At 41.8% G+C, this 111614-nt stretch overlaps 1 protein-coding gene across 1 annotated transcript; it reads right to left on the bottom strand.

Annotated features, from left to right (window-relative positions):
* Positions 1-25874: 25874 nt before the first annotated feature.
* LOC115133264 (ankyrin repeat and BTB/POZ domain-containing protein 3-A-like) lies at positions 25875-101030 on the bottom strand. The gene is made up of 12 exons (XM_029666320.2): positions 98308-101030; positions 88087-88176; positions 77368-77461; positions 71469-71604; positions 45033-45256; positions 44236-44414; positions 41923-42025; positions 40831-40933; positions 40299-40380; positions 39992-40060; positions 37719-37832; positions 25875-31275 (listed from the first exon to the last, which is right to left on the bottom strand). Exons 1-12 carry the CDS (start codon positions 98737-98739, stop codon positions 31045-31047), a joined length of 1857 nt encoding a protein of 618 aa, XP_029522180.2. The 5' UTR covers positions 98740-101030; the 3' UTR covers positions 25875-31044.
* Positions 101031-111614: the final 10584 nt, after the last annotated feature.

Raw genomic sequence — 111614 nt, 5'->3', positions numbered from 1 at the left:
TCCCAGTCAAACGACCCGCCGAGGTTGCCTGCCTCGTACTCGAGTTCAATTAACCTTTGGATACGATCCACCTCCCTCCTCTCCTCCCTTTTTTTCCTCTTGCAATACCCTATTATAAAAACCCTAATCCTCACTTTAACTAATTCCCACCACTCTAACACCCCCTCGCACATGGACCGGAGGCCTTCAAGCCTCCAAAAGAAACCATAAAACCCGTCAACAAAAGCCTGCTCATCCAGCACATCACCATCTAACTTCCAGTACCCCCTACCAAAGAGGCAGTCTGGCGACCCCACCTGCAAGAGCACCCCGTCGTGATCTGAAAAGAAAACAGGCAACAGCCGCCCAGACAACTTACCCAAAGACCTGGGTACAAAAATATAGTCAAGCCTCCGCTCAACCCCCCTGGAGTTGCGCCATGTAGGACCGGCCATTTTCGGAGTAGTGTGCAGACCACCATCAACCAGACCATGGCAAGCCATTAGCCCGGTAATGGCGCCTGCACTGCTATCCCCCCCTATTCCTAAATCTGTATTAAAATCCCCCCCTATCACTAATTTCCTATTTGTGACACACAGGGGCGTCCACCATCTCCCTCCTGTCTGCCACCACCTGTGGCCCATACACCACCACTAATCTAAATTTACAATCCCTTATCGTGACATCCACCTCTATAACCCTCCCCTGCATTACCACAAAAGAATCCTCCACTTTTACCTCCCTGTGCCCACACAAAATCCCTACCCCCGATGAGTGCACCCCCCCAATACCCTAAACCGACTCCCCCTTGTCCCACTCCCTCTTAAACCTACTAACATCCACTCCATCCCTCAGGTGAACATCCTGTAAAAAACAAAAATCAAACCCCACACCCTCCAAATAACTAAAAACCGCCCTCCTCTTAACAAAATCCCTTAAACCCCTTACATTTAAACTAACAAAAGTAAAATTAGACAATGAAAGAATAAAATAAAAACATGTAATACACTCAAATTCTAAACCCAGACAGAAAAAAATACAAAAGCAGGAGACTCACCCGATGCTCCCCTGCTCCATATCTACCGGTGAGAACACCATCCGTACTCCCGAACATCCCCCCCTCTTCCTCCATCTCACCAACCCAGGATGCAGGAATAGTGTTTGGCTCCAGGGTGCCCTGCACCCGTGGCACGCCTTAGGCTTGTCACAATCCCTCGCCTCGTGATCCACAAAATCTGCATTTTCTTGTGCTGCACGAGGCGAATATGTGTCCGTAGGCCATACAGCGCCTGAAAAATGGGGGCTGACGTGCATAAAACAACGTCCACCTGTCAGCCCCTAGAGGGAACATAGCAGGAGGATGGAGGTAGCCACCATGTCCCTTTGGGTCCTCTCTGAGGAGGGCCTGGAAGCCTCTCCTCCCATTCCAAAACCCAAGGGAGTCTTTGAGGTGCCTTGCTGAGGAGACGTTATCCATGTATCTCCCCAAAAAAGCCCTCACCTCTTCGTCCTGCACGTGCATTTGCAATATGATTCTATAGTGAAAAAACATCACCAAATGGACATGATGAAGTCAACACGAGTGATGGAAAGGAACAACTATCACTGCCCGGCCATCCCGAGTTCATCTGGCCAGTCAATTTTGCATTTCTGCAGGATTTTTGAGCATGCCAAATTCGTGATGGTAAATGCCCATTGAAACAAATTGCAAATGCACGTGCATTTGCAATATGATTCTATAGTGAAAAAAACATCACCAAATGGACATGATGAAATCAACACAACGAGTGATGGAAAGGAACAACTATCACTGCCCGCTCATCCCGAGTTCATCAGGCCAGTCAATTTTGCATTTCTGCAGGAGTTTTGAGCATGTCAAATTTCTTATGGTAAATGCCCATTGAACCATGTTGCAAATGCACGTGCACTTGCAATATGATTCAACAGTGAAAAAACACCACCAAATGGACATGATGAAATCAACACAACGAGTGATGGAAAGGAACAAACAAATGTCAAATTTCTTATGGCATTTGGCCCCCAAAAAAGTGACTTTTGACTTTGACTTTTGACTTCCTATGAAATCATATTGTAAATGGACAAATCATATTCCTTATGCACAAGTAAAACAATTTTTTTTTTAAATATGATAATAAAATACAACTAAAGTATGTTGATACAGTTCTTATACGTGTGTAATTGACACAAAATTTGAAAGAATTTCGAAAAACGGTCCAGAAAGCACTTTTTTAAGGGTGTGTGAAGTTTTTTACAAAATTTTGAAATTTTTGACTTTTGACTTTTGACTTCCTATGAAATCATATTGAAAATGGACAAAACATATTACTTATGCACATGTAAAAAAAATATATATATGATAATAAAATTGGACAAAAGTATATTCATACAGTTTTTACACATGTGTAATTGACAAAAAAATCGAAAGAATTTCGAAAAACGGTCCAGAAAGCACTTTTTTAAGGGGTGATAAGTTTTTGACAAAAAAATCATTTTTTCAAAATGTTGCTTTTGGATGTTGACTTGGGTTACATATCCAATATGAAAAACCAAGGTGGACCTGTTGGATTTTTAAAGTGTTACAACTGGCAATTGCCATATGGCATTTGCAATACACTTTGCATGAATCAATGCCGAATTGGGTGGTATTGGACAATGTGTATATGGTTTGTCCGATGCCAATGACTTCCCATTCATTTTTGTCCAATACAGGGGGGGGTATTCCCTTACATAAACAAGGTTTCAATCATGTTTGATAAACTCAGGATGTATTTTTTTGTTCTGTTTAAACTAGATGATAGGAACACTGTGGACAATTTTCAGCAAGTTGCAACATTGAAATTCAGAAAACGGCTATAGTTACAGATTGGTTGCCCCGATTTGAAATCCGACTTCGTCTCTGAAGAGCAGAGAAGCAGGGGAAGATTTTAGCTGGCTGGACTTTTTTCCTCAAAAACAAAAAAGTGGTCAAAACGAACGTTGTTTGTGGAAGTTTGAAAAACACGTGGTAATGCAGTTACAGAAACAGCTGTACCGTATGTTCCATATGGAATATTTTGATTCTGCACACAGCTATGAATAGCAGAGAAGTAGACGGATATCCCATATACTCTAACTTTTTGTCTAACTTGTTGACGTATTGGTCAAAATGGACACTGTTTGCCAAAATGTTACAGAAAATGATCTTGGTGCTGTTACTTAAACTGCTGTAACTTTGATGTGACTATCATTTTTTCTCCAAACTCCAGATTTGAGTAGCGGAGAAGTAGACGAAATTGGAGAACTTGAAATATTTTGTCTAAGTGGTTGCAAAGTGGAGTTATTAGCTGATTTGTGTCAAAGGTAGCTTGATTTCACTTACAGAGAATGTCAGTTGGAAGTAATGATGTCACAATGCGGCACTTTAGTATCTTGAGAAATCCAATGAAAGCGGATGGAGGACAAAAAGAGGACAAGAAAGTGAATAACGGAACAAGTATAACAGATATAAAAAATTCTGTACAAACAACTCGATCGCGACAGTTGCGGAATTGTTGATATTGGAATGGCATTTCTAGCTTAAACGGTGTAGGAGGAGTGTCTCCTCATGATTTTGGCTCTGCAGCATCTGCGAGTATCCTAGCCAACGGTATCGTTTTGGAATATCAGTATTGACACAGAGAGCTGTTTGTGAAGAGCAGGTGAGGGGTTAATTAAATCGCTCTCCCACGAGAACGGTAGACCCAATTTAAAAAGCGTTTCCGCCTTTGAGAAGCAGAGAAGTGGAGGAAGATTTTAAGCCAAACTATGTTTGTCAAACTGTTTGTTTAGTGGTCAAAACAATAGTTGTTTTGGAAACTAATGAATTGCCTTGCTGCTGACATGATTTACAGACAATTGAAAGAGAGGCGATGAGTTACGAAAACGGCTATAGTTACAGATTGGTTGCCCCGATTTTTGAAATCAGACTTCGTCTCTGAAGAGCAGAGAAGCAGGGGAAGATTTTAGCTGGCGGGACTTTTTTCCTCAAAAACGTTCCGAAAGTGGTCAAAACGAACGTTGTTTGTGGAAGTTTGAAAAAACGGTATAAATAAAGGTAAAATATGTTTTTACAAAAACATTTATTTTCTGTCTCTCTAGGCAATATAGACTGGTCTCTTATTGGATCACCCTGCAGTGCATGAGGGGAGAACACATAGGTTGAGGCCAACGACGGGTACTCCCAGCCTCTGTGGTGGCAGCAATTACATTTAACTACCCTGACTCCAACAGCAGCTACATTGGATTCCAGAAACTTGAGAATGCTCATATACCATTATAGTTAAAAAATTAATTTTATATTAAATGTTATGTCATTACAAACCACATAAAAAACAATTACATAGTTACTATGCTATTCACACTGTCACTCAGCATTAGTTCGACCAGGGACTTACACACATATTCCTGGAGAAAAACCGTCTTGTAGGTTTTCACTCCAACATGTGAGCTTGATTAGGCTTGTGTTGGATTAAAAACCGATAGAACGGTAGCTCTCTAAGTTTTGAGAACTGTGTGGGTATGTAAACACAGGGAAGATCCCAATTGCATATGATTTGCGTCTTCTCTTCCTCTCAAAACACATTGGATGTAACATTGTATTTTGAGAAGGACACGAGGAGAGAGGACTCGAGGAATATGGACTTGAGATCATCCCACAGAATCGTACTCATTACTCCATGTGCTGACTCATGCCTGTGAAGCAGCCCGTTTCAAAATATTCACCTGGTGCAAAACATGCCTACCTGGGCCAGATGAATCAAATCCCCTCATTGAATAGAACGGGTGGATAAGAGCGTCTGCTAAATGACTTAAATGTAAATGTAAATGGGTGTTCCCATTCAAGACAATGATGGGCATAATGGGTGGACTGCCGGCAATTGCGAGTGTAAGTAAAAGCCGGAAGTGTACCCGTCAGTCTGTGCTGTGATTTGTTGAATCAACTCAACTGACATTACAAAAAAAATACATTCCATTGCGTGAGCCACATCAGTTAGCATCATTTGAATGAACATTCTACATTACCATGGAAATTATTGCATCATGCACGGCAAGCGGTAACGATATGCCAAGTCTGCAACCAACAGGACCCTGAACAGCTTCTACCCCAAGCCATAAGACTGCTAAATAGTTAACAAAATAGAAACCCGGACTATCTACATTGACCCTTTTTGCACCAACTTCTTTGACAAATCCCATGTGGTGTTAATACCGTGTATTATGTCACTTTATTCCTAGTTATATCTACATACAGTTGGAGTCAGAAGTTTACATACACCTTTAGCCAAATACATTTAAACTCAGTTTTTTTTAACAATTCCTGACATTTAATCCAAATAAAAATCTCCTGTCTTAGGTTAGTTAGGATCAGCACTTTATTTTAAGAATGTGGAATGTCAGAATAATAGTACAGAGAATGATTTATTTCAGCTTTTATTTCTTTTTATCACATTCCAAGTGGGTCAGAAGATTACATACACTCAATTAGTATTTGGTAGCATTGCCTTTAGTTTAAATTGTGTCAAACATTTCGGGTAGCCGTCCACAAGCTTCCCGCAATAAGTTGGGTGAATTTTGGCCCATTCCTCCTGACAGAGCTGGTGTAACTTAGTCAGGTTTGTAGGCCTCCTTGCTCACACATGCTTTCTCAGTTCTGCCCTCAAATATTCTATAGGATTGAGGTCAGGGCTTTGTGATGGCCAATCCAATACATTCACTTTGCTGTCATTAAGCCATTTTGCCACAACTTTGGAAGTATGCTTTGGGTCATTGTCCATTTGGAAGACCCATTTGCGAACAAGCTTTAACTATCTGACTGATGTCTTGAGACGTTGCTTCAATATATCCACATTATTTTCCTACCTCATGATGCCACCAGTCCCACCAGTCCCACCAGGTCATTATGGCCAAACAGTTCCATTTTTGTTTCATCAGACCAGAGGACTTTTCTCCAAAAAGGACTTGCAGATCGCGCTGCAAGTCCTGCCTCTCCCATCTACTCAGTGGTTTATAGAAGCACGTACTCACGTGCCATCTCCTCATTGGTTATACCCACATGGGTGACTGAAAGACGAATGAGGTCAGTGGTGGTAATGCACCTAATTTATGAAAGTTGTCAATTAGAATGTAAAGTCAAGAGAAGAAAAAGCTTAGGAGGAGAGATGACTAGAAACGATTTGGTTGACTGTTTTGTGTGTAGATTAATTGTTGGAGTAGAGGACCTTCTGCATTTCAGGTAAAATAACAACTCAATGGTTATATCCCAGGACAAATTAGCTAGCAACAGCAAGCTAGCTAAAGTGGACAAATTAGCTAGCAAGTGCAAGCTAGCTAGCTAAATTGCCATAAATGTTTAATGCTTTTCAACCTGTCCCCAGATTGATGTAATTGGTTTAGAGTTTGTTTTGATATTTGAACCTGCGTGTCGTGATTGCGTTTGGTGTGGGGGGACAAGATAAATGTAGGCACAATGTAGAGGTGAAAATAATTACAATTAGCATTAATACTCGAGTGATAAATGTTCAGATGATGATGTGCAAGTAGAGATACTGGGGTGCAAAAGAGCAAGAAGGTAAGTAATAATATGGGGATGAGGTAGTTGGGTGTGCTATTTACAGATTGGCTGTGTAAATGTACAGAGCAGCTTACCGATCACTAACAGCTGATGCTTAAAGTTAGAGGAGGAGATATAAGACTCCAGCTTCAGAGATTTTTGCAATTGGTTCCAGTCATTGGCAACAGAGAACTGGAAGGAAAGGCGACCAAAGTAAGTGTTGGCTTTGGGGATGAGCAGTGCAATATACCTGCTGGAGCGTGCTACGGGTGGGTGTTGCCATGGTGACCAGTGAGCTGAGATAAGGTGGGGCTTTACCTAGCAAAGTGTTGGGGGCTATTTTGTAAATTACATCGCCGAAGTCAAGGATCGGTAGGATAGTCAGTTTTACGAGGGTATGTTTTGCGGCATGAGTGAAGAAAGCTTTGTTGAGAAATAGGAAGCCGAGTCTAGAGTTAATTTTGGATTGGAGATGCTTAATGTGAGTCTGGAAGGACATTTTCCAGTCTAAACAGACACCTAGGTATTTGTAGTTGTCCACATATTCTAGGTCAGAAGCTTCCAGACTAGTGATGCTAGTCAGGCGGGAGGGTGCGGACAGCAATCGGTTGAAGAGCCACAGAAGGAGTGTTGTATGGCGTTGAAGCTCGTTTGGAGGTTTGTTAGCACAGTGTCCAAAGAACGGCCAGATCTATACAGAATGGTGTTGTCTGCCTAGAGGTGGATCAGAGAATCACCAGCAGCAAGAGCGACATCATTGATATATAAAGGGGAAACAGTCGGGAAACAATTGTAACCCATAGAGAGTGCCAGAGGTCCGGACAACATCACCTCCGATTTGACACACTGAACTCTATCTGTAAAGTGGTTGGTGAACCAGTCATTTGAGAAACCAAGGCTGTTGAGTCTGCCGATAAAAATGTGGTGATTGACAGAGTCGACAGCCTTGGCCAGGTCAATGAATACAGCTGCACAGTATTGTCTCTAATCATGGTGAATATGATATCGTTTAGGACCTTGAGCATGGCTGAGGTGCACCAATAGACAGCTCGGAAACCAGTTTTCATAATGGAGAAGGTACGGTGGGATTAGAAATGGTCGGTGATCTTATTTGTTAACCGGTTGGATTTAGGGGGCGCTATTTTAATTTTTGTATGAAAAACTTTCCAGTTTTAAACAAGATATTTTGTCACATAATTGTCATAATTGTCATATATATATTTTGTCATATAATTGACAGCTTTGGAAAGAAGACACTTTGACGTTTCCAGAACTGCAAAGATATTGTCTGAGTGCCACAGAACTGATGTTACAGGCGAAACCCAGATAAAAATCCAACCAGGAAGTGACGCATTTTTTGAAACCGCCTCATGCCAATGAGAGATTCTCGCGTAAAATACAAAGGTAGCCATTACTCCAATCGGTCCTACTGAAAAACTAATTGTCCCGATGGATATATTATCGAATAGATATTTTAAAAACACCTTCAGGATTGATTATAAACAACGTTTGCCATGTTTCTGTCAATATTATGGAGCTAATTTGGAATCTTTGTCAGCGTTTTCGTGACTGCAATTTCCGGGCGATTTCTCAGCCAAACGTGAAGAACAAACGGAGCTATTTCGCCTACAAAAATAATATTTTGGGAAAAAAGGAACATTGGCTATCTAACTGGGAGTCTCGTGAGTGAAAACAACCGAAGCTCATCAAAGGTAAACGATTTAATTTTATTGCTTTTCTGATTTCCGTGCCCAAGTTACCTGCTGCTAGCTGGACAAAATGCTATGCTAGGCTATCGATAAACGTATACAAATGCTTGTCTAGCTTTGGCTGTAAAGCATATTTAGAAAATCTGAGATGACAGGGTGATTAACAAAAGGCTAAGCTGTGCCTCATATTTCACTTGTGATTTTCATGAATAGGAATATTTTCTAGTAATATTTATGTCCGTTGCGTTATGCTAATTAGTGTCAGATGATGACAACGGTCCCGTTCACGGGATGGGGTGTCACTAGAGGTTAAGGTGTCAACAGTCTTTAGACATAGTTTCATGCTTTTATTTTGAAAAATGAGCGTGAAAGATCATATTGCGTAAGTGGATAGGTGGGGGCTCTCAGAGTGAGTTTTGCGCTACATTGTTTCTCCCGTTTGTTTTGAAAAACCTACATACCCGTTTGATATATTATCGAATATATATTTTAAAACGAACCTGAGGATTGATTATAAAAAATGTTTGACATGTTTCTGTGGACATTATGGATATTATTTGGAATATACATCTGCGTTATCGTGACTGCCCTTTCCTGTGGATTTCTGAACATAACGCGACAACAAACGGAGGTATTTTGGGTATAAAAATAATCTTTATGGAACAAAAGGAACATTTGTTGTGTAACTGAGTGAGTGAAAACATCCGAAGATCATCAAAGCTGACCTTAATGCTTAGTGTACATAATGTTATGTTATGCTATCGATAAACTTACACAAACGCTTGGATTGCTTTTGCTGTAAAGCATCATTTCAAATCGGAGATGACAGGTGGATTAACAAAAGGCTAAACTGTGTTTTACAATATTGCACTTGTGATTTCATGAATATGAATATTTTTTAGTAATATTATTTGACTGTTGCGCTATGCTATTCAGCGGTTGCTGACAAAAATGATCCCGCTAAAGGGATGGGTAGTGTCAAGAAGTTAACTACCTAATTTTCTCAATAACAGTCTCTCTCTTTCACTTCATCCCTCTCCCCCTTCTCTTATATCAGCTTTGTTGGTGAACCGCTCCCTTATCTGAACTGGCTGACACAGAGAGGTCATAGGTGAGAGGTAACTTGGTTGGGTCAACAGGAAGTATTATTAAAGAGATGCTTTACATTGAAATAGAGATGTAGTAGTCACAGAGTTAATGATCCAAGGTCAGTTTTGCATTTCACCTCCTGATGATATGATGACTGACCATGTTAGAATAAAAACAACAAAGCTTAATCATGCTTTCTCTACCCATCTGTCTCTCGTCTGCAGATATGCTTTGATGTGAGAGAGGAAGCCAGTCCCTGCATCGCCACCTCACCCGCTCTTAAAATAACCTTCTGGCCAACTGGGGGCCAAAGGTTGGACCCCGCTAGAGACACTATGTAATTGTGATGAACTGAGAGAATATTAGGGTTGCACTGTAATTCATTAATCATTTGCTGTCTTCCCTGCTCCTCTACTCCTCTGCTCTTAACCCTTTCCCTTTCTGTCTTCTACACCTCTCAATATTCCTCTCAATTGTAAATGTTTTGCTTGACTCGTTATGTTGTTATAATTACTTACATTTTCTTCCACCATAATGTTTTGTCAGGCATCTTTGCTTAAGAAAGTCAGCAGTGATGGGTGGCTTGCGTCAAATTCGTCATTGCATTGATTGGTCATATAAAAACCTTGCGACCCAAATGCATAATGAGTGCTCTAACTCCCCCTTGCGGTGCACGTTCGTCATAACGAAGAGACCAAGGCGCAGCGTGATATGAATACATTCTTCTTTATTTAAACGAAGAACACTGAACAAACTAACAAAATAACAAAATGAACGTGAAGCTATAACACGAGTGCTGCCATGCAACGACACATAGACAATAACCCACAAAACCAAAATGGGAAATGGCAACCTAAATAGGAACTCCAATCAGAGACAACGATAAACATCCGTCTTTGATTGGGAACCAATTCAGGCCACCATAGACCTACATTTACCTAGACAATCCCAAAACCCCATAGATATACAAAAAAAACTAGACAGAACAAAAACACACATACCACCCTCGTCACACCCTGACCTAACCAAAATAATAAAGACAACAAAGATAACTAAGGTCAGGGCGTGACAGTACCCCCCCAAATGTGCGGACTCCCGCCCGCAAACCTAAACCTATATGGGAGGGTCTGGGTGGGCATCTAACATCGGTGGCGGCTCTGGTTCTGGACGCCGCCCCTCTTCTTTACACAGAGTCCGCTCTTGTAGCACAGACCCGTGGATCATCGTCGGAGGCTCTGGACTGGGAGCCATTGCTGGAGACCCCGGACTAGGGACCGTCGTTGGAGACCCCGGACTGGGGACCGTCGCTGGAGACCCCGGACTGGAGACCGTCGCTGGAGTCCCTGGACTGGGGACCGTCGCTGGAGTCCCTGGACTGGGGACCGTCGCTGGAGTCCCCGGACTGGGGACCGCTGCTGGAGACCCCGGACTGGGGACCGCCGCTGGAGACCCCGGAATGGGGACCGCCGCTGGAGACCCTGGACTGGGGACCGTCGTTGGAGGCCCCGGACTGTGGCCCATCGTTGGAGGTTCCGGACTGTGGCCCGTCTTTGGATGTTCCAGTCTGTGAACTGTCGCCTGACGCTCTGGACTGCCGAGGTGCACAGTAGGCCTGTTGCATGGTGCCGGCACTGCTAGTAACGGGCTGGGGACACGCACCTCAGGGCGAGTGCGAGGAGCAGGAACAGGGCGTACTGGACCCTGGAGGCCTGGTGCGTGGTGTCGGCACTGGTGGTACCGGGCTGGTGACACGCACCTCAGGGCGAGTGCGGTGGAGGAGGAACAGGGCATACTGGTCCCAGAGTGAGGACACTGATACTTTTAATTATGACGGAGCAGACAGCTTAACTGTTCCCGTGTGTGAACCCCAGGATAACTCTTTGATGAGTTATTAAATAAATTATTAATCTCAGCTGGAGTTTCTGTGGAAGAGAAAGCAGCTGTGAATGGTGGTTTCGTTAGGACAGAGAGTGGAGTTTGAGAAGCTCCGTTTATACCTGGTTATAGGTCACCTTGCTCCTGATCTTGTCTACATTCTGATTGCCTACACCTGTCTAAAAATGTGGGCACAATCAAAAGGCACATTGCGATCAGATCATTTTGCACACCTCGGGAGATAGTCAGACACATGTTGGCTGTAGTCCAAACATTTAAAAGACACACCCTATCCCCTCAACCCTCAAATTAAGTGGACACTTCTGATTATGTATCATGACGTCTGAGTATACACTTGCAGGGCAAGGGGCGAGGCAGGATGGAATTATTTTTAAATGGACCGCCCTTGACCGGAAATTTGTCACTCATTCCTTCCGCTATGATTGTGTTTTCAGTGGGTGCATTATATGCACTACAGTCAATTATGATTGCATGTCTACTTACGTTAAATATATAGTTATTCATATACGCCTACTGTATGATAGCTCGAAAATGAACTAGCTAAATAAAGTTAGTATGCCTAGCTGGAACTTCTAAAGAAGGAAAATTATTTATTTCTAGAATTTCCAAAAGCTAACTAATCAAAAATATCATTACTTTTGTGTTTGTGCCGTCATGTACATTAGTTGCACCATTTCTAACTGATTTAAATTCGTTTTTACTTACACTTGTATGTTGACTGCATATTGACGTTGAGGTTTTAATTTTTGGCAGACTTTTCTTAGCGGATGTGCAATCGTCGCAAATTGAATTCTGGGGAGATTGAACACAATTGTACACTCGCAAACTCAACTAAAAATGCTTGGCTAATCATTTGGACCGCCCGCCAGGATGGTGACGGGGATCCCCCAAGGGCATAATAAGGTGAGGGTAAGTGTACGAGGGTGTGTCTTCCATGAGTTTGAACCTCAGCCATTGTGTCTGGATATCTTACAAGCAGATCTTGACAGAGAAACCATTGAAATCATTATAATTCGACACTCTAAAGTCTTTGTTAGGTAGAACCATTAACTGATTATATCAACATGTGTCTTACAATAAATACATATGATTTTGAAAGAATAGCTGTGAAATAATTTATATAAAAGAAAGGGACCAGGAAATCTGAGAGCGGACAGATAAGAGACACATTTTAATATAATGTGTTGATATATTTCTGTAAATGTGGGCACAATTGATCAATTGATCAAAAGATCAGGACAAAGGACCCATGCTAGCACCAGGTATAATCAGGGCTAGAGAGAGAGTGAAAAGAGAAAGGGATTGAAAGAGAGAGGGGGAAGATAGACAGAAAGAGAGGGTGAGAGATGGAAAGAGACAGCGCCAGTGGTGGAAAAGTAACCAATTGTCATACTTGAGTTAAAGTAAAGATACCTTAGGAGAAAATGATTCAAGTAAAAGTGAAAGTCACCCAGTAAAATACTACTTGAGTAAAAGTCTAAAAGTATTTGGTTTTAATTATACTCGAGTATCAAAAGTAAAAATCGTTAGGCAAATATTTTGAATTTAAGGATAGCCAGGGGCACACTCCACACTCCAGTAGGGATGATCATGATGTTATTTTTATTAGTACGTGAATTGGACTCTTTTCCTGTCCTGTTAAAACTCCTTTGGGATAGGGGGCAGTATTTTGACTTCCAGATGAAAAGCATGCCCAAAGTAAACTGCCTGCTACTCTGGCCCAGAAGCTGGGATATGCAAACAATTTGTAGATTTCGATAGAAAACACTCTAAAGTTTCTAAAACTGTTAAAATAATGTCTGTGAGTATAACAGAACTGAAATGGCAGGCGAAAACCAGAGGACAAACCATCCCCCCCCCAGAAAAATTCAGCATTTCACTGATTTCAATGGCTGGCACTTTTATAATAGGGTGGAATCGTCCCCGATTGCAGTTCCTAGGGCTTCCACTAGATGACGATTCTCCGTCTTAAATTTTATTCGCGTATTAGGGTACCTAATGTTTGATTATAAACGTTGATTGACTTGTTTATTGTTTATTGGTAACGTTTGGGATTCATTTTGTATGGATTTTGAAGGAGTAGATTATTGACTGAAGCTCGCCAGCTAAACTGAGTTTTTATGGATATAAAGAAGGAATTTAGCAAACAAAAGGACAATTTTTAATGTAACTGGGACCTTTTGGAGTGCCAACAGAAGATCTTCAAATGTAAGGAATATATTGTATCGCAATTTCTGACTTTCATGTCGCAACTCCTTGGTTGAAAATGATTTGTTATGTGTCAGGATTTGGCCAGGGTTGTTCCGGTTTTTGGTAACTAGATGCCCCCATTGTGCCTTTTGACCTTTTGTTTTCCCTTCATCCCCATTATTATTTGCACCTGTGCCTCGTTACCCCTGATTGTATTTAAACCCTTTCTTTTCCTCTGTTCTTTGCTCTGTGTTTGTATGTTAGCACCCAGCCCTAGTACTCTGAGAACTCTTGTTGATCCCGGTGGACTCTCTTGTGGAATTCTGTTTTTTGTTCTTGTTTGTTTGTTTTTTGAGTATCTTTTGAGGCTTTTTGTGCTTTACCTTCCACCTTGTGGATTTACCTTTTTTGTCTTGGAGGATTACCTTTGTTCTTGTAGGATTCCTTTTGAGGTTGTGGAGTTACATGTTTTCCTGAAGAACTTCACTTTTTACTTCATTAAATACACCGTCTCAAGTATTGCTGTGTCTGCCTCATCTTCTGGGTTCTGCCGATTATTCGTGGCTCAGTTGGTTAAGTGACTGTTTCTCACTCCGGAGACCCGGGTTCGTAACCGGGTCCTGACAGAAACACAGAGCCAAAAATGAACCCAGAGGCAGCCAGTTCCCAGGACCTTGTTGCCATGCTGTCCCACCACCAGGAGACTGTCCAAAGCCACGAAGCCGCCCTGGTTCAGCAAGAGGCCTTAATGGCTAGACATTCTCATCTTCTGTCGGAGATGCTGACTTCCATAAAGCAGATATCTGATCGACTTACCCCGGCAACAGTTCCCGTCCCAGTACCTCAGATTCACGTACCCATGGCAGTTAACCCTCTGACTGAACCTCGTCTTCCACCTCCCCAATGGTTCTCAGGTGATCCAAGTGCTTGTAAAGGGTTTCTCACCCAATGTTCTCTCTCCTTCGAGCTGCAACCCTCGTCGTTCCCCACCGACCGGTCTAAGATCGCATATATCATCACCCTGCTGTCGGAAAAATCCCTGGCCTGGGCTACTGCTGTGTGGGATGCCCATAGTTCCTGCTGTGCCAGCTACTCTGCCTTTGCTGAGGAATTCAAACGAGTGTTTCAAGGCCCAAGCAGTGGTCCTGACTCAGCCAAACAGCTCCTGACTCTCCACCAAGGTCGGCGCAGCGTGACGGACTATGCCATCCAGTTCCGCACGGTGGCAGCAGCGAGTGGCTGGAACAACGAGGCGCTCACGGTGTGCTTTCTGAAAGGCCTTTCCGACACTATCCAAGATGAACTGGCCACTCGGGAACCACCGGACAATCTCGAGTCCCTGATCAAGTTGGCCTCACGCATTGACCAGCGTCTGAGAGAGAGAGAACTCAACCGTAGACCTCTAGCCCCTATCCGTCCCAGCTCCGAGTCCCCATCTTTATCCTCGCTGGCTCCACCGGAACCCATGCAGATTGGACGCATCTCCCAGGCTGAGAGAGACCGCTGGATGAGGGACACGCTGTCTATATTGCGGCAAACCGGGCCATTTCCGTTCCACGTGTCCCGGGCTCCAGGGAAACGCTCTGTCCCGTACAGACCGGGGGGAACTGTAACGGGAAACATAACCTCCTCCCATCCGTCCAACTCCCGTCTGCTCATTCCAGTCACCCTTTCCTGGGACAACCACAAGCTTCACCTTCAAGCCTTGGTAGACTCTGGAGCCGCAGGTAACTTCATGGATGGTGTCTGGGCGAAGGAGAATGGCGTTCCCTCTGAACCTCTTAGTGACCCCATGAGGGTTACTACATTGGATGGAAGCCCTTTGGGATCTGGACTTGTCACTCATGTCACTACCTCCTTGCGACTTTCAGTTTCACAACACCAGGAATTGATGAACTTTCATTTGATCTCCTGTTCCGAGTTCCCTCTCGTCCTTGGATACCCCTGGCTTCACAGCCATAACCCTCACATCGACTGGTCTGTGGGCACTATCAAGCAGTGGGGTCCTACGTGCCAAGCTACTTGTATTTTCCCGAATTCCCCGAGTTCTACTCCCGAGTCTTTAGAATCCATCGACCTGACCCGAGTTCCCGAGTGTTACCATGACCTCAAACTGGTATTTAGCAAACAGAGGGCCACCATGCTACCACCCCATAGACCTTATGATTGCCCCATCGAACTGTTTCCGGGCACTTGCCTCCCAGGGGTCGGATCTTTTCCCTATCTCCACCCGAACGAGCTGCTATGGATACCTACATCAAGGACGCTCTGGAAGCAGGCCTCATGCGTCCATCCACCTCCCGGCGGGAGCAGGGTTTTTCTTTGTGGCCAAGAAAGACGGTGGATTACGTCCTTGCATCGACTACCGGGACTCAATGCCATAACCGTCCGTAACCGTTACCCGCTACCCCTTATGGCCACAGCCTTCGAGCTGCTCCAGGAAGCAGTTGTTTTCACTAAGCTTGACCTGCGGAACGCATACCATCTTGTGCGGATCAGACCTGGTGACGAGTGGAAGACCGCTTTCAACACGCCTACTGGTCACTATGAATACTTGGTGATGCCCTTCGGCCTGACCAACGCCCCAGCGGTGTTCCAAGCGCTCATAAACGATGTGCTTAGGGATATGCTTAACATATTTGTGTTCGTTTACTTGGATGACATCCTCATCTTTTCGAGCTCTCTTCAAGAACACACTAAGCATGTCAGACAAGTACTCAAACGCCTCCTAGACAGCCATCTGTACGTTAAGCCGGAAAATGTGAATTCCATTCATCCCGAGTACAATTCCTGGGATTTGTAGTGGAACCCGGTCGAGTCCAAATGGACCCCAGGAAGGTAGGGGCGGTAGCGGATTGGCCCACCCCAAATCCGTTAAGGAAGTTCAGCGTTTCCTGGGCTTCACTAACTTTACCGCAAGTTCATCAAGAACTTCAGCTTGGTGGCAGCCCTCTCAGCTTTAACCAAGGGTGGCAATGCAAGGTTTTTGTGGGGAAGAGAAGCTGAGACGGCCTTCCAAGGACTCAAGCAGCGCGTCCTCTCTGCTCCCATCCTGATACTACCGACTACGGATGAACCGTTTGTGGTGGAGGTAGACGCCTCAGAGGTTGGTGTTGGAGCTGTCCTGTCTCAGAGGGGTGAAGACAAGAAGCTTCATCCGTGCGCTTTCTTCTCACACCGGCTTACCCCGGCTGAGAGGAACTACGATGTGGGGGATCGTGAACTCCTAGCGGTTAAGATGGCATTGAAGGAATGGAGACACTGGCTCGAGGGGGCTTCTCACCCGTTTCAAGTGCTTACGGACCACAAAAATCTGGAGTATATCCAGCAGGCGAAGCGGTTGAACTCTAGACAAGCTAGATGGCCTCTTTTCTTCAATCGATTCCAGTTTATCCTCACCTATCGGCCCGGGTCGAAGAATCTCAAACCGGATGCCCTGTCCCGAGTCTACGCTCCTGCCATTCGAAATGACACGGACATGCCTGTCCTTCCTGCTGCTAAGATCGTGGCTCCGATCTCGTGGCAAGTTGAGGATACCGTGAGACGAGCTCAAGCTATTGAACCGGACCCAAAAGGAGGTCCTGCCAATCGGTTGTTTGTCCCCAAGGCAGTGAGGACTCAGGTCCTTCTGTGGGGGCACTCCTCTCGCCTCACCTGTCACCCGGGCATAGATCGCACCTTGGAGTTCATCCAGCGTAAGTTCTGGTGGCCTACCATAAGAGAAGACGTTGCCACTTTCGTCAATGCCTGCCCCGTGTGCTGCCAGGGCAAATCTTCTCACCTCCGCCCGCAAGGACTCCTTCACCCTTTACCTGTTCCCCACAGACCCTGGTCCCATATCTCGTTGGACTTCATTACTGGCCTTCCTCCATCCCATGGCAATACTACTATCCTAGTCATTATCGACAGGTTTTCAAAGGCGGCCAGGTTCGTCCCTCTGACTAAGTTACCTTCTGCCAAGGAAACGGCTGAGTTGGTAATTAATCATGTGTTCCGAGTCTTCGGCATTCCTCAAGATATGGTTTCTGACAGAGGTCCCCAGTTCGCCTCTAGGTTTTGGAAGGCCTTCTGCCAACTCATGGGGGCTTCTGCCAGTCTATCTTCAGGGTACCATCCGGAGTCCAACGGCCAAACTGAGAGGATGAATCAAGAGCTGGAAACCACCCTCCGATGTATGACTTGTAACAACCCGTCCACATGGTCGTCCTTCATTGTTTGGGCCGAATACGCGCACAACACCTTGTTGTGCGCGTTCGTCAGACGCTGTCGGCTTATGTGGAGGAAGACCCGTCTTAATCTTATGCGTTCCTCACAGAGGTACCAACAACAAGCCAACAGACGTCGCCGTCCCGGGCCTACCCTGCGCCCCGGCCAGAGAGTCTGGCTCTCCACAAGAGACTTACCACTACGGGTGGAGTCTCGCAAGCTGTCCCAAAAATACATCGGTCCCTTTAAGGTTGCCAGGAGAGTTAACCCAGTTTCTTATCGCCTACACTTACCCAGATCCCTTAAGATTAATCCCACATTTCACATTTCCTTATTAAAACCTGTTGTTTTTTTCTCCCCTTGTCCCGGCAGACAGACCTCCCCCTCCGCCTCGTGTCATTGGAGGCCAGCCGGCTTATACCGTCCATCGGATACTGGATTCCCGCCGGGTGCAGCGGTCCTGGCAGTATCTGGTGGACTGGGAAGGCTACGGTCCCGAGGAGCGCTCCTGGGTTCCTGCCAAAGACATACTGGACCCTGACCTCATTCGTCAGTTCAGGGCCCTCCACCCTGAGAGAGCTGGTAGGAACGTCAGGAGCCGTTCCTAGGGAGGGGGGGGGGGGGGGGGGGGATTCTGTCAGGATTTGGCCAGGGTTGTTCCGGTTCTTGGTCACTAGATGCCCCCATTGTGCCTTTTGACCTTTTGTTTTCCCTTGATCCCCATTATTATTTGCACCTGTGCCTCGTTACCCCTGATTGTATTTAAACCCTTTCTTTTCCTCTGTTCTTTGCTCTGTGTTTGTATGTTAGCACCCAGCCCTAGTACTCTGAGAACTCTTGTTGATCCCGGTGGACTCTCTTGTGGAATTCTGTTTTTTGTTCTTGTTTGTTTGTTTTTTGAGTATCTTTTGAGGCTTTTTGTGCTTTACCTTCCACCTTGTGGATTTACCTTTTTTGTCTTGGAGGATTACCTTTGTTCTTGTAGGATTCCTTTTGAGGTTGTGGAGTTACATGTTTTCCTGAAGAACTTCACTTTTTACTTCATTAAATACACCGTCTCAAGTACTGCTGTGTCTGCCTCATCTTCTGGGTTCTGCCTACTATTCGTGGCTCAGTTGGTTAACCTCTTCAGTCGACCCTCACTTTTTTGAACATTTTGTTAAAAATCGCGCAACATTTCAGCGCCCTGCTACTCATGCCAGGAATATAGTACGTTCATATGGTTAGAATGTGTGTATAGGAAACCCTCGGACGTTTTTAAAACTGGTTAAATCACGACTGTGGCTATTACATAACGTGCGTTACATCGGAAAGCGCAGGAAAACCTGATCACAGAAAATGGAAATAAATATCCTTGCGCCACTACCGCAATTGTTAACAGTGAGCCGAATTAGATAAGACCGAGCATTCAACTCCCACAGCATCCCCATGTTGTCGAGTATCTTGTGAATTTAATCATCTTTGATTCTTGGTTGAACCGAAAGAGGGGCACCGCTTACCTCCGGTCTCCGCCCAGATCATTCCGGAAGAGCTCTCTCTCCTGAAATTTTTCCAAGACGACAGCTAATGATATCTACATCGCCTACGGATGATTTTTATCGCTTATTAACGTTTACTAATACCTAAAGTAGCATTACAAACGTATTTCGAAGTGTTTTGTGAAAGTTTATCGTCTACTTTTTGAATTTAAAAAAATGACGTTACGTTGTGAAATCGCTGTTTTTTTCGTTTATCACACAGTCTACATATAACGATATCTTGGCTTTATATGGCCCGATTTAATCGAAATAAAGACCCAATAGTGTTTATGGGACATCTAGGAGTGCCAACAAAGAAGATGGTGAAAGGTAATGACTGTTTTCTATTTTATTGTGCGGTTTGTGTAACGCCGAAATGCTAATTATTTTGTTTACGTCCCTTGCTGTGCTTTTCTGTTGTAGTGTATTGGTGCATGCTATCAGATAATAGCTTCTCATGCTGTCGCCGAAAAGCATTTTAAAAATCTGACTTGTTGCCTGGATTCACAACGAGTGTAGCTTTAATTTGATACCCTGCATGTGTATTTTAATGAACTTTTGAGTTTTAACTAATACTATTAGCATTTAGCGTAGCGCATTTGCATTTCCAGAGCTCTAGTTGGGACGCAAGCGTCCCAGGTAGAGGTAAGAGGTTAAGTGACTGTTTCTCACTCCGGAGACCCGGGTTCGTAACCGGGTCCTGACAGTTATGCATTTGTGTACTGGGCGCTGTCCTCAGATAATCGCATGGTTTGCTTTCGCCGTAAAGCCTTTTTGAAATCTGACACCTTGGCTGGATTAACAAGAAGTCAAGCTTTATTTTGATGTATGACACATATTTTCAAGAATGTAAAATATCTGAATTTCGCGCTCTGCAATTTCACTGGAGGTTGGCCAAGTGGGACACTACCATCCCACGTATCATATTAAGCATAAAAAATGTAAGGAGTCAAATCAAATTTTATTGGTCACACACACATGCTTAGCAGATGTTTTTGTTGGTGTAGCAAAATGCTTGTGTTCCTAGCTTAAACAGTGTATTAGTATCTAACAATACACAACAATACACACATCTTAAAGTAAAAGAATGCAATAAAGAAATATAAATATTAGGACGAGCAAAGTCGGAGGGACATTGACTAGAATTGAGTAGAATACAGTATATGCATATGAAATGAATAAAACAGTATGTTAACATTGTTAAAGTGACTAGTGTTCCATTATTAAAGTGGCCAGTGATTCTAAGGTGCAGGGTTGAGTAACCGGGTGGTAGACGGCTAGTGTTGGCATTCTGATGGCTTTGAGATAGAAGCTGTTTCTCTGTCTCTCGGTCCCAGCTTTGATGCACCTGTACTGGCCTTGCCTTCTGGATGATATCAGTGTGAGCAGGCCGTGGCTAATGTCCTTGATTATCTTTTTAGCCTTCCTGTGACATAGGGTGCTATAGGTGTCCTTGGGGCAGGCAGTATGTCCCCGGTGATGTGTTTGAGATGGTTTGGGGTGAGTTGGACCGCGGAGTGAAGCAAAAGCAGCCAACAAGTGTCAGCATATGTGGGAGCTCCTTCAAGACTGTTGAAAAGCATTCCAGGTGAAGCTGGTTGAGATAATGCCAAGAGTGTGCAACGCTGTCATCAACGCAAAGGGTGGCTACTTTGATGAATCAAGGAGAGAGCAGTCTGCATGCTAAATAGTTGGCCTGCACATGCAACTATGCCACAACAAATCAGACCCCATCTGACAATAAGCTACCGCATCAGAAAGACCAAAGCAAAGACATTTATTTACGAAGGGCTCCAAGGAATTCCTGTTGAAGTGGATGAAGTGCAGTGGAATGCCTTGAGGGGATGATCCCCAATAGTGGCCTCCTGATGAACCAATAGGAGAGAAGAAAGAGAGAAAAAGTAAGCTGCATGATGAGGAGATGAAGCAATAAGGAATACATGCGTTTCACTCAAAGCAGGGCTTTTAATACCCAGCAGGCATGGCTGCTCAATGATATAGCGCACTCCTTTTGACCAGGGCCCTGTGAGGCTTAGTCAAAAGTAGTACACTATATAGGGAAAGGGCTGGCATTTTCGATGCAGCCCAGATCCGGTGGTTGCTAATCGGATAAAGCCTGTAGCCTTTCTGATTCAGACATACCTCAGCCCAACCTCCCAGAATGCTCTGGATCAAACAGCACCCAGCTGCCAAGTAAACCTAAGATGCATGATGCAATTTAGGATTTTGATTGAAAAAGGGATAGAAATAGTATTTTAGGGTTTAACCCTTTCATGGGTGACTTCCAAATATCTCTAACGGTCACCCCAGCGTGAGTTTTTTTATGCATGTGATGTTAGAATGTTCTCTCCATTCCAGAATGTGATTGATACATACATTTTATCCGCGCTGCCCTCAAACTACAGCATGCAGCCTGTTTATATTTATAGGTTGTTTCAACTTCACTTTCAAATGATTTTCTGACAAGTTTTTTTTTTCTAAAAACAGTTTGAATTTAGGTGTGTTCCGCCTCCTCATTCATTCACATAAAAATATTCATTTTTACTTTTGCGGACAATTACATTTTTGGGACATTTCTGCCACGGACACTTCCCAATTGTTTGTGCAGTTCACGTCTGCAGACATTCGCTCATCTCCCGTCAGAACAGGATCTGCACACGTGTTCACATTTTCCATTCCACATTTCTATTGTAGCGTACTGTATGTATGGAGCATAATATATTTGTGTATTTTCTTTATCACCGCGGACACGTGAGGTAACGTTAATCATTTTATAACCTTTACGGTGTTATAGTCAATCGTGCTTATGTAACCACATTCTTCTATTAGCTCTGTAAAACAATGCTAATTGCGTCAGAGAAGTATTATCTTATGTTGTATTTTGAAGCTACATGGCCTTATGACTCCCAAGTGGCGCAGCGGTCTATGGCACTACATCTCAGTGCTAGAGGCGTCACTACAGACACCCTGGTTCAAATCCAGGCTGGCTGTGATTGGGAGTCCTGTAGTGCGGCGCACAATTGGCCTAGCGTTGTCTGATTTTGGCCGGTGTAGGCCATCATTGGTTCTAAATTACTTGCCTAGTTAAATAAATAAAAAATATGACCATGGTTTGTTTATTTGGTTTATAGCTCTGTTCTGCCCTGCCTTGCCCCCTTGTGGAGCTCAAAAGTTAGTATCTTAGTGTTATAACTGTTATAATCTGTGATTTTGTCAATGCAATAAACAATTTTTTAAAGCAGTGTTTATTATGTTACTTCTTTGTAGTATTGTTTTATTGCTATATCCTTATATTGTATTCTAATGAATAATTCCTCTTTATTCTGTACTTTCAGAAAACCACAAACATTTAGTTGCCAATATCATAACTGGAGCTGGACATCTTTGGAGCTGAAGAATGAGGACAGCTTTTGTATGGTAACGTACACTCCTTGACAGTTTTACTGGATGAAAACACAGCAAGAAAACACATATGCCAATATGTAATACTCATCTATTTTATTGCAGTATTGGTAGTTGGTTCAACAACTTGTTTTACTAGAGGACAAAAAACTGAATATGCATGACCCATATTTAATATCCATGCAGTGACTGAACAACAACTGCATTTCCACCCCCATCTCTAAAAGCATAGTATCATGGCTGGTCACCTGTCAAGTCACCTGTCAGGTCAGTCAGTCACTTATTGCTGCAGATGTGCTCAATAATGCTTGAGCATGTGATACTCCTCAAAGCATGGTGAAATACATAGAGGTGTATCATAAGCTAAACACATGTATTTTGTCATCTTCCTCTGCTTACTTCTCCCGGCGCCAGACAGGCAGACTTTGCAATGCCTCCGTGTGTGACTACCTTGAGAAGCAGTTTGAGGGACTTTGCAGGGAAAATGCCGTGCAGTGAGGCGTAGGGGATTGTCTACAGCAGGACGACCCCCAGTGGATCGGCGCCGAGCAGCTCTCTCATGAGGTTGGTAGGTAATTACTTTACCTATGAGGGAGTGGGGAGGATGAGGAAGGTTAGAGGATGATGAGGCAGTGGGTAGGTGGGTGAGATATTGTCACTATAATTGCATAATGGATTTGTATGTGAACTGTACATCCAATTACAAAAATACCTTGTTCAGTAATCATCTCACCTGTTAGTTGACGGTGAACTATTCTGCCGTTGAGGACAGCAGTGTCGATCGGATGGAAAAATATCTTCTTATCCTGTTGTGACTAGGGGGCAGTATTTTCATTTTTGGAAAAAAAACGTTCCCGTAGTAAACGGGATATTTTGTCAGGAAAAGATGCTAGAATATGCATATAATTGACAGCTTAGGATAGAAAACACTCTAAAGTTTCCAAAACTGTAAAAACATTGTCTGTGAGTATAACAGAACTGATGTTGCAGGCGAAAGCCTGAGAAAAATCCTATCCGGAAGTGCCTCATGTTTTGAAAGCGCTGCGTTCCTATGCGTCCCTATTGAGCAGTGAATGGGCTATCAACCAGATTACTCTTTCACCTCAACTATGTCTCCCACCAGCTACTCTGTCAGAAACAACTTGAAGCACTCTGCCTCAGTTGGAAATGGCAAGGGGCGTTGCACTCCAGACTGGGACTCGTCAAAGCAAACAGCAGAGCGAGGAGGGGTGAAATGACTGGTGGCCTTCCAGCTACCACAGAACTCCTGTACATCATCCACTGTCGGTCTGCCTCCATCACCACCAGCATCTTCAAAGGGACCTGGTACTTCGTCAGTGGACAAGGGATATTCAGATTCAGGGTTCTCAATGGCTACAAGGTTGGGGGGCAGCTCCTCACTGTCACTGTCAGAATCTGATTCCTGACTTCCATACTCAGACTCGTTGTCAGAATTTTAAAAAATCTCCAGAATTTCCACATTTGTGAGTTGTCTCCTTTTGAAAGACATTGTTAATGCTACAGCTTAGCTCACTAGCTACATACATAAACAACAACACTGAATGGCGCAGAGTGGGAGGTTACATGGTTGACTGCCGGCAAGCGCCACTTGTATCAATAAATCACTATCAGAAAATGTTTTGTGTGGCAATTATTTGTGTATTTACAGTTTTATTCACATGTTTTCAATTCTAGGTGACAAATCATGCATTCCGATTCTTAAACAGATTGTAATGGGCACATATTATGTATGTAAAATACTTTTTTGAAGGTTGTACTGATTATGATGAGCTAAGCTAATTCCAGCTGTGTAGCCATGTTTGTTGACATACAATGCATTCTGGGTTTCACGTCTGTTTGACCAAAGATGTTATAACAAAATGAGGTGAGTAAGAGTTCACTAAATCTCTGAGGACTTCCGGAAATTAATGGTGGGATGTGAACGACGGTAGATGACACACCCCTTCAACATAAACAGACCAAACTCATCTCGTCCTCTCTTATTATCTTCGGTTTCTGTGATGAAAAAATGCATGGCTGCGCACTGAAAGTAATCTTCGGATTACTTTCGATTTCTATAAAGTGTTTTACCTAGTTATTTCGATCAATGGTGAGCTCACCCGTGATGTGATTAATTATATATAGTAATTGCTATTAGCTAATTCATATTGTAGTTTATGTCAGCCGAGAGTTAGAAAATATGACTGCTTGTGTTGGGTCAATCTTTCCTCAGCGCTAGGACAAATGTAGCCTACATTTTTCCGGTTAGGATGATTGTGTTACTGTTGGAGGAAATTATAGTTGAAATGATTAATTATGTATACATTTAAATTAGAACCATTTATTTTAATACTATTATGTTGTGGTATGAAATGTATGGGTTTTTAGTTAAACTAGGACTGAAAATGTAGTTAAAACGAATGAATTGTCTGTACCTTGCGGGTTTAAGGGAGAAGGAGGGTATATCTCTTTAGACAGATAAGAATGTTCTTTGATGTTCCACTAGTGGAGAAGAGTATATCTTTTAGACAGATTGGAATGTTTGCTTTATGAGGGGAGTAGGAGACAGACCTGAAGACACTGCGCTATTGTGTGGATCGGAGAAAGTGTGAGAACTGATGACGTCATTTTTATCTTCTCTTTAAAATGTAATGTTCTTTGTATTTTGGGTCAGTACTCATCAAGAATAAATGCTGAACTTGTTTTTAAGACTGGTCTCTCACTATTTCATGCAAATAATAAATTTACAACTTATTATGAAATTGTGAATTTGGTTTTGGCTACAAAACACAACAGTTACGCTATATTTACTTCTGTGAATATCTGAACATTGCATCCAAAAAATAAACTACTGACATTCTGGACATAACTTTGTAAGGACTGTGTTTGTGTAAATAGTTTCTGAAAAAAGTGTGGCCAGCTCAAACCCTAATTTTTGCGTCTTTCGAAACTGCCGTTCTAAAGAGCATTCTAAATGAGTGTTCTAATCACATGGGTGTGATCGTACACTTCAGGGACCACTGTAGAACGATCACACCCGTGTGATGGTACGTGTGAAAGGGTTAAGAGTAGAAGAATAGAAGATTGTATGCTCAAGACGGCAGTTCATATATTATATTTGATAAGAAGGGAAGATTCTGAGGATGAAGATAGATACATCTGGATAGAAGCAAGTTTCAAATTTATATGGGATACACATGGTATACACCGTCCAACAACATGCGTCCTTATTTTTTTATTTCACCTTTATTTAACCAGGTAGGCCAGTTGAAAACAAGTTCACATTTACAACTGCGACCTAGCCAAGATAAAGCAAAGCAGTGTGACAAAAACAACAACACAGAGTTATACATAAACAAAGGTACAGTCAATAACACAATAGAAAAATCTATGTACAGTGTATGCAAATGTAGAAGAGTAGGGAGGTAAGGCAATAAATAGGCCATGGAGGCCAAATAATTACAATTTAGCGTTAACACTGGAGTGATTGATAGATGTGCAGATGATGATGTGCAAGTAGAGATGCTGGGGTGCAAAAGAGCAAGAGGATGGGAGTACTTGCAGGTTCATTCTCCACAATGCAACAACAATAAGAAATAATAAAAGATAACATTACAAACAAAGTAAATGGCTCATTAGAATGGAATAAATATTGTGTTTAATCAACGTTTCAGTAAAAGTGGAGGTTTTAGCCATACGGCTCATTTTCAACCGCAGTCCCTGTGCAGGTTATTAAAAACAATTACAACACAGACAATCATTGAGCAGTGAGCACACACAGAGCAACATAGGACAAGCAAGACGTAGCATACAGACAGAGCAACATAGAACAAAAAGCAACAAGACAAAATACATAAAAGCAACAAAGTGTTTCCACACCTCACAAGCTACAGACAACAGACAACATGGAAAGTGACAGTACACAGCTAGGGATTATGTTAAAAAATCTGATTGACGATATGATACACGTAACATTAGCTAGAGAGCTAGACAGCTAATGTTAACTAGCTAGCTAACAGTATGCTTTAAAAGAAACTACAAACCTCAGATTTCCCACTTCCTGGTTGGATTTGTCTCAGGTTTTCACCTGCCATATGAGTTCTGTTATACTCACAGCCATCATTCAAACAGTTTTAGAAACTTCAGAGTGTTTTCTATACAATACTACTAATAATATGCATATATTAGCATATGGGACAGAGTAGCAGGCACTCTGGGCACCTTATTCATCCAAGCTACTCAATACTGCCCCCCTGTCACCAAGAAGTTAAATGAAGAGTTGATGAACTGCACACTTTTTTTAATAGCATAATTTTTAATAGTTGGGCTTGGGGAGGGTATCAATTCAGGTCAAGTCATATTGCTCAAGTTCAAGTCAAGGGTCATTAGTGTTAAAGTCAAAGTTGAGTTGCAAGTCATCATATTTGTGACTCGAGTCTGACTCGAGTCCAAGTCATGTGATGCGAGTCCACAACTCTGATATGCAGATCACTCAACACTATACACGTCATTTACTACATCAACTGAAATGGCTGCAACAGATAACAAAGAGCTGCAGTTAGTTTTGGAATGAGTAGCAAGGAATAAGTTAGTTCTAAATGTTTCCAAAACTAAAAGCATTGTATTTGGGACAAATCATTCACTAAACCCTAAACCTAAACTACATATAGTAATGAATACTGTGGAAATTGAGAAAATTGAAGTGACTAAACTGCTTGGAGTAACCCTGGATTGTAAACTGTCATGGTCGAAACATATTGATACAACAGTAGCTAAGCTGGGGATAAGTCTGTCCATTAAAAAGCTCTGCCTTATTAACAACACTATCAACAAGGCAAGTCCTTCAGGCCCTAGTTTTGTCGCACCTAGACTAATGTTCAGTGTCAGAAAGACTTTTTCTGTGGTTAAACCAACTAGGCTCGTAATTTAAAAATGTTAATCGCATTTACAGATGGAATGTTAATTAAAAATATTTTGATTAAAAAATGTTTACCTTCAAATGCCTCTCCTGTAAACTAATGATGTGCAACATATGCCAAGTTTCAAGAAACGAGTCACATACAGTAACAGTCAAAGGTTTGCACACATTTACTCATTCCAGGGTTTTTCTTTATTTGTACTATTTTCTAAATTGTAGAATAATAGTGAAGTGAAATAATCGGTCTGCAAACAATATTTGTTGGAAAAATTACTTGTGTCATGCACAAAGTAGATAACCGACTTGCCAAAATTATAGTTTGTTAACAAAAAATGTGTGGAGTGGTTGAAAAACAAGTTTAATGACTCCAACCTAAGTGTATGTAAACTTCCGACTTCAACTGTATGTATTGCACACACACATACACACTGTGTGTGTAATTGTTATGACTAGATGGGCTCCTCACATGCTCATCCTTGACTCAAATACTTGGGGCTCTATTCAATCCGAATAGCTTTTTCTCACATACCAAGGTCTGAATTTAATCCGTATCGCGGGAGATCTGCGTTAAAATTTACACTGCCTTTAAATTAAATCAAGCTATAATCTACATATTCCGCGATACGGATTGAATCCAACCCCAAGTCTTTGAGTATGAGCATGTGAGGAGCCCATCTAGTCATAACAATTGCACACACAGTGCACGGCAAATTGATTAAAGATCCAATACAGCCATTTTTATGTCAATATCAAATCATTTCTGGGTAACAATTAAGTACCTTACTGTAATTGTTTTGAAATAAAATGGTTGAAAAAAGCTTTGTTTTGAAAATGCAATGGCAATTTTACATAAAACATTGTGTCAGTTGGAACGTACAGGTGTGTTAGGGAATGTGGAAATCCTTTGAAACAGAATGTCAGATGTTATAAACATAGCATAAAAGTCACATACCCTTCCCAGAGTGTTACTTTGAGTTGTTTAGTATGAGATACATCAAAGCTACTCAGGTTTACGACCCTGTAGATGGGGTTTGCTTGTGCACTAAAAATGCCAACATTTGTCACAGAAGACCTTTTTAAATAATAGCCCTATTTTTGCAGGGACGTAATACTGCCCTATATAAAATATTAGCTAAATCTGAAGACCTTAGATCTTTTTATAATATTTTTCACTTTGTTAAACAAAGTAACAGTGGAAAATCATGAAATAAAACAGTGCTGTGTATGGGGTAGAAAAATAATAATATTATAATTCATTTTTTAAACTATTTACACATTTTAAATGTCCTCAAATATTAATACTTAATCACTATTCAACCCTTAGGCTCCAGCTAAAATGGTATGAGTTAACAATAACCTAAATTAAATATCACCCAGTTCTTTTTTAATAGGTAAAAGGAGAAATCTTATTTTAATGGCTGACATACTGTGCCCTGTTTGACCCAAAGCCAGTTTAGTGGTTTCCTCCCTCTATTCTCTCTGGTCATGTTGATTTAGAATAAGCTGAAACATATGGCTTTAAAGCAATCTGAAATGGTGTTATATGTCATTGCTTGCACGGCAACTATTTTATTAATCTATGTCCCTGGAATTATATTGAAAATAGATATCTAATAGATGGATGTTGCTTAATGGGTAACACTTTATTTTGATCATCTGTAGATGCTCTACAGACTGACTATCTACAGACTATCAGCAACGTTTCAAATTACTATCTACTAACCCTAACTCTAAACCTCACCCTAACCGTAACCTTAGCAAGGAGTTGCTTATCAACAGATAGTTTGCATCTACAGATGGACTACCCCAAAAAAGTGTTACCACTTCATGCACCATAATACCTTATGCATATTATACATACAGTATATCTCAATATCTACACGTGATTTGACAATGTCTTATCATGGCAATCAACTATTTTGGGGATCACCTAAGAACTACCGTGTCACCTTTTAACCTTGATTATTTGGAATGCATCAGTAGTTGCACAGTGTAGAAGGAAAACATCCCATGCTTGAAATCCTACATATATCAGAGACTAATACCTTTTACTCACTTATACCAATCTGCATGACACACACATTTCGAAAAAAAGTCTTAAACAGAAAAATCTAAAGATTCATACTGTACATTTAACATGCAGTGTTGCATTACCAGAATTGAACATTTAAGAACAATGTTTGGGCAGGTAACACATCCAACAAGAGCAATGCTGTTATCCAAGCAACTGTAGGTGAATTAAATATACTGTACATTAGTTTGTAGAAAGAACGACCAACAGAATTGACTTTCATTACATATTTACCTTGTTTCCCACAATTACAGCATGAAGACCCTTCCTTCTCGAGAGTGCCAGTATGTCATAGCTAGTCATAGCTAGAAAACTCTTCACTTCCCTCCAAAGTAGTCTATGAGGTTGGCTCTGCTGAAACGCAACAGTAGGGTAGTACAGTTGAGAGGTGTCATGCAAATTATTGACATTGTTTATAAATATATCATAAGTTTGGTCTAAGTTGAACATCCATGTTTCAAACATAAATTGATAATGATTGTTGGGAGTACAGTTCAAGGAGCACTGAAGTATTGGTCAGTTGTGTAAATGTTCCATCAGCGCATACTTTATCGATGACTGAGTGAGATGCTGTCCCACACATGAAGATAATGAGTTGGCATATGTGTTTACATTCTCAAATCACTCTGAAATCATTGCTACAATGCACTTCCAAGAATACACCGTTAATGTAAAAAAGAAAAATGATTTAACAGTACATTATTGAAATGTAAAGTAATATACTATTAAACCAAAGTTTATTTGGAATTTACAGTAACATACTGTGTCTTTTTTTTTACAGTAACTGGCTGCCACTAAGTTACCTTAAAAACAACCAGATTTTTTTTACAGTGAACTTTTTGTGGTTGGTTTAGTTAAAGTTAAAGTTTGACATTTTTTCCTTTACTTTAGTCACCTGCTCTGGCACCAAACAGATTTGCATCCCAATTATACAAACAAAAATATTACAAAGCCAAGTAAACTCTTATACCAGATACTAACCACTGAATGAGTTCATTTTTCAAAGTAGAGTTTTTATTCTACAAGTTATTCCACTCTTTCAGCAAAAGGGACCTATTCTACGTATGCATCTCATATGAAATACAATTGTACATTTTATTATCATGGGCATATTATATGCCTGTAACAAGTCATACATTTTTTAAATATTTCCTGTATGTATTGGATGGTGTAGTGACGTTAGAGAAGTATTACAACAATGTTCAAACCTGTAACAAAGAGAAGACAATGGAGCTGTCAGATGGCTGGACGCTGCAGTGTAACTCTGCAGCAATGTTGTGAAAGCGTAAGCACCCAGACCTGTCACATAAACCAACAGCACTCTCTAGCGTGGACAGGTAGATGGACAGGGTTTGAAATAGCAGTAAAGGGATGTTATGAAAATGTTAACATCAGGGGACAGGTGAATGAACTGGGGTAGTGGATGTTGCAGTAACATTACTGGGTGATTGTAAGTGTGTTTAAATAACCCAGAGAGGTCACACAATGGAGCCCTTGGAGGAGGAGAGGTGAATTGACTGGATGCGGGTGGCTAGAGTTTTCTCCAGGTCATGGAGGACATCGGAGATGGGGCTCAGGCAGGGTCCGGGGCTCACAGTAACAGGCATCTCGTACAGTAGTTGTTTGAAAGCCTCCACCTCAATCAGCAGCACCATGTTCTTCAGGAAGTAGCCTTCGATGAAGACCGCCAGCTCATTGGCACAGAGGAACTAAACAGGGCATAAGGATACAGTCAGAACCTTAACTCACTCTGTCACAATGCCCTCTCTATGACTTGTGTTTTTTTTATGTCTGATGTATACACATTGTATCATGCATGGTTATCTTGCCTTCTTATGTTTTATACTCTTTTACTGTACACTCTTAGAAAAAAGGGTTACAAAATCTTTGCAGAGGGATAGGGTTCTACCAAGAACCGTTTATCAGAAGACTCATATTTGGAGGACAATGATTCTATGTAAGGCATAGAAGCTTTTTCATCCGAAGAACATTTTTAGGAAGAAATGGTTATTTGATGATTATTGGAAGGCAAGAAGGATTATTTGAAAGGAAAGAAGGGTTCTACGTAGAACCCTTCTGTATCTGAATAATATTTGTATTAAATGTTTTTATTTATTTGAAGTAATAAGCATTAGTGTTTACCTCAGTGTAGGGGGCACTCTTCTAATTTTTGGATGAAAAACGTTCCCGTTTTAAACAAGATATTTTGTCACGAAAAGATGCTTGACTACGCATATAATTGACAGCTTTGGAAAGAAAACACTCTGACGTTTCCAAAACTGCAAAGATATTGTCTGTGAGTGCCACAGAACTGATGTTACAGAAAAAACCCAGATAAAAATACAATCAGGAAGTGCCGCATTTTTTGAAACCGCCTCATGGCAATGACTCCTTATATGGCTGTGGAGGAGCTAGGAGTCAGCTTACCCTTTCCACGTTTTCCCCAAGGTGTCTGCAGCATTGTGACGTATTTGTAGGCATATCATTGGAAGATTGACCCTAAGAGACTACATTTACCAGGTGCTTGCGTAATCTCCAGCTCCAGCTACTGAGGAGAAACCCAACTGCCACGAAGGATTTATCATCGAATAGATATGTGAAAAACACCTTGAGGATGATTCTAAACAACGTTTGCCATGTTTCTGTTGATATTATGGAGTTAATTTGGAAAAAAGTTCGGCGTTGTAGTGAATGAATTTTAGTTTTTTTTTCTTAGCCAAAAGTGATGAAAAAAAACGGAGCGATTTCTCCTACACAAATAATATTTTGGGAAAAAATGAACATTTGCTATCTAACTGAGAGTCTCCTCATTGAAAACATTCGAAGTTCTTCAAAGGTAAATTATTTTATTTTAATGATTTTCTTGTTTTTGTGAAAATGCTATGCTCTTACACAAATGCTTGTGTAGCTTTGGTTGAAAAGCATATTTTGAAAATCTGAGATGACAATGTTGTTAACAAAAGGCTAAGCTTGTGTTTCAATATATTTATTTCATTTCATTTGCGATTTTCATGAATAGGAAACGTTGCGTTATGGTAACGTGCTTGAGGCTATGATTACGCTCCCGGATACGGGATTGCTCGTCGCTAGAGGTTAAACTTTAACAGGAGTGTTAAAGTATTCTGATGAATTTAAAAAGATATGTGCGCATGTTTTAACTTCTATTGGGCAGGTGGGACACGACCGTCCGGGAAATTGCAGAGCGCCAAATTCAAAATACAGAAATAGTCAAATTAAACATTCATAAAAATAGAAGTGTTATACGTCGGTTTAAAACCTCTTAGAGCTCCCCCCTACTTTGTGCAATTCCGCTTGAAGACATACCCAAATCTAACAGCCTGTAGCTCAGGCACAGAACCAAGGATATGCATATTCTTGGTACCATTTGAAAGAAAACACTCTGAAGTTTGTGGAAATGTGAATTGAATGTTGGAGAATATAACAAAAAAAATATCTGGTTTAGATAAAACAATGAAAAAAAACCATACGTTTTTTTTTTTTTTTTTTTGTATCATCTTTAAAATGAACAAGATAAAACAAACATTCAGATAGGATGATGGGGACAATTTCAGTGAACATATGAGAGGGCAGCAGTACTTGTGCAAAGTTTCAGAATGATAACTTCCAAAATGAGTGTGCTACATGACATTTATCATGAAGTCACCCAGGTGTCCCACACAAGTAGCCCAAATGTTCCCCAAGTGGCCAAATTGGTGAAGGTATACATTTTGAAACAAATAACTATATACAAAATACCAAAATGGTATTCTAACAACCCCCCCCAAAAAATTTTAGAAAAATAAATGAAAAAATAAATAAATGGGAAAAAAATTATTATTGATTAAATAAAATATATAAATATATACATTTGCAAAATAACATGGGTAACTATTTACACACTTTCAATATTTGGAATACCCTCAGTCCTCTATCAAATCAAATCAATTGATATAGCCCCAGCCTAAAACCCCAAACAGCAAGTAATGCATGTTGGCTAGTAAAAACTCCATAGAAAGGCAAAAACCTAGGAAGAAACCTAGAGAGGAACCAGGCTATGAGGGGTGGCCAGTCCTCTTCTGGCTGTGCCGGGTGGAGATCACAGTGGTTGTAGAGGGTGCAACAGGACAGCACCTCAAGAGTAAAAATGAACAGTTTAGGGCTCCAAAGCCGCAGGCAGAACAGTTGAAACTGGAACAGCGGCAAGGCCAGGTGGACTGGGGACAGCAAGTAGTCATCATGCCAGGTAGTCCCGACGCATGGTCCTAGAGCTCAGGTCCTCCGATAGAGAGAAAGAGAGAATTAGAGAGAGCATACTTAAATTCACACATGACACTGGATAAGACTCCCATTCGGAGTCAGTGTCACTGTGAAAGAAAATGTTCAGTTAGAATAGTTTCACATATGAGCCCTCTATCAACAGATATAATAAACAGATATATATATATAGAGAGTACAGGGAACATAAGGTTGAATACATTATTATGACCTGCTAGATCTACTGTCTCTTTTATATTATGACATTTCAGCTAGATCTACTGTCTCTATTATATTATGACAGACCAGCTAGATTTACTGTCTTTATTATATTACAACAGACCAGCTGTATCTACTGTCTCCATTTCACTTTGGCCATTGTTGTGTGGGCCTGCCCTCCCCTCAACAGCCTCAAATAGGCTATTTCATGTGGGTTGGGGTGGGGCGGCAGACACACGCATCTCACATTTCATGACATTACATGTTTATATATTGCTTCTAAAATTTACAAAAAATCACAAATAATATTATAATATTATTATTAATTTCAAACAAGGGCATTAGCATGATAAGAACTTACCAGTCCAAAACGATGTCCTCTCCCGTTCAAAAAATATTCCTCCACAATCGCTAAATGAATTGTCCTACAACAATCTCTGCCTCACCTTCGCAATCAATTTATTCTAAAATTGTGTGTACATCTGTATATCTAGACTTAGATTTAGCTTTCCCTGACTTAGTCGCCATAATGATTGATATATAAACAGCTGAATCGCGTTTACCAAACAATGCAATGCGTAATATGTGTTTCTCCTTCCGGTATGAAACTTCAATAGCGAATGACTCACTTTACGCTGGAGCTTGAGTTCGTCTTGCAACACAAACACATGGCCTATTGCCGTTTAGCTCAGCTCATTGGCTATCTACCCAGCTAGATTTTAAGACGATCAGAGGGTCATTGGGTTAAAAGACAGTCAATCAACGAAACAGCGGGCAAATCATTGGTGCACAATGATGTCATGACTTGTTGTCTTCAAATCGGTTTCGTTCAGTCAATACGTCCCGCGAAATGGCCCATCACGTTTGATTGTGTTACAAACAAAGCAGTTGAATGCAGTGAAACCAAACATGACTGGAAAAGTCACGTTCTGTGTGGGTTATTTACCTGGAATGTGTAGTCGAAAATGGAATGAGACGGAATTCACGACACAAAGCAGTTCACAAAATGAAGAGGGCCAGTGGTGTAAAATAACCCATGCTGGTTGTCATGACTATCCTGTGAGGATCCAAAGGATCAGGTTACAATGTATCAGCTCTACAGCACTCTCCCTCTCTCCCGCAGAGGGGAAGAAGGATGGATGTGGGGGTTTAATGATACCTCACTCGATCGTAAACCATAGGCAGCAGACGACTCACTTTGGGGCCTAGTTTGGGTGATCAGCATGTCTATGTGCCTTATAAAGAGGTCCAAGAACTTCAACATCAAACAATGGACACCGGGACAATATTTTTCATCCTCCGAATGTTGGTAATGATGAGAGATGGAATGTGGAAGATTAATGTCTATTTTGTGATGTCACTAAAAGTTAAATGAAGACATTATAACAAAAACATTGTATCTTGAAGGGCTTTCACAATGTGTATACATTTGTTGCAGCAGTGTGTAGGAGGGAAATGCAGAGATGTGTCAAGTGTGCAGGAGGGCATGGGACAAAGGAATGTGTAGTATTGGTGGAAAAACTGTGTCTCAATTGTGGGGGTGTCCATGTTGCTGGGGATCAGAATTGTCCGGTGTGAGAGAGATTGAGATTGCCAGGGTCAGAGTAGAACAGAAGGTGTCATATGCTGAGTCAGTGAAGAGAGTATAGGATGATGGTTCAAGGGTGAGTAGGAGAAGTAGTAGGCCTTGGTTCAAGGGTGAGTAGGAGGAGTAGTAGGCCTTGGATAATACAGAGTGATACGAATTTGTGTTTCAGTAATGTTGGCTTCTTAGCATTCATTGCCATGGTTATCAACTGTCCTGCAGAAATGGAATGTAAAATGACAGAAAATATACACTGCTCAAAAAAATAAAGGGAACACTTAATCAACACAATGTAACTCCAAGTCAATCACACTTCTGTGAAATCAAACTGTCCTGATTGACAATAGATTTCACATGCTGTTGTGCAAATGGAATAGACAACAGGTGGAAATTATAGGCATTTGGCAAGACACCCCCCAAAAAAGGAGTGGTTCTGCAGGTGGTGACCACAGACCACTTTTCAGTTCCTATGCTTCCTGGCTGATGTTTTGGTCACTTTTGAATGCTGGCGGTGCTTTCACTCTAGTGGTAGCATGAGACGGAGTCTACAACCCACACAAGTGGCTCAGGTAGTGCAGCTCATCCAGGATGGCACATCAATGCGAGCTGTGGCAAGAAGGTTTGCTGTGCCTGTCAGCGTAGTGTCCAGAGCATGGAGGCGCTACCAGGAGACAGGCCAGTACATCAGGAGACGTGGAGGAGGCCGTAGGAGGGCAACAACCCAGCAGCAGGACCGCTACCTCCGCCTTTGTGCAAGGAGGAGCAGGAGGAGCACTGCCAGAGCCCTGCAAAATGACCTCCAGCAGGCCACAAATGTGCATGTGTCTGCTCAAACGGTCAGAAACAGACTCCATGAGGGTGGTATGAGGGTCCGTCGTCCACAGGTGGGGGTTGTGCTTACAGCCCAACACCGTGCAGGACGTTTGGCATTTGCCAGAGAACACCAAGATTGGAGAACGTTCTGCTGCCTGCAACATCCTCCAGCATGACCGGTTTGGCGGTGGGTCAGTCATGGTGTGGGGTGGCATTTCATGTGCTCGCCAGAGGTAGCCTGACTGCCATTAGGTACCGAGATGAGATCCTCCGACCTCTTGTAAGACCATATGCTGGTGCGGTTGGCCCTGGGTTCCTCCTAATGCAAGACAATGTTAGACCTCATGTGGCTGGAGTGTGTCAGCAGTTCCTGCAATAGGAAGGCATTGATGCTATGGACTGGCCGCCTGTTCCCCAGACCTGAATCCAATTGAGCACATCTGGGACATCATGTCTCGCTCCATCCACCACAGAATGTCCAGGAGTTGGGAGGAGATCCCTCAGGAGACCATTCGCCACCATCCGCCCACGCGTTGTAGGGAGGTCATACAGGCACGTGGAGGCCACACACACTACTGAGCCTAATTTTGACTTGTTTTAAGGACATTACATCAAAGTTGGATCAGTCTGTAGTGTGGTTTTCCACTTTAATTTTGAGTGTGACTCCAAATCCAGACCTCCATGGGTTGATAAATATGATTTCCATTGATATTTTATGTGATTTTGTTGTCAGCACCTTCAACTATGTAAAGAATATTTAATTCATTCACATCTAGGATGTGTTATTTTAGTGTTCCCTTTATTTTTTGAGCAGTGTACTTTGTAGTGGCAGCTGCAGAGAAGAACTTGGGTGTACAAGGTTTTAGCTAGAACCCTCTGCAAAGGGTTTTACATTGCACCAAAAAGGGTTCCCCTAAGGGGACAAACCGAAGAAGCCTTTAGGTTCAACTTAGCACCTTTTATTCTTCCACAGCTTCATGTGTTACAAATGTACAATTTTAAAATGTGCAATGGAGCAAAATATGGCCATTTTTATCCTGTAGGCACCTGCCACTTATCACAGGTGAGATTAAAGAATCACTTGCCTCCAACCACATTAATTTGGACATTTATGACTTCAATGACTTATGACTCAATTTAAATAAAAAAATGTTTCCCTTGGTCCTGTGCAGTTTCAAAACAAACTAATACACCTGTGAACACCAAATGTTTTTTCAATTTCAACTCATTTTAGAAAACATTTTGAACGGTATACGTTGGCTTGTTCCCATTTCCTCTCACCTTAGCGTGTTTGTAGATGTCCACACAGGTTTCCACGGCAATGTTCTTGGAGCAGATAATCTCACAGTGTCGTTGAAGGGCCTCTAGTTGAAAGAATTTTGCTGCAGACAGGAGCTGTGGAAGAGAGGGAAAAGAGAGCAGAAACACACACAGTGAGAAGTGGGTTGGACTTTCTGGGTAATGACATGAAAAAATGTTTGATGGGGTTGAGGTCAGAGTTCTGTGCAGGCCAGTCAAGTTCTTCCACACCGATCTCAAAAAACATTTTTGTAATGAACCTCGCTTTGTGCACAGGGCGTTGCCATGCTGAAACAGGGAAGGGCCTTCCCCAAACTGTTGTTACAATGTTGGAAGGACAGAATCGTATAGAATGCCATTGTATTTCCCTTCACTGGAACTATGGGGTCTAGCCAGAACAATGAAAAACCATCCCATGCTATTATTCCTCCTCCACCAAACTTTACAGTTGGCACTATGCATTAGGGCAGGTAGCGTTATCCTTGCATCCGGCAAATCCAAATTTACACCACTCCAGCCGACGCTTGGCATTGCACATGATGATCTTAGGCTTGTGTGTGGCTGTCAGTGTAATTGTTTGAGAATTATTGTGTGACAAGTATGGCTGCATTGTCATTGAAATAAAATATACAGTGCCTTGCGAAAGTATTCGGCCCCCTTGAACTTTGCGACCTTTTGCCACATTTCAGGCTTTAAACATAAAGATATAACACTGTATTTTTTTGTGAAGAATCAACAACAAGTGGGACACAATCATGAAGTGGAACGACATTTATTGGATATTTCAAACTTTTTAACAAATCAAAAACTGAAAAATTGTGCGTGCAAAATTATTCAGCCCCTTTACTTTCAGTGCAGCAAACTCTCTCCAGAAGATCAGTGAGGATCTCTGAATGATCCAATGTTGACCTAAATGACTAATGATGATAAATACAATCCACCTGCGTGTAATCAAGTCTCCGTATAAATGCACCTGCACTGTGATAGTCTCAGAGGTCCGTTAAAAGCGCAGAGAGCATCATGAAGAACAAGGAACACACCAGGCAGGTCCGAGATACTGTTGTGAAGAAGTTTAAAGCCGGATTTGGATACAAAAAGATTTCCCAAGCTTTAAACATCCCAAGGAGCACTGTGCAAGCGATAATATTGAAATGGAAGGAGTATCAGACCACTGCAAATCTACCAAGACCTGGCCGTCCCTCTAAACTTTCAGCTCATACAAGGAGAAGACTGATCAGAGATGCAGCCAAGGGGCCCATGATCACTCTGGATGAACTGCAGAGATCTACAGCTGAGGTGGGAGACTCTGTCCATAGGACAACAATCAGTCGTATATTGCACAAATCTGGCCTTTATGGAAGAGTGGCAAGAAGAAAGCCGTTGTTTAAAGTTTGCCACAAGCCACCTGGGAGACACACCAAACATGTGGAAGAAGGTGCTCTGGTCAGATGAAACCAAAATTGAACTTTTTGGCAACAATGCAAAACGTTATGTTTGGCGTAAAAGCAACACAGCTCATCACCCTGAACACACCATCCCCACTGTCAAACATGGTGGTGGCAGCATCATGGTTTGGGCCTGCTTTTCTTCAGCAGGGACAGGGAAGATGGTTAAAATTGATGGGAAGATGGATGGAGCCAAATACAGGACCATTCTGGAAGAAAACCTGATAGAGTCTGCAAAAGACCTGAGACTGGGACGGAGATTTGTCTTCCAACAAGACAATGATCCAAAACATAAAGCAAAATCTACAATGGAATGGTTCAAAAATAAACATATCCAGGTGTTAGAATGGCCAAGTCAAAGTCCAGACCTGAATCCAATCGAGAATCTGTGGAAAGAACTGAAAACTGCTGTTCACAAATGCTCTCCATCCAACCTCACTGAGCTCGAGCTGTTTTGGAAGGAGGAATGGGAAAAAATTCAGTCTCTCGATGTGCAAAACTGATAGAGACATACCCCAAGCGACTTACAGCTGTAATCGCAGCAAAAGGTGGCGCTACAAAGTATTAACTTAAGGGGGCTGAATAATTTTGCACGCCCAATTTTTCAGTTTTTGATTTGTTAAAAAAGTTTGAAATATCCAATAAATGTCATTCCACTTCATGATTGTGTCCCACTTGTTGTTGATTCTTCACAAAAAATACAGTTTTATATCTTTATGTTTGAAGCCTGAAATGTGGAAAAAGGTCGCAAAGTTCAAGGGGGCAGAATACTTTCGCAAGGCACTGTATATTAAAAAAAGTCATTCTTACCTCCATAATCTCAGTATTCATGATGTGCAAGGACTCAGTGCCTCCACAATACAGGTACTGCATGACCAACTGTAAAAGAGGAATGTTGTTATGACTCAAGCCTCTCAACACATTAGGAACAGCCTAACTGGTATTACTGGTATTGGTAGGGTAATACTTATATACAGTATAAGCATTTCAAAAATATAGAAAGCTCCAGAGTTTTAAATTAGTTTTTGCTGTGGTGCGAATCCCAGTTGAACTATGAACACATTACTATTAACCCATTTACTGCAACCTAGTTACAGTAGTACATACAGTAGGCTACCTGGAATATGTTGTACTTGACATGACTGATCTCAATGTAGGTGTTCTCTGCTGCTGGTCTGTTTTGGAGCAGGGATTTAAACCTGTATGAAATAATTAAAGAAAGGTGGGGAAGACAAGTTGTCAGAAAACAAAAGGAGCATGTCGTAGTCTGCATTAGTGACATGTGACCAGTGCTGTACTGGTAAACACCTTCTTCTATTTTGCATGAGCATCTTTTGCAGAAAAATGCATTGAAAGTATAGGGAGCGTTACTTTATTCACCGCCAACAACGATCAGCAGTTTACCCACCAATTTTTGCATATGACATGTCTTTGTCACTCTTATGAACATATATAACCTAACATGCATGGGGGGTGAAATAATTGATTTATAACCACCTCTGAAAAAACATTGTTAGAAAAAATAGTTTGGGGGCATTCTAATTGTTCAAGCATTATTTTTCTCTATTTTTTTTAATAAAAATGTTTTATTGTTCAATTCCAACATACAAGTATTTCACAGATAATCATGTTCAAGCATTTTTCATCACCTGGCTGAAGCAGTAAATAACAGGACTTTATGTGCATAGAAGGGTTTTTCTTCCACCAGAAACGTTACATCAGACATCTCCTTGTTGTTGAGGAAGTGGGGGTCTGAAAGAAGTGAAGGATAATTACAATATTTGTCCACTTTTAACACTGTGTTATATTTATCTCTATTGTTACTCAGTTAGTTTTTAACAAAGAAAATGTAGAGACATTTGTGAAATAAATTTGACATAAATTTGTATTCATCCATCTTGACTACTTGTCCAATTTGACCTGCATGTGACATTTTACTAATTACTCAGAATGGCATAGGCTGGACAGATATGCTAGCAGGATACTTAAATGGCATCCCACATAATCTCCCGTAGAGAGTATTCTAACTAAGCATATCTATGACCACAAAGCTTTACTGGATTGAAGCCTCCTGTATTCATATGAATCTAACAGATGGTATGGTAATATCAGCTACTGAGCTACTCAGCTACAGCATGCAGCTTTGGGAGCAACCTAAATGAAGCTATTTAGCAAACTGTTTTTCAAATGGAATAATTACGCTCATCTCATTGCTGTTCCAAAGAGCATCTTAATTCTTCATCCTCAAAGCAAGCTTTCATTTATTGATGACACCCTCAAGACCTTTATAGGTGTAATTACAAAATTACATTGTAGCAAATGCTGACTTTTATTAACAACGCTGAACATATTAGATCAAGGTCAAGTAACTAGAACACATCAACACCAGCCCATCGATAATTCAAAATCTATATGTATTTGTGTTTGTGCTAGAGACACAAACACAAATGTGTGGAATACAACTTGAACTGCCAACGTACAGTATAGCAGAACAATAATTTTCAAGCTTTAGTTTTCAAGCTTCCATTTCATTCTACACTGTTAAAGATGAATGAAGATAACTTATTATTATTATTATTTCTATAGGGCCACTCCTCCATCCCATCACATGTAAGCACATTTTAGAGGCACCACAAACACAAAGAGGGAGGCAAGTAACGGTTGCTTCTGCTGCCTTTCTGAACATGCATGGCGTGGGTGCAAACCGTTTCCACTCAGGAGCAACATCTTCCTTTGCTCACCAAGTCTCGAGGTCTGCTTCCTCCTGATCTCAGTGAGTTTGGGGATAGGGAAGGGCCCATAGCACTGGGAGAAAATCACAGACAGCTGGCTGATCACCTCATTCTGCAGGCCAGGCAAAGAGGAAGATGAGAAGACATAAATGGACATGGGAAATGTTTGGAAAAAGGGCAGTTATGTACTGCTGTAAGAAGAGTTATTAAAACCTGTTGCAACTCTAGGGGCAGTATTTTCATTTTTGGAAAAAAAACGTTCCTGTTTTAAACGGGACATTTTGTCAAGATGCTAGAATATGCATATAATTGACAGCTTTGGATAGAAAACTCTCTAACGTTTCCAAAACTGTAAATATATTGTCTGTGAGTATAACAGAACTGATGTTGCAGGCGAAAGCCTGAGAAAAATCCAATCCGGAAGTGCCCCAGGTTTTGAAAGCGCTGCGTTCCAATGAGTCCCTATTCAGCTGTGAATATGCCATCAACGAGCTTACGCTTTTTACGTATTCCCCAAGGTGTCTACAGCATTGTGACGTAGTTTTACGCATTTCTGTTGAAGAATAGCCGTAGGCGGCCACATTGCGTAAGTGGTCACATGGTGGCTCCGAGACAGATTCTCGCATAAAATACAGAGGTAGCCATTACTCCAATCGGTCCTACTGAATAACTAATTGTCCCGACGGATATATTATCGAATAGATATTAGAAAAACACCTTGAGGATTGATTATAAACAACGTTTGCCATGTTTCTGTCTATATTACGGAGCTAATTTGGAATATTTTTTGCCATTTTCGTGACTGAAATTTCCGGTCGATTTCTCAGCGAAACGTAAAGAACAAACGGAGCTATTTCGCCTACAAAAATAATATTTGTGGAAAAAATGAACTTTGGCTGTCTACCTGGGAGTCTCGTGAGTGAAAACATCTGAAGTTCATCAAAGGTAAACGATTTAATTTGATTGCTTTTCTGATTTTCGTGACAAGGTTACCTGCTGCTAGCAAGGCATAATGCTATGCTAGGCTATCGATAAACTTACACAAATGCTTGTCTAGCTTTGGCTGTAAAGCATATTTTGAAAATCTGAGATGACAGGGTGATTAACAAAAGGCTAAGCTGTGTCTCAATATATTTAATTTGTGATTTTCATGAATAGGAATATTTTCTAGGGATATTTATGTCCGTTGCGTTATGCTAATTAGGTTCAGGCGTTATGCCGTTGCGTCATGCTAATTAGTTTACGCTCCCGCATGCGGGTTTGGGAGTCACAAGAAGTTTTAAATAGAAGGCCATAGAGGTGAATGTTTTGCAATTCATGCATGAATATAATGATACAGATTGAAGAACATATCAAAGCTGCTACATACAATACCAGTCAAATGTTTGGACACACCTAATCACTCAAGGGTTTTTCTTTATTTTTACTATATTCGACATTGTAGAATAATAGTGAAGATATCAAACTTATGAAATAACACACATGGAATCATGTAGTAACCAAAAAAGTGCTAAACAAATCAAAACATGTTTTATATTTGACATTCTTCAAAGTAGCTAACCTTTGCCTTGATGACAGCATTGTACACTCTTGGCATTCTCTCAACCAGCTTCACCTGGAATGCTTTTCTAACAGTCTTGAAGGAGTTCCCACATATGCTGAGCACTTGTTGGCTGCTTTTCCTTCACTCTACGGTCCAACTCATCCCAAACCATCTCAATTGAACTGTCGTTTCTCTTTGCTTATTTGAGAAGTTCTTGACAAAATATGGACTTGGTATTCTTACAATGTAGAAAATAGTAAAAAGAAAGAAAAACCCTTGAATGAGTTGGTGTGTCCAAACTTTTGACTGGTAATGTACATTGGGAAAAAATATATGTAAAAAGTATATCATACGAAGATGCAAATTAAGAAAAGTCAGAAAGTAAATGATTGAGACAGACTTGCAACAGGACAATATTGGAATTTGTACTGTAAAAAAGCAAGTGATGGGTAAGAAAAACAAGAAATGTTAATAGAAACATGTGCCATGAAAGGAGGTAGGACCCTAAGTTTTTCCTGGCCACGTGACCTACAGGAAAAAGTCAGACTGCACAGGACTAGTGACTGGAATTTTTCCTGGTCACATGGACACAAAACGGGAACATTTTATATAAAACATTTTGTAAACTAAAAATGAAAAGGAACGTTTCTTATTGGAAAAGTCCACGTAGTCCTTCCCTGTTTCAGTCTGTTTTCTTCTGTTTGGTCCCTAATGAACATGACCACGGTGGACAGGGAATTCCAGAGCCTTAAATTGGGGAGGACACACAATCATATCACCTTGCTGGCATGGAGGATCTGGAACATAAGTGGCAGGCCATGGGTGATGAGCTCCGCAGTGTACTCTTCCTCCTGGATGCAGCTGAAGTCCTTGAGCAGACCCTGGATCAGTGGGCGCCGGTGCTGCAGGAAACAGGTGCGCAGAGACTCCAGCCAAGTGTGCATGGTCCAGGGGACACCTGGGAAGACCAGCAGCAATCAATAAATAACAAAATAGTAAATACTGTAGCTGCTAGCTACTACACCAGCAGGAAAAGCAATTAGATCAAAAATGGCTAACGCACTGACCATGCCTGCCTCACTCTATAATGGTGATGGATGAGCTTAAAGTGCAGCTGTTGCTGTCTGTGGTGTATATGGAGTGGTGGTGCAGTTTTTCCATTGGCCCTCAGTTGTGGATATCTATGGTGGTCTTGTACAGTCCATGGACTCACCTAATCAGTGAATGTGTACTATACTGTATAATGGCAGTGCATTAGCATTATTTTGATAGGTGATGATTGCCACGCGCAGCATAAACACAGCTCCCAGCAGTTGAAACCGGCACACGTATAATTACAACCAATTAGCAAGTCGGAAATGTCAGAGTTTCCTAGTTCCGACTAGCACTTGGATGCGGTATCAGACCTGGGTCAAATCCATACATCAAACACTTTCAAATACTTGATGTACACCTGATTAAGCTGCATTTTTGGGACTGTTCCATTCGCTCCATTTTACCAAAACAAGTCTAGTGCACTTTAAGTTTTTGAAAGTGTTTGACATATAGTGTTTGGTGAGTGTATGTTAACTCTGACCTAAACTGCGGATGTCTATGGTGATGTCCACATGGCCGTGCTCAGTGCTATGGTACATGGCCTCTCTCAGGGCCCTCAGTTTGGCCTTTCCTGTTCGTTGGAGGGTCCCGACGTCCTGGGGAGGTTTCTTCTCCCCGGGCACCGAGCTCTTGGCCAGGATCTCCTCCAGGGAGAGGACGTCCTTTTCTTTCTCTTCATGAGACAGAAGCTTCCGGAACACATTTCTAAAAGGGGGAGGTTTGTAATGTTGGATTTATATTATAACTCACACACCTATCATTCTACCAGATGCAAGGAGAAAAACGGTAAGCTGAGTAGAAAAGAAACCCCAACACACGGGTGATCTTTAAAACCTCTTCGGGCTAGGGGGCAGTATTTTCACGTCCAGATGAAAAGCATGCCCAAAGTGAACTGCCTGCTACTCAGGCCCAGAAGCTAGGATGTGCATATAATTAGATTTAGATAGAAAACACTAAAGTTTGTAAAACTGTTAAAATAATGTCTGTGAGTATAACACAACTTATATGGCAGGCGAAAACCTGAGAAAAATCCATCCAGGATAAAAACATTTTAGGTAACTGTGGTTTCCATGCGTTTTCTATGGGAACCTAGATTTCTGTGGCAATTGGTTGTAGTTCCTATTGCTTCCACTAGATGTCAACCGTCTTTAGAAATTGGCTGATGTTTTTCTTTAGAGAAAAGAAGAAGTATGGTTGTTCAGAACGAGGGTCTAGCCTGGTGTCCTTTTTTTGTTTGGTGCGCGCGACCTGAAGCTCGCTACACTTTCATTTTAGCGGCAATTGAACACAGTTTATTCCGTCTTAAATTTGATTGATTATTTACATTTAAAAATACCTAAAGATGGATTAGAAACATTTTCGAAATAAGTTTACAGGTATGTATTAGATTATTTGTAGTCATGTTGGTCGAGTTGGAACCGGTGTTTTTCTGAATCAAGCGGGCCAAATAAATTGACATTTTGGGAATATAGCGATAGAACTTATCGAACTAAAGGACCGTTGATGATGTTTATGAATGTCATGTGTTTGTTTTGTGGGGTGCTATCCTCAGATAATCGCATGGTTTGCTTTCGCCATAAAGCCTTTCTGAAATCTGACACGTTGCCTGGATTAACAACAAGTGTAGCTTTAATTTGATGTATTGCATGTGTGGAGGAAAATGTTATATTTCGAATAAAAAAAAATGAATTTTGCGCTCTGCAATTTCACTGGATGTTGTCGAAATGTTGCGCTAGCTGTAACCTGTAACAGGTTTTAATGCTCCACAGATTTAATGGATCTTTTCTCCAATGTTTCAGTCCCAATATAACTTCATCAGGAACACTCCAGTGTGTTGGAGTTTCTTTTCTAGGCCGAGGATGCGTGACGATATCTAACCTCCCGTTCCGCCCCTGTCCCGCCCTTGTCTCACCCTCCAGAACACCAGAGCTAAACAACAATCACATTCTGCATGTGTTAGCTGTCAAACTCAAACATAAAGGTCAAGTGATCATTACAGTATAACCCAGCTACCTGGGACGTGGAAATTTCAACATTCTCTTCATAATTGGGTCACAAATTATATACTGTAGACTTAATGAGAATTTGTACCGCTATGAACAACAAAATTGGAAAAACACCCTACAATTAGTTAAAATCCTTTTTTAAAGGTATGGCCGGTATGTATGGCTTGTACACTCTTAGAAAAAAGGGTTCCAAAATGATTCTTTGCAGAGGGATGGAGTTCTACCAAGAATAGTTTTCATCTGAAAAAACACTTTTGGAATTAAGGGATATTTGCCTATAGTTTGGAAGGCAAGAAGGATTCTTTGTAAGGCAAGAAGGGTTCTACATAGAACCCTTCTAAAGCCGGGTGAATACTACACAAAATATCGCTGAGCCTCTCTTAGTAATGACTGTCTTTCCTGTAATTTTTTGTCTTGCCAACATAGTGGTGCGCACACTAAACGATCTGTCACAGACTGGGTGTCACATACTACAAGATTCTTCACTTGGTCCTGAGGATTCTCGATACCATGCTATAGCACGAAAACAAAACAGGAGTTTGTCACGAGCCAGACAGTGGCAAAACAAATATGGAGTTTGACAGTGAAGAGCAGCTGGCCAGAAAAAGAAGACATTTGGGGTGAGGCCATGGTTGGTGAGACGAAGACAGTTTGGGTTGTATGTTCTGCAGAGAGAGTTGGAGGAAAGTAATGCCCAATCAACACAGCTAGCTAGCGTACTAATTGATGTTTTTCATACAGTGCATGTAGTATGTCTTAATATCACTTACATAACCAATGAAGGGTTGTTATTGTTTTGTTGTTGTTATGGCTGTAGCACCAATACAAATTCATAAGAATTATTGTTGCATGGAAATAGAATGATCTGATTCAGGATATTTAGCTCTAATAAATAGGGCTACATTGTGCTCTGCCTTCACCTATAGGCTCCACCCCCGATAATAGATGCATGATAGGACAGGGTTCAGGGAGCTGCAGCGGATGACCTCAGACACATTTGATTTCCTGCTGGGGATGGTGAGACTCATCAGAATGCAGGACTCCAAGATGAGACCATTTTTTGGCAATGGGTGGGTAGGCCTATATCATAACAATTTTACATGATTGTTTTGTTTTGTTTTCTAAATGTTTGTCTTTTTCATGAAGAATCCCACAGATTCCAGTATAGGATTGTGTGCACTGTGTCCAAGATTTTTATGGAGACCTGTGAAGCCCTCCATCGGGTCATGAAGGAAGAATTCCTGAAGGTAGGCCTTGGTCACCACACAGGACTGTAGACATGAAGCTGTATTTTAAATCCCACAACACAAATATCTGTTTTTCATTTAACTAACAAACTATAGTTTTGGCAAGTCGGTTGTGCATGACAAGTACTTTTTCCAACAATTGTTTACAGACAGATTATTTCACTTAAAATTCACTGTATCCCAATTCCAGTGCGTTAGAAGTTTACATACACTAAGTTGACTGTGCCTTTAAACAGCTTGGAAAATTCCAGAAAAGAATGTAATGGCTTTAGAAGCTTCTGATGGGCTAATTGACATCATTTGAGTAAATTGGAGGTGTGCCTGTGGATGTATTTCAAGGCCTACATTCAAACTCGGTGCCTCTTTGCTTGACATCATTGGAAAAAAAAAGAAATCCGTCAAGACCTCAGAAAGAAATTGTGGACTTCCACAAGTCTGGTTCATCCTTGGGAGCAATTTCCAAATGCCTGAAGGTACCATGTTCATCTGTACAAAAAATAGTACACAAATATAAACACCATGGGACCACGCAGCAGTCACACCGCTCAGGAAGGAGACGCGTTCTGTCTCCTAGAGATTAATTTACTTTGGTGTGAAAAGTGCAAATCAATCCCAGAACAACAGCAAGGACCTTGTGAAGATGCTGGAGGAAACAGGTACAAACGTATCTATATCCACAGTAAAACGAGTCCTATATCGACATAACCTGAAAGGCCGCTCAGCAAGGAAGAAGCCACTGCTCCAAAACCACCATAAAAAAGACAGAGTACGGTTTGCAACTGCACATGGGGACAAAGATCGTAAAAGTAAAAATAGTAAAATAAATAACAATAAAAATAACAATAATGAGGCTATAGCCTACTGGTACCAAGTCAATGTACAGGTTAGTCAAGTTATTTTTCATATGTTGGTAGGGGTAAAGTATCTATGCATAGATAATAAACATAAATTAGCAGTAGTGTAAAAACAAAGGGAGGGGGGGGTGTCAATTCAAATAGTCCAGTTGGCCATTTGAATAATTCAGCAGTCCTTTTGGTCCTTGTTGGAGGAAATTATAGTTGATGATTAATTATGTATACATTTAAATTAGAACCATTTCTTTTAATACTATTATGTTATGGTATGAAATGTATGGGTTCTTGGTTAAACTAGGACTGAAAATGTAAGTAAAATGAATTAATTGTCTGTACTTTGCGGGTTTAAGGGAGAGGGATGGCATATCTCTTTAGACAGATAAAAATGTTTGTTTGTTCCATTAGTGGAGAAGAGTATATCTTTTAGACAGATTGGAATGTTTGTTTTATGAGGGGAGTAGAAGACAATCTCCAGACCTGAAGACACTGCGCTATTGTGTGGATCGGAGAGAGTGTGAGAAACTGATGACGTCATTTTATGTTCTCTCTTTAAAATGTAATGTTCTTTGTATTTTGGGTCAGTACTCTCTTGAATTAAACGCTGTTACCTGACTTAAGACCGGGGCTCTGTCCATTTCTTATAAAAATATTGGGTCTTACAATCCCATAGAATGCATTGACAGAGTATTTAATTCAGATTGGGAAATAATACAGAGGAATTTAGAATTCCTTTAACAGACCTAGACTTGATGCTCCTGTAACGCTTGCCATGGGGTAGCAGAGAGAACAGTCTATGACTTGGGTGACTGGAGTCTGACAATTTTCTGGTTCTTCCTCTGACACCGCCTAGTCTATAGGTCATGGATGGTAAGGAAGCTTGGCAACAGTGATGTACTGGGCCATATGCACTACCCTCTGTAGCGCCTTATGGCAGATGCCGAGCAGTTGCCAAACCAGGCGGTGATGCAACCGGTCAGTATACTCTCAATAGTGCAGCTGTATGACTTTTTGAGGATCTGGGGACCCATGACAAATCTTTTCAGTCTCCTGGGGGGTGAAAGGTGTTTGTGTGCCCTCTTCACGGCTGTGTTGGTGTGTTTGGACCATGACAGTTTGTTGGTGATGTAGACACCAAGGATCTCAAAAATCTTGACCCGCTCAAATACATCCCCGTCAATGACAATGGGGGCCTGTTCGGCCCTCCTTTCCCTGTAGTCCACAATCAGCTCCTTTGTCTTGCTCACATTGAGGGAGAGGTTGTTGTCCTGGCACCACACTGCCAAGTCTTTGACCTCCTCCCTATAGGGTCTCATCGTTGCCGGTGATCAGGCCTACTACTGTTGTGTCGTCAGCAAACTTAATGATGGTGTTGGAGTCTTGCCTGGCCATGCAGTCATGTATGTACATGGAGAACAGGAAGGGACTAAGCACGCACCCCTGAGGGGCACCTGTGTTGAGGATCAGTGTGGCAGATGTGTTGTTTCCTACCCTTACCACCTGGGGGCTGCCCATCAGGAAGTCCATGATCCAGTTGCAAAGGGAGGTGTTTAGTCCCAAGGTCCTTAGCTTAGTGATGAGCTTTGTGGGCACAATAGTGTTGACCACTGAGGTGTAGTCAATGAACACAGGACAGCCGCTTGAACATAAACTTAAAAAATAATAAAAATTTGTTTTTGGGCTAAAATGCTGTCTCGAACATGTGAAATTTCATGTGCCTAAACTTGTATGCCATCTGTAAATACGAATACAATTTTAAAATTACAAGCCTAGTTGGTTAATAAGCCAACCTTCCCGCTAGCCATTATTGGCTGTGATTTTTTTTAAATTTATTTGATTTCACCTTTATTTAACCAGGTAGGCAAGTTGAGAACAAGTTCTCATTTACAATTGCGACCTGGCCAAGATAAAGCAAAGCAGTTCGACAGATACAACGACACAGAGTTACACATGGAGTAAAAGAAACATACAGTCAATAATACAGTATAAACAAGTCTATATACAGTGTGAGCAAATGAGGTGAGATGGGAGAAAAGGCAAAAAAGGCCATGGTGGCAAAGTAAATACAATATAGCAAGTAAAACACTGGAATGGTAGTTTTGCAATGGAAGAATGTGCAAAGTAGAAATAAAAATAATGGGGTGCAAAGGAGCTAAATAAATAAAATAAATACAGTTGGGAAAGAGGTAGTTGTTTGGGCTAAATTATAGGTGGGCTATGTACAGGTGCAGTAATCTGTGAGCTGCTCTGACAGTTGGTGCTTAAAGCTAGTGAGGGAGATAAGTGTTTCCAGTTTCAGAGATTTTTGTAGTTTGTTCCAGTCATTGGCAGCAGGGAACTGGAAGGAGAGGCGGCCAAAGAAAGAATTGGTTTTGGGGGTGACTAGAGAGATATACCTGCTGGAGCGTGTGCTACAGGTGGGAGATGCTATGGTGACCAGCGAGCTGAGATAAGGGGGGACTTTACCTAGCAGGGTCTTGTAGATGACATGGAGCCAGTGGGTTTGGCGACAAGTATGAAGCGAGGGCCAGCCAACGAGAGCGTACAGGTCGCAATGGTGGGTAGTATATGGGGCTTTGGTGACAAAACGGATTGCACTGTGATATACTGCATCCAATTTGTTGAGTAGGGTATTGGAGGCTATTTTGTAAATGACATCGCAAAAGTCGAGGATTGGTAGGATGGTCAGTTTTACAAGGGTATGTTTGGCAGCATGAGTGAAGGGGTGGGCTGGCCATGCCGAGATATGAGTTTGGATTGGTCTGCCTTATAGCACGCTTCTGTCTATTTGAACTGGTCAGTATGTTGGTAATCCTGTCTAACGCTGTTTTTTTAAGCGTTCATCCACGCATACGGGTAAGAGTCTAGCTACATTTTCATATATTATATTTCTAATTTTGTCAGAAAGTTGTTTAAATTGCAAATTAAAGCTTGCTGTTAGCTAGCTAGCTATTGTTTTATTCTTCTTTTTTTCTAGAGGGTGGATCAGCTTAATATTGCGGAAAGAATGTTGCTTCCAATGTAATTGTCTGCATCATTTCCAATCCCCCATATTTTTGTGGTAAATATATATATCCATACACGCATGCATATATATACACATATATACATACACATAACTATATAGACATACATACTTTTTAAAAGAATATACCTTTATTATTATTCCCCGCAAACCCTACCGCCGATCCCCCAATTGAAGTAAACTAATAAACACTTCTGCTTCTACCTTCAATCCATACATCTTATACACATTCTACAGGCACAGTCTACTTTACAATAGTTCTCTCTTGTTTGTTCTTAGTCCTTCCTCTATTTCTCATGTCCATCCAGTTTGATTTCTATTTGTAACTATGCTATTTCACAAAAGTTCCGAACCCATATACATTTTACAGATCCAGTATGCTTAAAATTGTTTATCTTGTTATAGGCCCACCCTTCAGCTCCATTCAACCCCTCCCAGCTGTCTCTCAACATTATCCATTTCGGATTTCTACTTTCCATATATTTTTCAACTGTGCGGTGATGCTTCACAAAAGATTTTGAACCTTCCTATTCTCATAGCTTCTACAGATTGTAAATGAAAAATAAAACATTTAGCTAAAATAATTATTATATTGTTGATTGATTGATTGACTATGGCTTTTCAAATCACCCAGTATTGCTATCTGTAGTGTTAGTTTTAGGCAAATGTTGCAATTCTTCAGCCATTCCTGGACCTGTGGGGTTAATGCGGTAATCGGGGGGAAGCAGTAACATATAACAAACCTCGTTCACTCTCCTCAGGACTTTAAATGGCTCCACAAACCGCAGACCCAGCTTCCGTCAGGGCAGGCGGAGGGGCAGGTTTCGGGTCGAGAGCCAGACCCGTCCCCCGGTGTGAACACCACACTGCGGTGGCGGTCTGCATTCTCTTTTTGACACGGTGAACACAGACACGGACAGCTTCCCATGTCTCCTCTATGCATCTGAACCAGTCGTCCACCGCAGGAGCCTCAGTCTGACTCTGATGCCAAGGCGCTAGAACCGGCTGGTACCCCAGTATGCACTGGAAGGGAGAGAGGTTAGTGGAGGAGCGGCTAAGCGAGTTCTGTGCCATCTTGGCCCAGGGCACGAACGCTGCCCACTCCCCTGGCCGGTCCTGGCAATAGGACATCAGAAACCTGCCCACATCCTGGTTTACTCTCTCCACCTGCCCATTACTCTCGGGGTGAAACCCTGAAGTAAGGCTGACCGAGACCCCCAGACGTTCCTTGAACGCCTTCCAGACCCTAGACGTGAACTGGGAACCTCGATCAGACACTATATCCTCAGGCACCCCGTAGTGCCGGAAGACGTGCCTAAACAAAGCCTCCGCAGTCTGTAGGGCCGTAGGGAGACCGGGCAGAGGGAGGAGACGACAGGACTTAGAGAAATGATCCACAACGACTAGGATCGCGGTGTTACCCAGTGAAGGTGGAAGATCAGTCAGAAAATCCACTGACAGGTGCGACCAAGGCCGCTGTGGAATGGGTAAGGGGTGTAGCTTACCTCTGAGCAGGTGCCTAGGAGCCTTACACTGGGCGCACACCGAACAGGAGGACACTTCTCACCCCCCCCCCCTTAAAATATTTAGATGCACTATTGTAAAGTGGCTGTTCCACTGGATGTCTTAAGGTGAACGCACCAATTTGTAAGTCGCTCTGGATAAGAGCGTCTGCTAAATGACTTAAATGTAAATGTAAATGACACATAAACCCTCACGTCATTAGCCAAGGTAGGCCACCAGTACCTCCCGCTCAAACAGCGCACTGTCCGACCGATCCCAGGATGATCAGAGAAGGGTGATGTGTGGGCCCAATAGATAAACCGGTCACGAACAGCAGACCGGACGTACAGACGCCCAGCGGGACACTGGAGGGGAGCGGGCTCTGCACGTAACGCCTGCTCAATGTCCGTGTCCAGCTCCCACACTACCGGCGCCACCAGGCACAAGGAGGGGGGAGTATGGGAGTGGGCTCCATGGGGCACTCCTCTGTGTCATACAGTCAGGACAATGCGTCTGACTTCACATTCTGGTAGCCTGGTCTGTAGGAAAGGGTAAACACAAAACGGGTCAAAAACATGGCCCACCTTGCCTGCCGAGGGTTCAGTCTCCTCGCTGCTCGGATGCTTCCTGCAACACTAACTCAAAAAAGTTCTGGGACACTGTAAAGTCCATGGAGAATAAGAACACCTCCTCCCAGCTGCCCACTGCACTGAAGATAGGAAACACTGTCACCACTGATAAATCCACCATAATTGAGAATTTCAATAAGCATTTCTCTACGGCTGGCCATGCTTTCCACCTGGCTACTCCTACCCCGGTCAACAGCACTGCACCCCCCACAGCAACTCGCCCAAGCCTTCCCCATTTCTCCTTCTCCCAAATCCAGTCAGCTGATGTTCTGAAAGAGCTGCAAAATCTGGACCCTTACAAATCAGCCGGGCTAGACAATCTGGACCCTTTCTTTCTAAAATTATCTGCCGAAATTGTTGCCACCCCTATTACTAGCCTGTTCAACCTCTCTGAGATTCCCAAAGATTGGAAAGCAGCTGCGGTCATCCCCCTCTTCAAAGGGGGACACACTCTTGACCCAAACTGCTACAGACCTATGTCTAGTGGTGTGGGGGCTGTGCTTTGGCAAAGTGGGTGGGGTTATATCCTTCCTGTTTGGCCCTGTCCAGGGGTGTCCTCGGATGGGGCCACAGTGTCTCCTGACCCCTCCTGTCTCAGCCTCCAGTATTTATGCTGCAGTAGTTTATGTGTCGGGGGGCTAGGGTCAGTTTGTTATATCTGGAGTACTTCTCCTGTCCTATTCGGTGTCCTGTGTGAATCTAAGTGTGCGTTCTCTAATTCTCTCCTTCTCTCTTTCTTTCTCTCTCTCGGAGGACCTGAGCCCTAGGACCATGCCCCAGGACTACCTGACACGATGACTCCTTGCTGTCCCCAGTCCACCTGGCCATGCTGCTGCTCCAGTTTCAACTGGCCTGGGCCCTAGGACCATGTCCCAGGACTACCTGACATGATGACTCCTTGCTGTCCCCAGTCCACCTGGCCATGCTGCTGCTCCCGTTTCAACTGTTCTGCCTTACTATTATTCGACCATGCTGGTCATTTATGAACATTTGAACATCTTGGCCATGTTCTGTTATAATCTCCACCCGGCACAGCCAGAAGAGGACTGGCCACCCCACATATGCTCTCTCTAATTCTCTCTTTCTTTCTCTCTCTCGGAGGACCTGAGCCCTAGGACCGTGCCCCAGGACTACCTGACATGATGACTCCTTGCTGTCCCCAGTCCACCTGACTGTGCTGTTGCTCCAGTTTCAACTGTTCTGCCTTATTATTATTCGACCATGCTGGTCATTTATGAACATTTGAACATCTTGGCCATGTTCTGTTATAATCTCTACCCGGCACAGCCAGAAGAGGACTGGCCACCCCACATAGCCTGGTTCCTCTCTAGGTTTCTTCCTAGGTTTTGGCCTTTCTAGGGAGTTTTTCCTAGCCACCGTGCTTTTACACCTGCATTGCTTGCTGTTTGGGGTTTTAGGCTGGGTTTCTGTACAGCACTTTGAGATATCAGCTGATGTACGAAGGGCTATATAAATAAATTTGATTTGATTTGATTTGATATATATCCTACCATGCCTTTCTAAGGTCTTCGAAATCCAAGTCAATAAACAGATTACCAACGATTTCGAATCTCACCATACCTTCTCTGCTATGCAATCTGGTTTCAGAGCTGGTCATTGGTGCACCTCATCCACACTCAAGGTCCTAAACGATATCTTAACCGCCATCGATAAGAAAAATTACTGTGCAGCCGTATTAATTGATCTGGCCAAGGCGTTCGACTCTGTCAATCACCACATCCTCATCGGCAGACTCGACAGCCTTGGTTTCTCAAATGATTGCCTCGCCTGGTTCACCAACTACTTCTCTGATAGAGTTCAGTGTGTCAAATCGGAGGGTCTGCTGTCCGGACCTCTGGCAGTCTCTATAGGGGTGCCACAGGGTTCAATTCTTGGACCGACTCTCTTCTCTGTATACATCAATGATGTCGCTCTTGCTGCTGGTGAGTCTCTGATCCACCTCTACGCAGACGACACCATTCTGTATACTTCTGGCCCTTCTTTGGACACTGTGTTAACGACCCTCCAGGCAAGCTTCAATGCTCTTAAATACAAGTAGAACTAAATGCATGCTCTTCAACCGATCGCTACCTGCACCTGCCCGCCTGTCCAACATCACTAATCTGGACGGCTCTGACTTAGAATACGTGGACAACTACAAATACTTAGGTGTCTGGTTAGACTGTAAACTCTCCTTCCAGACCCATATCAAACATCTCCAATCCAAAGTTAAATCTAGAATTGGCTTCCTATTTCGAAACAAAGCATCCCTCACTCATGCTGCCAAACATACCCTTGTAAATCTGACCATCCTACCAATCCTCGACTTTGGCGATGTCATTTACAAAATAGCCTCCGATACCCTACTCAACAAATTGGATGCAGTCTATCACAGTGCAATCTGTTTTGTCACCAAAGCCCCATATACTACCCACCATTGCGACCTGTACACTCTCGTTGGCTGGCCCTCGCTTCATACTCGTCGCCAAACCCACTGGCTCCATGTCATCTACAAGACCCTGCTAGGTAAAGTCCCCCCTTATCCCAGCTCACTGGTCACCATAGCATCTCCCACCTGTAGCACACGCTCCAGCAGGTATATCTCTCTAGTCACCCCCAAAACCAATTCTTTCTTTGGCCGCCTCTCCTTCCAGTTCTCTGCTGCCAATGACTGGAACGAACTACAAAAATCTCTGAAACTGGAAATACTTATCTTCTTCACTAGCTTTAAGAACCAACTGTCAGAGCAGCTCACAGATTACTGCACCTGTACATAGCCCACCTATAATTTAGTCAAAACAACTACCTCTTTCCCTACTGTATTTATTTTATTTATTTTGCTCCTTTGCACCCCATTATTTTTAGTTCTACTTTGCACATTCTTCCACTTCAAATCTTTTTAATTTATTTTACCTTTATTTAACCAGGCAAGTCAGTTAACGTAATGGGGATACATGATCCCCTTTGGGATCACCCCCCATCCCCCCTGAGCTGTAATGTGGCGCAGGGAACGCAAGAAATAATCCTAAAAATATTTAACCTCCACAGAATCGCTTGAAAAATGGCTCAAATGAAAGATAAAGAAGTTATTTATCTACCCAGCGAGTCAGATTTCTAAAATGTTTTACGGCGAAAACATAGCACATATTTATGTCCAACCACCACTGCATACATACCTCATTAGCTTAGCCAAGTAGGAAAAAATATGCAATCAACAAACGCAGGATTAAAAGAAAAATCATTTCACTAACCTTTTGAAATCTTCATCAGATGACAGTAATATAACATGTTACACAGTACATTCATTTTTTTTCAATAATATGCAATATATATCCATAAATCTCTGTTTACAATTATGCATCGTTCAAAAAATGCTACTGCAATGTCAGGAGAAATAAAATAGCTCCGGCAGATAACGTCAGCTAACAAGGAATACACATCATAAACTTTGACTAAATATGCATGTTTTACATATGTATGGCAAGATACACTTCTTCTAAATGCAATCGCTATGTTACAATTATTTTTAACGTTACATTTGGCGTTCACTAGGCTATAATAGAGAGTCGGCGCTCCCATTTAGCATACTGACTCCTCTATCTTGGAGTCGACAGAAACCCAAAATGAAGACATAAATATTCCCTTACCATGGCTGTTCTTCCTTCAGAAGACCTGGAAGGGTTAATACTCACCAAGTTAGCGTTCAGTTTTCAAGTCTGTGTCTTTCCGTTCTCAAACTAGACACTTTTCGGTCGAAATGTATGCAAATTTCAAGTGGATGCGCACCAAAACGTTGAAAGTATACATTATATTTCGAGTAAACTTGTCAAACTATGTTTATAATTAAGCCTTAACATGTTATAAAGGTCTACAGCAATCGTGAGGGCGAACAGAGAAGCACACGTTGTTCAGTCCATCCTGAGGGAAAGAGAGAGAAATTTCCCAGCTCCCATTGGTGAAACTTTTTTTTTGCGTCACCGGGACGTTTGGGCACGCTGAACGTCTCGTGAGCGCGCGATTCTCACAGTTACACGCCTCATCGAAAGCAGGCTTCACGCTGAAGATGTAGAAACTGTTTCCATGGTTATAACTGCTTGGGAAGTGTGTATACGATGACGTTGAAGTGGTGGCAACTTTTTTCATTACAAGAGAGACTTTGGGAGAATGCATGCCCTGAGACTTCTGCTTTACATAGAGACAAAATTTAAACGGTTTTATAAGCTTTAGAATGTTTCCTATTCGATAATAATTTTTATATGCATATATTAGCAACTTTTGACAAAAATGTATCATGGTTTATATGGGTGCCGAATTCCTCCAGAAGGGGCAGTATTCAGGGCTAGCCCCAACATTAAGAACAAATTCTTATTTTCAATGACGGCCTAGGAACAGTGGGTTAACTGCCTGTTCAGGGGCAGAACGACAGATTTGTACCTTGTCAGCTCGGGGGTTTGAACTTGCAACCTTCCGGTTACAAGTCCAATGCTCTAACCACTAGGCTACCCTACCATTCCAGTGTTTTACTTGCTATATTGTATTTACTTTTCCACCATGGCCTTTTTTTGCCTTTACCTCCCTTATCTCACCTCATTTGCTCACATCGTATATAGACTTGTTTATACTGTATTATTGACTGTATGTTTGTTTTACTCCATGTGTAACTCTGTGTCGTTGTATGTGTCGAACTGCTTTGCTTTATCTTAGCCAGGTCGCAATTGTAAATGAGAACTTGTTCTCAACTTGCCTACCTGGTTAAATAAAGGTGAAATAAAAAGAAAGAAAGAAAGAATGTACTCCAGATTGCGGTGGTCAGTCCAGATGAAAAATGGGTGATTAGCCCCCTCATCATCAACCCGTATGGCATGACGGGGTACTCATAATTCCTTGAGGTGGTACTGAACGCAGTCTTCCACTCGTCTCCCTCCCGGATACGCACCAGGTTGTACGCGCTCCTGAGATCTAGTTTCGTGAAGAAGCGCGCCCCGTGCATTGACTCAATCGCCGTGGCGATGAGAGGTAGCTGGTAACTGTACCTCACCATGATTTCATTAAGACCTCGAAAGTTAAAACACGGGCGCAGACCTCCCTCCTTCACAAAAAAGAAACTCAAGGAGGCGGGTGAAGTGGAAGACCGAATGTACCCCTGACGCAGGGATTCAGAGACATATGTCTCCATAGCCGCCGTCTCTGCATGTGACAGGGGATATGTGACTCCTGGGAAGTGCAGCGTCGACCAGGAGATTTATCGCACAATTCCCCTGTCGACGGGGTGGTAATTGAGTATTCTTACAGAAGGCGAGATCCAAATCGGCATATACAGGGAGAATGCGCACGGTGGAGACGTGGTCTGGACTTTCCACCGTAGTAGCACCAATGGAAACCTCTAAACACCTCCCCGAGCACTCGTGACCACCCCCTGAGAGCCCTCTGTTGCCACGAAACAGTGGGATCAGACTAACCAGGGTAGGCCTAAGCACTATGGGAAACGCAGGAGAATCTATAAGGAAGAGATTGATTCCCTCCCTATGACCCTCCTGTGTCACCATGCCCAGTGGCGCAGTGACCTCCCTAATCAACCCGGACCCTAATGGTCGACTGTCTAGGGCGTGAACTGGGAAGGGCATATACACTGTAACAATGGGGATCTCTAATCTATTGGCAAATGATCTGTCGATGAAATTCCCAGCTTCGCCTGAATCGACGAGCGCCTTATGCTGGGAAAACTCAGGAAAAGTAACGTTCAAAAACATGTGGGCAACATAGAGCTCTGGGTGAGTATGGTGCCGGCTCACCTGGGGTGATGCGAGAGTGCCCTGCCTGCTGCCTCGACTCCCAAGAGGAACTTCCCCAGCACCGACCGGCAGTGTGCCCTCTGCGGCCACAGATTGTGCATGAAACGGAACCTCCTCCGGGGTCCCTAAACGCAGCACCTCCCAGCTCCATGGGCGTCAGAGCGTTGGTGCTGGGGGATGGAACTGACAGACCCCGATCTGGACGTCCGCAGGTAGCCAGCGGGTTATCCAACCGAATGGAGAGGTCCACCAGCTGATCTAAAGTGAGGGTGGTGTCCCTGCAGGCCAACTCCCAACGGACATCCTTGCGCAAACTGCAATGATCGTGGTCGATCATGGCCCTGTCGTTCCATCCCACGCCAGCGGCCAGGCAGGCCAGAGCGAACTCCTGGGCGCTCCTCGTCCCCTGCCTCAGATGTACGAGATGTTCAAATCTTGGAAGTGGTCTAGCTCCGCATCTCTTTCTCCCCACACGATGTTGGCCCACTCCAGGGCTCTCCCTGAGAGGCATGAGATGAGGGCGGACACCCTCTCTCAGTCCGAAGGCGCCGGGTGAACGGTTGCTAGGTAGAGCTCCAGTTGTGATAGGAAACCCTGACATTGTGCAGCCGCCCTCTCATAATCCCTAGGGAGTGCCAGACGAATCCCACTGGGACTGGGGGAAAGAGGGGCAAGTAGTGGAGACCTTGGTTGCGCTGGCGGAGGAGCTGGAGGACCTCCCTTTCTCTCCCAGCGATCCATAGTCTGTAGGACGAGATCCATGGAGGCGCCGAGATGATGGCGCATCGCCGCTTGCTGCTGGACGCGCTCCTCCTGTTTGTGATTTTTTTCCGGCGGTGGGTGTAGCTGGTGCATGACGTCAGGCGCAGGAAAGCAGATATGAGTGAACAACGCACTTTACTTGAGAAAACAGCACAAGTAACAATACCAATGTGCGAACAATAACGGTTGCCACAAAACACGGGTGAAACAGCACCTGGAAAAACAACCGGAAACATACCGACCTTAACAATAAACAATCACACACAAAGACATGGGGGAAACAGAGGGTTAAATACATGACCAGTAATTGGGAAATGAAAACCAGGTGTGTGGGAAACAAAGACAAAACCAATGGAAAATGAAAAGTGGATCTGCAATGGCTAGAAGACCGGCGACGTCGACCGCCGAGCACCGCCCGAACAAGGAGAGGAACCGACTTCGGCGGAAGTCGCGACAGGGTGGCTATTTGATGAAATATACAATATACAATATACTTTGATTTGTTTAACACTTTTTTGGTTACTACATGATTCCATATGTGTTATTTCATGGGTTGACGTCTTCACTATTATTCAACAATGTAGAAAATAGTAAAAATAAAGAAAAACCCTTGAATGAGTAGGTATTCAAAAAAAAATGACTGGTAGCGAATGTAGTTTTTTTATTTCCTTTTTATTTAACCTTTAGTTAACCAGCAAGTCAGCCTACCAAAAGGCAAAAGGCTTCCTGCGGGGACGAGGTCTGGGATAAAAAAATTTTTTTTTAATAAAAATATGGGACAAAATACACATCACAAAAGGAGAGACAACACAACTCTACATGAAGAGAGAACTTAGACAACAACATAGCATGGTAGCAACACAACATTACAACAACATGGTAGCAACAAAACATGGCAGCAGCACAAAACAGGGTACAAACATTTTTGGGCACAGACAACAGCACAAAGGGCAAGAAGGTAGAGACAACAATACACACGTAAAGCAGCCACAACTGTCAGTAAAGTGTCCATAATTGAGTCTTTGAATGAGGAGATTGAGATAAAACTGTCCAGTTTGAGTGTTTGTTGCAGCTCGTTCCAGTCGCTAGCTGCAGCAAACTGAAAAGAGGAGCGACCAAGGGATGTGTGTGCTTTGGGGACCTTTAACAGAATGTGACTGGCAGAACGGGTGTTGTATGTGGAGGATGAGGGCTGCAGTAGATATCTCAGATAGGGCGGAGTGAGGCCTAACAGGGTTTTATAAATAAGCATCAACCAGTGGGTCTTGCGACGGGTAAACAGAGATGACCAAGTTTACAGAGGAGTACAGAGAGCAGTGGTGTCCTATAAGGAGCATTGGTGGCAAATCTGATGACCGAATGGTAAAAAGAACATTTAGAACCCCCTTACCTGCCGATCTATAAATTGCATCTCCGTAATCTATCATGGGTAGGATGGTCATCTGAATTAGTGTTAGTTTGGCAGCTGGGGTGAAAGAGGAGTGACTATGATAGAGGAAACCAAGGCTAGATTTAACTTTAGCCTGCAGCTTTGATTTATGCTGAGAGAAGGACAGTGTACCATCTAACCATACTTCCAAGCTCTTAACCCTCAGAGGTAGCAATCATACCTGTGGGGAGAGGGGCATTCTTCTTACCAAACCACATGACCTTTGTTTTGGAGGTGTTCAGAACAAGGTTAAGGGCATAGAAAGCTTGTTGGATCCTAACAAAGCTTTGTTGCAGAGCATTTGTGTACTCATGAGTACACCACAAGCGTATACTCATGAGCTATACGAGATAGAAAAGACGGAATCATATTAGAGGACTACTGAAGTTATATTATTTCAGTGTAGATAAGGAAAGGGCTGGTTAAAATAAAAACATAACAGCCAGACAAGCCAATGTATGAATCAAATGGATTTACATATGAATGGAGTGGAAATGAGTTAACTTCGTGATCTGTAAGGTAAATAACTTTGTGTCAAGCAGATTACACAATTTCTTTACCATTTCCGAGACATGGATTTCATGTTGTAATGTTAACCAGGGATGGCTCCTGGCAATCTGTGTGAAACGTTAACTAACTAACTACTATCTGTGAACTAATGTTTTCCCTCTACAGTATGTGGTTAGTTTTCAGAATGAGAGAATTAGGTGTAAATGAGGCGTTGCTTGTTAAACAAGTGGATTCAGGGATCAAGTGTAGCTGGAGCTGGGCCTGGCTTAAGCTGGATGCCACTATGGTGAAAGGAACACCACGCACTTTCCCCCCTTTCTCACCTTTTCAAAACAGTGGATAAATATGGGTATGCCAGGTGTGCTCTCTGCCAGAAAAGAGATCAAGTATCTCCAACAAAGGGTATCATGCTCTGTTGGTACATTGTAGAACAGATGTCCACAGGCAGAAAGTATACAATGTAACAATATGTAGTGTAGCCCAAAGATATTGCCTTTGTTGTGTTGAACTTGACAGTAACACTGGTGTGTGTGTGAGGATTATTACGTTTTTTACTCGGTGAACGTTATTTTTGCACACATGTAGCCTTTTGCACTTGATCAATGTCTACTATAGTGGCCACTATACTTGAATCGAGCAAAAAATAGAATTGCTGTTTGTTTTATTCTATTTCTACTTTAAGATGTTTTTCCCAGGTGGAATATTTAGATGTGTGTGGTCACAAGCGTTCTATTATAAAGGCTTTCATGACTAACTGCAATATTGTTGTATTGTTTTTTCTCAAGACTTGAGTGTCATTTGCAGTAAAGTCTAGGCAACAAATAACATTGGACTGCATTCTTTGTCTATTTTTTAGCTGTGAGTTAGTTTCACATTAACCACTTTTTATTTTACACACAGAGACTTGTCATGTACATTAGATCATATTCTTTGCTGTGTAATTAGTTAAAACCTGCATTTCCCCCAAGCAGGGATTTTTTGCATGTTTCAGTGCTCATTTTTTGGGGGGGGCCCTCACCAGTTTGCATCCCTGGTTAACAAGGTAGATCGAAGTAATGTTTTCATTTTAGCTAAACAAAACTTTTTTGTTGTGGAAAATCAGCCTTGTTTGCATAGCGATGATGAAAAAAAAGTAATTTAGGCTATAATGATCTGCAAAGTTTGAATCATTAGGTCATCACACTGTTAATATAGCAACAGACGCTAAGAGTTTATCGAATCCCATTGTGATGCAGAGGGGGACACACTTTGGCCTGGGGGACAATATTTGGCATGACAGGCCCCGACCACAAGTTTTGGAACCACTGAACTAACCTCTCTATCTCCTCTGCTTCCTCCTGCACGCATTGTAGGTTGCCTCAGCCTCACCACTGAGTGCCACATCACTGTCTGTCTCAGAAGCCTACCCTCTGTAAAGCAAAGTTATTATGAGAACTTAGTAGCCTCTTTTTTTCCTCCTCCTTAAGGTAGGCTCCGTTTAATGTTAGCTTCTTATATCATCCTTCTAGCTGGCTAATACTAGCCAGAGCCTTTCAACAACTGACTGACATCCTATCCATAAGCGACTATTTACCAGTTGTTGCAATGTTTTTCGCAAACACACTGTCAGAAGAGTAACTACTTGCCTACTTGAGCCGTCTCCGAGCTGGGATAGTTTGTTTCACGTCTCACGTCTCGCCTGTGCCGCGAGAGAGCGGACTTTGCCATTTGAGGCAGTGGTGAATATGCTGTTAGAATTCAGTCAGATCAAGAATATAAGCATTCTGAGCTTTGATTAATGCTGGGAGCAATGCTTAGATGATGACCCGTATTAGATTTTCTTTATTGTGAAATATATACCGTATATATTTTTTTCATTACACAAAATTACGTTATGTAGTTATGTTCCTGCTTGTGATTTGTGAGTGGTTAGTGGTTTGATGACATATTATTTTGTGAAAGGCAGGACAACGGATTCACATTGGATCTGCATTTGATGTATGGGATAATAATGATGACAGAACCCTGTGAGTTTATATTTAGAATTACGATTGGCAAATGTGTAATAACATTTTGCAAGCTTGTATCATAATGTGTAAAAAAAATGTAACAAGGTTAGACACAGTGGGTTACCCAACATGGAAGATGAAGATGCACTCAATTCTACAAAAATGGGGCAATCACACATCAGTTGATCAGCAGATACGAAACAGACCAAAACATTATCAATTTCTATTGGTCCAATGAAGATTGATGCAGGGGTGTGGATAGGCTCATTTGAACAACCTATTTTAGGCCTTGATGTTATTATGCAACTTGACTAATCTCTGAAGGAAAGGTGACATGGCAAATTAAACAACTGAAGCGGTCTACAGTTCAGAACCATCCTATTTGGACTACGAATAAAAATGAGTGGATCTTTGGATATGGAACTAGTGTCACGACTTCCGCCGGAAGTTGGCTCCCCTGCCTGTTCGGGCAGTGCTCGGCCACTATCGATCCCTTTTTCGTTTGTCTGTTGGTTTTGCCTTATTAGTTTCACCTGTGTGTATTTTGGTTTAATTAGCTTCCCTATATGTAGTAGTTTGACCTGCCCTTGTTTTGTACGGGATTGTCTTTGTTACGTGTGTACATATTAGGTCGTGGTGTATTTATTTTCTATACTGGACACCCTGTGGTTTTGGGTTGTCTGGTATAGTGTCCTGCGCCCTGTATTGTATTGGGCTTATCAGTTTGGTGTGCAATAGTAAAGCACTTTACTCCGTTACTCTCTCTCTGCGTCTGATTCCTGCACACACACCTAGTCCCGCGTGACAACCAGTGTGCTTGACAGGTGTTGCCCCACCTTGCACAAAACAATATCCCATTAGCAAGGAAGCTATCGCTGCTACTAAAGTAGTGATTAAAGATCTATGGGACATGGGTATAGTTGAAAAGACACATTCTGCCGACATATTGTTCATACTCTTTTGACAATGAATCGAGCTGCACAGGTAACAGCTGCTCGTTGGATCTGGTGGTCAACTGTGCTGGAGGCTCCTAACATCGTCATAAAATGTGGAACACCATGTAATCCAGTTACTCTGATGCTTCCTCCAGATACCACATTTCTTGATCATGAATGTTGTGAGTTGGTTTTGGATCAGCTTTCTGATGGGTTAACTAAAAGTCATCCATTGGAAAACCCTGAGTTTATCTTATACACAGATGGTTCAAGCATTGTGGAGGGGGGTGTGAGGAAAGCATGCTTGGCAGATTCTAGAATGGACAATGTGATAGTGACAGGCACGTTACCTGCAGGAACATCAGCACAGGTGGCGGAATTGGTCAACATCTGTTTAGAATCTGTATAGGGGTTTCATTCCTGGACTCAAATCTAGACGTGGTAAGTTCTCATTGGTTCGAATGGTCTATACATTGAGCCTGAAATGGGATACTTGTTACCTGGCCACTGGCCAATTTTAATGCAAGGAATTCTAATTGCTGTTTGTGATCTATAAATGTGACGTAAAGCTTTAAGGTGTGTGTGTGTGTGTGGCGGTTACTGCTGTTCAAGATTAGGGAGGACGAGAATATGTTTTAAACATGGCCTTATTTCTATTACAACATATTTGATGAATGTCATTCATATTCCATTCACCCAGCTCAATGCAACATCGATCGGTTTAGGTTACTAAATAATACTCGACTTTGCCCTATACCCATCATGAGGTTGCTACAACCTAGAACCTAGAGTCGATTGACACGCCTGTGTGTCACACGTGGTGTCATTTTGAATGCGGAATACCTCAGTGTTTGTTCATGCTAGAGAGTTACCGTTCATTGCAGTGGCTGCAGATCAAGCCCCTCTTCCGCCCATATTCCATAACATAGTGCTTGTGAAAGTGTTGTTTTTAATAAATGAGAAGATCCGGAAAAGAAATATTCTTGAAAATATCCAAACTGTTTGAGCTAGCAACTCATATGACCCCATCATCAAAGGAGTCTCTCACAAACATGACATTGTCTATGACATCCACAAGCTTTAGGGAAGTTGTCTGAACTTTCAGAAGGCCATGTCCTAATTTCAAAGACATGCTGAACCGTTTGAGCTACCAACATCGACAGGTAAGACACAAACATTCAGCACAATTGTTTTGCTCTATGCAAGCTTCAGGGGAGATGCTGGAATGTAAGTAAAAATGGCTAAAAGTGAACAGGGTGTAAAAAGTGCCATAAGCAAAGTTTTTATTTTACCTTTATTTAACCAGGCAAGTCAGTTAAGAACAAATTCTTATTTTCAATGACAGCCTAGGAACAGTGGGTTAACTGCCTGTTCAGGGGCAGAACGACAGATTTGTACCTTGTCAGCTCGGGGGTTTGAACTTGCAACCTTCCAGTTACTATTCCAACGCTCTAACCACTAGACTACCCTGCCGCCCCGGCAGTGACTAAAAGGGTGTAAAAAATGATATAGGGCAGACACTAGATATAGGAGAGACACTTCAAACACGTATTGTTTATGATAGATTTTTTGACTGTTTTGACGTTTATTCATTATTTTATAAAAAATATAGAGATTTGCTTTATAACCTAAAATTCTAAAACAAACAACTAAATGATCCATGGTATGACCATCTTAAAACAATTGCATATGTTAGCTTAGTAAATATTGAAAACCAATGGCTTAGACATAATGGAGTAGTCAAGGTGACACAGTAGCACATTCAATACCGCCTTGCACACTCTTTACTGCATCTAGCTGATCTGGGGTGCAATCATTAGTCCAAACAGTTGCAAAATGAGAGTTTCTATTAGAAAAATTCCGGTAGGTCTCCCTCCGTTTTGTTCTGATTAAGAATCAGTGGAATGAATACACCACTGATCACCCATTCACACAGTTCACCGTCATAGCAGCCACACACAGCATCACTACATTGCTCATTGTATGATTCCTTCTCGCATCTACGCACTCTCCTGCTCTCACCTTTTCGCTTTGCTTGTGGACTTCAGTGCACAACACAACAGCTGTCTGTGAACAGGTGCAAAAAACCCTCCAAGCAATACCATAACCGCTAACCTCTACACAGTCTGCATCGTTATCACCATATTAACGTTATAGAGACTCAGAGCTACAAAATGGTATATCATTCACTGCATTTGAGGAACAATGGGAAAGAAAATTCTGCTTTGAAATTTGATCAACCTGTAAACTCACTTTTGAAAAAATAACCATTGACTCTTTTGGTATCTAGTGAAGAGCTCCTCTTTGTCTACACCCATTCAGTATCGTTCACACACTCTTAAACTTTAGCCCCACCCATCTCATTTCGCTCTCAGAGCGCACACTTGACGCTCTAACCGATGATTTGTTTACCTCTGCATAACAGAAAACAGCATAACCAGCTCTGCTGGCAACAATTAAATGTTTTGCTTTTTTGCAGATGTATATTGCCACCGGCCACATTCAACGGGTGTTGTACACACATCACGTAACATCAGCTAATGAGCCAGCCAGCTAGTTAAACAACAATGAACAAAGTTGCCAACAATGCCTAATGTTAGGATCTAACTAGAAAAGCAAACAGCTCTGGGAAACTAATAATAATGTCCTCTAGGGAGCCAGCCAGCTAATGTTAGCTAGCTAGCTAACAGTACACTTCAGCTTGAAATGAAACCACTTTCTGTCAAAATTAGAAAAGTGTAATATCTGAAAATGTAGCTGGCTAATGCAAGACTATCCTACCTGTATACATCATCATTCATGATGCATGTGTCTCCCTGTCAGGATTGCCATACCAAGATTGCAGGTGTTTCCTCCATCTCTTTAGCTATCATACTCTAATTACACTGATTTCAAAACTTAATCCTCCAGAAAGTGGAGTGCAACACTTATGCAGCTCCACTACACAATACATTAAAAAAAGCTGCTTTCAACAGGACTACCAACACAGACTAATGAGTTCAAATAGACAGCAGCCTTCTATAGCTTCTACAGACCAATCCGCAATGTCCAGCCCACTCATTTTCTCAGCCAATCATGGCTAGTGGGAAGGTCCCTTTTTCTGTGGCTTAACCAATAAGGCTTATAATTTAACAATTTTATTCTTATTTACAGATTTTTTGTATTATTTTATTTACCTTTTATTTAACTAGGCAAGTCATTTAAGAACAAATTCTTATTTACAATAACAGCCTCGGAACATTGGGTTAACTGCCTTGTTCAGGGGCAGAGCGAGAGATTTTTACCTTGTCAGCTCAGGGACTCGATCCAGCAACCTGTTGGTTACTGGCCCAGTGCTCTAACCACTAGGCTAACACAATAAGAATAACAATAACGAGGCTATATACAGGGGCACCGGTACCGAGTTAGTCTGCTAGGGTACAGACTAGTTGAGGTAATCTGTAGATGTAGGTGGGGGCAAACAAACAGTGAGTGGCAGCAGTGTACAAGAAGGGGGGGTGTCAATGTAAATTGTCCGGTGGCGATTTTTATGAATTGTTCAGCAGTCTAATGGCTTGGGGGTAGAAGCTGTTGAGGTCTAATGGCTTGGGGGTAGAAGATGTTGAGGCGCTCCGTTCAATGCGTTAGCAGAGAAATCAGTCTATATCTTGGGTGATTTTATGGGCTTTCCTCTGACAGTGCCTATTATATAGGCCCTGGATGGCAGGAAGCTTGGCCCCAGTGATGCACTGGGCCATTCGCTCTACACTCTGTAGCATCTTACGGTCAGATGCCGAGCAGTTGCCATACCAGGCGGTGATGCAACCGGTCAGGATGCTCTCAATGGTGCAGCTGTAGAACTTTTTGAGGATCTGGGGGCCCATGCCAAATCTTTTCAGTCTCCTGAGGGGAAAAAGGTTTTGTCGTGCCCTCTTCACGACTGTCTTGGTATGTTTGGACCATGATAGTTCGTTGGTGATGTGGACACCAAGGAACTTCAAAGTCTCGACCCGCTATACTTCAGCCTAGTTGATGTAAATGGGGGCCTGTTCGGCCCGCCTTTTCCTGTAGTCCACGATCAGCTCCTTTGTCTTCCTCACATTGAGGGAGAGGTTGTTGTCCTGGCACCACCCTGCCAGTTCTCTGACCTCCTCCCTTTAGGCCGTCTCATCGTTGTCTGTGATCAGGCCTACCACTGTTGTGTCGTCAGAAAACTTAATGAACTTGTTGGAGACGTGTTTGGCTACGCAGTCGTGGGTGAACAGGGAATACAGGAGGGGACTAAGTACACACCCCTGAGGTGCCCCAGTGTTAAGGATCAGTGTGGCAGACGTATTTTTGCCTACTCTTACCATCTGGGGGCGGCCTGTCAGGAAGTCCAGGATCCAGTTGCAGAGGGAGGTGTTTAGTCCCAGAGTTCTTAGCTTAGTGATGAGCTTCGTGGGCACTATGGTGTTGAACGCATTGCTGAACAGCATTCTCACATAAGTGTTCATTTTGTTCAGGTAAGAAAGGGTGGTGTGGAGTGCGATTGAGATTGCATCATCTGTGGATCTGTTGGGGCGATATGCGAATTGGAGTTGGTCTAGGGTGTCCGGGAGGATGCTGTTGATGTGAGCCATGACCAGCCTTTCAAAGCACTTTGTGGCTACCGCCGTGAGTGCCACGGGGCGGTAATAATTTAGGCAGGTTACCTTGGCACAAGGAATATGGTGGTCTACTTGAAACATGCAGGTATTACAGACTCGGTCAGGGAGAGGTTGAAAATGTCAGTGAAGACACTTGACAGTTGGTCCACTCAGGCTTTGAGTACACGTCCTGGTAATCCGTCTGGCCCAGCGACTTTATGAATGTTGACCAGTTTCAAGGTTCTGTTCACACCGGCGGGGCGGCAGGGTAGCCTAGTGGTTAGAGCGTTGGATTAGTAACCGAAAGGTCTTAACTGACTTGCCTAGTTAAATAAAGGTAAAATAAAATAAATAAATAAACATCGGCTAACGAGAGCGTTATCACACAGTCATCCAGAACAGCTTGTGCTCTCGTGCATGCTTCAGTGTTGCTTGCCTCTAAGCGAGCATAAAAGGAATTTAGCTTGTCTGGAAGGCTCGCGTCACTGGGCAGCTCGCGTCTGGGTTTCCCTTTGTAGTCTGTAATAGTTTTCAAGCCCTGCCACATCCGACGAGCGCCGGAGCTGGTGTAGTAGGATTCAATCTTAATCCTGTATTGACACTTTGCTTGTTTCATGGTTTGTCTGAGGGCATAGCGAGATTTCTTATAAGCGTCCGGATTCATCTCCCGCTCCTTGATAGAGGCAGCTCTAGCCTTTAGCTCGATGCGGATGTTGCCTGTAATCCATGGCTTCTGGTTGGGATATGTACATATAGTCACTGTGGGGACGACTTTATCGATGCACTTATTGATGGTGTTGGATGCCATTGGATGAATCCTGGGAACATATTCCAGTCTGTGCAAGCAAAACAGTCCTGTAGTGTAGCATCAGGGTGGCAGGTAGCCTAGATAGCATACACATTTGTTATGAAAGTTGACATGTTCGAGAAGACATTTCTGCCAAAAAATTCATTTTGATAAAAAAAAATTCAGTTCAAACGGCTCTCCTGTGACGTCGTGACTTGTGACATACGCCTAGTTGGACCCGAGTTGGGTCACAAATTGGCTGCATTAGCTAAGTGAAACGTACATTAACAAGAAACAAATGACTAAATATACACGCTGCTTCTCTTTCATTTTTGAATAAATTATTGTCTTTCTCTCTTTGAGTAAAATACTGACAACACTTCATGCACTGTAGTGTTAGCTAGCTGTAGCTTATGCGTTCACTACTAGATTCATTCTCTGATCCTTTGATTGGATGGACAAGATGTTAGTTCATACTGTAAGAGCTCTGATAGGTTGGAGGAAGTCCTCCGGAACTCATAATTACTGAGTAAGTCTATGGAAGGGAGTGAGAACCATGAGCCTCCTAGATTTTATAATGAAGTTAATGTACCCAGAGGAGGACAGAAAATATCTGTCCTCCAGCTATACCGTGGTGCTACCTTAGATGCTGTTGAGGTTACTGTAGACCTTCATTGCAAAAACAATTGTTTCAATCAGTTATTTGGTGACGTTAATATATTTAGTTTTATCAAAAAATTCTAACATAAAAAAATAATTCAATATTTTAAAAAATTAAATTCACTGGGTAGGATGATTCTCCCCTTCCTTCTCTGAGGAAACTCCACTGGCGTGAGTGTGTGTTACCTGTGCCCATGTGATGCTGCCAGGCTATATGAGTTCATGTCCCCCAGTTGGGCAGATGAGATGCCATTTCTGTTCATGGTCCCAGTCATGGGATCTGCCCCTCTCTCCAACAATAGACTGACCAGCTCAAAGTTCCCTGAGGAGAAAAAGCAACGATATGAACTCAAATGAACCAACTCATGTTAAAACAAAGAATGATTATGTGTTTGAGCTTACCAACATATTTTTAGCCATCTGCAATGGTCACTTACAAATATTTAGCAGATGTTATTGTGGGTGTAGTGAAATACGTGTGTTCCTAGCTAACAGTGCAGTAATATCTAACAATACACACACATATAAAAGTAAAAGAATGGAAATAAGAAATATTACGACGAGCAAAGTTGGAGTCCGGCCTGCATGTATGTCTGTGATGTGCATGTATACAGTTGAAGTCGGTAGTTTACATACACCTTAGCCAAATACATTTAATGTCCGTTTTTTTTTTTTTTTTTTACAATTCCTGACGTTTAATCCTATTAAAAATTCCCTGTCTTAGGCCAGTTAGGATCAACACTTTATTTTAAGAATGTGAAATGTCAGAATAATAGTAGAGAGAATGATTTATTTCAGCTTTTATTTCTTTCATCACATTCCCAGTGGGTCAGAAGATTAAATACACTCAATTAGTATTTGGTAGCATTGCCTTTAAATTGTTTAATACTTGCATCAAACGTTTTGGGTAGCCTTCCACAAGCTTCCCACTATACGTTAGGTTAATTTTGGCCCATTCCTCCTGACAGAGCTGGTGTAAGTGAGTCAGGTTTGTAGGCATCCTTCTACGCACACGCTTTTTCAGTTCTGCCCATAAATGTTCTATAGGATTGAGGTCAGTGCATTGTGATGGCCACTCTGATACCTTGACTTTGTTGTTCACCTCCCCATCCCGAGTGCGGGAGCGTAATCATCGACTGACACTAATTAGCATAACGCAACGGACATAAATATTCCTAGAAAATATTCCTATTCATGAAAATCACAAGTGAAATATATTGAGACACAGCTTAGCCTTTTGTTAATCACCCTGTCATCTCAGATTTTCAAAATATGCTTTACAGCCAAAGCTAGACAAGCATTTGTGTAAGTTTATTGATAGCCTAGCATAGCATTTTGTCCAGCTAGCAGCAGGTAACTTGGTCATGGAAATCAGAAAAAAATCAAATTAAATTGTTTACCTTTGATGAGTTTTGGATGTTTTCACTCACGAGACTCCCAGTTAGATAGCCAATGTTCCTTTTTTCCAAAAATAGTATTTTTGTAAGCGAAATAGCTCCGTTTGTTCTTCACGTTTGTCTGAGAAATCGCCTGGAAATTGCAGTCACGAAAACGCCGAAAAATATTCCAAATTAGCTCCATAATATCGACAGAAACATGGCAAACGTTGTTTAACCTCTTGCTTCTACCTGAGACGCTTGCGTCCCAACTAGAGCTCTGGAAATGAAAATGCGCTACGCTAAATGCTAATAGTATTAGTTAAAACTCAAACGTTTTAAAGCTACACTCGTTGTGAATCCAGGCAACAAGTCAGATTTTTAAAATGCTTTTCGGCGAAAGCATGAGAAGCTATTATCTGATAGCATGCACCAATACACTACAACACAAAAGCCACGCAGGGGACGTAAACAAAATAATTAGCATTTCGGCGTTACACACAAACCGCACAATAAAATAGAAAACAGTCATTACCTTTCACCATCTTCTTTGTTGGCACTCCTAGATGTCCCATAAACACTATTGGGTCTTTATTTCGATTAAATCGGTCCATATAAAGCCAAGATATCGTTATATGTAGACTGTGTGATAAACGAAAAAAACAGCGTTTTCAAAACGTAACGTCATTTTTTAAAATTCAAAAAGTCGACGATAAACTTTCACAAAACACTTCGAAATACGTTTGTAATGCAACTTTAGGTATTAGTAAACGTTAATAAGCGATAAAATTCATCAGGAGGCGATGTAAAGATCATTAGCTGTCCGTCTCGAAAAATGTCCGGCTAGAAACTCAACGAAAATATCCGGTCCTAGACCTGAAGAAATACGGTGCCTTGCATGTGTTTGACCAAGAAAAAACTCGAAGGGAAATGACAAGACTCTAGACACCGTGTGGAAGCTGTAGGTACTGCAACCTCAGTCAATGAATTGTGGTTCACCTTTATCAATGGGTTCAAGTAGCGCATGGATATATTTTCCCATTTTCAGTGATCAGTTTTTCCTGTTCTTTTCGATGTAAATGCCGTTCTGGTAAAGCCACAGCAGTGATTTAACCAGTTTTATAAACGTCTGAGTGTTTTCTATCCACACAGACTAAGCAAATGCATATACTATATTCCTGGCATGAGTAGCAGGGCGCTGAAATGTTGCGCGATTTTTAACAGAATGTTCAAAAAAGTAGAGGGTAGAAGCAACAGGTTAAAATCAATCCTCAAGGTGTTTTTCAAATATCTATTCGATAATATCCACCGGGACAATTGGTTTTTCATTAGGACCAATTGGAATAATGGCTACCTCTGTATTTTACCCAAGAATCAATCTGGGAGCCATCGGGTGACCATGTAGCCGCTTACGGGTATTCTTCAACATAAATGTGTAAAACTATGTCACAATGCTGTAGACACCTTGGGGAATACGGAGAAAAAGATGAGTCACTTCCGGATTGGATTTTTCTCAGGCTTTCACCTGCAATATCAGTTCTATTATACTCACAGACAATATTTTTACAGTTTGAGACTTTAGAGTGTTTTCTATCCTAAGCTGTCAATTATATGCATATTCTAGCATCTTGTCCTGACAAAATATCCCGTTTACTACGGGAACGTTATTTTTCCAAAAATTAAAATACTGCCCCCTAGTCACAAAAGGTTGCCATTTTGCCACAAATTTTGAAGTATGCTTGGGGTCATTGTCCATTTGGAAGACCCACAAGCTTTACCTTCCTGACTGATGTCTTGAGATGTTGCTTCAATATATCCACATATTTTTCTTACCTTATGATGCCATCTATTTTGCGAAGTGCACCAGTCCCTCCCGCAGCAAAGTATCCCCACAAAATGATGCTGCCACCCCTGTGCTTCAAGGTTGGGATGGTGTCTTTGGCTTGCAAGCCTCCCCTTTTCCCTCCAAACAAAATGATGGTCATTATGGCCAAAGAGTTCTAGTTTTGTTTCATCAGACCAGAGGACATTTCTCCAAAAAGTACGATCTTTGTCCCCATGTATGGTTGCAAACCGTAGTCTGGCTTTTTTTATGGCGGTTTTGGAGCCATGGCTTCTTCCTTGCTGAGCGGCTTTTCACGTTATGGCGATATAGGACTCGTTTTACTGTGGATATAGATACTTTTGTCCCTGTTTTCTCCAGCATCTTCACAAAGTCCTTTACTGTTGCTCTGGGGTTGATTTTAACTTTTCGTAACCAAAGTACGTTCATCTCTAGGAGACAGAATGCGTCTCCTTCCTGAGCGGTAATGACGGCTGCATGGTCCCATGGTGTTTATACTTGCATATTATTGTTTGTACAGATGAACGTGGTTCAAACCTTCAGGTGTTTGGAAATTGCTCTTGAGGATGAACCAGACTTGTGAGGTCTGAGGTCTTGGCTGATTTCTTTTGATTTCCCCATGATGTCAAGCAAAGAGGCACTGAGTTTGAAGGCCTTGAAATACTTTGACAGGTACACCTCCATTTGACTCAAATGATTTCAATTAGCCTATAAGAAGCTTCTAAAGCCATGATATAATTTTCTGGAATTTTCCAAGCTGTTTAAAGGCACAATCGACTTAGTGAATTGTAGACTTCTGACCCACTGGAATTGTGATACAGTGAAATTAAATAATCTGTCTGTAAACAATTGTTGGAAAAATTACTCATGTCATGCACATGTAGATGTCCGAACCGACTTGCCAAAACCATAGGTTGTTAACAAGAAATTTGTTGAATGGTTGAAAAACAAGTTTTGATGACTCCAACCTAAGTGTACGTAAATGTCCGACTTCAACTATATATATTTACGTACAGTGCCAGTCAAAAGTGATGTTTCGGTTTTTTATTTTAAATATATTTGCAAACATTTCTAAAAACCTGTTTTTGTTTTCTCATTACGTGTTTTAGTGTCTAGATTGATGAGGAAACAAAACGCTTTCATCCATTTTAGAAAAATACTGTAAAGGTAACAATGTGAGTAAAGTCAAGGTGTCTGAATACTTCCTGAATGCACTGTATATACAGTATCAAGGGTTTTTCTTTATTTTTTACTATTTTCTACATTGTAAAATGATTGTGAAGACATGAAAAGTATGAAATAGCGCTTGGAATCATGTAGTAACCAAGAAAGTGCTAAACAATTCAAAATATATTTTATGTTTGAGATTCTTCAAAGGCTCCTCTGTCCTCCACTCGTTACCTGTATTAATGGCACCTGTTTGAACTTGTTATCAGTATAAAAGACACCTGTCCACAACCTCAAACAGTCACACTCCAAACTAGACTATGGCCAAGACCAAAGAGCTGTCAAAGGACACCAGCAACAAAATTGTAGACCTGCACCAGGCTAGGAAGACTGAATCTGCAATAGGTATGCAGCTTGGTTTGAGGAAATCAACTGTGGGAGCAATTTTTAGGAAATGGAAGACATACAAGACCACTGATAATCTCCCTCGATCTGGGGCTCCACGCAAGATCTCACCCCGTGGGGTCAAAATGATCACAAGAACGGTGAGCAAAAATCCCAGAACCACACGGGGGGATCTAGTGAATAACCTGCAGAGAGCTGGGACCAAAGTAACAAAGCCTACCATCAGTAACACACTACGCCGCCAGTGACTCAAATCCTGCAGTGCCAGACGTGTCCCCCTTCTTAAGCCAGTACATGTCCAGGCCCATCTGAAGGTGCTAGAGAGCATTTGGATGATCCAGAAGAAGATCGGGAGAATGTCAGGTGAAACCAAACTATACCTTTTTGGTAAAAACTCAACTCATCGTGTTTGGAGGACAAAGAATGCTGAGTTGCATCCAAAGAACACCATACCTACTGTGAAGCATGGGGGTGGAAACATCATGCTTTGGGGCTGTTTTTCTGCAAAGGGACCAGGACGACTGATCCGTGTAAAGGAAAGAATGAATGAGGCCATGTATCGTGAGATTTTGAGTGAAAACCTCCTGAAGATGAAACGTGGCTGGGTCTTTCAGCATGACAATGATCCCAAACACACCACCCGGGCAACGAAGGAGTGGCTTCGTAAGAACGCATTTCAAGGTCCTGTAGTGGCCTAGTCAGTCTCCAGATCTCAAACCCATAGAAAATCTTTGGAGGGAGTTGAAAGTCCGTGTTGCCCAGCAACAGCCCGAAAACATCACTGCTCTAGAGGAGATCTGCATGGAGGAATGGGCCAAAATAACAGCAACAGTGTCTGAAAACCTTGTGAAGACTTACAGAAAACGTTTGACCTCTGTCATTGCAAATAAGTTCATTAAAAATCCTACAATGTGATTGAAGTGTACCTATGATGAAGTGTACCTATGATGAAAATTACAGGCCTCTCTCATCTTTTTAAGTGGGAGAACTTGCACAATTGGTGGCTGACTAAATACTTTTTTGCCCCACTGTATATACACACAGAAGTATTCGGTCCCCTTGACTTTTTCAAAATTTTGTTACGTTACAGCCTAATTCTAAAATTGATTAAATTGTTTTTTTCCCCTCTACACACAATAACCCCATAATGACAAAGCAAAAATAGGTTTCTAGAAAAATTGTATTATATATATACACATTTTTAAAAGTATGACGTCACTGTCAAAATAAAGGTTAAATAAAAATACATCTACACACATTGTCAATGCCGTATTCCTGTTTTGTCAACAAGTACCTGCAGCAGAGGCCAGTTGAAGTGGGGTCTCAGTGTAGTTATCTGCTCCATCTGGCAGGGCCCCCTCCATGCTGTCTCGACTATCCAGGAGCAACTGTGAGAGGAAGGGATACCAGGAAGACGGGAGAGGGGAGTGAATGAAAGAAACACGTTACTGACAAGTTCAGCAAGGCACATGCCCAAATGCCTCTCACGCTGGTATTCATCAGAATTATAATACCCACGATTCTAGCCATCATTTTATTCAAGCTATCACTTTTGAGTTGTGGTTTTTCAGTTGAGATTTAGTTTGTTGTCAAGATGCCTGATTTGAGTAAACATTTGTTGTACAAACAAGAACTGGCTTTTTGCCAGAACACCTCCAGAACAAAGGTCATGTGATTTGGTAAGTGTGATTACAACCTCTGATGGTTTATAGCTTGAGGTAGTCATGTCATACAAGTACTTGGGAGCATGGTTAGGCAGTATACTGTCTTTCTCTCAGCAGAAATCGAAGCTGCAGGCTAACGTTAAGACTTGGTTTCCTCTATCGTAATCACTCCTCTTTCACACCAGCTGCCAAAATAACCCTGATTCAGATGACCATCCTACCCATGCTAGTTTACGGAGACGTAATATATAGATCGGCAGGTAAGGGTGCTCTCGAGCAGCTAGATGTTCTTTACCATTCGGCCATCAGATTTGCCACCAATGCTCTTTATAGGACAAATAACTGCACTCTGTACTCCTCTGTAAACTGGTCATCTCTGTATACATGGCGCAAGACCCACTGGTTGATGCTTAATTTATAAAACCCTTTTAGCCCTCACTCCACCCCTATCTCAGCCTCTACAGTGACTGAAATGACTGCAACACTCAACAATGAGCTGCAGTTAGTTTCAGAGTGGGTGGCAAGGAATTGTAAAATGATTGTGAAGACATGAAAAGTATGAAATAGCGCTTGGAATCATGTAGTAACCAAGAAAGTGCTAAACAATTCAAAATATATTTTGTTTGAGATTCTTCAAAGGCTCCTCTGTCCTCCACTCGTTACCTGTATTAATGGCACCTGTTTGAACTTGTTATCAGTATAAAAGACACCTGTCCACAACCTCAAACAGTCACACTCCAAACTAGACTATGGCCAAGACCAAAGAGCTGTCAAATATTTCTATATCTAAAAGCATTGTATTTGGAACAAAACTCACTAAACCCTAAACCTCAACTAAATCTTGTTGTAAATAATGTAGAAATTGAGCAGGTTGAGATGACTAAACTGCTTGGAGTAACACTAGATTGTAAACTGGTCAGAACATGTTGATGCAGTAGTACCTAAGATGGGAATAAGTCTGTATATAATAAAGATGATAAAATAAATGCCCTGCCTTCTTAACAACACTATCAATAAGGCATGTCCTACAGGTCCTAGTTTTGTCGCACCTTGACTACTGTTTAGTCATGTGGTCAGGTGCCACAGAAAAGGACTTAGGAAAATTTCAATTGGCTCAGAACAGGGCAGCACGGCTGGCTCTTAGATGTACACAGAGAGCTAATATTAATAATATGCATGTTAATCTCTCCTGGCTGAAAGTGGAGGAGAGATTGACTTCATCACTACTTTTATTTATGAGAGGTAATTGAGATGTTGAATGCACCGAGCTGTCTGTCTGAACTACTGGCACACAGCTCGGACACCCATGCATATCCCACAAGACATGCCACAAGAGGTATCTTCACAGTTCCCAAGTCCAGAACAGACTATGGGAGGCAGACAGTACTACATAGAGCCATAACAACATGGAACTCTATTCCACATCAAGGAACTGATGCAAGCAGTAAAATTTGATTTAAAAAACAGATGTAAAAACAGCGGGGACTGTGAAGCACACACACACACACACACACACACACACACACACACACACACACACACACACACACACACACAGATTTAGTATTGTAGATATGTGGTAGTGATGGAGTAAGGGCCTGGGGGCACACAGTGTGTTGTGAAATCTGTGAATGTATTGTAATGTTTATAAATTGTATAAACTGCCTTCATTTTGTTGGACCCCAGGAAGAGTAGCTGCTGTTTTGGCAGCAGCTAATGGGGATCCGTAATAAATACAAAAATACAAATACTGCAGCCCTCATCCTCCACATACAACACCCGTTCTGCCAATCACATTCTGTTAAAGGTACCCAAAGCACACATATCACAGGGTCGCTCCTCTTTTCAGTTCACTCCTCTTTTCAGTTCGCAGCTAGCGACTGGAACGAGCTGCAAAAAACACTCAAACTGGACAGTTTTATCTCCATCTCTTCATTCAAAGACTCAATCATGGACTCTCCTACCTACAGTTGCGACTGCTTCACGTGATGTACTGTTGTCTCTACCTTCTTGCCCTTTGTGCTGTTGTCTGTGCCCAGTAAAGTTAATACCATGTTGTGTACTGTTACCATGTTGTGCTGCTGCCATGTTGTTGTCATATTGTGTTGCTACCATGCTGTGTTGTCATATGTTACTGCCATGCTATGTTGTCTTAGGTCTATCTTGATGTATTGTTGTCTCTTGTTGTGATTCTTAAAAAAAGGCCTTTTGCTTTTTGGTAGGCCGTCATTGTAAATAAGAATTTGCTCTTAAGACTTGTCTAGTTAAATTAAGGTAAAAAATAACCAGTTTGTGATTTTGATGCTAAGTATATAATACATCACAACTGTAGAGGAATTTTTTTAGAAATTCAGCACCCTTGGTATAATGTAAAGATTTACTTAGATATTTCGGCCTGACCAAATTCACTTAGAAATGTGTGTTATAGATCTGTCATTCTTATTGAAAGCAAGTCTAAGAAGCGGTATATTTGTTCTATGTGCGCTATTTCTATGCTTCCTGTTCTTAAGTTTAATTTCTTTGTCTTTTACTTTTGTACACGAGCTTCAAACAACTGAAAATCTAAATCTTTTGGTTAATGGAAAATATATTTCACAGCGGTTTAGATGGTACAATGATTCTCTTCACAAAAATTGCTTGTTTTGTCACAAACTGAAATTAGGCAAAATATTAGAATTTAGCAATGGTGGAAATGGTGGAACAGTTTCTGCATTGTGCATCTTTCAAATTATTTAATACAATACATTCTTCATGAGGCCTTATTTTGTTATTTTGAGGGCGTAGTTTTACCCTCATACAGTGACCTGAAATTCATGGTTTACAGACCACATCAGGTCTGCAAGTCACATTATACTGGCTTGCAAAGTGTTGTGTATTTATTATTGGAGTCCAGTGTTAAAAAAATACAGTATTTACCGTAAATTCCAAAGAAACTTTGGTTAACTTGTTAAGGCTGCAATCCCAATACCGGGCTCGATATGACAACTACCAGTGAAAATAGAGGGCGCCAAATTCAAAGAAATCTCATAATTACAATTCCTAAAACATACATGTGTCTCAAATCATTTTAAAGGTAATCGTGTTGTTAATCCCACCAAAGTGTCCGATTTCAAATATACTTTTCAGCGAAAGCACTACAAACGATTATGTTAAGTCTCCACCAAACCACAATAAGCACAGCCATTTTCCAGCGAAATATAGCATTCACAAAAACCAGAAATAAAGATAAAATGAATCACTAACCTTGAATTATCTTCATCAGATGACACTCATAGGGCTTCATGTTACACAATACATGCATGTTTTGTTTGACAAAGTTCCTATTTATATAAAAAAAATCTGAGTTTACATTGGCTATTTAGATTCACTAGTTCCAAAAACATCACTTGATTTTGCATAGCCACATCGTTTCAACAGAAATACTCATCATGTAGATGATAATACAAGTTATACACATGGAATTATAGATATACCTCTCTTTAATGCAACCGCTGTGTCAGATTTTAAAAAAAGTTTACGGAAAAAGCAATCCCATGCAATAATCTGCGACGGAGCTCAGAACAGTAGCCAAATTAGCCGCCATATTGTAGTCAACAGAAACCAGAAAATACATGATAAATGTTTCCTTACCTTTGATGAACTTCATCAGAATGCAGTCCTAGGAATCCCAGGCCCACAATAAATACTTGATTTGTTTGAAAATGTCCGTTATTTGTGTCCAATTAGCTACTTGGTTAGCGCGTTTGGTAAACAATTCCAAAGTCACAAAGCGCGTCCACTACACTGTGACGAAATGTCCAAAAGATACGTAAACAGTCAGTAGAAACATGTCAAACGATGTACTGAATCAATCTCTAGAATGTTGTTTACATATATCTTGAATAACGGTCCAACCGGAGAATTAGAAGCACTTCAAATGAGCGGTGGAACGCAGGTGCTTCCCCTGTGACATCTAGTGGAAGGCGTAGGAAGTGAAAATTCATCCATATCTCGCTGTAATTTCAATGAGACCTTGTTTGAAGATCTGCCACCCCCAGAAAAAAAAACAGGAAGTGGAATTTCTCAGCTTTTTGCCTGCTATATGAGTTCTGTTATACTCACAGACATAATTCAAACAGTTTTAGAAACGTCATAGTGTTTTCTATCCAATACTAATAATAATATGCATGTATTAGCAATTGAGACTGAGGAGCTGGCCGTTTACAATGGGCACCTTTTCATCCAAGCTACTCAATACTGCACCTGCAGCCATAAAAAGTGAGATTTTGTAAAAAAAAAAGCACTTCTTTAAAGCAAAGTGTCTTTGGAATTTACAGTAACCAGTAAGTTACCGTAAAAATGTTTTTATAATGTGGGTAACACTGGACAATTTGCTGTGTATATACATTGGATTCAGAAAGTATTCAGACCCCTTGACTTTTTCCACATTGTTACTTTACTTTTTCCTTATCAATCTACACACAATACCCCATAATGACAAAGCAAAAACAGATTTTTAGAAATGTTTGCACATTCATAAAAAATAAAAAATGATATCACATTTTACATAAGCATTCAGACTCTTTAGTCAGTAGTGTCACGACTTTTGCCGATCCCTCTCCTTGTTTGAGCGGCGTTTGGCGGTTCGACTTCACCGGCCTTCTAGCCAAATACTTATTTTCCACCATATTTTGCAAATAAATTATTTAAAAATGAGGTAGTTGAGGCAGTTGGGTGTGCTTTATACAGATGGCTGTGTACAGGTACAGTGATCGGTAAGCTGCTCTGACAGCTGATGCTTAAAGCTAGAGAGGGAGATCTAAAACTCCAGATTCATTGATTTTTGGAATTCGTTCCTGTCATTGATAGCAGAGAATTGGAAAGAAAGGCGGCCAAAGGAAGTGTTGGCTTTGGAGATGACCAGTGCAATATACCTGCTGGAGCGCGTGCTATGGGTGGGTGTTGCTATGGTAACCAGTGAGCTGAGATAAGGCGGGGCTTTACCTAGCAAAGACTCGCCCAAGCCTTCCCCATTTCTCCTTCTCCCAAATCCGTTAAGCTGATGTTCTGATAGAGCTGCAAAATCTGGACCACAACAAATCAGCCGGGCTAGACAATCTGGACCCTTTCTTTCTAAAATTATCTGCCGAAATTGTTGCCACCCCTATTACTAGCCTGTTCAACCTCTCTTTCGTGTCGTCTGAGATTCCCAAAGATTGGAAAGCAGCTGCGGTCATCCCCCTCTTCAAAGGGGGACACACTCTTGACCCAAACTGCTACAGACCTATATCTATCTTACCATGCCTTTCTAAGGTCTTCGAAAGCCAAGTCAACAAACAGATTACCGACCATTTCGAATCTCACCATACCTTCTCTGCTATGCAATCTGGTTTCAGAGCTGGTCATGGGTGCACCTCAGCCACGCTCAAGGTCCTAAACGATATCTTAACCGCCATCGATAAGAAACATTACTGTGCAGCCGTATTCATTGATCTGGCCAAGGCTTTCGACTCTGTCAATCACCACATCCTCATCGGCAGACTCGACAGCCTTGGTTTCTCAAATGATTGCCTCGCCTGGTTCACCAACTACTTCTCTGATAGAGTTCAGTGTGTCAAATCGGAGGGTCTGCTGTCCGGACCTGTGGCAGTCTCTATGGGGGTGCCACAGGGTTCAATTATTGGACCGACTCTCTTCTCTGTATACATCAATGAGGTCGCTCTTGCTGCTGGTGAGTCTCTGATCCACCTCTACGGAGACGACACCATTCTGTATACTTCTGGCCCTTCTTTGGACACTATGTTAACAACCCTCCAGGCAAGCTTCAATGCCATACAACTCTCCTTCCGTGGCCTCCAATTGCTCTTAAATACAAGTAAAACTAAATGCATGCTCTTCAACCGATCGCTACCTGCACCTACCCGCCTGTCCAACATCACTACTCTGGACGGCTCTGACTTAGAATACGTGGACAACTACAAATACTTAGGTGTCTGGTTAGACTGTAAACTCTCCTTCCAGACCCATATCAAACATCTCCAATCCAAAGTTAAATCTAGAATTGGCTTCCTATTTCGCAACAAAGCATTCTTCACTCATGCTGCCAAGCATACCCTTGTAAAACTGACCATCCTACCAATCCTAGACTTTGGCGATGTCATTTATAAAATAGCCTCCAATGCCCTACTCAACAAATTGGATGCAGTCTATCACAGTGCAATCTGTTTTGACACTGAAGCCCCATATACTACCCACCATACTCGTCGCCAAACCCACTGGCTCCATGTCATCTACAAGACCCTGCTAGGTAAAGTCCCCCCTTATCTCAGCTCGCTGGTCACCATAGCATCTCCCACCTGTAGCACACGCTCCAGCAGGTATATCTCTCTAGTCACCCCCAAAACCAATTCTTTCTTTGGCCGCCTCTCCTTCCAGTTCTCTGCTGCCAATGACTGGAACGAACTACAAAAATATCTGAAACTGGAAATACTTATCTCCCTCACTAGCTTTAAGCACCAACTGTCAGAGCAGCTCACAGATTACTGCACCTGTACATAGCCCACCTATAATTTAGCCCAAACAACTACCTCTTTCCCAACTGTATTTAATTAATTTATTTATTTTGCTCCTTTGCACCCCATTATTTTTATTTGTACTTTGCACATTCTTCCATTGCAAAACTACCATTCCAGTGTTTTACTTGCTATATTGTATTTACTTTGCCACCATGGCCTTTTTTGCCTTTACCTCCCTTCTCACCTCATTTGCTCACATTGTATATAGACTTGTTTATACTGTATTATTGACTGTATATTTGTTTTACTCCATGTGTAACTCTGTGTCGTTGTATCTGTCGAACTGCTTTGCTTTATCTTGGCCAGGTCGCAATTGTAAATGAGAACTTGTTCTCAACTTGTCTACCTGTTTAAATAAAGGTGAAATAAATAAATAAAAAATAGATGACCTGGAGCCAGTGTGTTTGCAGACGAATATGTAGTGAGGTCTAGCCAACAAGAGCATACAGGTTTCGGTGGTGGGTAGTATATGGGGCTTTGGTGACATAACAGATGGCACTGTGATAGACTACATCCAGTTGAGTAGAGTGTTGGAGGTTAGTTTGTAAATGACATCGCCAAAGTCAAGGATCGGTAGGATAGTCAGTTTAAGAGGGTATGTTTGGAAGCATGAAGAAGCCTTTGTTTTACAAAATAGGAAGCCGATTCTAGATGTAATTTTGGATTGTAGATGCTTCATTCTTATGGGTACCTGGGACGGTAGCATTTCACCTGGCCAACATCCAGTGAAATTACAGTGCGCGAAATACAAAAATACGCAATTCAAATATTTAACTTGAAAATATGTGTTATCCATCAAAATAAAGCTTAACTTCTTGTTAATCCAGCCGCCGTGTCAGATTTCAAAAAGGCTTTACGGCGAAAGCATACCATGCGATTATCTGAGGACAGCTCTCAGCAGACAAATCATTACATACAGTTACCAGCCAAGTAGACTAGTCACAAAAGTCAGAAACAGCAATAAAATTAATCAGTTACCTTTGATGATCCTCGTATGGTTGCACTCACAAGACTCCCAGTCACACAATAAATGTTTGTTTTGTTCAATAAAGTCCCTCTTTATATCCAAAAACCTCCGTTCTGTTGGCGCGTTTTGTTTCAGTAATCCAATGGCTCAAAGTCAGTCACAACAGGCAGACGAAAAATCCAAATAGTATCCGTAAAGTTCGTAGAAACATGTCAAACGATGTTCATAATCAATCCTCAGGTTGTTTTTGGTCCAAATAATAAATAATATTTCACCCGGACAATAGCTTCGTCAATATAAAAGAAAAACAAGAAAGGCACGCTCTTGGCCACCAGCAGCAAACAGGTCTGGGGACTTTCCACTATCCGCTTAGAGTGTCTTACTCCTTCATTTTTCAGAATACAAGCCTGAAACCATTTCTAAAGACTGTTGACATCTAGTGGAAGCCATAGGAAGTGCAATTGGAGTCCTAAGTCAATGGATACTGTAATGGCATTCAATAGAAAATTACAGACATCAAAACATCCCACTTCCTGGATGGATATTTCTCAGGTTTTCGCCTGCCATATCAGTTCTGTTATACTCACGTTATTTGAACAGTTTTGGAAACGTTAGAGTGTTGTCTATCCAAATCTACCAATTATATGCATATCCTAGCTTCTGAGCCTGAGTAACAGGCAGTTTACTTTGGGCCCGCTTTTCATCCGGAGGTGAAAATAGTGCCCCTACACTAGTGAGGTTAATTTGAGTCTGGAAGAAGAGTTACAGTCTAACCAGACACCTAGGTATTTGTAGTTGTCCACATAGTCTAAGTCAGAACAGTCCAGAGTAGTGATGCTAGTCGGGCGGGAGTGTGCAGGCAGCTATCGGTTGTAGAGCATGCAACTAGTTTAACTTGCATTTAAAAACAGTAGGAGGCCTCGGAAGGAATGTTGTATGGCATTGAAGCTCATTTGTTTGTTTGTTATTACAGTGTCTAAAGAAGGGCAAGAAGTATACAGAATGGTGTTGTCTGCATAGAGGTGGATCAGAGAATCACCAACAACAAAAGCGACAGCATTGATATATAGAGAGAAAAGAGTCGTCATGTTCCTTTTACCTTAGAGTGGCCTCTGTCTGTCATGTGAAAAGTGGCTTCGTCTGTCATGTGAAGAGTGAATTCTTCTGTCATGCGCCTTTTACTGAAGCTCTCCAACCGTAAGGCTCTCCAGAGGGTAGTGAGGTCTGCACAACGCATCACCGGGGGCAAACTACCTGCCCTCCAGGACACCTACACCACCCGATGTTACAGGAAGGCCATAAAGATCATCAAGGACATCAACCACCCGAACCACTGCCTGTTCACCCCGCTATCATCCAGAAGGCGAGGTCAGTACAGGTGCATCAAAGCTGGGACTGAGAGACTGAAAAACAGCTTCTATCTCAAGGCTATCAGACTGTTAAACAGCCACCATTGAGTGGCTGCTGCCAACACACTGTCATTGACACTGACCCAACTCCAGCCACTTTAATAATGGGAATTGATGGGAAATGATGTAAATATATCACTAGCCACTTTAAACAATGCTACCTTATATAATGTTACTTACCCTACATTATTCATCTCATATGCATACGTATATACTGTACTCTACATCATCGACTGCATCCTTATGTAATACATGTATCACTAGCCACTTTAACTATGCCACTTTGTTTACTTTGTCTACATACTCATCTCATATGTATATACTGTACTCGATACCATCTACTGTATGCTGCTCTGTACCATCACTCACTCATATATCCTTATGTACATATTCTTTATCCCCTTACACTGTGTATAAGACAGTAGTTTTAGAATTGTTAGTTAGATTACTTGTTGGTTATCACTGCATTGTCGGAACTAGAAGCACAAGCATTTCGCTACACTCGCATTAACATCTGCTAACCATGTGTATGTGACAAATAACATTTGATTTGATTTGATTTGATTTACTGAAGAGTGGCTTCTGTCTGGCCACTCTACCATAAAGGCCCGATTGGTGGACTGCTGAGGAGATGGTTGCCCTTTTGGAAGGTTATCCCATCTCCACTGAGGAACTCTGGAGCTCTGTCAGAGTTACCTCGTGACATTGCTTTCAATTTTACGCGCTACGCGCTCTAGCTGTCCCGTTCTGTGCGCTTGTATCACTTCACGGCTGAGCCATTGTTGCTCCTAGACATTTCCACTTCACAATAAATGCACTTACAGTTGACCGGAGCATCCAGTTAACACTTGATATGATTTAATTACAGTCGATTCAATCAACTATGGCAGATAAGCAAACACATATCACAGTCGTAGCAAGTGAAGCCAAAAATGTGTTACCATTACCGAGCATGTTGTTGTAGGGAAAGCGTGTACTTGCAAATTGATTATGTATTTTGAAAATACAAAATTCATACAATAACTATTTGGATTAAAACAATTCTTTGCTAAAGTATTTAGTATTTTATTTTGATACATTGGTCTTTAGAGTATTTGGTGATTTTAACAAGATAGTACTTTGCTCATCTCTGACTGTAAAAGCCAAAGATATTTGGCATGACAATGAGAGACAAGGAGTTGGCAATTGTACGATAACACAAACATGTTTCTTTGCAGGATGTATGCACTTAATGTAAAATGCTATCAACACTACACACGCATTTCAAACGCAGGTAAAAGAATGCAAGAAAAAGGAAACAAGAAACATGTTACAACACAAGACAGGGGTTGTCTGCTTCTCTCCACACCATCCCAACAATATCCCACCTATTTATTTATCACTGTGTTCCCGGGGGACATATTGTTTGGAAGCACTGACCTCACTGTTGATGTCGGCCCCAGTGTCCAGCAGCATCTTAACCATGGCCTCGTCTCCCCGCACACAGGCATACATGAGTGGTGTCATCCCCTAGAGGGAGAGATGGAGAGAAAAGGGGTGACAGATTCACAGTCACTTGCAGAGGTGACTCTTACAGGACCATATGGTCCCAATTTCAGGGATTCAGTATTCCTAAAGTGTGGACACTGTACTTCTTCATCACAAGGTCGGAAACCCTAGGGACCTAAATAACTACAGCCATATATTAAACCTTTTCGAATCATTGATAAACTCTCAACTTCGCTCCTTCTTAACCAGCAAATGTATCCTAAATACATATTAACAAAAGGATTTTGTTAAGGTCAAAGTACCATCTCAGCTGCATCCATTGACGTCAATGATATTGTATGCTCGCTAGATAAAAAGCAGCATTGTTTTGCCTTGTTTATTGACCTGTCAAAGGCACTTATTGTTATTGAACAGACTGTCTCGGTTGGACATGACAGCAAACAGAAATTACCTTATGGGCAGATGTATTGTTGCTGACTATCAATTCACAATTCCTTGAGGTCAGTAAACATGTACATCAAGGGTCCATTTTAGGGTCTACACAATTCACATTATATATCCACTTCATATTGGTTCCTCAGTAAAAAACTGTAAACTTCTGATGAAAGCACTCTATTTTATTTAACCAAGCAAGTCAGTTAAGAACAAATTCTTATTTACAATGACAGCCTACCCTGGGGCGGCAGGGTAGCCAAGTGGTTAGAGCATTGGACTAGTAACCAAAAGATTGCAAGTTCAAATGACAAGGTACAAAATCTGTCATTCTGCCCCTGAACAGGCAGTTAACTCACTGTTCCTAGGCCGTCATTGAAAATAAGAATTTGTTCTTAACTGACTTAAATAAAGGTAAAATAAAAAAATAAAAAAAATACCTTGGCAACGCTGGGCCAATTGTGTGCCATGCTATGGGACTCCAATCACAGCCAGATGTGATGCAGCCTGGATTTGAACCAGGTACTGCAGTGACACCTCTTGCAGAAATCGAAACATAGTAAAAGATCTAAACATAGTATCCTATTGATTTTTCAAAGCTCTTATACAAAAACTCCCGTATTACCTCATTGCTAGTAACCTATGATACTGTATACCTTACAGGCTCACAGGGATGGCTAACTCAATATTCCTTCTATCACTACCAATATAGATAAAATGGCCTTCAGTTTTTACTCGTTTGTTTTTTTAAATTATGTTTTGAGGTTGAACCTTAGCAAATATAGTTTGTTAGCACGTAGGGCACACCAATTGGTGTCACCTCAGTCAGTATGTGTTATACCTGTGCTGGTTGCTATGTCGTTAGTGGGAAAGTGTTTCACCTATGCTGGCCCAGGTGCTATTTAAAACCTCTTAAAGCAATATGGCAGAATTTTCACTTTTGGATAAATAGCGTGCCCAATTTCAACTTCCTGCTACTCTTGCCAAGAATATAAGATATGCATATTAGTCATACATTTGGATAGAAAACACTCTGAAGTTTCTAAAACAGTTTGAATCATGTCTGTGAGTATAACAGAACTTATGTAGCAGGCAAAACCCCGAGGACTAACTGTTCAGATTTTTTTCCCCCTCTGTTCACCATGTTGTCTTTGCCATTGGATATATAATAGGAACCCATTTTCAGTTTCTACCGCTTCCATACGATGTCGCCAGTCTTTGGATTATGGTTGAGGTTATTCCTTTGTTCTATGAAGAAGTAGGCCAACTCGGAACTGGGGACAGTTTTGTGAGTTGCGCAAGACGTGAACAGCGGTGCTTGTTTGATTTTGTTCCTGTATTGAATATAGATTGCCCAGTCTACAATTTGATCGATTATTAACGTTTAAAAATACCTAACGTTGTATTACAAAAGTAGTTCGAACTATTTTGGCAAAGTTTATAGACAACTTTTGAAATATTTTGTAGTGACGTTGCGTTAGCTCATTTGTTTACTGCTGGTGCAGATGGGTGCAGGCTATCAGATAATAGCTTCTTATGCTTTCGCCGAAAAGCATTTTTAAAATCTGACATGTTGGCTGGATTTGCAACGAGTGTAGCTTTAATTCAGTATCTTACATGTGTGATTTAATGAAAGTTTGAATTTTATAGCATTTTATTTGAATCTCGCGCTCTGCATTTCCCCTGGCAATTGGCCAGTTGAGAAGCTAGCGTCTCCCCTATTTAATTAAGAGTGCTCTCCCTGTGTTTATTTCTAGACAAACAGTCCTATATCTGATTCCTCCTGATTCCTCCTGAGCGCATCTACATTCCCATGGGGATAAGGGTGCGGCTGTTGACCTGGGCACACAGCTGTCGTCGCTGGATCTCTCTCCGAAAAGTATTGGTGGCCCACCTTTGTGCAGGACGTTATTCGCTACATCAACTCCTGTTCTGTGTTTGCCCAAACTAAGTCCCCCCGGCACGGTCCAGCAGTGAAACTCCCTCCCCTTCCTGTTCCTCAGCATCCCTGGTCTCATCTAACCATTAATATTGTCACTAATCTCCCCCTCCTCTGACGGGTTTACCACCATTTTGGTAGTTATGGATAAATTCCCTAAATCCTGTCTTTTATCCCTCTCTCTTTGTCTCCCCACTTCTCTCCAGGTTGCTGAGGCACTGTTCCAGCAGGTCTTCCGACATTCGAGGGTGGCTGTTGTCTGTGTGCAGAGGGTCCCTGGTTTGAGCCCAGGTAGGGGCAAGGAGAGGGACGGAAGCAAAACTGTTACATGAGCATCATTTTAATCAGGAGAATCTCTTTTTCATTAAGTTTGAATTTTTTCCCTACTTTTTCATTATGCAGACATAAGCGCAGTTGACACCATCGTGGTGCGGATGTTTACTTTCTACACAATATGTTTTTTTCCAGTTTCGTCCGATGAACAAATTGTAGAGGTAATTGAAAGCATCACTCCAGTCAAAATAAGCTCTGTGAATGTTCAACTCCATTAATTTGCTATGGGCTCGTGCTAGTGTTCCCATTTATTCAGCTGTTTATTCAGCCTTGGTTGAATTTTGTCTCGTTGTATTGTCCAGCCTATAGAAAGCCAGAACGAATTTACGAAAGCACCCGAATGTCCATTTTGAAAGCACAATGAGTATACCATTTAGCTAAGCTAAGAAGGACCAGAATAATCAATTCAATAAATGTTGGATAGTTAGATAGCCTATAGTTAATATACTGGCAAATTTGATGTATATCAACTAGCGTTAGGTAGCTAGCTAACATACCGATACATACTGCTGTAATGATATGCTATGTGGTTCGTAAGGACAGCATAGCTAACAAATTGTCAGCCAACATATTGTTTAAGGTAACTTATTTGAAAAGTAATTACTTTATTACATTGAGTAGCAAGCTACCCCTTGGTCGTTAGGGCAAATCTGGTCTGTTTTTTTTTTTTACACCTAGCTCGGTTATCAGACTATTCTTTAGTTAAGGTTGAATAGTCTATTGTTCGGCTATTAGCCCTCCTCCCCAACTTGCAACAAATTGTTGTTCCGATCTCATGATCCCTGTTCCACGCGTCATCATTCTGCCCCTGAGTCGCTCACTTGTGGACGTGCTGGCAGGATATGGCAGCATCTGCGGTTGTCCGTCAAGAATTCTGCATACAGTACCACGTTTGTAGGAAGGTGTGGTTATATTCACAGACAAATTGCTATGGAGGTACATGTGTCTTTTTGTCGAGAGCAACACCTTTTTATTTTCAATCAAAAATAATTGTACTTATAGCAACTTTTTTCCGACACAAAGTAAGTCAAAAAGGACACCTAATGACATCTCAGGGAAGCAGCACTGGGCTGTATTGCCGTATCCTAAAAATAACGGCTGCTGCTTTAGATTGAACGGTCATATCTGTGTAATTCATGCTCTCTTTATCCATTTGTCACTCGTCTGCAGGTATGTTTTGATGTGAGAGAGGAAGTCAGTGCCGTCATCGCCACCTGACCCGCTCTTAAGATAACCTTCGGGTCAACTGGGACTCCAAGGCTGGTTAGGAGACACCGCAATTGTGAGGAACTGAGTGAATATTGGGGTAGCACTGTAATTCATTAATCATATGCTGTCTGCCACTGTTCTTACCTCTTTCCCTTTCTGTCTTCTACACCTCTCTTCCCACCTCATTTTTCTTCCTTGTTTTAAATACTTTTATGTGCATTGAAGTACAGATTGAACTTGTGTTTATAATATTACAATTATAATAATTATAATGCATGTATTATGTATTTATAACACCTGGATAATGAACTTCTTTCAATAAAGCGTTTCACATTCTCCACTGAAATACTATTCTGTGTCCTCAGATTAATGCAGATGAAGAGAGTTAGATATGCATATTTATTTTCTGTATATATGAATTACAAATCAATAATGTTTCTAGTTTATTACATAGTTACAATGTGTAATCATTGATGTCCCAGGAGCAGAAGTGGTAAACACTGTTGAAGTGTATAATTGTAATACATACATGCAGACACGGCATCATTCAAATAATGGAGATTGATATGACTGAAAAAGAATGCCTCAGAGATTCATACCTGAATTGCACCTTTTTTTCCAATGAAGAGTACATGATCAGTGAATATATTCAATGTACAGGCTACAATGTGGGAATATCATGCATGGTAATAACTACAGTGCATGTGTATATAGGACTTGCATCCTTGGCACAAGAAAGTTATTATAATCTACTCTATTCGTAGGCTTCATTAATGCCATTCAGACTTGAAGTTGATACAACAACTATGACAGCTGAGGTTCATAGATTGGTATGAATATTACGTTATAACAACTTACATCTGGTTCCACCGTAATGTTTTGTCAGCCATCTTTGTTGAAGAACGCCACAAGGCAAAGGTGGCTGGCATCAAAATTCGTCATTGGGACCACTCGATATGATTGGTCATATAAAAACCTTGGGACCCAAATGCATAATGAGTGCTCTAACTCTCCCTTGTGGTGGTCTGGAGCAATGAAGCCGTGATGCTGGGTACCTCTAAATTCCGCTGTGCAAGCTCACAACTTTTAAAGGAGGAACCACTGTAAACACGGGAACAGTGTTAGATTTTAGTGTAAAGCTTTATTCAGAGTGCCTTGCCTGCTAAAGAGCAATGACTGTATATGTTAATGGTAGAAACATTGTTGTTGCATTCATCCATTTTCGATCTTATGGAGTTCACCAAGTAAGACCCTAAACGAATATGTTATAGCGCGCGAGCGTGTGTGTGTGTGTGTGTACAATTCCAGTGATAGTCATTCGGTGAGTGGGCATTAACAAAGAGCTCACTAAGCAAGTGTGAAAATCTAAGCAAAATATTTCAAGGGCATTTACTCCTACTTGGGATAATTTTTAAAACGAAATTAACTTGAATCATTTAGCAGACACTTTCATAGTATACAGAGCGACTTACAGGGGCAATTAGGGTTTAGTGCCTTGCTAAAGGGCATATTGACAGATTTTTCAACTAGTCTGCTCGGGTATTCAAACCAGCAACCTTTCAGTTATTGGCCTAATGTGCCTCTAAGCTACTTTACAAGGAAGCAGCCATGCAAAAGATGTCCAGTTAGCTGTTAGTTTTCCATACACCCACTTGCAGTATCCTGTTGTCTTCCGGCGCCGACTGAGATGGCCGCCTCGCTTCGCGTTCCTAGGAAACTATGCAGTTTTTTGTTTTTTTTACGTGTTTTTTCTTACATTAGTACCCCAGGTCATCTTAGGTTTCATTACATACAGTCGAGAAGAACTACTGAATATAAGATCAGCGTCAACTCACCATCAGTACGACCAAGAATATGTTTTCCGCGACGCGGATCCTGTGTTCTGCCTTACAAACAGGACAACGGAATGGATCGCATGCAGCGACCCAAGGAAACGACTCGGAAAAAGAGGGAAACGAGGCGGTGTTCTGGTCAGACTCCGAAAAAGGGCACATCGCGCACCACTCCCCAGCATTCTTCTTGCCAATGTCCAGTCTCTTGACAACAAGGTTGACAAAATCCGAGCAAGGGTAGCATTCCAGAGGGACATCAGAGACTACAACGTTCTCTGCTTCACGGAAACATGGCTTACTGCGGTGCAGCCAACGGGTTTCTCCACGCATCGCGCCGACAGAAACAAACATCTTTCTGGTAAGAAGAGTGGTGGGGGTGTATGCCTCATGACTAACGAGACATGGTGTGATGAAGGAAACATACAGGAACTCAAATCCTTCTGTTCACCTGATTTAGAATTCCTCACAATCAAATGTAGACCGCATTATCTTCCAAGAGAATTCTCTTCGATTATAATCACAGCCGTATATATCCCCCCCAAGCAGACACATCGATGGCTCTGAACGAACTTTATTTAACTCTTTGCAAACTGGAAACCATTTATCCGGAGGCTGCATTCATTGTAGCTGGGGATTTTAACAAAGCTAATCTGAAAACAAGACTCCCTAAATTTTATCAGCATATCGATTGAGCAACCAGGGGTGGTAAAACCTTGGATCATTGTTACTCTAACTTCCGCGACGCATATAAGGCCCTGCCCCGCCCCCCTTTCGGAAAAGCTGACCACGACTCCATTTTGCTGATCCCTGCCTACAGGCAGAAACTAAAACAAGAGGCTCCCACGCTGAGGTCTGTCCAACGCTGGTCAGACCAAGCTGACTCCACACTCCAAGACTGCTTCCATCACGTGGACTGGGACATGTTTCGTATTGCGTCAGATGAAAATATTGACGAATACGCTGATTCGGTGTGCGAGTTCATTAGAACGTGCGTCGAAGATGTCGTTCCCATAGCAACGATAAAAACATTCCCAAACCAGAAACCGTGGATTGATGGCAGCATTCGCGTGAAACTGAAAGCGCGAACCACTGCTTTTAATCAGGGCAAGGTGTCTGGTAACATGTCCGAATATAAACAATGCAGCTATTCCCTCCGCATGGCTATTAAACAAGCTAAGCGTCAGTACAGAGACAAAGTGGAATCTCAATTCAATGGCTCAGACACAAGAGGCATGTGGCAGGGTCTACAGTCAATCACGGACTACAAGAAGAAACCCAGCCCAGTCACGGACCAGGATGTCTTGCTCCCAGGCAGACTAAATAACTTTTTTTCCCGCTTTGAGGACAATACAGTGCCACTGACACGGCCTGCAACAAAAACATGCGGCATCCCCAGCCGCGCCCTCAGAGCATGCGCAGACCAGCTGGCCGGTGTGTTTACGGACATATTCAATCAATCCCTATACCAGTCTGCTGTTCCCACATGCTTCAAGAGGTCCACCATTGTTCCTGTTCCCAAGAAAGCTAAGGTAACTGAGCTAAACGACTACCACTCACTTAGCACTCACTTCCGTCATCATGAAGTGCTTTGAGAGACTAGTCAAGGACCATATCACCTCCACCCTACCTGACACCCTAGACCCACTCCAATTTGCTTACCGCCCAAATAGGTCCACAGACGATGCAATCTCAACCACACTGCACACTGCCCTAACCCACCTGGACAAGAGGAATACCTATGTGAGAATGCTGTTCATCGACTACAGCTCGGCATTCAACACCATAGTACCCTCCAAGCTCGTCATCAAGCTCGAGACCCTGGGTCTCGACCCCGCCCTGTGCAACTGGGTACTGGACTTCCTGACGGGCCGCCCCCAGGTGGTGAGGGTAGGCAACAACATCTCCTCCCGCTGATCCTCAACACGGGGCCCCACAAGGGTGCGTTCTGAGCCCTCTCCTGTACTCCCTGTTCACCCACGACTGCGTGGCCACGCACGCCTCCAACTCAATCATCAAGTTTGCGGACGACACAACAGTGGTAGGCTTGATTACCAACAACGACAAGACGGCCTACAGGGAGGAGGTGAGGGCCCTCGGAGTGTGGTGTCAGGAAAATAACCTCACACTCAACGTCAACAAAACTAAGGAGATGATTGTGGACTTCAGGAAACAGCAGAGGGAACACCCCCCTATCCACATCGATGGAACAGTAGTGGAGAGGGTAGCAAGTTTTAAGTTCCTCGGCATACACATCACAGACAAACTGAATTGGTCCACTCACACTGACGGCGTCGTGAAGAAGGCGCAGCAGCGCCTCTTCAACCTCAGGAGGCTGAAGAAATTTGGCTTGTCACCAAAAGCACTCACAAACTTCTACAGATGCACAATCGAGAGCATCCTGGCGGGCTGTATCACCGCCTGGTACGGCAACTGCTCCGCCCTCAACCGTAAGGCTCTCCAGAGGGTAGTGAGGTCTGCACAACGCATCACCGGGGGCAAACTACCTGCCCTCCAGGACACCTACACCACCCGATGTTACAGGAAGGCCATAAAGATCATCAAGGACATCAACCACCGAACCACTGCCTGTTCACCCCGCTATCATCCAGAAGGCGAGGTCAGTACAGGTGCATCAAAGCTGGGACCGAGAGACTGAAAAACAGCTTCTATCTCAAGGCCATCAGACTGTTAAACAGCCACCACTAACATTGAGTGGCTGCTGCCAACACACTGTCATTGACACTGACCCAACTCCAGCCACTTTAATAATGGGAATTGATGGGAAATGATGTAAATATATCACTAGCCACTTTAAACAATGCTACCTTATATAATGTTACTTACCCTACATTATTCATCTCATATGCATACGTATATACTATACTCTACATCATCGACTGCATCCTTATGTAATACATGTATCACTAGCCACTTTAACTATGCCACTTTGTTTACTTTGTCTACATACTCATCTCATATGTATATACTGTACTCGTTACCATCTACTGTATGCTGCTCTGTACCATCACTCATTCATATATCCTTATGTACATATTCCTTATCCCCTTACACTGTGTATAAGACAGTAGTTTTGGAATTGTTAGTTAGATTACTTGTTGGTTATCACTGCATTGTCGGAACTAGAAGCACAAGCATTTCGCTACACTCACATTAACATCTGCTAACCATGTGTATGTGACAAATACAATTTGATTTGATTTGATTTGAAGTGTATAAACTGTCGAAGCAGCATGACATTCCCATGATTACTCCAACTACAGTGTATGATAGACCATTTTGAATCTGAGTCGGTACTTCTATAAAAAGATGAACATTTGACTTAACTTCTTAAGGTATAGGGGGCAGCATTTTCACTTTTGGATAAATAGCGTGCCCAATTTCAACTTCCTGCTACTCATGCCGGGAGTATAAGATATGCATATTAGTAGATTTGAATAGAAAACATTCTGAAGTTTCTAAAACTGTTTGAATCATGTCTGTGAGTATAACAGAACTTATGTAGCAGGCAAAACCCAGAGGACTAACCGTTCACTGAGTCCTCATTGGCAGATGTTTTCAGTTCCTACCGCTTCCACTGGATGTCACCAGTCTTTGGAATTTGGTCGAGGTTATTCATTTGTGCAATGAAGAAGTAGGCCATCTAGGAACTGGGTAACACTGTTGAGAGTGCGCAAGATGTGAAAAGTAGCATGATTTGTTGTCTTCCTGTATTGAACACAGATAGACCCGTCTACAATTTGATCGATTATTAACGTTTAAAAATACCTAAAGTTGTGTTACAAAAGTAGTTTTGGCAAAGTTTATAGGCAACTTTTGAACTATTTTGTAGTGACGTTGCGTTTTTTGGAAGCTGTTTTTTTCTGGATCAAATGGGTCAAATAAATGGACATTTGGATATATATGGACGGAATTAATCAAACAAAAGGACCAATTGTGATTTTTATGGGACATATTGGAGTGCCAACAAAAGAAGCTCGTCAAAGGTAATGCACGTTTTATATTTTATTTCTGCATTTTGTGTAGCGCCTGCAGGGTTGAAATATGCTACCCTCTTTGTTTACTATAATCAGATAATAGCTTCTTATGCTTTCGCCAAAAAGCCTTTTTAAAATCTGACATGTTGGCTCACGAGTGTAGCTTTAATTGAGTATCTTACATGTGTGATTTAATGAAAGTTTGATTTTTATATCATTTGTTTTAATTTGCCGCGCTGCATTTTCCCTGCTTTTTGCCCAAGTGGGACGCAACCGTCCCCTTTCCTAAAGAGGTTTTAAAAGCTCACAGAGAAATCTGGTCACGTGTATGAAGGTTTTTACTGTATTTACTGTACTGTAAGTGCATGTCGAGCTTGTGTGTCTAATATGTGTAAGTGTGTATCTCTCGGACCTGCTCGCTCATGCTGTTGATACCATCAGGCCCCAGTAGGTTGGCCGCCTGTTTCACGAGGTCTGTCCGGCCACAGTTGAGCATGCGGAAACCCAGGTCCTGCAGAAACTTAGCCTCTGTGGACGCCGCATCAAGCTTCCGGTTGGCAAAGATGCAATCGTCTGCCCTGAGGGAGGGATAAGGATGATTAATACTCATGATTCCTTCAACAAATTGACATTTTACACATCCATATAGCATGTTGAATGCTACCATAAATATCAAATTGCAAACTACGACATCATCAAAAGAGGGAATCTGCCACAAATTATGATGGATTCTAAAGATCTCATGTGGTGATCTGGTATATAACGCTACACTTGCTTTGTGCATTTCCCAAGGCAGTTTTAACACATGACAGTGATAGATATTCAATATTTTTTTTGTATCCATTCAAGCTGTGTTTTAAAATGGCCATGCTTTACATTAAAACAACCCAAACAATAATGATTAGTGCATGTCCAGTACCAATCAAAAGTTTGGACACCTACTCATTCAAGGGTTTTTCTTTATTGTTACTATTTTCAACATTGAGAATAATAGTGAAGACTTGAAACTATGAAATAACACATATGGAATCATGTAGTAACCAAGAAAGTGTTCAAATCAAAATATGTCACAGTTGAAGTCGGAAGTTTACATACACCTTAGCCAAATATATTTAAACTCAGTTTTCACAATTCAAGACATTCAATCCTAGTAAAAATTCCTATCTTAGGTCAGTGAGGATCACCACTTTATTTTAAGAATGCGAAATGTCAGAATAATAGAGAATATTTTTTTTCAGCTTTTATTTCTTTCAACACATACCTAGTGGGTTAGAAGCTTACATATTCAATTATTATTTGTAAGCATTGCCTTTAAAATGTGTATCTTGGGTCAAATGTTTCGGGTAGCCTTCCACAACATGAATTTTGGCCCATTGCTCCTGTGTAATTGAGTTAGGTTTGTTGGCCGCCTTGCTCGCACATGCTTTTTCAGTTCTGCCCACAAATGTTCTATAGGATTGAGGTCAGGACTTTGTGATGGCCACTCCAATATCTTGACTTTCTTGTCCTTAACTTCTTATGGTTTAGGGGCAGTATTTCGACATCTGGATGAGAAGCATGCCCAAAGTAAACTGCCTGTTACTCAGGCCCAGAAGCTGGGATACGCATATAAGATTTGGATAGAAAACACTCTAAAGTTTCCGAAACTGTTAAAATGATGTCTGTTAGTATAACAGAACTGACATGGCTGGCGAAAACCTGAGGAAAATCCATCCAGGAAGTGGGATTTTTTTGATGTGGGTATTTTCAATTGAATGCTTATAGAGTATTGAATGGGTTAGGACCCAGATTGCATTTCCTATGGCTTCCACTAGATGTCAACAGTCTTTAGACATTGTTTCAGACTTGTTTTCTGAATGTATGAGACCTTTTTCTCAGTGGACTGTAGAATCATGCGGTGCGCATGACCGAGTGCTTCGTTGTTTTCCTTTTCTATTGAATACGGTATTGTCCGGTTGAAATGTTATTGATTATTTAGGCAATTGACAACCTGATGATTAATTATAAACATCATTTGACATGTTTCGACAAACTTTACTGGTGCTATTAGGATGTATTCGTCTGCATGTTTTGACCGCCTTTGAGCCAGTGGATTACTGAACAAAACGCGCCAACAAAACAGAGCTTTTGGGATATAAAGAGGGACTATCGAACAAAAGGAACATTTATTGTGTAGCTGGACTCTTGTGACTGCAACCATATGAAGATCTTCAAAGGTCAGTGATTCATTTTATCGCTATTTCTAACTATTCTAATTCCTTTACTTGGATGTAAATGTTTGTACGCTTTTGTAAGCGAGGCGCTGTCTTCAGATAATTGCATGGACTGTTTTCACCGTAAAGCCTTTTTGAAATCTGACAAAGTGGCTGGATTAACAAGAAATTAATCTTCAAACCGATGTATAAAAATTGTATTTTTTATGAATGTTAATTATGACTATTTCTGTATTTTGAATTTGGCGCTCTGCAATTTCACTGGATGTTGTCGAGGTGGGTCGCTAGCAGAACGCCTGCGTCCAGAAAGGTTAATTAAGACATTTTGCCACAACTTTGGAAGCATGCTTGGGGTCATTGTCCATTTGGAAGAACCATTTGCGACCAAGCTTTAACTACCTGACTGATGTCTTGAGATGTTGCTTCAATATATCCACGTAATTTTCCCACCTCATGAAGCCATCTATTTTGTGAAGTGCATGAGCCCCTCCTGCAGCAAAGCACCCTCACAACATGATGCTACCACTCCTGTGCTTCAAGGTTGGGATGGTGTTCTTCAGCTTGCAAGCCTCCCCCTTTTCCACCAAACAAAACGATGGTCATTATGGCCAAACAGTACTATATTTGTTTCATCAGATCAGAGAAAATTTCTCAAAATAGTTCGATCTTTGTCCCTAAGTGCAGTTGCAAACCGTAGTCCGGCTTTTTTTATGGTGGTTTTGGAGCAGTGGCTTCTTCCTTGCCGAGCGGCCTTTCAGGTTATGTCGATATAGGACTCGTATTACTGTGGATATAGACACATTTGTACATGTTTCCTCCAGCATCTTCACAGGGTCCTTTGCTGTTGTTCTGGGATTGATTTGCAGTTTTTGCACCAAAGTACGTTCATCTCTATGAGACAGAATGCGTCTCCTTCCTGAGTGGTATGACGGCTGCGTTGCCCAATTGTGTTTATACTTGTGTACTATTGTTTGTACAGATAAACGTGGTACCTTCAGGCATTTGGAAATTACTCCCAAACTTGTGGAGGTCTACCATTGTTTTCTGAGGTCTTGGCTAATTTCTTGTGATTCTACCATGATGTCAAGCAAAGAGCCATTGAGTTTGAAGGTAGGCCTTGAAATACATCCACAGGTACACATGTCAATTAGCCCATCAGAAGCTTCTAAAGCCATGACATAATTTTCTGGAATTTTCCAAGCTGTTTAAAGGCACAGTCATCTTAGTGTATGTAAACTTCTGACCCACTGGAATTGTGATAGTGAAATAATCTGTCTGTAAACAATTGTTGGAAAAACTGACTTGTGTCATGCACAAAGTAGATGTCCTAACTGACTTGCCAAAACTATAGTTTGTTAATAACCTCTTGTGGATTAGTGGGACGCTACCGTCCATTTTCAACAATTTCCGGTGAAATTGAAATCACAAGTGCAATACATAAAAATAAATCTGGTTCTTTACAGCGAAAGCAAACCATGCGATTATTTGAGGACAGCGCCCAGCACACAAATGCATAACAAATTATTTTCATCCAGGGAGTTGCGACACGAAAGTCAGAAATAGCGATATAAAAAATGCCTTACCTTTGAAGATCTTTCTCTGTTTGCACTCCAAAAGGTCTCAGTTACATTACAAATTGTTCTTTGGTTCGATAATGTCCTTCTTTATATCCTTAAAAACTCAGTTTAGCTGGCGCGCATCAGTCAATAATCGACTCGGTTTCCCTCCAAAATGCATACAAAATTAATCCCAAACATTACCAATATACTTATCCAACAAGTCAATCAACGATTATGATCAATCCTTAGGTAACCTAATACGCAAATAAATGATACAATTTAATTTCTTAGAGATAGGGTGCAGCATTTCTACTTTTTGATAAATAGCGTGCACAATTTCAACTTCCTGCTACTCATGCCAGGTATATAATATTATCACGCCTTGATCATTGTATCTTGGGTTTTTGTTATATGTTTGGGTAGGCCAGGGTGTGACATGGGTTTATATTGTGTTGGGTTCGTATTGGGGTTTTATTAGCATTGGGATTGTGTATGGGTGTGTCTAGTTAGGCTTGGCTGCCTGAGGCGGTTCTCAATTAGCGTCAGGTGCTTCTCGTTGTCTCGGATTGGGAACCGTATTTAGGTAGCCTGTGTTCACGTTGTATTTCGTGGGTGTTTGTTCCTGTCTTTGTGTAATCACCAGATAGGCTGTAATAGTTTCACGTTCCGTTTGTTGTTTTGTATTGTATAGTTATTTCATGTATCACGTTTTCTTCATTAAAGAACATGAGTAACCACCACGCTGCATTTCGGTCCGACTCTCCTTCAACAAACGAACGTCGTTACATATATTATATGCATATGATTAGTAGGTGTGGATAGAAAACACTCTGAAGATTCTAAAACTGGTTCAATCATGTCTGTGACTATAACAGAACTTATGTAGCAGGCAAAACCCCAAGGAAAAACTGTTCAGAATTTTTTAAATTCTCCCTCTGACAGTTCCCTCAAGTGTCTTTGGCAAGGGAAATTAGATAGCGCCCATTTTACAGTTCCTACGACTTCCACAGGATGTCACCAGTCTTTGGAATTGGGTTGAAGTTAATCATTGGTGAAACGAAGAAGAGGCACATCCTGGAACAACGCTAGCGTCTCACTATCCCTAAGAGGTTTTAAGAAGGAGAATCGTTATTGTCTTTACCAGAGAAAAATACCAAAGTATGCGCTCTCAGTCATGTGCTTGGAAACACTACTGCCAAAATGGGAGCCACCTAGAAAAACTACCATTTCTGGCAGATTTTTTCCAAAAACCAGCCTGGAACTCTTTCTAAAGACTGTTGACATCTAGTGGAAGCCCTAGGAACTGCAATCGGGCACGATTTCGCCCTATTATAAAAGTGCCAGCCATTGAAATCAGTGGTAGGATGAATGTTTTTTGGGGGGGTTTGTTCTCTGGGATTCGCCTGCCATTTCAGTTCTGTTATACTCACTCATGCTGCCTAGAAGGCCAGCATCCCAGAGCAGCCTCTTCACTGTTGACGTTGAGGCTGGTGTTTTGCGGGAAACATTTAATGAAGCTGTCAGTTGAGGACTTGTGAGATTTTTTTCTGATCAATTTGATGTTATTTTAATGGACAAATTACTTTTCTTTCAAAAACAAGAATTTCTAAGTGACCCCAAACTTTTGAAACGGTTGTCTATATGTAATCGATTATATACTGCTGGCCTGCACATGCACCATAAAAATATGAAATGGAATATTGACCAGACTTGACGTAGAGTCGGGTGAATGCTGAGCCACATTGATCAAATCAAATTGCATTTGCCACATGTGCCAAATACAACAAATACAACCTTAGAGTAAAATAATAAGAGTATAACGAGGCTATATAAGAGGGGTACTGGTTAGCCGAGGGAATTGAGGTAATATTTACATATAGGTAGGGGTAAAGTGACTATGATCTTGATCACATTGAGGGAGAGGTTGGTGTCCTGGCACCACACTGCCAGTCTCTGACCTCCTCCCTATAGGCTGTCTCATCGTTGTCGGTGATCAGGCCTACCATCGTTTTGTCGTCGCCAAACTTGATGATGGTGTTAGAGTAGCGCTTGGCCATGCAGTCATGGGTGAACAGGGAGTAGAAGAGGGGACTAAGCATGCACCCCTAAAGGGTCCCGGTGTTGAAGATCAGCATAGCAGATGTGTTGTGGCCTACCCTTAACACCTGGAGGTTGCATGTCAGGAAGTCCAAGATTCAGTTGCAGAGGAAGGTGTTTAGTCCCAGGGTCCTTAGCTTAGTGATGAGCTTTGAGGGTACTATGGTGTTGAACATTGAGCTGTAGTCAATGAACAGAATTCTCACGTAAGTATTCCTTTTGTCCAGGTGAGAAAGGGCATGGTGGAGCACAATAGAGATTTCATCGTCTGTGGATCTTTTGGGTCGGTATGTGATTTGGGGTGGGGTTTCTGGGATAACGGTATTGTGAGCCATGACCAGCCTTTCAAAGCGCTTCATGGCTACAGATGTGAGTGCTATGGGTCGGTAGTCATTTAGGAAGGTTACCTTGATGTTCTTGGGCACAGGGACTATGGGGGTCTGTTTGAAACGTAAGTATTACAGACTCGGTCAGGGACAGGTTGAACATGTCAGTGAAGACATGCCAGTTGGTCATCACATGCTCTGAGTACACGTTCTGGTAATCTGTCTTGTGAATGTTGACCTGATCACAGTCTTCCAGAACAGCTGGTGCTGTCTTGCATGCTTCAGTGTTGCTTGCCTCAAAGCGCGCATAGAAGTAATTTAGCTCATCTGGTAGGCTGGCGTTTTAAACAAGAAATTTTTTCACGAAAAGATGCTCGACTATGCATATAATTGACAGCTACGGATAGAAAACACTCTGACGTTTCCAAAACTGCAAGGATATTGTCTGTGAGTGCAACAGAACTGATGTTACAGGCGAAACCCAGATAAAAATCCAACCAGGAAGTGCCCCAGGTTTTGAAAGCGCTGCGTTCCAATGACTCCCTATTCAGCTGTGAATGTACCATCAACGAGCTTACGCTTTCTTCGTATACCCCAAGGTGTCTACAGCATTGTGACGTAGTTTAACGCATTTCTGTTGAAGAATAGCCGTTGGCGGCCACATTGCGTAAGTGGTCACATGGTGGCTCCGAGAGAGATTCTCGCGTAAAATACAGAGGTAGCCATTACTCCAATCGGTCCTAGTGAAAAACGAATTGTCCCGACGGATATATTATCGAATAGATATTAGAAAAACACCTTGAGGATGGATTATAAACAACGTTTGCCATGTTTCTGTCGATATTATGGAGCTAATTTGGAATTTTTTTCGGTGTTGTGGTGACCGCAATTTCCGGGTGATTTCTCAACCAAACGTGAAGAACAAACGGAGCTATTTCGCCTACAAAAATAATATTTTGGGAAAAAAAGAACTTTGGCTGTCTACCTGGGAGACTCGTGAGTGAAAACATCCGAAGTTCATGAAAGGTAAACTATTTAATTGGATTGCTTTTCTGATTTCCGTGACAAGGTTGCATGCTGCTAGCAAGGCATAATGCTATGCTAGGCTATGATAAACTTACACAAATGCTTCTCTAGCGTTGGCTGTAAAGCATATTTTGAAAATCTGAGATGACAGGGTGATTAACAAAAGGCTAAGCTGTGTTCCAATATATTTCACTTGTGATTTTCATGAATAGGAAGATTTTCTAGGAAGATTTATGTCCGTTGCATAATGCTAATTAGTGTCAGATGATGACAACGGTCCCGTTCACGGGATGGGGTGTCTCTACAGGTTTAAATACATCAGCTGTCTGGATTTGGGTGCACAAGAAATGGGGAGAATTAGACACGTTTCTATGGGGGATGCAGAGCTGTTGACAGGTGTAGGGGTAGCCAGGTGGAAAGCATGGCCAGCCGTAGAAAAATGCTTATTGAAATTCTCGATTATTGTAGATTAATTGGTGGTGACAGTGTTACCTAGCCTCAGTGCAGTGGGCAGCTAGGAGAAGGTGCTCTTATTCTCCATGGACTTTAGCTATAACTCAGTGAAACAACATAAGATATTAGTTTTTAATGTCCCGTTGGTAGGATAGTCTTGAACAAAGCTCTTCCAGCTTATTCTCCAATGACTGCAAGTTGGCCAATAGGACGGATGGTAGAGGCGGGTTACCCACTCGACAACTAATTCGCACAAGGCACCTGGACCTGCGTCCCGTCTTGTTCATGCGAATTACAGGGGTTTGGTTCTGATCCGGTATCAGCAGTAAATCCTTAGCGTCCGATTCGTTAAAGAAAAAGTCTTCATCCAGTTTGAGGTGAGTAATCGCTGTTCTGATATCCAGAAGCTCTTTTCGGTCATAATTTATGGTGGCAGAAAAATAAATGACAAAATGGCACAATTGGTTAGGAGCCCATTGATTGTCTGTCTATACCACTGGGAGCGGTGATCAATGATATCTAGCTACATGACATAATAGTTTCATCTTACATTTTATACAGCCTTATAAATGTGAGCCTTAATGGAGACCGAGAGACCAGAGAGGAGCAGGCGTGTTGGTCAGAAATCATGGTAAGTAAGCTGAACTGAAGTAGCTAGCTGCCATTATAAAAATTATTATGATCTAGTAGGCCAAGCTAAATATCTGACAATCAAAAGCTGAATTGTGGCTGGCTAGCTTATAAAAGCTACGTCAGAGTAAAGAGGAAGGAATTGTGTACAGTGCCTTGCGAAAGTATTCGGCCCCCTTGAACTTTGCGACCTTTTGCCACATTTCAGGCTTCAAACATAAAGATATAAAACTGTATTTTTTTGTGAAGAATCAACAACAAGTGGGACACAATCATGAAGTGGAACGACATTTATTGGATATTTCAAACTTTTTTAACAAATCAAAAACTGAAAAATTGGGCATGCAAAATTATTCAGCCCCCTTAAGTTAATACTTTGCAGCGCCACCTTTTGCTGCGATTACAGCTGTAAGTCGCTTGGGGTATGTCTCTATCAGTTTTGCACATCGAGAGACTGACATTTTTTCCCATTCCTCCTTGCAAAACAGCTCGAGCTCAGTGAGGTTGGATGGAGAGCATTTGTGAACAGCAGTTTTCAGTTCTTTCCACAGATTCTCGATTGGATTCAGGTCTGGACTTTGACTTGGCCATTCTAACACCTGGATATGTTTATTTTTGAACCATTCCATTGTAGATTTTGCTTTATGTTTTGGATCATTGTCTTGTTGGAAGACAAATCTCCGTCCCAGTCTCAGGTCTTTTGCAGACTCCATCAGGTTTTCTTCCAGAATGGTCCTGTATTTGGCTCCATCCATCTTCCCATCAATTTTAACCATCTTCCCTGTCCCTGCTGAAGAAAAGCAGGCCCAAACCATGATGCTGCCACCACCATGTTTGACAGTGGAGATGGTGTGTTCAGGGTGATGAGCTGTGTTGCTTTTACGCCAAACATAACATTTTGCATTGTTGCCAAAAAGTTCAATTTTGGTTTCATCTGACCAGAGCACCTTCTTCCACATGTTTGGTGTGTCTCCCAGGTGGCTTGTGGCAAACTTTAAACAACACTTTTTATGGATATCTTTAAGAAATGGCTTTCTTCTTGCCACTCTTCCATAAAGGCCAGATTTGTGCAATATACGACTGATTGTTGTCCTATGGACAGAGTCTCCCACCTCAGCTGTAGATCTCTGCAGTTCATCCCGAGTGATCATGGGCCTCTTGGCTGCATCTCTGATCAGTCTTCTCCTTGTATGAGCTGAAAGTTTAGAGGGACGGCCAGGTCTTGGTAGATTTGCAGTGGTCTGATACTCCTTCCATTTCAATATTATCGCTTGCACAGTGCTCCTTGGGATGTTTAAAGCTTGGGAAATCTTTTTGTATCCAAATCCGGCTTTAAACTTCTTCACAACCGTATCTCGGACCTGCCTGGTGTGTTCCTTGTTCTTCATGATGCTCTCTGCGCTTTTAACGGACCTCTGAGACTATCACAGTGCAGGTGCATTTATACGGAGACTTGATTACACACAGGTGGATTGTATTTATCATCATTAGTCATTTAGGTCAACATTGGATAATTCAGAGATCCTCACTGAACTTCTGGAGAGAGGTTGCTGCACTGAAAGTAAAGGGGCTGAATAATTTTGCACGCCCAATTTTTCAGTTTTTGATTTGTTAAAAAAGTTTGAAATATCCAATAAATGTCGTTCCACTTCATGATCGTGTCCCACTTGTTGTTGATTCTTCACAAAAAAATACAGTTTTATATCTTTATGTTTGAAGCCTGAAATGTTGCAAAAGGTCGCAAAGTTCAAGGGGCCGAATACTTTCGCAAGGCACTGTATGTAAGTGATCTATCTTGCTAGCTATTGTAACTAGCTACAGTAGCTCACTTTAGCTAGCTAAGTCTTACATTTAGTCGAGTGTCATTTGACCTTGTTCTCGGCATCCCCGTTGTTTGAAGGTTGAAAATGAGTCTCCATATAGAAAATTAGCTAGCTATCTAGCAAGCTAACATTACAGTCCAGAAAAGTTACAATTCATGGTGACAGGTGGTGGGGAGATTAATGTAGCCAGAACTAAACCTGTGCTACTAGTCCCTTTGGCTAGTGATGCTGCAAAATGACGTGCGCATTTTCTATTGGCATCTTGTCACTAAATATCAATGATAGTCTTTGTCGTCAAAAGTTGGTTTGATTTTTCAGGTGCAAGTGTGGACACTGCCATCCAATGACCCCAACAATAAAGAGCATCTGCTGCAGGGAGATTGATGCCTACAGTACTTGGGTTTGGTGGAGGATTTTTCTCCAAGCCAGAACATCTTGTCTGACCCTGCATCCAGGTTTCGAGTCATCTTCCCTCAAACCATAGACAGGAACATGGGCACCATGACATTACTCATGAGTAAGTCATGAATATTACTTTTCATTTTGGTATAGCTACTACTTTGAGTCATGTCTCCAAGACTTTTGTAACTACTAATAATACCCCACGTCCCCTGTCTCTAGGTGTTTCTGCTACACAGGCTATTGGCAGATAGTCCACTGGGCCTAGGAGTTCTGGGACAGCACATCAGGAAACCTTTGCCATTCTATGTTGTCTGCTATCTGCCGACAGTTCCCTGATGGCGGCAGCTACGAAAGTTTCCAATGGCCGAATTTGGATGATTGACAATAAAAATGTTTTAATCGAATAACTCCTTTTTGTAATCGAAAAACAAAATCGATGATATTGTCACCTGTAATCACTTTATGAAAACAGCACGCAGACATTTTTAACCAACAATTCGTCATTTAGAGGTGGTTGATTATTTAGAACACTTGCACAGATCATACATGTTGTTAGGTGGTTGTCAAGCAACTGATGTCCATCAAATGATTAACCATGAGGTGTCGTATTAGACTGATACTGGTGTAAACACTGTCATTCAAATCAATGCTCTTGGAACTACCCATCCCGGATCCGGGATAAATGTCATCAACTACACTAATTAGCATAACGCAACGGTCAAATAATCTTACTAAAAAATATCCATATTCTTGAAATCACAAGTGAAATATAGCGAAACACAGCTTAGCCTTTTGTTATTCACACTGTCGTCTCAGATTTAGCTTAGCATAGCATTATGTCCAGCTAGCAGCAGAAAGCTTGGTCATGAAAATCAGAAAAGCAATCAAATGAATCGTTTACCTTTGAAGATCTTCGGATGTTTTCACTCACGAGACTCCCAGTTAGACAGCAAATGTTCCTTTTGTTCCATAAAGATTATTTTTATACCCAAAATACCTCCGTTTGTTTGTCAAAGTTATGTTCAGAAATCCACCGGAAATAGCGGTCACGACAACGCCGAAAAAAAAATCAAAATTATATCCATAATATCGGCAGAAACATGGCAAACGTTTTTTTAGAATCAATCCTCAAGGTGTTTTTCAAATATCTATTCGATAATGTATCAACAGGGAGAGTTGGCTATTCAGTAGGACCGGGAGGAAAAATGTCTACCTCTCTCTTTTATGCAAGAATCACTCTGAGAGCCATCAGCTGGCCACTTACGCAATGTGGTCGTTTACGCTCATTCTTCAACATAAAGGCGTGAAACTACGTCTGATGGCCTTGTGACAGATGCTGTTTTTCAGTCTCTGGTTTGTTGTCCGTGATTATTATTTAAAAATGCTTTACGGCGAAAGCATACCTTACGATTATTTGAGAACACAGCCCAGTTGACAAATTATTACAAACAGTAACCAGCCAAGCAGAAGCGTTTCAAAACTCAGAAATAGAGATAAAATGAATCCCTTACCTTTGATGATCTTGATATGGTGGCACTCAGAAGACATTCATTTACTCAATGAATGTTCCTTTTGTTCGATAAATTCTCTTTTGTTTCAAATATTTTTATTAAACACACACAAGAATGGTGTATAGGTATACATGACAGGTATACAATTCTTATTTAAACATAAAAGAGCATACAGGAACAACAAGACCCAGAGTTCTGGGTGCAGAACAAATATTACAAAACACGACATACAAAACAAGGACACGTAGAAAGAAAGAGGGAAGATGTCCCCCCTACCCCCCCCCCCCATCCCCTATTCCCCACCCCCTCCCAACTGCTCGGGTGGTAGGGCCAGCACACGCTGCCCAAAGGTAGATTAAAATATTACAATTGAGAGTGCGTTAATAAGTACAAATTCACAGCGCCGACTCGTCCAAGTAGGAGAGGAAAGGCTGCCAGATTTGATCAAATGTTCATAATTTATTGTTCAGAATATATCTAATTCAGTGTTTGCCAATTCACTGAGCCATAATTTGGTAGAGGGCGCTTCCCTCCTTATCCAAAACAACAAGATTCGTTTTTTTGCCGAGATGAGACCATACGAGATTAGTTGTTTTTGGGGGTTGGTTAATCCGTTTAGGGACTCAGATACTCCCAGGATTATCAGAAGCGGGTCTGGATCTATTGAAGTCTCCAAAACTTCAGAGAGGATCCTAAAAATTCCACACCAATAACCATGCAAGCTAGAGCATAGGGCAAAGCAGTGGAGTAGTGTACCCTGCCCTGCGTAGCCTGACATTTATCACATGTAGGGGATGTGTCAGGAAATATCCTATGCAGTTTAGTTTTGGAATAGTGTAATCTGTGTAATACCTTGAATTGTATGAGACGATGTCTGGAATTAATGGAGCATGTGTGGATATACTCCAAGCTCTCTTCCCAGTCTGACACTGAGATGTCAGTCCCTAGTTCTTCCTCCCATTTTGCCTTGATGGCATCAGTAGAAGGTGTGCTAACAGATTGAAAAGCATCATATAGACGCAATATCAGTTTATCTGAGGTGGGGCATATCTTTATGCATCCGTCAAACATGGAAGGTTTAGCATTCCCAAATGTTGGGAGGTGTTTTCTAACGTAGTCTCTAATTTGTAGGTATCTGAAAAAATTACTTCTGGGAAGATTATAAGTTTCCCTCAGCAGCTCAAAGGAAGCAAAGGTCCCTTCTATGTATAAATCCCCTATGGTACTTATCCCCAACTCTCCCCATCGCTCAAAGGTGTTATCAAGGTTAGAAGGGGCAAAGGAGGGATTCCTGGCGACAGGGAGCATGAATGACATTGGTCTGAGCTCAAAGTGGACTTTAATTTGCTTCCAGATTCGGACTGTGCTATGTATTATAGGATTGTTACAATAAAGTGACATCTCCAGATTGACAGGCGACAAAATCACAGCGCCAATAGAGAAGGGGTGACACTCCTCACGCTCCATACTAAGCCAGCTGGATGCCGGGAGTACATCATCCAACAGAAACGTAACAATGCGGAGGTTAGCGGCCCAGTAATAAAATATAAAATTTGGGAGAGACAATCCTCCTTCCATCTTGGATTTACAGAGGTGTTTTTTACCTATCCTGTGTGTTTTATAATCCCAGATGAAAGGATTGATAATTGAGTCCAGTTGTTTATGAAATGATTTAGGTA

This window comes from Oncorhynchus nerka, linkage group LG8, assembly GCF_034236695.1.
Source record: "Oncorhynchus nerka isolate Pitt River linkage group LG8, Oner_Uvic_2.0, whole genome shotgun sequence".
NCBI lineage: Eukaryota > Metazoa > Chordata > Actinopteri > Salmoniformes > Salmonidae > Oncorhynchus > Oncorhynchus nerka.
This window is presented reverse-complemented; position numbering and strand designations above follow the sequence as displayed.

Bases quoted from the DNA above. Each gene is read 5' to 3' on its own strand.
- LOC115133264 (XM_029666320.2), bottom strand. From the start codon at position 98,739: ATGGATACAAAAAAAATATTGAATATCTATCACTGTCATGTGTTAAAA. The intron at 40,381-40,830 runs GTGATGAAAAAT...TATTTCATACAG, and splicing joins TTATTTACTGCTTCAGCCAG to GTTTAAATCCCTGCTCCAAA. The intron at 40,061-40,298 runs GTAGCCTACTGT...CCTCTTTTACAG, and splicing joins TCAAGTACAACATATTCCAG to TTGGTCATGCAGTACCTGTA.